Here is a 108,129-nt window from a genome sequence, read left to right on the forward strand (position 1 = left end):
TTGATAGGTGTAAGTTGTAAATTTAGAGTTAGAATAGTTTGAAACTAAAGTCTGCCTGTAAAGACAGATTAATGACTAGATGAGTCTCCGCATTCGCAGGATGACAGTTAATGTCCCCGACAACCTCTGCAGTCTCATTTAGCAACTTGAGCAACCCCTGTTCTTTTAGATGTGCAAACTCTGTTCATGTGTAGATTTTAAATGCAAAAATGTCTGCTGACATTTCTTGTTTTGTTGGACAAAATGTCAAAGTCTCCTATCTTGTGGTAACCACAGACCTTATTTCAGGCATTTAACCAAAAACCCCATAGATGTCAAGGTAAGGGAATCAGAAGTACAAAAAATGCTAACTCATCCCTGGGTTTTAGGATCACTGTTTAGAAGACTGAAGTCTTGAATTGTGGCCGTCGCCATCTTTGTATTTTGGAGACAGTAATTAGCATATTGGGAAAGAAATCAAGTGAGAGGTCGGGACATTTTCTCATTATCTTATATACAATCGAACTGAGTCTGAAACCAGTGGATTCACTTCCTGATGGCCATTAGAAATAATGCAGATCTAAGATACGTCTGCATCAGCTTCCCTATTCAGACAAAAACTCTGTGTATACTGTGTATACAGTCATGTGGGAACTATTGACTTTACCCATACCAATGACTCGGTATGCCAGCCTCTGTTGCCTTAGTTATGACACTGAAGTGCCTCTTTACAAAATATGTGCACATCCTTTTCCCAACTGTGTAAAAAAGTAGGAGGAAGTAAGGAAATACCTCACCTTTTCTCCTCTAATGTAATATATGTAAATATGTTTTCATTCATAGCAAAAGCAAGTACAAACACCTACGTGAGTTCATTCATCTGCAACATTATGCCAACATTATGTTCCCTTGGAGTTAAAAGAGTGTGATTCCCCCCCCCCAAGCTACAAAGTGAACTATTCGTCATGCTGACAAACCCAGCGATGAACGTTCCACTCACTGATTTCCCAGTTCCACAGAATAAAGACACATGTAGCTAATGTTTTCAGCTGTTTAATGGATGGAACTGAATTAAGCAAACTCTCTTAAAAGACATCAGGGTTACATGTACACAGATTCAAATATGACTACATCTTATCCATAACAATATAGGTTATAGTTCAAAGTGATGGACAGGCGATGACGTCAGTGACTTGCAGCAGTTAAAATGACTTTCACTTAATTGCAACAGGTGTGCAGACCATGTGTCCTGATCCGACTGTGTGATACTCCATGTCCTGTTGATCAACAACAGAGGACTGAATAGGGCGCTATAGTTCAGTCCGAGCTTTGATTATGGTTGTTCAGGTGTCTCTAGTAAGAGTCAGACTGCCATTCCTCTTCCATATCTGGAAAATAAAGAGAATAAGAGCACAGTATTAGACTCAGGGTCTCTACAGCATAAACATGATCTGACCTGAATAAATGTGCAAAGATCAGTGCTGGTTTGAAAAGAGGAAAGACTTCATGATTTCTCGTTTTCTAGTTACATAGTTAAGTTTGCTAGAAATTCAAAGGAGACCTATTATACTTTTTCATTTTTCCCCTTTCCTTCAGTATTATATCTCATTTCTTCTGCATGTGAAAGACCTTGAAAGCTGAAAAAGTCCACATTGATAAAAGCTCCTTTTTCCTACAGAAAATACTACTCTTGAAACGCCTTGTCAGTAGTCCCGCCTTTAACTCTGTAACTATGTGACATCACACTGTGTTACTGAGTCACACATTTGTATAAGTCATGTTTAGCAGCTAGTTTAGCACGTAAGCATTGATTTAGCGCAGCTTCTCTGTTGTTGTTAATGTTGATAGCTCAGGCATGTGTGAGCTGACCAATCAGTGTGGACTTGGCTTTCAGGAGAAGGGGGCCTTAAAGTAACAGGAGCTGAAATAGTGCGTTTCAGGCAAAGGGGGAATACAGTGCTGAAGCACTGGACAGTATGGGAAAACTGATGTGTTTTTTTGAGCACCACAGCATGTTAACCTGTTCTAGAAGAAGCCTAAAATAAAATGATACACTTGAAAATGAGCATAATATGTCTCCTTTAAAGTTCCCTTCCCTTCGTTTGCATTACCTCCACCTAAACTCCTTTTGCCCATGAGTCCAACAAACATCTCCCCTTTATTTCCTGGTGGAGAGACACAGCGACACAGAGAAAAAGGATCATTGTGAGGGTTAAAAGACGCCAAGTTATCGTAAAACAGTAAAGCAGAACAACACTCATATATTTCGTATGGTATAATTCCACTTACTTTTCCTGCCCAGTCTCACAGGCTGAGACGCACCTGAAATTCAAGAGACATGAAAAGTTGTGGTGGTAATAAAACAGTACAACAGGGAGACCACGAGTTCCACGTGGAACATTATACAGAAAGTACATTATGGTGACAACAAAACTGCTACACATCAACTATATTTCCTGAGAAGTACAATTCTGGAAGTGTTTATTTGATTTGTCTACCTGAGCTTCTTCCCATCAGCCCATGGAACTGCTGTGCTTTGGACCGCTTGATGAGGTCTGCCAGCCGAATTGTTATTCCTCTCTCTAGTGGGTAGCCCTACACACACACACACACACACACACACACACACACACACACACACACACACACACACACACACACACACGTACAACAAAGTGGGTTTTAGGTCATTGCGTCATTGCGTGTTCTGTGCAGGAAGTTATTCCACCTGTGGATCATCAAGTCAGGTCCCTGCTGTCTGGTGAGTGGGTGAGCTGATGTTGCCCATGGTGTCAGAAACTGAGTCACACTCATTAAGTTAAGGATGTAATTAGCTCATTTAAGTGTATTTACATCAATGAAAAAATGATTATACACAAGGGCATCGTTGTCCCTGGAGGTGGAGGGGACACGCACTTCTCACTTTTCAAAATCCTGTTTCTGTCCCCATTTTTTCACTCTTTCACAGTTTCAGCTTGCACTCCGAATTCCCCATGAACTTTCTCTTCAGCTGCCGAAACCCAGATGGGAGAAGAGGTGATAAAATGTCCGTACACTCATCTGTCTTCCGTTATCACTGTGCACTCACAGCAATAAGCAGCAGCAGCTCGTGGGCTCAACACTCTCTTCCCCCCTGGGTTTTGCCTTACAGGCAGCCGGGCACAGAACCACACCTGATGAATTAGAGGAACACAGGAGCTACTGCTAAAACCTCTTTCAACCCTTTGCATGTTTTCCCAGGTAAAACATCACAGCTGATGTTATTTTCAGCCAAGATCATCCCATAAAAGATGCCCTTGAACTGAAAATCTACCAGCGGATAAAAACATACATCATGTGGTAAAGAACAGATTCAGTATTGATGTATCGATCAAAGCAGGCTATGAGGTCTATAAAGACTAAATTAAATATAATAATATTTGTTTTTCAGGGGTGTCACCATGTGGAATTCCTTACCTCCTCAATTTGTTGTTGAGTTTTATGTGTTTTTAAGTCCCCTCTAGGGAAACTATATGGCAAACTATACATAACACTAACCCTAAATATATAAAGCATGATGATAATCTGACATCAGTGTGTTGTTTTCTAAGTTTATATAAATATGCCCAACTGTCTTTTCTTGTTTTTAATGTAGTGTTGAAAGGAGGCATACTCTGTACTTTAAGAGATTTAAGTTCTTGTCCCTTTATCATGTTTCATGATTGCTGATCTCAGCTCAGATCGCTCGCGTTCTCTGAGGTGACGAGCTGATCGTCCAACAGGTGCGTTTAATGCCTCCGGCGGAGCGTCGCTCTCCGCGGTGCTGAAATGTGAGTGCCGGGCGGTAAGCGCGTAAAAACTGGAGAAGAGGAGAGACGGGAGGTCGCTTTGTCTCTCTCAAGATTTTAGATGAATCTTACGTAATTATCTAGCTGAACGTGGAGCTGTCTGACTACGGTGGGTAATCGTATAATATAGTTTAGAGCACAGAATTCCCTTATTCTCAACATTTCCTCAAACACATCTTCCATACTGATACATTCTGTAAGTCATGTGAGAATCTTTTTGACGGGCATTTTTTCATCACACGGCACCTGTGCACATTTATTTTTCAGAGCAACATAAGTACATCTGTTCCCCCCCGATAGTGCTGAAAAAAAAAAAAATAATAATAATAATAATAATCAAATGCAAATCCATAAATCCATCACAAACCGCCACTCTGACGGTGTGTCCTCACCTGCCAGTCCTCCACCGTCCACACCTCCCCGTCGTCTTCCTCGCCGGAGAGCGGACTCCCCAGCGCGCCGAAAACCTGCACGAACACGACCACCAGCAGCACAACGACGAACTTCAGAGCCTCCATCGTCACCTTAGGGTGCCGAAATATATATATGTATATTTTTGGAAAAAAACAAAAAACAAAAGTGGCTGCAGTTGGTCAGGAAAAACTCCCGCGATCTGGACGCATACAGCAGCCAAATCACTTCAAAGTGAAGAAACGTGTCTTCTTCTGTACTTTTTTTTTTTTTGCGTTAGTCCTGAGTGAAGGTCTCCTCTGCTCTTATAGGGTCCCTCTGCTCGCCCCTCCCCGCCTCCTCCAAGTTGATATTAAAGTGAATATATCCTGCAGGCCAGTTTTTTTTTCTTGTCTGACTCAGAGGTAATGTGCGTAGACAGTGAATAAGCCTCACCTTATCCACCTGCCAACTGACCACTTCCCCAAAAGGATGGATGTGTTTGTTTCTGTTCTGTCTCTGTTCTGTTTCCTTTTTGTCCTCATGATTGATAGAGGAGCTCATGGGGGCAGCTAAAAAGGGGGATAAATGAGCAGAGAGGGGCGAGGAGGCTGACACTACTGTGTGTTTGAGTTATCAGGTCAATGAACAACAGGGAAGAGGAAAAGAAAAAAGAAAGAAAAAAAAAAAAAGAGGGCCACGGGCAAAGACAGGAGGCCGAGGGACCGCAATCTGCCAAAGCACATCACCGACAGAACTGACACGGTTATGTTTTCAATTTCAGGCCTGCCTTGCAAAGCTGGACCGGCCCACGTCATGTTTCTTGCCCGTCTTTATGGCTCGTGTCACCTTCTCCAGGTGCAATTTGATTTTCAGCTGTGATGCATTCATCCTCTGCGTGTGCGACTCTGCAGGTGGGTGGCCCAGCAGCGTGGTGTTGAATTTATGCTTTGAATCATCACGCCGGCGAGCGTCTTTGACAAGAATACGTCCCCTCTCCCTCACTGTGGGACCAGCAACAGCAGCCCGAGGAAAAGAAGATCACATTTGGCATCTAGGGCATCTGCGTGGTTCTTCAGACTCTTGTACAATTATTTAAAAAGGGACACTTTCTGGGTTGTCAGCACTGTGTCCTCCATGACTCATCGGACATACTGTACGCTGAGGTCCAACTAGGAGGTAGGGGACCCTAAATGGGTTCCCATAGTAGCTACATCTGCTCTGTGTCTGTTACACAAATGTCTTTTTGATTATTTCTTCTTCTTCTTCTTTTCTCCCTCTGCACATCCGACTTCACGCACAACACCGTGAACTGTCGCCTTCTAAAGTTCTCAGCTGACACAGCCGTTGCTGGATGTGTGTCTGAGAGGAACACGATCAACGACTTTGTTAACCGGTGTGAATGCAACCACCTGCAAATAAACACCAGTAAAACAAAGGAGATCAGCTTCAGAAGGAAGACGCCACATATCACATCCAGGGTCTGGACATAGAGATGGTGGCAAAATACAAATGCCTGGGTGTTCACCTTTACAACAAACTGGGCTGGACTGACAACAAGTATCTTGTTTTTTTTAAAATTTATTATCTATTTATCTTTACGCATATTTTTCTGGTTCTTTTTCCTGCATTGTTGCATCCCGAGCTGTTGTAACAAGTGAATTACCCCGTTGTGGGATAAATAAAGCCAGTCTTAATTCTTCTCATGTTATACTTACCCAGAGGAAAATCTTACTGCTCAAAGCTTGCTCCTGTACGTCTATGGAGCCATAAAGGAGCTCAATGAGAGTTCTCATTTCAGTCTCGTTGTATTTTCTTTTGGTCTCAAACATTTCTCATTTGTTTCTCCTAAAATTCCACAGGAGCAATAGGTGAGACTTGAGACTTTACCGCTCAAACCTTGCTCCTTTCCAGCACTGGGGAGATATTCTGAAACTTCACCGAGAGTTTGATGAGATCTCCTGTGAAACTTACAGGGAGCCCAAGTTGAGATTTTCTGCACCTGTTTCTCAGGAGAAACAACTGAGAAACAGGAGAAATCAGCCACAGCCTCACTTTGGTCTCACATAGATCTCGTAGTTGTCTAGGAGAAATGGACGAGACACTACTGAGATCTCTTTTCCAGTTTCCGTTTCCTCTGGGTACTGCAGAGCCAAATGGCTGGTTCAGCTCCACCACTCTGCATCTAGAGGTTAGGTTTTGGTTAAGGGTTAGTGTCAGGGGCCGGAGACCATCATGGCACTGCAGTGAGCAGCATCTCAAAATACATCCGCTGACATTTAATGTTCACACCAAAGCCATAACCTTTAATAAGGGGGCCCAAGTGGACTTTGCTTCATTCTAACAGCTAAACAAGTTTGAGAACGACTGGTCTAATACTTATAGTCTAATCCCAAAACAAAAGAAAAGCATTTTGTACTGCAGAACATCCTCCTCTCACAGTGAAGCAGTTTTACTGACGCTGGCAGCATTTGTGTAGAGAGCCCTCAGCTTTTTATCTCCCACCACCATCAGGTCAAAAATTTGACCTTTTGCGTAATGACCAAACATCTGCAATCTCAGGTTTCAGTTCTCTTTAATCTGCATACGACATCACAAAACGTGCACAAATTGCATGCAGCACAAACTCCAAAGTCCAATTTTGCAGTCACATGACACGCCACCCTTTCCCGTTGACTTTGATTCGTCGACAGGTGACCCTGTTGTCAGGTGACTTTCCTTCTCAGCCCAACCAAAATAATCCCATTGGGAAACAGTTGCAGTTTGGTTAGGTTTAGGAAAAAATGACAAAATGACAGTGTTGCTCCAATCACAAGAGAGGAGAGGTGGGACTGTTTCTACTCTTTTTTGTTTTTCTGTTTTTTTGGGTTGTTTTTTTTTTTTTTACATTTTTTCAGGCACAAGTCCATCTTGCTGGTACCTTTCTCACCATAACGAGGGCTTATCTGTCTACCCAAACAACTTTTCAGCCTCACTAGCAGTGCTACTCATCTTATCTAACTGCTCCTTGGGATGTATTGCTTGATGAAGGCCAAAATCTGACATGCAACAGTTTATTTCGAGATGTTTTGTGTGTACAGACCAAGAACCTGTGACGTGTCCCTTATTGTTGTAGTTAAATTATCTCTAAATATATTTTAATGAAAAATTACACCCTGTCAAACGGTCTGATCCATATGTTTTAGTTAGTAGTACCTGTTATATTCCAGTTCAGCGTCATGGAGCTGACCCCCAAATCTTTCTTCTTCAACTGTGTCATCCATTAAAAAACTATGTCTTGACCTCTGATTAGTCATTTGGAGTTTCTGTTTCTACCTACAAAAGAAGAAAAAGAAGAAAAAAAAAACTTCCTGCAATCAGATTCCTTTTGTCAATCAGCAACTATTGTAAGTGTAAAATCCGGTTTTATCAGGTTTTATTGTCACATACAATCATAGAAACAGTACAAATAATTGAAAACCAATCTCAGCATTTATCCCTGAGCAGTGAGGGGCAAGCGGGGGCTCTCTGGCACCAACTCCAGCTTTAAGCCAGGTCCTTGGTCAAGGGCACTGACATGAAAAGTCATCTGATATACATGTCTTTTGACGGTGGGGAAAAACTGGAGGCAAGCACAGGGAGGACATGTAACTCCACACACGAAGGCCCTGAACCCAGCTCCTTCTAGGTGCAAGGCAGCAGTGCTGACTACCGAGAATTAAAGAGGTAACAACATTATCTAGTACTAAATATAACAATAAAGCATTTTTAGACTTCATGCTAGCATCTCTATCAAGTTATACTTAGACATGGCAGTGTTTTGAGCCAAAGGCTTGTGCTTTTTCACAATTAAAATGCTAAAATTGCAGATAATTGGCAGGTGTAATGTTTCTGGTGTCCACTGTCTTAGTTAAGTGTGGCACCATGCTAACATTAACAGCTGAGCCTGACTGGAGTATGATTAGATAGAGCAAACTAGGTGCATGCTGTCTAAATCTGCCAATACAAATGTGAAGGTCCATTGTGTGAGATGTTGTGGCATATAGACTTACAATCCCTTGTTGGATTCTCAACCATGTGATGGGGCCCAAAAAGGCCAAAAAACAAAACAAAAATACAAAAGGCCCTTTCTGGAGCCGGTGTTTGCAGTTTGTCCATTCTGGGTTACGGTATAAACACGATGGCACATCATAGCAGAGGACCAGCGATATGAAAACATATGTATCCATTTCTGCGCCGAAATCCTACAAACAGGATCCCGAGGTTAGCTGTCTGATTTGCTAACATGTGGGAAAAATATCGCGCTGCTAACTTTTCAACTGTCCTCACCAGTCACACATCTGCATCATCCTTCTGCCGCTTCATGCTGAGCAGGTCTGTCAGTGCTCCTGCGCTGGAAGCAGCTGCACGTAGTTTGATATGAACTGCCACTGACATTTTGGAAAATACACTTAATCAATACCTGACAGCAACTTAGCTTAGCAGAAAGACTGTGAATGGGGACACAGTGAAGCCGGCTCTGTCAAAAGGTCTATAAAAAAAAAATTCTGCCTACAAGCACCTCTTAAACACACTAATCAGTATTTCTTTTTATCGTTTTTGTTTAATCCATTTATAGTGTAAGGAGCCAGGCTACTTGTTTACATTCTCTGTGCTAAGCTAAGCTAACCAAATGCTGACGATGTACTGATCTTCCGATCTATTGGCAAGAAAGCAAATAATTGCATTTCCCAAATTTTCAGCCTATTGCCTTTAGGTGACAAATACACACATGTTAGGTGCAGTGGGTCATTATCAAAGTTAAGTTGTGCATGATATATTGAGGTCCGTGTCAAACACCTGCACTGTCCTGAACACTGGAGACCGCCTGCCTTGGCATGACGCTGGACCGCTTTGCGGTTCACTGAACAAAATCACCACATCATTACCTCAGTTATATTTGACCGTTCTACCATGATGACCGAGTGGCTCACATAATTGTTGGAATGCGTGGATATATATTGAACATTAGGCAAACATTAGAGAGCATGATCTGAGGATCTGTGCTTGGCTTATTTAATACTGACAGTAATGTAACCATGTGTATGTGTGTGTCATGGTCCCAGCCCCTTTAGTCCTCATGTGTTCTGTCTGTTTCAAGTCTCCTTCAAGTATAAAAAGGTGTCAGTTTGTGAAAAGTGAGCCCGGACCACTAGAAGTGTCAAGCTTACTGAAAATAGCTTTTAAAAGATTTATTTTGTTATTACATTTTACACATATTACAAGTGCGGGAATAGTCCAGAAATAACAACTGCATGTTTTCTATTCTGACCATTGTATTTACCTCCACAGAGGAGGTTATGTTTTCGCCCTTGTCCGTTTGATGGTTGGTTTGTCAGCAGAGTTCAACAAACATTACCATCGTGTGAAACAGTGAGATAAAACAAAATGGATCTTTAAATATGTATGGGAAAATACATCAATCATAATCAACATCTGAGGTTCAGATAGCACGGGTCTCAGTTCGGATCTTTAAATGAGCATCATTGATGTGTTCAATAGCAAGGAACTCTTAAATAAATGGCAAGCGTGGGACCTAGAGCTCTAACTAGCGCTCTCCATCTCTCTCGGGCCATATTGGTGCCACTTATCAATATCTACGGTTAAAACTGCTTTCTGCTATTCAGAATTTTCGTCACTTTCCACAGCTAATTGCCAATAAAGGTCCCAGAGGAGAAGTTTAAGTAGGGTTTCATATCTATGCTAATTCGAGCACTACTGCATTTACTCTCAACTAAAAGATACAATTTTCCACATTTATTAGCAGTGCCTGTGTGGAAAAGACAATAATTTAGTGAAGATTATGTTGACGTTTTTGAGCATCCTAAAACTCGTCATTTCGTCATCGGAGAGTTGTCACTTTCTCCCCTGAATACTCCAGATTCAGTGTTGGCTGTCTACTTGGAGCTCTGGGAGACAATTAAGTCTGAAGGATGAGCCGGGTAAGATGAGCAACTTGTGGATTTCTAAAAGGCGTGATCTGAGCCCTGGGATTTCCCTGATAGCAAAGAATTAGTGAAATCAACTCGGCAATATCAGCAGTGATCATCAGGGATTACACCAATGCCAAGGTACAAATACCAGGATTCTGCAACAATTTGTCAGGTGTAATTTAACATTACAGACTAACTACAAACAAAACTCAGCACGTCACAACAATGTCATGTCTTGAAAGCATATGTTTTGTATGTATGCTCAGACATTTAACAGCAGAACAGCGTGTAACATGCTAACACAATCAAAGCCAGATTTATTCTTGTCTCATGTCTCTCACTTGCTCACTGTGTCTTTTTCCTTCTTCCATCGACATCCTTCTACCATCTCTTCAACTATGTCATGAAGCAGCTGAGCCTCGTCCCACTGCCTGCTCGCCCGGCACTGGTTCTGGTTCTCCCTCTGACCCAACACTCCCCAGCAGTGCTCAAGCAGAGTCGACTAGCAGAGCTAACTTTTGCTACACTACTCAGTAGTTACTGATTGCTTTCACTTAACCCTGTACATCACAGAGAGTTGAGGCAGAGCACTGGGCGGACATGATAGGGAAAACCGGAAGACATCTGTTTTATCATTAAATATAATCCAGTATCATCAAAACCACTGAAAACTTACTAAAGTTACCCAAAAAAAACCAAGTGATAGGGGTACGGGGTGGCTGAGACAGAGACACCAATCCTATTTCAAAGTCACTGCACTGCAGAGTTAAAATGATTTTGAAGTTGTTGTTTTATGGAAAAATACTTACATACTGTTGCTTTAAAGCTGTCTGTTGTCGGTGGATGTTATATGAAAATTATGGGAGTTAAGTTTTCTTCACAGCTTTTGTAGTTTTCACTTGTGCTCATTTAACTTTATACATAAAAATGGACTTGCATTTCTATAGCTTTTCCAGTCTCCTGACCATTTAAAGGGCTTTTCGACACATATATCAGCTTGCAGAGGGTGTCGTGCAAGGTGCCACCCTGCTGATCAGGAGCAATTTGGGGTTCAGTATTTTGCTCAAGGATACCTTGACACCAAACCAGCGACCTTCTGATTACTTGATGACCCGCTCTACCTCCTAAGCCACAGCCGCCCTTACCCATACACTTTGGAGAAATGTGAGATGATTGGACATATATCTTTTTTTCTTTTAGCTCTTTTAGCTCCCAGTGCTTCCTTTTGTTTCTCACTGCTTTTGCATTTTGCAGTGACTTGACAACAACAACAACAACAACAACAACAACAACAACAACAACAATCTGAGGAAAAAGATGAAGCTAAGCTTAGATCCACCTCACCACCAAGGGAGCCGTTTTAGCCAAACAAAATAGGAGACATCACTCCAGCTGTCTCCACTTTCTCCAGGGATAAGCAAAGATAACACACCTGGCGGGACGCGCCAACACACTGCAAAATTTCTCTAATCAATTCAAGTCTAATTGTTCTTACTTTTCCTCCCATGTCCTTACGACTCTCGGAAGGAGCAGGAGGGGCAATAAAAAACAGAATGTTTGTCGTGTAATAATGATAATCTTAAATTACAATAATGATACCCAGAGGAGGAATGAGAAAATGAATGCAATCAAGTAAACAGCAAAAACTTACTACAAATTCAGCTTTCTGCTTTCACGTGTCAGATAGTGTATGTATGCAGTTCAAGATACGATAACGTGAGATTCAACACTTGTGTTGTTTTAAAATGGGTTTTGATCACACTGACGTAAACAAAAGCTCATTCCCAGCCCAGTTTTGGTGGCTGAAACTGGGCTGACTGTCACAAAAGGACTTCCTAGCTGTAGCTAACGTAGCTTCATGCTAAAACTCCATGAGGTGATAGAAACGTTCCAGGTCTTTTAATGTTGACAGCTGATTTGTTTGAAAATCCAAACCCTGTAGAGAGTTGGATATTTCTCTTCCAAACAGGTGTTTTTCACATTGTATCACATCGTATCACATCGTATCGCCTCACATCATATCGTATCACATTGTATCACCTCGTATCGTATCGTATCATGTCGTATCCTATCATGTCGTATCCTATCATGTCATATCACATCGTATCACACGTATCAAGTCGCATTGATCACGTTGTATCGTATGATATCACATCATATAGCATCATGTCTTATCGCATCACGTCATATCGTATTGTAGTTAATTACATTAGAGCACATAAACAAAGCGTCACTAGTATAAAAAGTGAGAAAAAAAAGGAGATATCTGTGTGGCCACCCTGCCTAAATGAGCTGTCGCTGGTGACAATTGAGAAGAACACGCAGGCCCAGAATTGGGGTGACTAGAGGCAGCTTCTTGTATCGCTGCCAGCCATTTTACAGCAGATCCAATCAGGTTTTATTTGTCGGATCAGGCTCACCTCATCTCTCCCTCCCTCCAACTTATCTGACCTCATTCATCACGTCTCTCACTGTCAGCGTCTCTGTGTCGAAAGGGCAAATATTGCAGATGCGAACCCAAAAAAGGCGAGGTTCACACTGCTTTGCTTGACGTCGGCACAGGCAGTAACAAAGGCAAGTATCTGCACACCTGAATGCAGCATTGCTTCATACCATGAACTTTTTGAACACAGATTGATATCAAAAAAACAAATATATCAATAATGTGGGAGCAGTTAGTTTGTTTCTGCCTAAAGCTCTCTTTTCCAGTGTCTCTTCCTTCGTGGTTCCACCTGTGTGCTTGTCTTCTTTTATTCTTAGACACAGCATGTAAAGCTGGTCATCAGTTATTATATGATTGGTGGTCTGATTCATTCATGAGTCACTGAGGAAGACGCTGAACCCCAAATCACTCTCCTGTGTGTTTATGTATGAAGGCGATGAACAGATTTGTATTTTTACAGTCAAATATGTTTCTGCTGTCAGGCATGGCGGCTGGGAGGAAGTCTTCTCCATGAACAGGGAGTAAAACATTCAATGAGTAACAATTACTACTCACCCCCCCCCCCGAAATGGATGTCATGTCTTGGCATCAATGAGCGTAATAAAATAAAAGCTGTCTGGAAGAGTCAAGCCAATGGTTTGTTGCCTGCTAGTGTACTATTTTACCAGGTTGAGGCACCATGCTGACTTTTCAATATGCAGACAGTGTATAATATCTGTCTATGACCTGAATCATAGTCATCCAACTGCAGGAGTCTGCCAGGAGATCGCACGTCGTCAGGAAACACATGCTTGAATTCATCCATCACTCATTATCTTGTTGACAATGTTTAGTCCTTCTGCTGTGTTTGCGCCACTCACACTTGTGTGTGCCCACTTAGCTAGCTCCTGGTGATTTAACCACTGTATATATTCCTTCAGCTAATACCCAAGCACATGAAGCTCGCAAGTTATGGGTTATTATGGGTTTTTGGTTAAATGCTTTAAATGCCTGTCGCGTCAATGCAAGCATAAGATCTTGTTTTTTATACATGACATAAAATATGTCATGGAATATATGGATAACAGTTTTCAACGCTTAATGTTGTTGTGACGTAATGAGTTTTGTTTGTAGTCAGCGCCTACATTACATTACACCACCGTGTAACATAGAGTGTCTTGCTCTCATCTCTCATCTCCTCCAACATGATTTAGATGATTTTTAAAACATACTGGATTATTTATGTTGTGTGAATAATCCAGCATGTCTCAAATCATTTCCATTTCTTTCTATCAGATGTGTATCATTAACACAGTGTCAGTATTTTATTTTTGAAAATCACAATTATAGTGACACCCTTACTCTGTGTATATGCACCACCACACTTTAGTGCTAAAGTGCCCTAATTTGAACTAAATTATAGAGTTATTAGGGAGGATTTCTAATACTCAGGCTAAAAAGCATTTTTGCACGTCACCTCATCTCAAAGTCGATGGGTTTTTGGAAAAATGCCTTAAATGCTGTAGTTCGTTTATAACGCTTAGTTAACGTCAGATTCACTCCTAGCAATTTCATTTACACTTCAATAAATGACTGTGTTAATTTGAGAACATCATCCTGCTGAACAACAAAATATAAGTATCATGAACTCGTGTTTGTCAAAGAGCTTTCTTCTGAAGTAGTCTAAGATTGATTGGAGCATCCCACAGGCGTTTTGCCGCAGGAACTGGGGCTAAAAAAAATATGATACATTTGTCTTTTCTATACAGATTAAATGACCTAATTTTACATGCCAAGAGGTGCATTATAAAATCTGACCACTGTGAATAATAAAAGGCACGATGATTTCTGTTTTCTCTCTAGACAGAACCGTACACTTATATTTACAGCTACATTAATAATATATATTGAAAAGCCATAGAGGCTGACTCTGAGTCTATGAATTGGCTGTAATAATTTGGCTTTTGTCCCCTTAAGAGACAACGCAAATGTATGTATGTTTGATCATACATGTTACAATGTGCACGTTTATCTATCTCAAAGTTGTCATCCCAGTTTTCTTCAGCCCGAAAGCAATGTATCCATATTGCATTTACTTTGCTCCAGGTCTCCGCTGAAACCCCTCCAGCTGAGCAGCGCCAGCACACGTAATGAATACCAGTAGTAAATACCACTGGATGCTTTTCAGCACTTTATAATTAAATCGTTCAATCATTTACTGAAGAGACCTTGCCTTGCTGGGGGCTTAGAGAGAAAGACATGCATATATGCAGTGTGCTGTGTGAGGGCATTTCAATGTCTGTGTGCATACGAAAGTGGGCATCAAGACGCAGTGTGTTAGGGTGGATTAACGTGCAAGCTGGCGCAGAAGTCATTGCTGCATGTGTTCCTTTCAAGAATTTACACATATGTGTATGTATTGAAACACGTGCCGTCTCAATCGTGTTGAGACACTGGCTTGTAAACATAGGAGAAATAGATTGAGATGTTTATTGAATTTGTGTCAGAACGAGATAAATGGCACTAATTTCCCCATCGTATCATGACTTGGGATCACTTTCATGGAACAAATGTTGCCTTGTTTTTGCTAATTGCGCTCAATACTGCTCAGAGAAGCTGAGAGCAGATGAGCAAGTAATTGCATGAATGTTTCATTTCAACCTCAGTTGTACCTACTGTATGATCGGCCCAGTAATAGACTTCAGCCCTGTTAAACATTAAATCCATAGCCAGACATTTTGACGAATGCTTTTTTATTTTAAATAGGGTAGAAGGATGAAAAGGTTGATACCATTCTCATGTCTGTACGGCACACAGGAAGCAAGTGGAAACAGGAGAAACCAGCAAGCCTGACTTTGTAAAAGGAAAAGAAAATCCGCCTGCAAGCTCTCCCATTAACATGTCAACAAAACAAACAGATTAATGTGTTTCTAATCAGTGCACAGTTACTGGCTGAGAAGTAGTCCGGTGCATGACCCCCCTTAAATCAGCAAATTCATGTTTTTAGACTTTTTTGTAGAATTTTAACCAACAAAGTATCCACCTAATTCATAACCCCCATGATACCTTGCAGGAATTATAGATGCAATTCCCAACACCAATCCTTTGTTAGAGGGACTCGTGTATCATTCAGTTGTTCATGAAGATCTAAGTTAGCAACCTCATGGAGTGAATACTGCTTACATTGTTATTTTTTGCTAAGCATGAGCTGAGAGGGCTAAGTGAAGTTATTCAAATCTTTTTTTTGTTCTGTTCGTTTTTAGCTTAGCTAATCTTTGGACAGAGCCAGGAACAGCTGTTTATGCTAAGCTAACTCTCCAAATTATAAACTAACTTAACTAACTTATTTTCTATCTATCTATCTATCTATCTATCTATCTATCTATCTATCTATCTATCTATCTATCTATCTATCTATCTATATCTATCTATCTATCTATCTATATCTATATCTATATCTATATATATATATATATATAAATATATATATATATATATATATATATATATATATATATATTATGCTGTTCCTGCATCTACACACCACATGTATGGTCAATATCCCTGAGTTCATGCCCTACAGCCTGTTCCATTTCTCACGTGCTAAGTGATATCCTTTACAATATGTACACTTGTTCAACCATCAATACATAAGAACGTCAAGACTGGCAACATTTGATTGATTGTATTTACTGGGTCACATTCACAAAGGTTCTGGAGGTGGAAGGAAGCATCCTTTATTTGGGGAATCTATCTGGACAGTGGATTGATTGGATTTATCAGGTGAAATTAAAAATGCACACAGCTGTATCAACAATGAAAAGACGAAGGTGGGGAACGAGTAGCGAGTGAGTGATGAGGAGGTGATGGTGGACACATAAAGCAAACAGGTTCCTCCAGTAAACATGTTTTATCAACACACACACACACACACACACACACACACACACACACACATACACACACACACACACAGCCTGAGACTGACTAATCATGGCTCTCCATTGGTGAATGGAACAACATTAAGGGGCCCCCAAATGGCTTACAAGTGCAGCAGACCTAATGCACTGTAGAGAACATGACGACATGCTTGGTCGCTAGTTAAAAATCCATTGTACAATAGCAGTGGTGTCTCTGCTGCTGAAGCTCCAGGGTTAATAAGAGCACTGGATAAATTGTCTTCTATGTTGAATGAATCTGTTGTGAATTGAACACATATATTGTCCACTGATAACATCATGAGGGGTATCTGGGGGGAAAAAGGAAAGTACAATTAAATATATGCAATAAAAATGAAAAGGGAGAGAAAAGAAGAGCATAATAATGTTGAATAGTGTGTTGTGAGATGCTCTGGATGTGTATGTGTTTTTTAGTCAGGTCTCACACAAGAAGAGATCTGTTTCTTCTAGTTGTTCAATGCTCAGGAGGAAGCGCAACACTGTCTCAGCACCAACTTTGTTCCCCTCCCTATTTGAAAAGCATGAGCTGGATGAGTTCACCCGAACCCTTTTACACTCTACAACAGCGCCATTTGGCGGTAGAGAGCATCTATTACATCCTTTGACCATATTAAAGAGTCAAAGACCAGAAACTCAACATATAAATACTGCACTGAGCACCTCGGATTTATACAGGATACAACCTAAAACATGTTTCACACCTTTTTATGACTGGAACCTTCACCCATGTCAGCTGGTTAAATAATGTCACTGTCTTAGGATCTGTCACATAAAGTGGTAAGCAGATTTGATTGCCCAGCACTTTTATTATCACCATTATCAAAAAGGTAATTACAATTATTTACAACACAGATATAGAGGGATAGTACTTAAGAAGTACCTTAAGAATAGCATGAAAAGGACATAAACACAAAGAAATAAAATGATGAAGCAAATCAAGCAAAATAGGGACACACAACAAGAAAAAACACAACTAACAATTTAAAAACGAATTGCTGGATTAATCAATAAAAAGGGTTAGGGCAATACCTCTCTCACAACAGCTTTCCTTAACAAGGAGTCAGCTAATTTGAGTCGTAATGTTAAAATAATCCCGCGTTGTCAGCTTCGAGTGCAAGGTGAATTCTCCTCAACTTGATCTCATTTATGCACAAATATTGCTTGCTTTATTCATTATCAGATTATATTCCATTTTCTAGATGCATACTTTGTACAAGAGAAGGGTTTCAAATATACTCTTGGCTGCATACTGTAACATTTTGTTACAACACTGATGTTACATGTCAGGCAGAAAGTACGCCTCTCTGGATGATCGATGGGTGAGACATAAAAACAAACCAGCTGCTTCACTAACAAACTTGCAAAAGCAAGAACAGTTGTAGAGTCAGTGTTCACATTGTAATGTACAAGAATAGAGTTTTTTTGGGATGTGGACAAACCAATGTGTTTATTGAACGTAACACTATCTCACACAACTGCTGGGGTTGCTGGAGTATAAGTTCAATAAATCATGACAGAGTGACTTACATTAGCCTCAATCTCATACAGTAGCATCTGAAACCATGTAATGCTAAATTAGGTTATTATTATAAGTAGTGAGCTAGTTAGCAGGGGGTGCTAACATTTGCAGCAGATAAACACAGTGAGGGTAGCCTACAAAAATAATCAACCTTAAACTCTTTTTTATAAAGAATACCACCTTACAGCCCTGTGCACACTTTTTTCAGCAGAAGGGTTTCGCTTACATCTTTGATTATTTCCGAGGAAAACCGATCGGAAACCAATTACTCATATTTAGCTGGTTATGGATATTTAGCCAGATCATCGATAATGGCCAGTCAGTCTTAACTGTTCTCAAACCAGTTGAAAGTGTCCTTGCTGTGCTATCAGAGCATCGTGGTGCTTGTGGGAGCTCTGGAAGAAGTCTTTTCCCCTCTGCAGGTCCTGCTCTGACAAGAAGCGCTCCACCAGAGTCCGCTGGATGTCCTTACGCTCGCAGACCTTATAGTGAACCCTGTGGCTCACGTTTCTGAGAGGCTCCACGATCAGCAAGGCCGGAAACACTTTAACCTGTTGACAGAGGGAGGATTTATGGGCTGATGCACATGTTTTATTTCCATGGTCGGAAGCATAAGATGAACTGGAAATATTATGCAGATCTTCAAAAAAACCTCAAAGATGCAACACCAAAGAATTTTGGTTTAATAAATTAAAACAACAACTGAAATTGTCAACAGAATGGGGAGAAATAACCGTTTAAATGTTATACTGATGACGTCCATCTATTGTGTCGCAGATATTCAGTTTCTATTGAAGTAAGCATGCTAACCAACTATCCCCTAGCCAGTTTGTACCTCAAATCCAATAGTAAACACCACCAACACTCCCATGGTGGTCAGATTCCCAGACCAAGACAGAGTCAGCTAATACGACGGGTAGCTGCACATTTGTCTGAGCTTGCTAGCTAACACAAGCTACAGGTAGCAGCAAGCATACAGTCAGCAGTTATGTTGCAATGTACTGGAATACATTTTCCATATTTTCCATTTATACATCAATGGATATGATACCCAAGTATGGGCTATTGTAAAAAGCCAGGTTAATGCTAGATCTCTGCACAGTAAACTGCAATGGAATCATTTTCCCGTAGTTGTTGTAAGAGGGAAGCAGTACCATTTTGTGCAGATACTCTCTGTAGCTCATGAGAAGAGGGTCAACATGTTGCAGGTAATATAGACTTAGGACTTCTCCAGATGATGGGTTGGTCAGACGCTTCCAGTGGAGGAAAGTGTGGACATGGAGAGCAGCTCCGTTTATCCATTGCTTCACCTGCACACGAAAAGTACAAGAGTGGCTTCACACACTGACCAAGACTTTGTCCATTTTAATCCTAACCTTATCACATTTTGCTTGAAAATGTAGGCAAAATTGAGCCTCTATATTGGCAGAAATGGAATATGATATTCAAAATATTAGATTTCCTTAGTCTTTAATAATCTGAAGCTAAGAATTGTTTTTTGTTTTTTTTGTTATCTTAGATTGACTCTTTAATATCTACAGTGGGGGCAGGTCCTTATCAACAGAGTCTGCCATGTTGCACCACCATGTTTCTATAGTAGCCCAGAATTTTGTGATTTTAGTGACCGCCGTAGGGGAGGTTAAGATGAGGGGTGTTCAGTTGGTTGCAATTTGCAACAACACCACTAGATATCACTAAATCCTACACACTTGACCTGTCAAGCAAAGATTATCACATCATCACATTTTCACTCTAGATTAACTGATTAATTATCCAGAGCCAAATGTGCTACTTATGACTTAATGGATGGTAACTTTGACATTTATTCTGTTAAAAGTGGCACCAGTACCAGTATCACTAGTAGTTGTGAAAGAAGCAGTAGGCCTATTAACAGCTAGACAAGCACCATTGTTAATACAATTTCTGTAGTTCTTTGTGTAAAAGACAAATCCAAACCCTGGCAGAGCTGAGAGCGCTCCCCTCCTGTAACATCATCCTCCCATAGATATGCGTCAGCTCAGATCTTAGCCTCCTCTCGTAGTCCTCTAGCAGTTTTGCCATCTTTTCCAGGTCATTGGCTGCCCCAGGAATCTGCCACGGTAGATGATGAGCATCATTCAGACATTTAGTTCATGGCAAATTAAATTGTATTGCATTGCATACGGCTCAGTACAATACATGAATTGATCCATCATGTCTAAATAGTTCTTCACCTCAACAATATTGTAGACACTTGATGATGATGGCTTTGATTACTGGGTAACATCTCAAAACCAGCTACCTGTTTGAGAAACATGCTGGCAATGGAGCTGATGTTCGACCCCGTGTCAGCCCCGAACATTCTGCGTATGGGGTCCGGAGGTGGGGGATGGACCTTGGGGCTCCAGGAGCCCAAACTAGTGGTCTGGTGATGGGCTAGCATCTCAAACAAGACTGAGAGGGCAAGTGCAATCACACCCACTCCTCCATAACTCACCTACAGGATCAACGCATACACATAGAGAATTACATTTCATTTTAAATTAGTAATTTAAAGGCAAGTAAGATAAAGCCAATGCTGATATCTCCAAAACTTACACCTTTCATTTGTAGAGACATGTAGACATGTAAATAGACTATGCCAGCAGTAAGTGTTTGGGTCACAGGGCATGCCGAACAGAAGAGGTTTCACCAAATCAAACATAGAGAATGGCTGAGAACCTGTATAGCTTGTGTTTCTTGCCAAGACCACTTTCAAGGTCATAACAATAAGGATAGTGACAACTGATGGATGAAAACCAAATGATCTGACCGTGGTGTTTCCTCCAAAGAGCGTGTGGAGGTCATGGTTGAAGGCAGACCTCTGCTGCCAGGTCATGTTGCTCTTCAAGACGGAGTACTGCTGCTCCAGAACCCAAGAGGAGTTCAAGGACAGCAGAGAGGCCAGTGAGGCATCCAGTGAGGCATCCGGAACCAGGCCTGCATGGCTGGAGAGTTACAGCATTCTGGGTTTGACTGACACAGTTAAATTTGGAAAACTTACATCATGACTCAGGTGGCTCACAATCAGTCTTTCTGTTGGCCACACAACAATTTTAGTCACAATCTTTCAGCCATCACATTATCCCCGCCCCCAAAACAGGGTCCCGTCAGTGGTTCATCTTCGTAGGTTCAGTGCACCCAAATCCACTTTCAGGGATAGGTATTAAGTTTCCAAGCTTTTTGCATACCTGGCAGTGTCGTACAGGCAGTCTGTGGTCTTTGGAGAAGTACTGCAGTTTATTCCCATCTCAGTGTCCAGAGTGACGAGAAACAGCCACACAAACTGGTGTAAAAATGAAAAGCCACCGAAGATTTGCTGTCACTGGAAATCTGCAGTGTACGTTCAAGCTTCAGTTACTGGGTACAAAGTCTATGCACATGCTGAGCAGATACACACAGTCACACACACACACACACACACACACATAAAACCACACACACACACACACACACACACACACACACACACACACACACACACACACACACACACACACACACACACAAAACAAACTGTTCAAACACAGAGATACTCATACTTACAGTACATGATACACCATGCCAATCTAATAATGAGGATCTGCTTTAAGGTTGGATTGAGAAAAAGATGCCTTTTTAAATGATATTATTGTCAGTATAATTTGGCTGTTTTGACAAGAATTTACAAAAAGAAACTTTTAATGTCAAAGTGAAAATAGATTTCTACAAAATAATGTCACTTAACTAAAATATATAATGTAAATCAAGTGATTGCATCAGTTTTTCAGCCCCTTTAAGTCAGTATTTAGTAGATGCACCTTCGGCCACAATCACAGCACTTGTCATCTTGTTGTCTTTTTCTTTGTAGCATTGGCTGTGTGCTTCAGTTCATTGTCTCGCTGGCAAATAAATCTTCACTCAAGTCACAGTTCACTTGCAGACAGGAGGCTTGGTGGTGACTGCATCATGCCGTGGTGTGTTTGTGGTTATGTGCAGTGTTTGGTGTCTTCCAAACAAAGTGTCTTGTCTGATGTTCTTCAACTGAGTACAGTTTGGAGGTAAAAGTAATTTGAGTTTATTGAGATTATAGACACTTGACATCATTTTACCAAACCACTGTCAGAGATGACAATAACCAGATAGAAGCAGTGAGCAGGTGTGGCTCCTCAGTGCAATGATAGAAAACTTGTTGAAAAAAGTTAAAGTTGAAACTGCTTGAAACAGTCGGTTCAGTTCAGTCAGGTAGTGATGTGAGTCTACAGGAGACACGTTAAGAAACATGAAACTCCATAAGATTCTTTCACTGAAACATTATTTAAGGTGTTTAAGGAACAATAACATCTGATTTAATGTGATGAAAGTCAAATAATCATGTTGTCCATATATATGGGATTTGCCACAGTTGTTAAGCACTGGAAAAGCTTGGAAATGCGCTTTGAAAATGCTTCATTTTACTAGTGAAAATGTGTAGAAACCCCAAGTTTAAAGTGGGGGCAGGCTGATTATGCAGTTACCAGTATCTGTGATTTTTCTGTCAGACTGCTGATAAAATAAACACTACTTTGGCTTTGACGCGACACTTCTCATACAACGTCCAGCTCTGTCCAGCAATATGTTAACATTATTTAAACTTTCAGTGGGTTAGATTTTTCAGTCAACATCACTCCTGATAATAATGACGAAATATTCATTCATTTTCTGAATTTTAACCCTTTAAGTATCAGTTTGTTTACATGATGCCACTGTTCTTTTTGATGTAAAGACACAAAAGATGTTATTTTCTATATGGCAGTTTTTGACATGGAAGATACTTTGTTCTAAATCTGGTCTTTATCAGTTCCATGAGGGTTAAAGTTGTTGTCTGTAACTATTTTGTGGTTATATTTGCCAAAATTGTTATTATGATCTGACAGTAGAATAAGAGTCAAGTCAGCTGTGTAAAAATCCACTGTCTGTGGCTCCACCCAGTGGCTGTAATTTGATTTGCAAGAATCCACCACTCTCGGGTCAACACAACCAATCAAAGCCAAAGGGAGTGACTGAGAAGTGTCAGTCATTCTCGTGCATACCAGCCCCCCTCCCTCATGCAGTGCATACTGGGCCAGACTAACACAGAGTTAGCTGCTTTTCTGCTGAACAAGTAAGGACCCCTGCTTGATATATGTTTCATTTTATGTTTTAACCACAAGGCTATGGTTGTGGTGGTTAAAGTAATACTCACAATAGCACATATCACCGATGTTGCAGTCGAGTTACGCAGCTTGTTGGTAAATCTACCTTGTTAGCTTGTATGCTAACTCCAGTGTTAACCTTTGTCGTTATGGCTACTGGTTAATAAAAGTGTCTTTCAAGTGACCAAGCAGTCGAGAAATAATGTTAGTTTGTGTTCAGGATGCTCTGAAGTGGTTGAATTTGAGAAATAACTTTACTCATGCCTCAGAAAGGCAGCATGGCATTGCACCGGGTAATTATTAGCTGGTAACTTCGTCTACCACGAAGTGAGGAATATTGTTTGTTACTCGGGACAATGACTCAGCGTGAGGCCCTCGTCATTGTAATGTAGTTGTATTGATCAGAAATGGTCTCATTTTGTTGTTGTTTTTTGAATACTCCATCTCCGTTATGTGGCCTCCTCTGTTACCATGGTTACACGCCTGGCACTTCTGTGGGAGGGCCTTGAAGGTAGCATAGAGGAAGAAGGAGGGACCTGGGAGCTGTTCCCATTCAAATAATCTGGCACTGGCACAAAAAAGTCCATTTTTTTTCTCAAAAATAAAACAATGACAAAATGTATGTAATATACATTAATACAGCCAAAATGATCAAAAAATTAAAGTTGCATCAACAGTATCAACAGTTGCCTTTTGGTTAAAGTAAAAATAATGACACAATTACTCAACACAGTTTGAACATAAAAAAGAAGTGCACTTTTTTGCTTCAAATAAATCAGTACTATTGTATTGCTTGTAAATATTTCTCGTCAAAACAATTCCTTTATGTGCTCCTTGGGAATGAAGTTAGTGTCAAGCCCTGAAATAATTTCACTGATTTGAAGAAAAATCATACATTATCATATATCGTTGTATCAGTTTATAGCATTTTTAATCACAAAATGATGCAATATGTTGAAACTAAAAGGCTCTTCATGTGGTGAGTCTTTTTTCTACCAAGATCCACAAATTATTAAAGTGATGCCAAAATAATGAACTAACTTGAGTGTTTGCAGGTTAACTGTGCTGATGTCTGGCTCTACAACAAAATGCACACGACTAATACGTCACAGAATAATTGATAACACTCATTAGAGCAGAATGAAGTAGCCATGTTCATATAATAATGATATTCAACAAAATGATGAAGTAGACCTCCCCTTCAGACCATTCATATGTTATATTTTGAGAGGCAACTGAGAGGAAATGATGACAGTGAATCAGATCTGTTGAAGACATTTTCTGTCAAACACTTTCACTTTGTATCATCTCGGGCGACGAACAAGCAACAGGACATCACAACGACTTACAACTAAACTGAAGGTAAATACCAAACCAATAAATACAATATAAAACATATCAGTACTGATAAATATTATTACTGTAGATCCATAAAATGCATTATTTATCAGAATTCAGTTCAAAGTTAAGTTCAGAATCAAAGCTACTTTGCTAAGTGAGCTGGAAACAACTTTGTATTCACTCCCACATGATACTGACTGACAAATACAGAAAAGCTCTGACAACTGCTAGCCGAAGATAAATTACCTCAAATAAGTGAGCAGGATGCTTCGAATCATCAAACCAAAGGAAGTACTCCTCGCCGAGGCCTTTGGTTTAATGATTTGAAGCATTCTGACACAATTATGACACCGTGCATGGCTTGACTCCACTGTGCAACAATGATTTTGATTTCTTGCACACTATCTGCTACTAGGGGATAGAGAGTGATGGCAGGTAATTTTGCCCCCTCCCAAAATCGCCTACTGAATATTAGAATGAATTTATCATACTGTATGATTAATATGTTTTGGATTGTTCTGAAACTCTTGCACTTCTGTTTGGGTTCAGGTGAATCAGGCTGTGACTGTGATCTGAATTTCTAAAGTTTTGTCTGTGTATGCACAAAATGTTGATATCACTTTAGTATCGACTGTTGTGGGTAAAATTTAACTGAACATAACAGGAAGTTACCCAACCACCATTGGCACACAAAGCCTGGTGCACAACACTTTTGCAGTTGGTGATAACAATAGACAGCGCAACTGCAGCAGGCTGATTGTCATACCCACTGTTTCTATTATTGCCACAGAGAAATGTCACTTTTAATATAGTTCAGTAGTTTGATGGCTTAGGTTCTAACTGCAGTTGCTGTTAGGTGGGTGACATGCCTCACACAGAGTGAATGACAGGATGATACTGGACATTACATACAGTATTTATTACATAATGTAACAAGTTGCACATGAAGAGCTGTTAAGCTTTGCCAATGAGAAGATGACCCCCTATATTCAAAACTTGCCAAACAAGTAAGACTCATCACTTTTCCTCACTTAGAGGAAAAAGCGGTGGAGCTGTGCTCCGGCAGCACTACACCTATGTGTAATACATGAGGATGTAGGTATTCTTATCTAGGTATGTAACTGAATTAGCTCAACTGCATTACCTAAGAATTTATTCAGAAAGCCTTCAAATCTACAGATTTCTGTGTTAGACTCAGGAACAAATTACAGCAAAACTTCAACACAAATTACACAGGTTATATGATTCTATTGCTTTAAAAGTCAAATGATCATTTTCAGTATAAGGTAATTGTCAATACAGGCCTTCACATTATCAGCTGTAGGCAGCTCATGGGTTGTTAGGTTGAATCCAGTGAAGTTGTGAAGGTGACCTCTGTAAATCAGGCTGGTGTGTGAGATCCTTTATATTCTGATCATTCCTTTTTCAGGTTCTCACTGCTGCGGCTGGTCGTTTCCTGCAGAGTGACGTCATGGCAGCTGCAGAATCAGGTGAGTCGAGTCAGATTTTATTACTGTTTGACAAAACATCCCATTTGGTGGATTGATTCAATGACTGAATTATCTGCTGCAGGACATTTTGCAGGACACCAAAAGTAAACTACAGATGGCAGTTTCTGAAGGAAGTAGTGTGAAAGCTTGATGTTAAAAATCTGAAACTTCGCTGACGAAAGGGTGCAGAGCCAGCAGTCCCACATAGTGGTGCCGTGTTTGAATTGGCAGTCACTGGCAGTCACTCTCCAACAGTGACTCGTGGGACACCTAATGTAATGACAATGTTGTTTTTGTCAGATGCAGCTTTATTCAATACTGTATTACATGAAACTTAATGTGAATGTATAGGTATCTGACACAGGCTACACCTGTAATAATAACTGTAATAAAATACTTTAATAACCTGAAAAAACCCAAACAGGAGAAGGATACCATTTTAATTTTACCTGATTATTTGGCCTGGTCCAAGTCAAGTCTTAGGTCTTCTGCTGTGTATGCATGAAATGTTAATATCAGTTTAGTATCGACTTATGGCATCGCCATTTTGTAGGTAAAATTTAACTGAACATAACAGGAAGTTACCCAACAACCATTGGCAAACAAAGCCTGGTGCACAACACTTTTGGTGATAACAACAGACAGCATGACTGCAGCAGGCTGATTGTCATACTGATTTTCCCACTGTGTGGTGATACTGAGAATAGAACAATAGATTTTTATTGTCATTGTTTCAGGAAAAAAACAACAAAACACAGTTAGCAGCACAAATAAATATAAAACATGGCCAGTGTGACAAACAGTACAACACTATTTACAACAATAGTAAAATATTTAGGCAAGGCAACTGTTCTTCAGTCTGTTTGTTTTAGATCTGATTGACCTGTATCTCTTCCAAGAGGGCAGGGGGGAGAACAGGTAATGTCCAGGGTGAGTGGGTCCTTAACAATACGGCTGGCCTTCTTTTGAAGTCAGCCAGTGTAAATGTCTCTGAGAGGAGGAAGTGTCGTCCCGACGACACGCTCCACTAGGGGTGGGAATCTCTTGGCACCTCACGATTTGATTCCGATTCTGATTCTGAGGTCAACGATTCAGTTCTAAACCGATTATCGATGCGTGTCGATGCAGCTACTTTGTCACTTTTCTTTTCTTTGTCACAAATAGATATGACTTTCTATGAGCACAGAATCCTCCTGTTACAGGCAATGAGCATATCCCTGACAGAAAAACAGTATACTGTAGCCTATATAAAAAAATTTTTTAAAAAAAGCTTTCAATGCAGTAATCAATGCAGCTTGCATTTCAACACATTATGGACCTATGTTTCAGCTCTCATACTAAAACATGGCTACTTACCTACCCGCTTTCATCAAAGTGTCCAAAACTTCTGTTTTAGTTTCACTGTAGAGATGGTATTTTGAAACTTGGCTCTAAGGTTCTCCACAACCGAAGACAGTCTTAAATCCAATGCAATAAAACTTGCAATAGATTTGGTAATCCACTTCGCTCTCTCAGAGATTTGTTTGAAGCTGTGCCACGCTCCTGTTCGATCACTCTCTGGCTGGCATCTGCAACAGGTCGCTGCATCTCTCCCAACTCTGGGTGGTATTGTGCATGGTGGTTTCTCAAATTATCTGTTGCCAAAGTATTCAAGTTGAGTTCCACTCACCTTACAAACTGTGTAAGTCTTGTCAATTCTCCCCTCGACTTCAGGGAACTCAAAATGCTGCCATACAGCAGCTTTCAAAGAAGTTGGTATCAGTCTTACAGGCTTGGTGCTTGCCATTGCAGTCATTTTGTCGCCGCTCAAACCTAAACAACTCACACGTGTGTTTGGTGCACATGCGTGTACAGCAGAGAATCAGCAGGCACTTTCTGTAGCACTCTGCAGCAGGCGAACGGAATGTTGCAGCGGGCAAACTAATGTCAGTTTTAAAATTTCAGTTATTAACTTATCTGCATCGAGACATAACCATTCTAGAGAGAATAGCGATGCATCGAAGAATCGGAAATGTTTGCCACCCCTACGCTCCGCTGCCCTCACCACCCGCTGCAGGTCCTTCCTGTCCTGTGCTGTGCAGTTTGAGAACCAGTTGGAGAACCACACCATGCAGTCATGAAAGTCATGATGAAATAGAATTTATTATTGGTTTATATTACTGGTTATTGGCTTACCTTACGTCCAGAAATGTCAGTTGTCTGTGTTTGTTTAACAGTAATCATCAGCTGACTTTTATTCCTGATAGAAGTGTTTAGGTTTTGGAATGAAACCCATCAAAACCATGCTTTCTCTAAGACGTTTTGCATGCCATCAGTTCAGGTTTACATGTAAGTAGCAGACTGAACTAAATGTGTGTAGCAGACGCTGAGGTAACTTTCATATTACCAAGTAACTGACCTATCCTTTTGAAAATTATATGTTTTAATGGAACATCTTTGTAACACAAACACACATACCCAGCTAGAACTTCTCTTTGACTTATGATCGCACTTTAGAAACACACAGACCACGGTAATAAAAAACTCCCTCACATACCTTAGAGTTTCTTCCCTCCTCCAAATCTTAACAAAGCTATAACAACTAATAGCCAGAAACTAATACCCTGCAAAGGAACATATAATCAGTCAGGAAGTCACTTTTACAAAATTGATCTTATTCTCAGTTCTCTGTGACAATGCACAGCTGAGATCATTTAAACATGCAGAATTGCCCTGTGTTCTATGGATCCACAGCGCTCTCCAGTGGTGAGCCCTGGTAAGATTTGTACCAAAAAGTGAAGTCTTTCTCTAACTCCATCCATCCATCATCTGTACATATTCTATGTACGCCGCTTAATCCTCTGCAGGGTCGCGGGGGGGCTGGAGCCTATCCCAGCTGACTTAGGGCGAAGACACCCTGGACAGGTCGCCAGTCTATCGCAGGGCTACACATAGAGACAAACACTCTCACACACTCTCATTCACACCTACGGACAATTTAGAATGATCAATTAACCTCAGTATGTTTTTGGACTGTGGGAGGAAGCCGGAGTACCCGGTGAAAACCCACGCTTGCACAGGGAGAACATGCAAACTCCACACAGAAAGATCCCAGGCGTCCCAACGCGGGACGCGAACCGGCGATCTTCTAGCTGTGAGGCAGCAGTGCTAGCCACTGGGCCACTGTGCAGCCCTTTCTCTAACTCATGTATCCATTTTACCGGTCAATGTTTAAAGTATACTTCCTTATATAATAGTTATAATAGCATAATGGAAAAAAAGGACAATGTGTAGTAATTATATCTACTGTATAATCAAGTGCGTTTAAGTGTTGAACCAAGTACTATTATTTTTTAATGTTAATGATTTAATGATTCATGTGATTTGTGTTTAAGACAGTCCACATTAAGCCATGGTGACATTCTCGGAAAGGTGAAAGACAATTAATAACATTAAAATGTTAGTTTAGTTTCTGTGAGTTATCAGACTTGTTACCTCCTCTGGTGCAAGGACTGGCAGCCCTGCCTCATCAGAGTTGACAAACATGAGGGTCATCTCTCTCTGAACTCTACTCTTCATTTCATGCTTTAAATGCCTCTTTTCAATTTTACGCCTTAAGCTCTTTTCTACTTCTACCTCTTCGAGACATCACTCTTAAGAGAGTTGCTCACTTTATATTTTTCACCATATCAATCGATTTCTTTTGAGTCCTTCAACTTTTGTTAAGTGTCTTCCAGAGCGAAGTTCTGTTTTAATCTGTTTTACCAAGTTAAGCATCATGACCTGACTTAAGGGAAGTGAACTTTAATTTGAAATTCTCTCGTACTTAATGTAAGTTAACAAGGGATAACTTGACTGAAGCTTTCCTTCAGTTATTTTAGTGAAGAAGTTCGATAAGTTTATCAGTCAGAGCCAAAGAATCAACACTCATGATCAAGATCATCACCATCATCATTAACAAAGACGTTATGGGGGTTAGCTGTTTAAGAACCCATTGAGCAGTTTCCTGAGTTGGCTCTGAATTATTGTCTTTGAGCATAGGAGAAATTTGGTTAGGGCTCTGTTAGCATTGAATTATTCTCTTAATATTTAATTGCTTTCACCCTTTAGCAATTTCACCATCTGCCATTTTCATTATTCATTACAGACTCAGCATCTTCCTTTCATCTGTTAATCTTGTCATTTGTTTAATTTGCCATCTCATTTATTTACTCTGAACTATTTAGCAAAATAAATATATGGCTTTTGTCTGTGGAGGTTTGTTTTAATATGGAGAACCAATGGTAACTGTGTGTAGAAGTTACTACTTCAGTGGTGAGACTGAATTAATTGATTTGAAACTGATTAGAATTGATTGATTTTGATTGACCTTGTCTAGTCAAATTTGATTCATTTCCTCCAGATTAGTCAAAGAGATAAAAGAACAGAGGTGGTGCCCCTATTCATGTGTGCTTTATTCATCTCAAGGGATTATCAAATAAATGTATAAATAATGTTTCTCCTACAATAATCATTCTGCAATCTTTTTTTTGTTTGTGACTTGTTTGTAGTTTGTATTACTTGCTGCCCCTTTTTTCATCACTTGTTACATCACTTGTTATTTGGTGGACCATAATGCTGCTCCCGGCATTGGTGTTGTGTTGTTGTTTGGGTTTGTCAGGTCCACCATGTTCAGAACTGGGTCTGACTGTCCTAGGGTCCCGTTTATAATTGCGTTGGGTTCTGGCTGGTTTTCCATGTGTGTCATGGGAAGGTCAGCGAAAGATTACATGTGATGAGGTAAATAGGCAAACTACTGTTGTGCCCCTACGTTCACAAAAAAACCTGTATCCTCCGAAATGTGGCAGCAGTAATTATTTCTTGCCACCTAACAGTGAGTCAAACTTAACCATGTCATCCTGCTATTTAAAAACATCTGAATTTACAGTATTTCCAAGTTGAATTCTGTCAATAAATAATTGACCAGCAATGAAACTATAACTGAATATATGCAAATCTGTGTTTTTCCTTTCCTGCCCTTTTGTTCCAGTGTCTGAGCTGAGGGTTGTTCTGCTGGGGAACAGCTGGTCTCGGAGGAGTTCAATGGGGAAACTCCTACTTGGAGGGAAGTTCAACACCGAGGAAGAACCAGACTGCTGTCTGAGAGTCAGTGGACAGTTAGAAGAGAAAGAAATAGTTCTGATCAACACTCCAGATCTGCTGCATCCCAACATCTCTTCAGACAAACTGAACGAACATGTAGAAACCTGTGTGAGACTCTCTGATCCCGGACCTCATGTGTTCCTGCTGGTCCTACAGCCTGAAGACTTCACTGAGGATCATAAACTGAAGCTCTGCAGCATCCTGAAACTCTTCAGTGATCGATCATTTGATCATTCACTGGTTCTGATATCACCACCCAGAGAGGAGAGTCCAGGTCTGATGGACAAATACACTGAAGATCCTCAAATAAAAGATATGATCAGAATGTGTAGATGCAAGTTTCTGTGTAAGGAGAACCTTAAACCTTCACAGATGTTGACACAGTTGGTTCAAATCGCGAAGGAGAACAGTGGAAAACATGTCAGCTGTGATCTGTTTAAGGACACAACATCGACTTTACCAGCTGAATATCAAACCCCCAAACACAAGGAAACAAAGACGTCTGTTAAGGGTTTTATTAAAGCTGTTGGTAAGTGCAGAAACAATTCAGACTATGAAAAATCTGTTCACACAGATACTCTTTGATAAATTGGAACAGTAAGCAGCAAATTAATGTTCTTTTTTCATTTGATCTTTTTACAGGGTGGAGTATGTTAAAAGGATTCACTCATAAAGTCTCGGGAAAAAACCCTTCGACTGACTGTAAGTAAATCCACTACAGTGTACAGTGATATGTATTTTCTCAGACATCAACCCAGACACATTTCACAGGTATTTTACCACTTAAAATCAATAAAATAAGATGAAATAAAAAAAACATCTGAAATCATTCAGCAGGTTAGTATTTAGTTAGTCTTCTCTTAGTATCTGTTACATTCATTTGGCAACTTTGCATTTGTAAAATAAATGTTTGGGTAATTGTGATTCTGCCTTTTCCTAAAGTGAACAACCATCCTCCACATCCTCTGCTCTGTTTGGAAAAAACTGTATTTCCTGTAATGGCACTGATAACTGCCAAACTGTGTATTTAATGCATCTGACCGCTACCACATCTTCTCTTAAATGTCATTTATTATATTAAACAGCTATATATGAACACAATATGGTTTATTATGAATATTATGATAATGACACATCACAGTTTATCGGAAACTTGACGTTATGGATTGAACCAGAACATTTGGAGAATTTCTTAATGACTGAAGATATTTCCTCCTGTCAGCCAAAAACCAGTTTTGTTTTCAGTGTCAGTCAATTTGTCATTTTATCTTCCTCTCTGTTGTATTACAGCATCTGGACTCAGGGTTGTGCTGCTGGGAAAAAATGAGGACAAACAGACAAGACTTGGTAACTTCATCATCGGGGGCCAAGCTTTTCATCACCAAAAGACCAAGATTTGTGTGGCTGCACGTAGAGAGTGGGGAGGAAATCCTCTAACTGTTGTGAAAACTCCAGATGTCTTCAGTCTGTCTGAGGAGACTGTGAGAGAGGAGATGAAGAGGTGTGTGAGTCTGTGTCCTCCTGGACCAAATGTTCTCCTGCTGTTAGTGAAGCCTTCTGACTTCACGGAGAAGAACAGAGAAAGACTGAAGTCCATCCTGAGTTTGTTTGGTCAAGAGGCTTTAAAACATTCGATGGTCATTGAGATAGATGAGGGGGCTGAAACAACTGCCTCTGTGAATCAGCTCCTTAAAGACTGTGGAGGAAGATACTACAGCATGTCTGAAGAAAACCACAGCTCATTAATGCAGAAGATGATGGGCATTGTCGATGAAAACAAAGGAGCCTTCCTCACCTTCAGTGAAGAGACTATCAGAGCAAAGTCTGAAGACATCAGACCAACTTTAAACCTGGTTCTGTGTGGGAGGAGAGGAGCAGTGAAGACTTCCGCAGCTGAGGCCATTTTACGTCAGACAGAGTTTCCTTCAGTCTCAAACTCATCAGTGTGTGTTCGGAGTCAGGGAGAGGTGTGTGGACGTTGTGTTTCCCTGGTGGAGCTGCCTGCCTTGTGTGAAAAACCTCAGGAGGAAGTGATGAAGGAAGCACTCAGATGTGTCTCCCTCTGTGATCCTGAGGGCGTCCATGCCTTCATCCTGGTCCTACCTGTGGGTCCCCTCACTGATGGAGACATGGAAGAGTTAAAGGCCATCCAGAACACATTTAGCTCTCACGTCAATGACTTCACCATGATACTATTCACTGTGGACTCAGGTACCACAGCTAAAGCCCCCATTAAGCTTGTAAAAGACAACAGAGACATCCAGGAGCTCCTTCGGAGCTGTGGAGGAAGATACATTGTTCTCAACATCAAGGAAAAGCAGCAGATCCCAGAGCTGCTGGCCACAGTGGATAAAATGAGACTGAGACCCTACAAATACAAACCATGCAGCTACACTACAGAAACATTTGCATTTGCCCAAACAGAAAAGATCAAACAACTAGAGGAAACCATCACCACACTGCAGACTGAACTGAAAGACCTGAAAACAAAAAGTGCCATCAGCTGTAAGTTCTGTAATGTTTAAATATAAATAGAATGGATGTAATGATACCAAATTTCACAATTTGAAACAAATGCTGCAATGCCGCATAGGACTGTGACGATACCTATCAGTATGAACACATTCTATTATCAGTCCCTCTCACTGTATTGTTCTGTTACACTGCTCATTCTCATAAGACCTGCCTCTGATTGGGTGGCTTCATTGGTTTGATTTTCAATGCTTGACTCAAACTGTCAGCTCTCTTTTTATTTAAGGACGTTTTTTAATATCATGATAAAAATGGTACCAAGAGTTTTTGGTATTGTTACATCCCTCATAAAAAGTAATGAATTATATTCTGCTAAATCATTCACTGGACATTAAAGGGATAGTTTGTGTTTTTTGAAGTGGGGTCATAAAGTACATATCTATAGTCGGTCTGCTTCCTACCGTAATCACCGATCAGCGCAGCCTCAGTTTGGAGAAGTAGAGAGCTGCTCCAGCTCAGACGCTCAGCTTTGGCTGAAAAGGCTCACCTAAACAAATCTATATCTGACTGTGCAACAGGTGATCTATGAGCAGCGAAATACAGTGCGAGGCCCGGTTGCTCAACTGCACAGGGATACAGAGGTTCTACGGTTGAGAAAATGTAGTGCCAAAAGAAAGGGCGGTTTGACGGCAATGTAAAGTGGTGTGAATTTTCCCTATACAACATACACTTGAACTGTTATAGATTTTTTAAGATGAGCCTTGTTTCAGGTGGTTTATTTCGCTTTTTCTCTGGACCCCGTTCACTGCAGTACAAAGCTGAGTGTCCGAGCTGAAGCAGCTCTCTACTTCTCCAAACAGGCTGTGCTGATCGGTGATTACGGCAGGGAACAGACCGACTATAGATATGTACTTTATATGACCTCACTTCAAAAAACACAAACTATCCCTTTAAACAATCTATACTCCAACAGTGATGTTTCAGTAAATACATGTCTTTATATTTCACAGGTGATGATGAAGAACAGAGCCCAGAGTGTCTCAGGATTGTGCTGATAGGGAAGACTGGCAGTGGAAAGAGTTCTTCAGGAAACACTATTCTTGGAAATAAGGAGTTTGAAACTAGTTTAAGCCAAGCTTCAGTCACCAAATGTTGTCAGAAAGCACAGGCTGAAGTGGACGGTCGTCCAGTCGTTGTGGTCGACACTCCTGGTCTGTCTGACACAACTCTGTCTCATGAAGACGTTAATGAGGAGATGGTGAAATGCATCAGTCTTCTGGCTCCAGGACCACATGTCTTCCTGCCAGTGATAAAAATTGGCAGATTTACAAATGAAGACAAGGATACATTAAAACATATCAAGAAAGCCTTCGGGAAGAATGCACAAAATTTCACCATCATTCTGTTTACTGGAGGAGATGAACTGAAACATCATGAGCTGTCCATTGAAAATTATGTCAAAATGCAATGTGAGGATTCCTTTAAGAAACTGATCGCTGACTGTGGAGGAAGATACCATGTGTTTAATAACCGTGATAAAGACAACCACTTGCAGGTCAGCGAGCTGATCACCAAGATCGACACCATGGTGAAGACAAATGGAGGCAGCTGCTACACTAATGAGATGCTGCAAGAGGCCGAGGCAGCAATACAGAAAGAAATGGAGAGGATCCTGAAGGAGAAGGAGGGAGAGATGAGGAGAGAGAGGGAGGAGCTTCAGAGAAAACATGAGGAACACATGGAGAAAATGAAAAGAAGAATGGAAGAACAGAGAGCAGAAATAGAAGAGAAGAGAAAACTGAGAGAAAAACAATTTAAAGAAAAGGAGGAAAACATTAGGAAGAAGTGGGAGAAAGTAAAGAAAATGAGAGAGGAAGAAGACAGGAAGAGAAAAGAAGATGAACAAATTCAGAAACAGAAGTGGAAACAAAATGTTGAAGCGCTGGAGCAAAAAATCAGATCAGAGTCAGAATCAAAGGAGAACATTTACAGAAAGCTGGAGGAGAGCAGAGAAGAGATGAGGAGAGAACGAGACAACTGGGAGCAAAATCAAAAGGAATGGTGGGAAAAACGTCATCAAGAAGATGAACAGAGACGACAGGAGGAACAAACGAGAATCAGAAAGTTACAAGAAGAATACGAGCAAGAAAGAAAAGATGAAGAAAAGAAAAGAGAAGAAGAGGATCAAAACAGAAGAGAAGAAGAGGAAAAAGAGAAAAAGTGCACTGAGGAGAAGCATAAGCAGGGAATGGAGAATCTGAAGAAGATGCATGAAGAAGAAGCCAGAAAGAAAGCTGAAGAGTTCAATGATTTCAGAAAGAAAATGAAGGAGGAGTCTGAAGCTCTGAAGAAAAAACACCTCCGTGAAATTTGTGACTTGGTGAAATGTGTGAACAAAAAGAAAGCAAATCTGAAAAGAATTGATGGCTTACTGAAAAAACATGAAAACGAAATGAAGGAGGTGGCCACTGAAGAGGAAAAGACAAAACTGCAGGGACAACATGAACAGGAATTCAGTGAGTTGATGCTGGAAATTCTGAATGAAGTCACCACGTCAAGATGTCCGATTTTATGATCAGATTTGTTTGAAGTATATGTCACTATAAAAAAGCAACTACAGATTATTTTCTTCTAGTTTCATTTGGCTTTAATAACTCAAACAGATTTAATTGTAATATTTTGGGGGTGACTACAGTGTGATGTATACCCTGGTCTCATCTGCTGTTAGGTGTCTCAATCAGCAGCCTATACTGTAGGAGCCATGAATTTATTAGGAGGTGTTTAGTTACAAGGTAGGTGAAGGGATATTATTATATTTTTGCAGTTTGTTTTGGATATGATATTTTATGTGGTCAAACTGAGTAGGGGGATAGTGTGTCACGTGGATATAGGCAGGGTTATTAGTTAATAATATGGATATTTGTTGGATGGATTTTGTCTCTTTCTGTGGATCTGTTTCAAATGCACAAACAATATAGTGAGAAAGTGAAAATGACAGAAATAAAGCCTGATGCTGAAATGAGCGCTGGAAAAAACAAACCACGCTCACAGCCAAGGCACGGGCAAATAAAATCGAAAAGCTTCAACATGAACACAAAATCACTGTGAATAAAATGACAGCACTTATACCAGAAATGAAAGCTCTCATGAAAACAAAGGAAAATGTCTCACATGTCTGTCTCATTTTGAGAAATTAAATCAGCTTTGTGAAAATGATACCATATCACCAGAGGTTTTGATTCCTTCACTCATGGAGAATGAACAAAATAGACAAAACGAATGGTTTTCCAGCATCTTGAACTACAGCAACACATTTAAAGAAAATGTTAAAAGGTGGCTGAGTGAATCAGAGGAATCATAACAAAATAACAGCCTCAATCTGCCACAAATAAGGAAGTGCCTCAATGTCCAACAGAGGATGAACCTCAAGTTTCAACTCAACCTGTATCAATACTCAGTACAGAGGATATGCAAGATGGCATAACACTAAGTTACAGTGTGTCAAATGTGGGAAGCAAAAACTCTGCTACTGGAAGAGGGTCTGCATCTGAAAATAGAGGCTGACTTGGCAGCATTAGTGGCAAGACAAACTATTAAAGGAAAAACATGAACTGGAGGAACATCTGAAAAGGAAAAGGGAGCAGCTCACACTTGACGAAGACATCACAGCAGATATGGCAAAATTAAATGTGTTAAGGTCTCACAGCATCCTAAGCGGAAAGAGTTCCATAACTAGGCATTCAGATGGAATGAAATCACATTTGGAAAAAGGAAAATCACAAATAAAAGCTCTCAAAGCTAATACAAATTTATTTATTCCACAAATGTCAGTGAAACTAAGGGTAACTAAACATGACTGCTTGGATCCAGGAACAAGGCCTGAAGAGAAAGCTGCACCTGAGTTCATTCACTATGAGCCTGTGCCTTAATGAACCCAACCTATATTCAGTGAATCACAATGCTAAAGAGAATGCACAACCTCAATATGCATACACCTTGAACTACCCTCTTAATTGAACAGCAATGCCTCTCATCATTACCAAGGACAGAAATCCACATTTTTGATGGGGATCCACTAAGATATAATGCATGCATAAGAGCTTTTGAGAATGGTGTGGAGAGAAATACTGAGAACTGCAGCGATAGAGTGTATTTCCTGGAGCAGTACACCAGGGGTCAACATAAGGAACTAGTGAGAGGGCTATGTTAAAGCTAACATTAGTACATGAGTTGCCTCTGCATATATGGAAAGGGGTCTTTCATGGACTCCTATCAAGACAGAAGACATACAGACTCTCCAGGACTATAGCGTTGTCCTCAGAGGCTTTTCTAATGCCATGGAAGGGGTGGAATATGTGCATGACCTAGATCTGCCTGCCAATATGCTTACCATTGGAAGTTGCCTTATGAATTCCGAGACAAATGGAGAACTGTAGCCTATGAACTGCATGAGAAACGCAATCAAAGAGCTACATTCAGTGACATCACCAATTTTATTGAGAGATAAGTGAGAATCTTAACTGACCCAGTGTTTGGAAATATACAAGATTCTCCCTGAGCAACAATCGATAAAGGTATAATCAAAAAGAGACCACAGCCTCATTCTGGCATTAAAGAAACAAGCTTTGCCACCACTAAGGCTCCTGTGGTGAACCAAACTCAACCTGAAACCTAAGGGAAGGAACAAACTGTAACTTACAGGAGGACATGAGGAGGACACATATTGGATTTGTGCCCTCAGAGAAAAGAACCCACAAAGAGAAGATGTGCTTCTTAAGGGTAAAATGTGTCTGTTTTGGCTGTTTGTGTATTGGACACATCAGCAAAGATTGCAGAAAAAGGATCACCTGTGCAAAATGTGGTTTCCGACATCCAGGCATAATTCACATTCCTCCAAAGGAAAAGGAGAAGAACTTTAGAACTTTAGTCAAGCAGAAGGGAAATCAGTGGTGGCAGTGGACAACACCTTGGTGTCAAGTGGGCACAGAGGGGCTGGTGATGAGGATTGTAAGCTTCCCATTGTTCCCGTGCAAGTTAAGTCCAAGTAAGGCAGCAAGATCATTACCACATATGCTTTCCAAGATCAAGGAAGTACAGCAGTCTTTTGCACAGAGGGCACATATTCTCTTGTGGACCATGGGCCAAGAGAAAGTTGTGAGTGGCCACATTCTCTCAGGACTGGAGGTTGCTGGTTTAGAAGGTGACAACTTTTGTGAACTGCCCAAGACTAATACACAGGAGTGTATGTCTATCCACAGGGGAAACAATCAAAGAGAGAGGGATCTTCTTCAGTGGGCACATTTGAAATCTGTACATCTGCCTGAGATAGATGCAGAAATTGAGCTGCTGATTGGGACACATGTTCCTAAGGCTTTGTGACCACTGAAAGTCATTCAGAGTGTAAATGGTGGACCATATGCAATCAGGACAATGCTGGACTGGACTGTGAATGGACCTCTAAAAGGAGAAGGTGAGGAAGCAATGGATTGTAAGCAGCTAGAGGTATCAGTAAACAGAGTTTCAGTTGTGAATTTGGAGGAACTGGCAGCAGCAGCTTAAGAATGCAGTGTGGATGAACAATCTGGAATGTAAAGAGAGGATCAAAAGTTTATGGAATTGGTCACAAATTCAGCAAAGCAGGTGAATGGCCATTACCAGATTAAATTACCATTAAGGAACAAGGAACTCAGCATGCCATATAACAAGAAAATTGTTGAGCAGTGCGCTTCATACCTGAAGAGAAGACTTCAGAAGGACTCATGATTCAGTGCAACAACAACATAGTACCTCGAAATTCCTGGGTCATGGGAAAAGTACTGCATACTTTTCCAGACAGAAGAGGATTTGTGTGTCAGGTGCGGATTAAAGCAAAGAGCAGCTGCCTGGTCCAATAACGAAGATCTGTCTGCTACAGGAAACCAAAGCTGGCTGAAGAGCAGCTACTACACACTGTGACTCTTTGACCTCCATCTTGACTTTGATTTTTACTGGAAGACATACCACAGAATGATGGCTAAAATGACTCTGAGTGCCAGTGACATTTGGCTTTATTGATTTAGGAAGAAAGAAGAAAATATGAATTATGGAATTTGAATGTTAACATTTTAGTGGTTCGTGTCTCATATTGATATGAATGTGGGTAATTATTATGGATCATAACCTAATGATTAGGGGCTGATGTGTAGGAGTCATGAATGAATATGTAGGTGTTTCTCTATTAGTTACAAGGTGATTGAATATTGTTATCTTTGGGTGTTTGTTTTGGTTATGATTTTTTATTATGTGGTCATATTGAGTAGTGGGATAGCGGGTCATGTGGATATGGGCGGGGTTATTAGTTAATATAGGCACCTGTTCATTTTTCATTGTCAGAGAGAGAGAGAGAGAGAGAGAGAGAGGGTGAGCTAGTTTGCCATATTTTTTGATAACCGCTATTTGTCCTTGATCAGTGTGGTTACTTTGATTATGAGTTTGTGCATTTTATCATGAGTTGATCATCGTGTTTTGTTAGTAAAATGATTGAACTTATTTTTGAAGATCGGTGACTTCTTTTAGGAAACGCGTCAGACAATCAGGTCAAAGTCGCTACATATACAAGATTAAGGGTATGCAGGTAACCATATAAATTAAAGCTGAGTGCAGAAAACACATTTTTTTTTTCATCTGAATTATTGTTCTGCTCTGACAGTTTTACTTCTGTGATCATGTAAATGCACAAATCTCTCCGATTGTAATGCTGAATTCCATCATCTCTATTTAGATAATTCACTGATTCTACACAAGAGTTTGTTTAAAACACATGATCTCCATTACTGTTAATAATTGTTTAATATATAACATCAGGCTACATTTTTGTTTTTTTCTGAAAAGTTGATTAAAATTAAAAGTAAAGGTAAAAATGTTGTCTGTTGATTTCATTCCATTACAGTGATTGCTGGATCGGTTTGATGCAAACTAGGTGATGTCATCGTATTTCCCCATCAGATTTAATATTAATCCTAATTACTTGTGCTCAACACACACGTCAAACTTCTCTGAACTAATTTCTGACATACCGGTAATTGAGTAACAACTAGCTAATACAGCAAATCTGGGATAATCCCACCTGAAACAGGTTTTCTGTGGATTACTGCAAAATAACCAGAATTATGTTAAGTGTAATCATAACATATTTTAGCATTAAGCAGTTTGAAAAGTGTGTCGAACACATTGCTTTTTTTGTCAGAAGGGATTTCTGCGGCTAGGACCCCATTTTTTTCCAGTCAATATTACCAACTAAAGAACTCTGTTAAAATGCTGCTGTGGGAGTAGAAGCTACATTGTCCCTAAAGGAGATTAAGTCAGGGCTGGTGGGGATTCGCTGACAATGGCAGAGAGAGACAATTGGTCCTGAAAACAAACATGCAAACACCAGAGGGTATGAGGTCAAAATAGGTTCTTCTACAAGAAATCGCTGAGCAGCAGATGTACATATTGCTTCAGCAACGTATACTGACAGCACAGATGGGATGAGACGTACCTCCCTCCTCAGTGAGCAGAACCCTTCAGAGACTAGTCCCTTTGCAGCCAGTGGTTCAGAACCTTTTGGCTCTTTTCAATAATTGACGTGAAGTGTGGAGTTCCTTTCTTTAGTAATATAGACACCAATTATGTGACAAGGTGTCTCACAGGAATATTACAAACCCAAGCCATGGTATAGTTATTCTCTAGTAATAATTCACACATATTGGTCTGGACTCCAGCCGGGGTTGCTTGTACGTAACAGTCTCCCCCAGTTTCTAGTACAGATAATGTACTTTTTACACAAACACATATCATTGGTAAAATGTGTCAATATTTGTAGCCTACATGTGATTACTGGGTAGCTGACTGAAGTTTCAAGTAGTCAAGTATAGTAAAAGTCTTGCTCTCTAAGTAGTCCTCTCACTCATCTGTTTAATCACAGTAATCTGATGCTCATTTTTAAGGCTTTCAGTAAAAAGTTTTCAAGAAAGAATAAAGAAAGCCACTCCTAAACAAACCTATATCAACTATAGGCTTAAATGTACAAGTTGCAGCCACGCCCACCACTGCTGAATTATTAATTTAGTTGGTTGAACGGTTACAGGTACAAATAATGGTGTACTTGCTCACACCTAATATGAATGCTCTTCCAGGTTTAACCGGTGTGTCCAAGTACAACTTTTAACAGAAAATGTGAGGCAAAGCAAAGCATTTGGTGAAATTGGTCGTGTTTTTACATACATAAGCAGCAAGAAAGGTCTACAATAACAAATGAACGTAGCCAAACATGCACAGAAACATATCTTACAGTTCACAAAACAATACCTGACTGATTATTATACTGATATTAATCATAGTGAACGCCTCATATACACTATATTGCCAAAGGTATTCACTCACCCATCCTAATAATGTGTAATAAGGTTAATGTAATGTATGTAAGGTCAATATGTACGGTTAATAAGGCGTTCCAATGTTCCATGGCCACAGGTGTGTAAAAGCAAGAACCTAGGCATGCAGACTGTTTCTACAAACATTTGTGAAAGAATGTGTCGCTCTCAGGAGCTCAGTGAATTCCAGCGTGGTACTGTGACTGTGGCAATCTGATGGGCGAGTCTGGGTTTGGTGGTTGCCAGGAGAACGGTACTTGTCTGCACAGAGTCCTGACCTCAACCTGACAGAACACCTTTGGGATGAATTAGAGCAGAGACTGAGAGCCAGGCCTTCATGTCCAATCAGTGTGTGACCTCACAAATGTGCTTCTGGAAGAATGGCCAAAAATTCCCACAAATACACTCCTAAACCTCGTGGAAAGCCTTCCCAGAAGAGTAGAAGCTGGACCGACGTCATATTAAACCCTATGGATTAAGAATGGGATGACACTTATATTCATATGCAAGTCAAGGCAGGTGAGCAAATACTTTTGGCAATATAGTGTACATGCAACACATCAAAAAGAGAAGTATGGCAAATCCTTTTTCTTTTTACATTTTACAAAATGTGCTATAATCACAGTCAAACCAGTCGATATTAATATGAACCATATTGTCGACAAACCAAGATGTGAGACGCTACAAAGAAAATTAAGTGAAAAGAGAGTAAATTACCGATCATTTTTTACATTTTGAAACTGTACAGAAAGTTCTAAAAAAAAAAAAAAAGACATCATGTCCAAAATGGCCGTGAGTTACCGGCACAATCAAATAAAGTGTCTCTAAGCCTGAAGCCAATCTGTCCACCAGCCTTCAGGTGATCCACTCTGACGAACATGGGTGGAAACATAACCTCCTGCACAGAGGTTATAAAATCTCAACTGAGAATCAAATAAAGGCTTTTATGTCAGTATCTGACACACCAGGACACACAATCTTATATATATTACATAAAAGACATCAGCCTGTATGAAACTACATGAATCAAAATGATAGCCCTATTTCGTGTGTGTGTGTATGTGTGTGAGCGTGTGCATCTGTGGAACGTGAGGATATATTTTTAGCAGGCCATAATTTAAGTAACACACACTTCAAATTTCATCAGTATCAATATACATATTGAAAAGTGTTTTCAATCAGTTAGCCCTAGTTAACTCGCTGCACTTAATACTTGCTGTACGAGCTGAGCGGCAGGCCACACACTGAATGCCAAATAGACTTCTTGGGAGCTTTGGGACTTGCCAGATTCGTTCATGTTAGATGGTAGACTGAGTGCTTGTTGGCCGGTGAGCCTGTGTAAACTATTTCTGGCCAGTGAAAATCAATCATTATCATTCTGATTCCATCTTCTGATACAACAAACTACATTGTGCAACTTTGAGACTCATTTCTAGAGTTTGGTTGATAGTTAGACAACCTTTAGTGAGTGTTGTGGGTGCAGCGGTCTTGTAAATAAATTGAGCAACAATATCTAATCGTATTTTCTGATGCTGTTGACATCAGTGATGTCTGTGAAACAGCAGCCAAGCAGCTTAGTGATTTAACACACAAAAATAACACAAAAATGAACCAATTCATCAGACTCATAATAGACACTGTACATGGTTTACCATAACCAATTAAGATTTAAACAGTGGCCACATTTGTGTTTGCTTGTCCGTTTGTTTCCTGCCTGCAGCGTGTGCGTCCATTCAGGTGTGCCACGTCTGCCCCGACAGAGTGGTCGTGGACTGGTGTGCCGTAAGCGTGCGCAGGCGATGAGACTGTGTGTGCGACTGTGTGCGTAGGAGGCTGTGCACAGCGTGTCTATATCTGGCCGACATCAGGTTGTACAGCAAGGGATTGATCGCGGCGCTGAGGTAGAAGAGGACAGAGGACACCAGGTTGACGTACTGGGACAGAGAGTATAAAAACGAAGCATCGTGGGTAAAAAAGAAAATCGTCCGGCCCACGTGGAAGGGAAGCCAGCACAGGACGAAGGCCAAGACGATCACTCCTGGCAGGGTGGAGAGAGAAAAGAGAGGGGAGACATCAGAATCATTTCTATCTGAAACATCTGCAGCACCGTCTAATCAAAGGAAATCAATTGTTTAAGCAGGAGGTCACTGTACCACCTTAAGCAACCAAACCTGTACCAACTGTAGCATATGCTAACAAAACTTGAGCTGAATAACAGTTTTAGGGGAGACAAACTCAGTTGTCAATCTTTTGTTATCATAGTTATAACCTTGTTTATGCATACCTGTGTTTAAAGCAATATTATGTGACTTTTTCTTAAAATATCAGCTTCGAAATCATTTTGACGGTACAGTGTCTTGCAACAGGGTGAAATGTGTCTCTGTCTCAGCCACTCTGCTGCCCCATCACTTATTTCTGCTTAAATTTGCTGTAGGAGCCTAAATGCAGTGTATTTGATGCTTAAGAAATGTACATTTAATAATCGAAGTTCATTTTTAAAACAGAAATGTGCATTGATTAAGAAGCAAGTGGAAAGAACATAACACTTTTTGCACATCCATATCTACAGTGACACAACAATTGAAGGTGTTGTGACACTAGTTTTGTTTTCCAGGTGGTTTCCAGACCACTCTCTTCCACTCTTTCCAGCAATACAGATTCCCCTCCAGTAAAATGTCTGTGTTCCTACAGTCAAATGTTTGAGCTTCACTGTGCACAATGATGTATGTGCAGAGTTGCGTTCACAGTCATTGTGAACAACGTAAATTTCCTCTGCGCTAAATGAAAATCAAATTGTAAAAGGCGGGCCTATGAGCACAATTTGTGACATCACAAATGGATTGTAAGCCAATCCTGGTCTAATATTCAGCACACATAAGTAAGGATACACAGTATATATTGGACCAAAAGATTATCGGCCCAATACTGGAAAATTTTCATTTTTCGGCAGATAATTAGATTATAGCCAGCAAGAAAATAAAAACTGAATACAAAGCCAATTTGTTTTAGTTGACTTAACAAGTGCAGCATTTACAAACACTAAGTTGTGTTCATGATATAACTTCCAATATGTATTCCTCGAGTGATCAGAGAGGAGACAGCAAGTCAAGTTTTACCAAAATGTTTTTATCTGAGCTTTGAATAATAACTAGTCCATCTTTGCTCGCTACATCTCAGTCTTTTTACCCTCGGGGGTGCATAAATTACAGGTGATGAACTTATTTTTAAAATACAAAAATATGAAATTATTATTGGTTATCTGTATCAACTGAAAAAAATTTTCTTCCCGTTTAGCCATGTAGCAGAACAGGATACAAATTTAGCATGGCAGGCTACACTGTGAGCTGTCACCACTTCCTGTCTATGTCTTCTACAGTTGTAGAATCAAGGCATCACGCGCCAAAGGTTAGAAAACAACATGATAGTAGATTGTCAGCAGAAGCCCACCCAGGTAAATAACCACCGCCCGTTAGGTTTGTTAATGAGTTCAATTAGCATGGTTAGCTCTAATATTCAGTCAAAACTAATCTTTATATAAGCACTTGTTTCTATATGTTTTCACTTAAAATAAAGGGAAGTGCCTGTGGGGTGTGTGGTGGACAGTGTGTGTCGCTCACCCAACATTTTGACAGTGTGCCGGTGACTCTGGTCTCTGCGGCTGCTTTTTGGACGAAGCCACAGTGTCCGTCCAATCAGGCTGTAGACCAGGCCCAGGATGCAGAAGGGTACCAGGAAGTACAGGTTGGAGACAATCGTCATGGCTGACAGGAGGCCAGAGGAGAAAGCGTAGTCCGTAAAGCGGCACTCTCTAGCTTCAAACTCTCTGCCGTGACCTTCATCAACACCGTCCTCCCTTCCTCCTCCCTCATCTTCTCTCATTTTATTTTGCTGCTCTCCATCAACTTCTATTTCCTCTTCTTCTTCCTCCTCACCTCCTCCCTCGTCTCCGTGTTTTCTCTTGTCTATTCCTTCTATTCCCAGCTTCCTCTCCTCTTTCTCTCCAAAACACTTGTTCTCTTTTTCCTCCCAATTTATTCCCTCTAGTCCTCCATCTGCTGCGGCCGCATGTCCACTTCCTCTCCCATCCATCATGAATCCTCCCTGTTCTCCTTCCCTGCTTGTCCACCCTCCTCCATCCTCCCTCCACCCACCCAGCCCTAGCTCCTCCCCCCCAACTACCTCCACTCGAACCATGACCAACACTGGCGCTGCGCTGACGACCGCCCCCAGCCAGAGGCAGCCAATGAGAGCCCTGGTTCTGCGCCGTGTTAATAAGGTCTTGGCGGCGATTGGCCAGCAGACCGCCAGGTACCTCTCCAGGGAGAGGAAGGTGATGTGGAGGATGGTGCAGAAGGTGACGCACTCGGAGAGGAACATCGTCAGCTTACAGACGAGGTCGCCCAAGGGCCAGGATGTGGGCCTCCAGAGCTGGGAGAGACACAACGGTTATTTCACCATCACGTCAACATCTTTAGCTTTGGCTGTGTTGTCATGGCACCTCATGACAACACACACCCTTCCTCAGGTGTTACATCAGCATACACACATGTCACAAAACAGAGTGGCACCAGGGATTGCAAGTCAAGGTTATCATTCATTTGTGAAATATATTTTTAAAAAAGGCAACAAGCATGGATGCGTTTGACCCAGTTAAACAGGATCATTCACAACTCGCTCGCAATGGATTTTTTTCAGGTAAAAATAAGATACATAAAGAATTGGAATTGTAACAATAACTCTAAAACCATGAAATATGTGGTATTTACTCACACACACAGTATAATTTGATTTTCCATCGTGACTGTGCAGAGGAAATGATAGAAGAATGATCTAAGAACACTCTGGGTATGACATGACCATTGAGTGTAATAGAAGAAAACTTGATTTGGCAGCAGAGTTTCCCCGCAGGCTAATTTAAACCACCTCTGGAAAACAATTCTAAAAAGGAAGCCAAAATCCATTAGGTTCTTTTTTTTTGGTTTGCTGTGTGTGTGTGTGTGTGTGTGTGTGTGTGTGTGTGTGTGTGTGTGTGTGTGTGTGTGTGTGTACCTTATATAGATCCAGAGGCAGCAGTAGCAGTATCAGCAGATCACTAACAGCCATGCTGCTCAGGTAGAGGTAGGTAGAGCTTCTCATGTGAGGGCGGAGCCAAACCACCAGAATGGTTAGTATGTTTCCCAGAAGGCCGAAGAGCATCAATAGAATGTAAATGACAGTCACACACACTAGAATATGAAACATTGACAGGCTTTGATCAGAACCACTTAGTATTTGCTTCACAACTGTACACAAATCCAAATGAAGGAATGAAATATATTGAAATTTACTTGAAATTATGAGAACAGCTAGCCTGAGAAAATTTAAAGGTGTAGTTTGACACTTTGAGAAATCTGCTTATTTGCTGAGAGTTGGATGAGAAGATTCATACCACTCTCATAATTTGTACGGTAAATATGCAGGCACTGACAGCAGCTATTTAGCCTAGCTTAGCACAAAGACTGGAAACAGCAGGGAACAGCTAGCTTGACTCTGTTAAACGGTTAAAAAAAAAATAAACTGGCACCTCCAAATCTCAAGAATCTCTCCCACTGCATATTTGCATATGTGAAGTTGGGATTTGCATCCAATTTGTTTTTTATCACATTCTTTTTGTGATATAACTGCAGCACAATAATTTCTAGAGCCTGACTGACTCTTATTGTTTGGGGCCGATACCAATTTACTGTTTAATGTTAAAGTTAACTTACTGAGAATTAAGTAATTGATTTATAATAATTGGCCCAAGGATCCTTTTCAGGATTAAAAGTCTATAACAAAAAAATATTCACATTGATGCATAGAGGGAAAAACATATTGACCCATACAATGATATATCTATGATTTCCTGATTTCCATTTTCAAAACAACATGCACTAGTACTTATTTGACACTTTTGACTTTGACACTTTTTTTACCCACCTAACTCGATCATCCCAAAATCAGATTCCTCCCACTGGCAGTCTTCGTTCGAGCAGTTTTCTGCGAAGTCTGATGCAAGGCTACAATTTTCATCTTTGCAGCCGCTGCCCATGTCTCCCAACAACTCCAAAAGATCCATGATGATGCAGGATGTGGCTGGACAGGGGAAAAAAAAAAGTGAAAGGGGAAAAACCCAGCGGGGGAGAGGTGTGTGTCCCAGGTTACAGGGAGCAGAGGTGACGCATGCTGATGGATTTCCTATGGCGCTCGATCACGGCTAACACTGAAGAGTACGGTCAGGGTGTAAGAGAGCTGTCTGGTTAGGACAACAGAAGAAAACAAAAAAACACAGTCATCACACTTACAAATGCATTCTACATAAAGCATGCTCTAAATAGATATGAATACACACACACACATGCATAGACGAGGTATTCTTTAAGATAGTTTAACCCAGGGTTTAAATCTATGCTACATGTCATTATTTATGTTATGTTGATGTTACTTATTGGTTCTTGATCTGTAAAATAAAAACCTTTATGAACTCTGAGATGGATATATATATATATATATATATATATATATATATATATATATATATATATATATATATATATATATATATATATATATATATATATATATATATATATACATCTATATTAACACAGCCCTAGAGAAACTGAAATGAAAATAAGTCAATCAAAAGGTCAAATTGTTGCTTTGCATCCACCCAAAAAAGCAATCTGTACATAAAACTGCACATTTCTGTTTACAGCTTCAAAAGTAAACACATACACACGCGCGCACACACACACACACACACACACACACACACACACCTACACGTACAAACATGAACTTTGAATAAGGTAAAATAACGTACTCACAGGTTGAGAGAAGCGTCGGTGCCCAGTGTGTCTCTGCAGCAGTCACACACTTGTGCTCTGGCCGTGACTTACACACTCCACGCAGACACACATCTATTTCTCTCCTTGCTCGCCCTCCACTCGCTTCTCTGTCTCTCTCTCACTTTGTACCACCTGCTGTCTACTGCCACCTTATAGGTATAGATGTTTACCAGCAGATCAGTATTTCCCGCAAAATTACTTTCATGACTTTTCAACCTGCTAAGTGATTTACATATCACAGTAGTTTCAGAAAATCAATATAGTTATAACATACAACATACAAAGTATACAAGAGGCAGATGTGGAGGATTCTGATCCTTTTCTTTAAGTTTAGGATTTATCAGGTTGTATTGGCAGAAATTGAATAACCCAGGATATTGTTAATATTGATAATATAATGCAGCCAAATCTGCCTTCCACCTGTCAAACATCCTCTGCCTCCAACCGCAGGAAACAAGAAAGCAAAAGACAACAGCTCCCCATTTACTCCTGTGCCCATCCAGAAAGCACCTCCCCCGCCCTCACCTCTGATGGCCTTACCTGCTTCAGCCCTCTCTCCTCTGAAGATGTTCTCACACTAGCGATGTCTAACCGTGCCACCACCTGTTCCCTTGACCTGATTCCCTCCTCCCCTCTCCAAATCATTTCTCACGACATCTTGCTGTTCCTCATCACCCTGATCAACTCCTCCCTCACCTCAGGCTATATTCCAGCTCCTTTCAAGATGGCTACAGTAAAGCAACTTTGAAAGAAACCCACTGTACCCTCAGCTGACATCCAAAACTAAAGACCTGTATGTTGTCCTTCATTTCTCTCTAAAACCCTGGAGCGTGCCATCTACAACCAGCTGTCCTCCTGTCTTTCACAAAACGGCCTCCTTGACCTCCTCACATGACTGATCCTCGTCCAGCTCATCCGTCCTCATTCTCCTTTACCAATCATCTGCGTTTGACACATTCAATCGGTACAGCAGATCTAGGTGCTATATACATAAATACTATGACAGTATCAAAACGCACTGTCTATGGAGAAAGGCACACAGCTAGTATTCACATACTGTGCCTTTAAATGAGCCTCAGAAATTTAAGGTTGTGTTGTCACTACTGTACAATCACAGCCCACGGCAAGGGGTGATGTGGAAACATGATGGGTGGTGCCTGCTCAGGCCTATGAGAGCTGACCAATCAGAGCAGACTGAGCTTTTTGTGAGTGGGACCTTAAATTGATACTGAAACGGAGCATTCAGTTAGAAGGTGAGTCGAGGGCGAAACTGCTCAACTGTTAATTTGCAAGCCAGACGAACTGGACTAGAACTAATCAGAAGCTCACAAGCCAAAAGACTGGAAACACATAGAACAGACATCACTATCCTTAATCCTTTACTATCCAGTGGTTTATTCTTACAGCTTGTATTCAACATTTTTTTTATATTCTTAGTACTTTATTCTGAAAAGTAACAACTATGTGAGAAAAATATGATTCTCCGAGGCATTCTGTCTCTATACGACAGGAGGTCATACGTATCCTGTACAAACATTAAAGTCTGGTTAAGGATAGTGATGTCTGTTCTATGTGTGTATATCTCATGGTCTCTGCGACCTAGTTATTCGAAGCCACTGTAGATGTGTCTACAGAACAGACATCTGACAAACTAAGCCAAAGCAAAGCTGACTGTTTGTGAAAAACCCGTAAGGAGGCCTTCGATTTATCTATGTTTGTAGACTAACTGTCTGCGCCCTGTTTTCCTCCTTTCCCTCCACTCTGGCTAGAGGTGAGGAACTCTGCATCATCCTCCCTTGCCTTGTTGTTAAACAGATAACTGTTTACAGGAGGGATGCTTCCTGAGCTGTGGATATCATTTGAGCATTTGTCTGGATTATCATGGCATCACTCGTGCAAACAGACATCCTCCATGACCATATAAACTATCGCAATATAAGTCATCGATGTCTCTCAGTCTTTCTCATCTCTCCTGAATGGTCAAGGGAGCTGAAATTCCACAACATTAACTACAGGCATGTAGTAGTGAACTACCTGTGCCTCATGGCACAAAATTCTCATTTATCAACAGCACCATATTAACACCGCGAGACTCCCTGCACATGCAGGACTGAAGGGGAAGAAAAGGGTGGATTGCTAAAGGAGATCTGCAATGAGAGACAATCTAAACCAACACCTTTTGTAACTCTTATAAGTAACATTTCTGTAACCCACCGTCCCCTTCTCCTCCCCTTCACACACCTCTTCTCTTCAGTAAATCATCCTCTCATGTCTCTCTATAGGCAGCAGCCTTACAGCGGTACAGTTTCTGCCTCCCACTCCGAACCGCAGGGTGGCGCTGGTGCTCCTAAAGCGCTGCTGACCAATCAGAAACAGAGGAAGAAGCTCCCTGGTCCAGTGTTGCAGTCTCCAGCCGTACACTGAGCAGGGAAACAATGGCACTCAGGGCTGCAGTGAGGAACAAGTGCGGCTTAACAGGTATCTGTGCGTGTGTGGATACATTGTTAAAAAGAATTGAAGATGTACGCGCGTATTTGTGCGATTATTCCAACAGAGTTTGTGAAATATAACTCCTGTCAAACTCGTCCCCGGCTGTTAGCTTTGCTAGCTCAGCTGTGCCCCGCAGAAACTGGACCAAAGGTCACAGGACGCTCAACTCTAGCTAATAACATTATAACTGTCATAAAGTTCTATATGCCGGTGTATCTGTTCTTACCTCACATAAACACACCAGGTTATGTCATTGCCAAATTGATATAAAAGTGAAGGCGTGAAAAAACAATTAAGACCGAAGTGCCCGAAAAGGGCTAGTGTTGACAAAATAGTGTCAATGTATGAAAATCATTTAAAGTGTTAAAAACACACTAGATATTCTAACAGTAACGACTGTAATGCTGTGTTAGTTGCACAGATTCACACTAGTTTGTAAGCAGACTTCCTCACAGACAATAACACTGTGTGTGTGTGTGTGTGTGTGTGTGTGTGTGTGTGTGTGTGTGTGTGTGTGTGTGCGTGCGTGCGTGTGCATGTGCATGTGCATGCGTGCGCGCAGCTCTTCTTTCACAGCGGTCCTCCTGCAGCAGTCATGGCAGAGTGTGTATGTCTCCTGTCCTCATCACTCAGCAGAGGAACAACTCTACCTCATCTAAGATCAAAGTGGATTTTGACCAGAGCACCGGTAAAGAGTTTGCCCTCTCACTCTTTCTTTTGTTTTCTGTTATCAGTACGTCTCTGTCTTATTTTAATGCCCCTTTTCACACATGGAGCCCGTAACACTGTGGGGTTCTTTAATCTTAGGCCGCCATGTCCACACGTACCAAAACAATATTTTTTTCCCCCGTCTTCCTTGATATCGTTTCAAGAATATTTGCTTCCTAATGGATCCATTGTAAACGCCGCAACAGGCTGTAGTTCATATTCCAGGTGGGTAAGAGGTCGAAGGCTAGAAGTTGAGGTGTGGGGCGATGGCATCAAGGGCAGTGTTTTCGAATTTTTCCACCCTGAGACCAGGTTTCAGAAAAGTGTGTTTACAGGATCCATGTTAGCGATTGGCCAAAACGATGCAAAACGTGCATGTTTACACATAAAAGCGTTTCCATATGGATGGCCCCTTAGCACTGGAGGGGAATTCAGCATTCATATAAATTTCTTGTATTGAAAAAAGGGTGTTCTAAAGAGTTGAGGCATGTTCTCCTCCTAGCAGATGACTACGGAGTAGCAGGTTAGATAACAGATAAAGCTAAAAGATTATGTCTCTATGTCTCTGCAGGCGTGGCGGTGATGCGGATGCAGAGCCCACCAGTCAACAGCCTCAGTTTAGATTTCCTCACGGAGTTCTGCATCGCAACAGAGAAGTTGGAGCTGGATAAGAGCTGCCGAGGCCTCATCATCACCTCGGTACAGTATAACGTCACTGTTAAGTGCAGGAGATTAAACATTTGCCCTTTGCTGTTTTTGTATCACTAGGTGGTTGAAGTGCATTATAGCGGGTACTAATTTCATTGGAGGAAATGTTCCTTAAAGTTTCAATTCTTCAATCCAGAGCCAGCCCAGGGTGTTCTCAGCCGGGCTGGACATCATGGAGATGTACCAGAAGAGTCCAGAGAGGTGTGCAGAGTTCTGGAGGGCTGTTCAGGAGATGTGGCTGAAGCTCTACGGCTCCAACATGGTCGTTATAGCTGCAATCAACGTACGTATAAAATGCGAACATAAATGTAGGAAAATCACATGTATTGGAGATGAGCTTTTGGCCGACCTCATCGCTGCTTCTACAGGGTTCCAGTCCCGCAGGTGGATGTCTGATGTCCCTCACGTGTGACTACAGGATAATGGCGGACAACCCTCGTTACAGCATCGGCCTTAATGAGACACAGCTCGGCATTGTAGCACCTTTTTGGTAAGGTTCATGAGCATGGCAAAGCAAATTTCTGTTGAGGTCATGTTCTTGACAATGATAGTGTTAGAATTTACAGTAATCTCCATGACTTATTTTAGATATCTGTTAGACCTCTTCACAGTAAATCAAGTAACTAAGAACTTACTGCTGCAGGTTTAAGGACACTATGACAAACACAGTGGGCCACCGGAACACAGAGATGGCTCTGGAGCTGGGGCTGCTCTACAGTCCTTCAGAGGCCTTGAAGATAGGATTGGTGGACCAACTGGTACCTGAGGACCAGGTCCTCACCACAGCCGAACAGACAATGACCAAGTGGTTGGCTATTCCAGGTACATTGCACTCACATTTAAAAATAGAAGGTTCATGATAAGCGTAGCATTAAATGACCTCATTAAGATGCACACTATACATTAAAAATAAATCGTTATATCGCAGAACTGTCCTGCCTGGCAACACTTTTGTGCACTTGTGCTCGTCTTCCAGTGTCCTTCAGTCGCACAGTCACATGTCAGATAAAGGCTGATGCTACCATGGGCTGTGTGATACGACCAAAATCTCATCCTGATATGTGTCATTTAATATCCAGATAGCAATACATATCAGAAATGTAACCCAGTGTTTTCCACACATAGAACTTACTTGGGCAGGCCACTAAGGTGTATTGACAGCTGTCCAAGTATTATTGGGGACACATTTTAGCATTTTTTACTCCTCCACACCAGCGGTAGCCATGGTCCGCCCCACTCTTGTGAAGCAATATATCAAGAACACTTAAGGGAATCTCTTCACATTGGTCACAGTTGTCCACTTGGACTCAAGGGTGACCTGTTAAATTTTGGCAGGTAAGGTCACTGTGACCTCACATAACACATTTTTGACATTACTCAACCATCCAAGGATGATTTGTACACAGTTTCACACAAATGTCTAATAGGATAAGATGATGAAGTTTATCTGTGAAGAGAACGACACCGTCCACGATAGATTAACCAGTGGACAATCTGCCTGCGCTCGACCGCCCTCTGTGACCTCGGTTATATAATGTAGGCCTTCCTATGCTGTTGTTTCGTACAAGCTGTAAGTGCACTTGTTTTTCAAGTCCAAAGGTGTGTTTTTTGTCCAACTTTTACAAACATGCCGCTGACAAAGACAGTCAACAGAGCAAACGTACTGGAGAGAGAAACAAAAAGACGAGGCAAGCCATTGTGTGCATTAAGGTGGATGCTGAAAGCAACACTTTGTAAGCAAACTTTCAAAGCAATGCTGAAAAAGTTGATTTTTGATTCTCATTCTCAAATCAACAACTGACACCACATTACATGGCCATTCTGTGGGAAACTCTGTCATCATTTTTCTCTCTTTTCATACTCAAACCGAATCCATCTGGCAGAAGTAGCCCGTTTTAGGCACTAAGTCCTCGATTTGTCTTGGCTGCTTCAGAGTCCTTGGCTGGTTATTGGAGTTACCTTTATGCACGTTTTTCTTAGAGTTTTGACCGAATAAGTACACAAGTGAAAACATACACTGAAAACGTACTGATTTCTGAGCAAAAATTGAGTTTTTAATGTCCATTTAAAGTTAAAGGTCAGAATATGATGCTTGGTTCTGTCCATCTTTTCACTTCCCAGCCCACGCCAGACAGATCACCAAGTCCATGATGAGGAAGCCAACTATCGACAAGCTGACGTCCAACAGGGAGGCTGACATCAAAAACTTTGTCACGTTTATCACCAAAGACTCCATTCAGAAGTCGATCGGCATGTATCTGGAGATGCTTAAAAAGAGAAAGGGCTAGAGGAGAGCGGGAAACATATGAAATGACCCACACATACACATAAATACATACATGCATACACAGGGATTTTGGGCAAGAAAACACATCAGCCTTCAGTGTCTTGGTTTCATTTGTGTCAGTTGTGTTAAGATCCTTTATTACACCTTTTTGTAGCCTTCATTGCCAATGTTCACCTAGTGCAGAATAAGGTATATGATTACATAAATTGACCGTACAAATCTTCTAATCCCCACACCCATGTCAGGCTTCCTTTCTCACACAGAAAATATGCAGTTGCAGTCAAATAGTCATTAAAGGAACAGTTAACCCAAAAACCATCATTCCAGAAATGTTTTGCGGATTACAAAAAAACTGTAGTCAACAGCAAGCAGGTTAGCTTGCAATTAACTACAGTTTACAGTTTTTTGTATTTATTCTAAAAGCTAAAGAGAGACACCGCCCTTCACCCTTTTTCTTTTTTTGTGAGTCTCAGTCTCACTACAGCCCCTTGTACACTCCTTCTACATGTGGACAGATCCAAAGCTTGACAGACCTGCTGCACACACTTACCGGTTGCTTTTTGGGGGAGGTGTTTATTGAACTGTCAACTAACATCACAGGCAGGAGTCCACTATTTCAAGTGCCTAGCTGGCCTTAGCCTTACTGTAAGCTTGGGAGCATTTGAAGCCTTTGTCATCTCTAACAGATTTATATACAGTCAAAATTTCTAACTACTTTTTAGCCAGAATGTCTGAAACAGTGAGTGTATTACATGTGGTCAGTGGATTTATTTGTTGTCATTTAAGAATAAATTTCAGCAATCAAAATATCACATTGCTCTCATTCATTGTCTTAACATGATCCTCAGGGTTCATTATGAAATAGAGTCTTGCTTTTGGATACCCAGGTAATCCTAAAAGTCATATTACTATCAGTTAAAGGCAACAGAGTTTTGGTTTTATTTGCAATGATTTTTAATTCTGCAGTAGCAGTTTTCTACATTAGACAGTGGTTCCTGAATTAAAATTGATATTTCAATTAATCTTTACAAATGTGTCTCACCTTTTATACACTTGAATAAAAGACTTGACTCACATTTTGATACGAAGCAAGTTTGCAATGGAATAACTGGTCACAGTTGTTTATTTCAGTCTTGTGATTCAGGGCTGCAAGGCTGGTTATTAATTCATATACAGGAGGAGGCCAGTGGTAGAGGTGTTGTGATATAGACAGCAGCAGCCTAGGCAGTCAGCGTCACCTCCACAGGGTAATGGTCACTGACAGCCAATGTCTGAAAGGAAAAAAAACAATTTTTGTTTTCCCTCTACAACATGTTTTTTATTATGCACTTTAAAACTCAACAGGCCATCAGAATACACTTTTACTACCTTTACTGAGGAATACAATATACTGGTGCTTTTGTTTGCTTTAACCCATCAACCAAAATATCTTTGTAATTAGCATCACTGACGAAACAGTACAATACACCATAAAAAGGTGGATAGTTTTTATGACACTTAATTCTAGCTGTTGATTTGTGAGTTTTAGGGGTGCTGGTACTTTCTGACAGTGCCAGGCTGCCTGTTTCCTCCAGTCTTTGTGCTAAGCTAAGTTAACAGGCTGCTCGGTGTAGCTTCATATTAACCGAACAGACTCTATAGTGGTAGAAATGTCCTCATTTGACTTTTTACCAGGAAGCAGAGGTGTATTTCCTAAAATGTCAAACTTAAATGTTTGCTACAGCCGTTCCTAAAATCTTCTGGGCCAAACTTTTATTCATGACTTTGATCGGCACACAAGATTTAGATGAAGTATTTCCCTAAATGTTTTTACAGTTCTGTTTGAATGCGGCCCTAATGCAGTGCAGTGTAGATTATTAATCCATCCACATACACTAACAGTTTGTGAACTTGCATATCTTTCATAATGCAATACAGTACAGACAGACAGGATATATTTGTCGCCGTCCTGTCAGAATCGTGTTTGCTGCCACCCAGTGATGCAAGCAAAGGTCAGGAGTTGCTACACATATATTAATAGGGAACACACATATTCTGTTACTTCCAAACCTAAATACAAAAATGTAAAAACTTAATTCATTGCAAATGACCTCTCATGGCCCACTGGCATACCTTCATTGACCACCAGGAGGTCATGGAGTCACTGTTGATAAGACACATCTTAACACTTTAAAAGTGTCCTTGTCTTGGCGTCACATGTCTGTAACTGAGTTGTTGCTTTCAAATCATGATGGAAGGGGGTGTAGGTGTGTGACTTCATCAGCCCAGCTCTAGTTAACACCATATGAACTAACAACTGAGTCTGTTGTACCTGTCACCACACCCAACAGTGATGTCTCCATGCACAGACCATGTCTACTACACTCCCACATCAAAACCCAGAGCTTCAGGGTTAGGTTGCTCTTTACACTCTCAGCCTTTTTGGACTTGGCAGCTGAAGTGAATCATATTGTACTGATATAGTAGAATTTAAGCTGAAGTTGTTCTTACCAGACTGTGGCTGAGATTCAAGTCCATCATGAAGTCGTAGACCTTAGCGCTGCCCTGCAACACTCCCTTCAACATGTCAGTGGTGACCACGATCCTGCAAAGACGGGAAGAGCGGAGGAGTTAAGAGTGTGTGCGCGAGTACTCTGCCCCGTTGTCTGTCTGTGTGTCTACCTGTCATAAGCGCAGTTGGTATGCGACACAGTAGTGTCGGCCTCATCGCTGATCAGCCAGTGGAAGCTCTTGTCGGTGAAGAGGCGGATCTTCTGCCAGTCAGAGCCCATCACGTAGTTGCAGCCTGCGTTGAAGTCGCCCAGCAGCACGATGTCCTGCAGAGAGATTGCACTGGTTTAAGCACTCCCACCCCCATCTCATATTTCACCACTAAGTTATCGATATTTTGTGTGGCTGTGTTTGTAGAGTTAAAGAAGGCGTTCACGTTGGCGTTCCAGCGGGTGCGGACATCAGCCACCACATCATACAGAGCGTTCACTTCCTCCACAGCCGAGTCAGGAGAGGTGTGCTGGGGGATCAGAACAAAGTTCTTCACGGCTGGAAAACAAAGGGGGTAGAATTAATGAATGAGGGGAGGCATGTTTGAAGGAGGGGAGACAACTTCAGACAGACATCAATCATGCAGCAAATAATGAGTTTCCTGCCCGCCTGTAGAGGTACGAAGTGAGATTCCCATGTTTACGTTGCAACATAAATATCAGTCCATGGAAAAATTGAAACAAGCCGTGCGAAGAAACTCTTCCTTTGAACAAGCTGTCAAGACTTCAATGAGGTTGTGATGTCACAACTACAGTTACGGTCCTCATCCAGGCCCCCAGTACAGCCGTGGTTGCAAACACACCCAAAACTGAAACACAGTGGGCAGGACCTGCTCAGGCCTGTGAGAGTTGACCTATCAGAGCAGACTGGGTTTTAAGGCCAGTTTGAGAAATATAATGTGTTTTCTGAATATTTAACTGCGCAGACATTTTATAGTAGACACCCAAAATATATGCTGTAAGTATGAACCTGAAAATAAGCATAATGGATGTTGAAATTTGTCAGAGTAGGCCTGACACAAATCCTCTATGGTACGAAGAGTTTAACTTGAGGCAAATTAACCAACAGACCTCAGGGTCTAATCCCACACAAGTCTTACTGAGACAGTGGTCAGGAAGTGATGAGAGCCTACCGCTATATTTGGAGGAGAACATGACGACGAAGGGCTCTCTGCTGAAGGTGTCTGTCCCACAGGGCTCACAGCCGTCGTCGTAGGTGTAGCTTTTAACTACAGACACCGTCTGCTCCCTGGAGAGGAAAGGTACTCCATCACAACGTCATACTATTTCCCTCTAAAAGTGTAGAGCTTGCTCCTTATCAGGCAGATGTGTCGTAGTTTATCTTCTCTCCTGGTGAGGGTTTATCCTCAAAACATTTTCTTGCAGTGGGTCAGGTCCATCAACTCTATCTCACAGTCAGCATTACAGGAGCATTTCCAAAAAAATAGTTCATTCATATTTCACTGACTGAGCTGAATCAGTCCTGTGCCTCCTCATGGTCACCAGGGCGCAGACCATCTCATTCTGAATAAGTGAATTAACTACATGTAGTGTGTAGATTTGTAACTTACTGCATTTAACATTAACATGACGCCAAGGAAATAGATGTTTTTAGTATAGTTATACTAGCATTAATATTATTATCTTATTACTTGATAATTTGACCAAAGTGCATTGTGTATTCACCAGTCTTTTATCATGAAATCCCATTTCTGCATAAAAAAACATATCAACATGCATATGCAACACAGCATTGCGCGATGCTTCAGATTTGTATCTTATTGACATTTTAGAAGCTTAAGTATGTATGTGTACTAAAGTGCTACATGTCACAGTCTTTCTCCTGTGACTCCTCTCGGTCCATGTAAATGTTTCTCTGCAATTCTCCCCTCATCCACCAGGTGTCCTCAGACTTTCCTTCCTTTCTTTATCACCTGACTACCTCCAGTCCACACACCTGTTGCTGCTTCTCATCTAATCTGCAGATAACTGGCCCACTCCGCCTTCTGTCAACTGTTTCCACTCTCCCTCATCGGTCATGCAGAAACTTCCCACCAGGACTCTGCCAGCTTGTTCCTTGTCATTTCTGTTATCTGGACCTTTTTCTTGGGAACCTGCCTGCCTGCCTGTCTGTTCACCTGTGTACCTGCATGCATGACCGCTGATCTCCACACATGCTTTCCTGAATAAATTACTAAAGCTTGGCCTGTAGTTACTCTTTACTTTATCTGTTTGAGACATATCAAGATATCAAGTAATTCACACTAGCTCCACCAAGACCGGTGCAACTTTTAAATGGTTCTTACATGTTGGTGCATCAGCTGTAATAATGATATTTATGAGTGAGCACATTTAGCCGGAAGAACGTTTGTTCTTTCACTGAAGTAAGATTTTGATTGCAGGATTTAAACTTCTAGTAGAGTGTTTTAACAGTGTTGACTGTAGGATCCTCTGCATGGCAGTCACTGCTCACAGAAATAACATAGACGCTGCACACCGCAGTGTTAAAGTAATAACACTTTAAAAGAGAAATATTAAATCTGTTACTGTATAGTGTGACTGTTGCAGCGGCTCTGTTCTGTGTACCTGTAAAGGAAGAGGTATCTCTCCTTATAGGTGCTGCGACCCAGAGGCTCACTGACGATGTGGCTGTACCTGAACTCAGGAGAACCTCTGGGAAAACACACACACACACACACACACACAGATAAAGATGAAGAGCATCATTTTGTTTCTCATAGATATTGATGCAAGTTTATGAGAGGTCAACCTTGCAGACTATGAACCACATTTTGGCCCCCACATTGTGTGTAATAACACTGAGTGTATGCTCTGTGTGGGGTGTGTAGTCAGTCTAACTTGTTGACATGCTCCATCAGTCTGTTGGTCGCTGACAGGTCGCTGTCTCTGACCTCCTGGATCAGAATGATGTCATAGCGGTGGACAATCTGAAAAACAGAAACACAAGTGTCTTTTTCGTGGTAATGGCTGATTTAAAGTGAGGTTCTTCAATGTGCAGTTCTCAAAAACAAACAAGAGATGACCCAATAAAGCATAATTACAATGACTGTGTTCATTTGTTGTTCTAGGTAGAAAACTGACAGTTTAACCCTAATTTTACAAACAAAGGTTCACTTTACACAAGACATTTTCCTCCCCTCTGTGCCTCCAGAGGAGAAAACCCCCAAACAATGTCAAGGCAATGTTATCAGGGTTATTTGAGCTTGGGCTCAGACAGTGCAAATGCAAGGCAGACACTCTGCGTTACAAACTGGGGTCATAGAAAGCCATGTTTTGTTTACTGGGGCAGCTGTGGCTCAGGAGGTAGAGCTCGTTCACAAATTCAAAGGGTCAGTGGTTTGATGTCAGATCTCCTGGCTGTGCATTAGTGTATGTAGTAACTTGGTTGGCACCCTCAGTGGCAACTGAAAGTTGTCATATAAAAGTCAATTTACTATATTTCTTTTCCGAATTTCAGCTTCTGTTTATAGAAAAGTCAACAAAGAAACCTCAGTATCACGAAACAGGGCTTTCTTTCTCAGACTAGTTGTACCATCAGAATCCATTGTTGCATCCACACTAGGGACCTAAAGTTCAGAATATTATAACCTGTGCTTCTTCTTCTTTTGTTGTTTTTTTTTATATATCTTTATTATTTGTAATTTACAGATGTTTCAGTCTGAGACAAATGAGATACAGAAATGTGTATAAGAACATCTTTTTAAAAAAGGAATAGGGAATATAAATTGCAGTTTTCAGACCGTGCTGATGATGTTCATCAGAGTCGTGTTGGAGGATTTCTTGTCTCCAAAGGTCTTGATGTTGAAGGCTCCCAGCAGCAGAGAGGTGGAAAGATGCAGCAGGGCCACAAACAGGCCCAGCACACACAGCAAACGCATCCTGGGTCACAGAGGTCAGATGGTTATAAAAAAAACTTTTCCAGGTTTTGGTTGTTGTTGTTTGTTTGTTTTTTTTTTTGAGTATTCAAAATCTTGATCGCATGACACCAGGACAGTTAGTGTGTAACAGACTGTAGGTGGTTCATGCTGTTGAATTCGCAGTCGTACTGTGGGAGTGAGAGATAGATGTAACACCTGCACCCCTGGACACATGACTGCATGCGCTCTGTTTCTGGTAGTTTATCTCACTACAAGTCAGCAGCTCAGCGTTTGAGTTCAGCCATTTGCATAGTCAGGACTCATGTTGCACCACTGGGTAAAACATTACTCCAGTAAGGGAATGTATTCTCCTGTTTCCTTGGTTGCACTGGTGTGGGAGGGACTCTTGTCCAAAGGTTATAAAATACGGAAATTGAAAACTTACGCTCTGGTGTGTTGACTTTTTGTTACAATAAACCGTATTCATGGTTGCTTTTAGTAGTTTATCTTAATTCATCCTGTCTTACTGTGACATAAAATACCATGTCTGCCTTTAAAACGTGTTGCTAGTGTCACATAGCCTTGAAAAGTTATTATTATTATTCTAAAACAAATAGGTTTAGAGCATTATTATACAAAATAATGAATTTATATTACTGTCATTTAACAAGTCTTGGTACGTACTGATCATGCATCACAGTGTGAGCTGTGTTCTGCTCAGCGGTGCGAGTCAGAGCTGCATACCTACCTGCTGCTGTGAGTCTGTTTGGGACGGAGGAGGCCTGGTGTCAGCACTGCACAGAGGCTCGACTGCAACTTCTGAGCAGAACCACCAATTGTGTCTCTCTGAGGTTTTTATTTACCTGCATGTGCATGTGACTGGATCAGGCAGGGGAGGGGTGAACAAAGGAAGTGTGTTGTGGACGGGGTACGGGTTATTCAGGCGGAGCAGCATACCAGACGTGGAGGTCCCAAGCTGCTGGGCAAAGGAAACTAATGACGGTTTGATGTTTACATGAAGGCTACAATGTGGCTGTCTCAGTGGATTCAGAGAATGTCTGCTTTTAGAAGAGGTGTGTCTTTTATGACTATCCTGTTGGCTACATTTACCTTTAGCAGGTGCTTTTTGTCTGAAGGTACTTAATACAGAAATTAATTCATACATACATTCATACAGTGATGGCAGCGGCTGCCATGCAAGTCACCAACCAGCACATCAGGAGCAGTTTGGGGTTTGGTATCTTGCCCAAGGACACATACAGACCAGGGGAATCTGTTCTTCTTGTGTAATCATATATCCTGTACTGGGTACGTAAGAGAAAGAAAAAAGAAAAAAAAACTTGTATAACTTGTGTAATTCATTCTAGCTAAACTGCTTAACCCTGTTTCCCGCCAATAATTATAACCCTAATACCAGAAAAGTTGAGAGACTGTGTAAAACATTGATAAACTTATACTGACAGCATTTTAAATACTCCCGAGGCAATATCCTTATTTCTATATTGTCTTTGGGCTGATCTCAATTGAGACTATGTCAATAAGGAGATGATCACATTCTGTTTTATATATGTTTTACACAGCTTTCTTACGTCTAGGGAATCGGTGTTATATTTCATCGGTACTGTGTGTACAGTAATATCTTCACTGTGATTTGCTGGCTGAAATCTGTAGCAACAGCAGCAATTTATTTCTACACAGCGTCACTCTGACCAGTTTATTCAGTCTATAACTCTGTAACACTGAAACATCCACTTACCTACATTTCCATGTACATATTTACCTTTTTTGCTCAGCCTTGATGTCCTCTTTTAGCTGAAACTCTGCTGGAGCAGTGTGTGTGTGTGTGTGTGTGTGTGTGTGTGTGTGTGTGTGTGTGTGTGTGTGTGTGTGTGTGTGTATACACACAGTTTTCCAATAAAACTGATTGTGATAAAGAGATGAAAGAAAACTCCCGCTGAGAACTGAGAAGCTGCCAAATCTGGAGGTAGAGTGGAGAGACACAGTGGCAACAGTACATCCATTCAAAGCCAGGAGTCATAAACTACTAAATGTAGTATCACAATGCAAATACTCACATGGATGCTTTCACTGACCTCCAGTAGGTGTTCTGACTCATTTATTGTAGGGTATGATGATTACTGTGTAAAATGCCTCCACAGTCAATCTGATGGTTTTGAAAATATCTCTAATGCTAAATTTAAAAAAAATAAAAATAAAATAAGAATTGCATCACATTTCCAAAAATATCATAAAAATTCACTTTGACACAGGCACTAAAAACCTTGTTTACATCTTCTGACATATATTAGTAGAAACACGCATTCAAGATGCTTTACAATTCAATCACACTATCAACTTTGGATGTAATCTTAAATTGTATTCTAAAATGTTATTCCTTTTTGATTATTTTCTATATTATTTCATTTATCAACTGGACAAAGAATACTGAACTTTTTGAACTAGTGGGCAGATGATTAATTGAGGCTATTTTTACCTGCCGTGTTTGCGGCGGCAATGAGAAGGCAACAGATGGCATGTCTATGTGATAAAGAGAGTTTATTTAGGGTGAAATGTTTTCCTGTACTGTGCCACATTTTATATGTCAAAATTTATTATCTGCCAATAAAAAAATAAAAAAATAAAAAAACATTTGCTTCCATGAAATGAAAGCCTGATATTACCAAACATTTTAAGTATAATATTTATACATATTTATATATCTATTCTTTATTTTCAAATATCGTTGGAGACATGAAATTGCAACTGTGCAATGGCTGAAAATAATAGCATGTAGCACGAGAATAAAAATACACTGTATTGATATTAATTTTTTGGTAATAAGTTAAGCTCTCAGGAACTCTGCTCCTTGGGTAAATGTTAGTATCACTTTATTTTGGCTTGGTATCGTAGAACATCAACATCAATTCTGGGAAATGCACTTGTTTTTAGCTTTGGAAACATTGTAAAAGGAGGTCAAAGTGTATGCAATTTGTGGTGCAGGGGAAAATCAGTCGCCAGGACATAAGCAGGTAAGTGTTTGAAGGAAACCAGAGGCCGTGAGCACAGAGAGAGACGCTACAGGTGCAGGAGTGTTTAGGCTGTTCAGATAGTGTTACTGAAATGAGCCCTGAAGTAATGTCACTTATGTTAAGCAAGAACGACCACATAGATTTGATTGTTTGTTCTTTTTTTTCATTTATTTATTTATTTATTTATCTATCTATTTATTTTAGAGTTGTGGTAATCATACAACTGACTTTTCAGCTTGGAGACATCCTGTTTCCAGGTCAACTTTCAAAATGAACAGATATTGTATATTCAAAGATAACGGACTTCAACATTTTCAATGAGGTAACTGAAATTTTAACCTATAGGAAAACCCATGAGACAAAAATTATTATTAAAATGAGAGTATTTTTAGTATTGAGGGTCTCATTTATTGTGAAATGTTAGAATGACTCAAAGCTGGAAGGGAGAGAAGCAGATGTGTTGGGTGTCACACTACAGGAGCTGTGGTGGAAGGGTAGACCAGTGAGTGGCACCACAGACTTCATGCTCGCCAGCTTTTCCAGGGAAAGTCACTCTGCATGTTCTTGTCCACACTTCAGTCCAGTAGGTGGCGACAGAGCTCTGACATGTTCGATACTAACCGACCCATGGCCAGAAGAAAAGCCTGTAGAGTGACGTCAGCCGTGTAACCGACACAAACAGGAAGAAAACATCCAGCTGTTACCTAAGCAGGGAGAAGAGCTCTGGCTAGCTTAGCAGCCTGTGTAGCCTCGGCACAGTAATGAAACGGAGTTGCGAGTCGGGCAAAGACTGGTGCTTTATCATGCTGTGTCCGGAGTAGTGACTGTGTCCACTGATACCCAAAGGAATATAATTCTCCTCGACTTTCCTGCGGTCTGGGTGTTGAAATAAGGTACGTTAGCTTAGCAACGTTAGCTAGCGGTAGCTAAGGCTAGCTTGTATGCTAATTAGCAAGCAGTTGTTATACTTGATATACTTTACCAGGTCGCCACGTTTTTGTTTGCTGTTTTAGACAGTTCGAGAATTCATTCATCTATTTTTCTTTCTTCCCTTTTTTCTTTCTTTCTTTTTTTTTTTTAAGAGAAGGGCCGTGTTGTTTGCTTTAAGAAGTAGTTACTTGTTAGGGTCCAGCAACACCGACCACTGAGGACACCAACTCTTTTTCTCTTAAGGGCTAACGTTACTGTCAGATGGTGTTTTTGTGTAAGGTTAGCTCACTAGTAAGTAAAGTTAGTAAGTAAGTCAGCAACAATGACACGAGGCTTGCTGTTGGATTGTCAGGTCGTTATCAATATAAACTGGATCCAATGCGTTCTCTGTATCTGTAAATCTGTATAAACGTGCAATGTATGCTAATATGTAAACAATAGATATTTATTCATTTCTAAGCCGCCAATATGTTAAAGAGGAGATCGGCCATTACTGTAGTGATGACTGTTCTGCACTGCAGGCAGTAGTCATAAGCTCACTTTCTCTGACACTCGTTTTAAAGTTTTATAGGCAGAGCAATTAAACAGTTCATTGAAAAAAAACAGGGGGAAGATCGATTGAAGTTAACCGCACCTTTAGTGTTATTTTGCGTGCAGTTATCAGGTTGTATAAATAGCCGATGATTCATTTTCCATTGATCATTACACTGTGTGGTTTGTTTATGACCTTACCTTTTAATCATCATGCAAACATGCAGGCATATCTTTCTTTTTTTGATAGCGTCAATATACCTTAACTAATGTTGTTAATGAAGTGGATACACACACATAATCATGCTGACTAGCCTCCTTCATCCCACACAATAATAGATGAATGAGGCTGCTGTCATGTGTCATGTGTTTTCAACCAGTGAACCACATTTTGATGTGTTTAAACCTTTGTTTGAAATGGGTCTGACTCCTGATACTGTAGACACCATTACATATTTGGTTATGCTACAATGCGCATGCTGTTTTCTTTAAACCTTTAAATACTGTCCATAAAGACTTAATAAATGTCTGACGCTCTATCGACATTTCTTTTGGGTGTGGTTGACCACTCTTCATTCACTGGTCTGTCACTGTCTTGAAAGTTGTTTAGCTTGCTCTCTTCATTTTTTGTCTTCAGGACAGAGTTACTGATACCTTTGCGACTCACCAAACCTGTCTATGCTGTCTGTTGGTCCCTGCAGGTGTGAATGAGTGACGTGGTGCCTCCCACAGCCCTCAGTGAAGTCCAGCTCCGCTTTCTCTGCCACGATGACATAGAGAATGTCAAGCTGCTCTGTGGTGATTGGTTCCCAATCGAGTAAGAATCATGTTCAGTGTTCAGGTTTAAATTTGCATTTTAATCTGAATTTGTTAATTGTTTTTGTCCCCTTTTAAATCCAACATTAAAAATATGTACATAATTTGATGGGGAAAAATGTAAAAGAACCGTCAAACAATTGTTCTGATTCACTGGACGAATGTGGATCCACTTTGGAGCATTCCCATTGTCTGTTTTGAAAAGAGTAATGGACATGTAAGTGTGACATCCTGTTAGTTCACAGGGGGATTTGATTAGAAGTAATGATTGAATTATGTTTGTATTACTGTGTAAAGCACACAGCCTGAATGGACTTACAGGACACCACAAATTTAGTCACATTGTCAGTGCTACGTGTATCTATTGTTTTTTAAGCCAAACTGCTAAAAGTGAATAATAAAATCTGCTTGACAAAACACTGAACACTGAAAAACACTGTTTTACAAATGCTGTGTGTCCTAAATATTGGCTTTAACAAGATTATTCATACTTCATTAAAAGCTTATAAATGCATCACGTCAGTCTTTTCAAAGAAGAAGTAGCCCATGAAGATGCCTTTTTATTTGTTAGATCATCTGCTGTGTCATCAGGTGATTACAGAGGCGGATCATTTAACATTGCCGTTATACTGACCTTGGTAACCAGCCCATGTCTTTCCGGTGTAGTAGTAAATCAACAAAACCCCCAGAAAACCTTGAGTTGCTCTATTCTGTCCTTTAAAGACATGAAACTTGATATAACACTAATACAGCAGAATTCAGTACGGTAGATTTTCTATCCCAAACTATACCTTACAACATGTACACTCTTTAAGACACTAAAATAGAGACACTTGTTTATTGATAATCTGGTTTGACTGGTACATTTCTATACTTGAGTCCCATTATGTTGCTAAACTTCAAGGACTGGGTAACCAGTTGTAATACATGGCTGCCTGTGCATGAATGCTAAGCTTTGCCACCTTTGCCTGCAGGTACCCGGACTCATGGTATCAGGACATCACCTCCAACAAGAAGTTCTTCTCCCTCGCTGCCACCTTCAGAGGAGGCATCGTGGGAATGATTGTGGCCGAGATCAAAGGCCGGACCAAAGTACACAAAGAGGTTCGATGTTCAGACCTGTTATACACTCACTCCTACAAAACACAAGGCTTTTACAAAGTTTGTGCTTTAAAGTTCACTGTGTGTTGATTGTGTCACTGTTCAAAGTGACTGAGTCAAATTTGACTACTAGTCCTCTGTTCCTATCTAAGTCTAAAGTGTTTGACTAACAAGCGGTATAAAGTGGTCATAGAACTTAACTGGAAAATGCTTAATTGTGTCCTGAAATAATAGGATACTTGGTAGATGTGCAGTAAACACATACTGAGATTGAATTTATTTACCTGGACTGGTATCAGAAATCTTTTCCTCTCACTTTATGACATTGTTTTTTTGAACTGTTCACTCAGTGGATGGAGCACCAGTGGTCAAAACTCTATTGACAGTGGGGGCTGAGTTTGGAGGAACATTTGCATTTAGAATCTGCCTTCCCTGTAGGTAATTTGCCTAGGCAAAAGATAAAGGCAGTGTGACAGGCAGGTCCCAGAGAGAGCAAACAGGAACAACAAAAATACCCAACTGGAAGTCCATTTAATTTACACTAGATTTAAAATTGATAGTGAGTCAAATGTGATTAGTTATATGTTCATGGGAAATGATGGGATTTCTCTCTGTGTTTTTTCTGTGTGTGTGTGTGTCTGTCTGTCTGCCTCGGTTAGGATGGCGACATCCTGGCCTCCAGTTTCCCTGTGGACACGCAGGTAGCCTACATCCTCAGCCTGGGAGTGGTCAAAGAGTTCAGGAAACATGGCATAGGTACTGCTTCCCTCAACCACTTGCTCTCACACTCTTACGGACACAAGCTTGGCCTTGTCACTATGGAGGATATTGCATTGACTTACATCCATTCCATGGGCACTTCTAACATTTCAAACTGCTGAGAATCATCAGGTTTTTAAAATGTCAATATAAGTATTAAAGTAACCCAGTTATAGTTGTCTGTACATCCACAGTACATATATTCCAACCATGACCCATGGCACCATGTCTCTCTCTCTCACTGACTGCTCTCTCATGTCCTCCCTTCAGGCTCCCTACTGCTGGACAGTTTGAAGGAGCACATCTCAACAACAGCCCAGGACCACTGTAAGGCCATCTATCTACATGTCCTCACCACCAACAACACTGCCATCCACTTCTATGAGAACAGGGACTTCAGGCAGCACCACTACCTGCCGTACTACTACTCCATAAGAGGCGTCCTCAAAGACGGATTCACATATGTGCTCTACATCAATGGGGGGCATCCACCCTGGACAATATTATATCCTTTTGTTGAATCAAGTTTGGTAATGGACAGCATGTTTTATATTTCATTCATTCACCAGAACTTTACAAACTACAGTAAGTAGAATCCACACCATTTTCATTAGTGGAGATGTCATGATTAAATCTCTGTCCTTTCACATAATAAAACAGACACACCAAGTAGATAAACAAACATGAATGTGGTACATTTTCCTTAACTTCCTGCTCCACTGACTATATCCAGCACATTGGTTCAACCCTGGCCAGCCTGAGCCCCTGCTCCATCCCTCAGAGGCTGTACCGACAGGCCCAGTCCCTGCTGCGATCTCTGCTTCCCTGGTCCAACATTGCCTCCAAGACAGGCATACAGTACAGCAGAACAATGTGACGCAACATGGTGGGTGAGAGTTTTACTACTGCTACTACTTATACTACAACTTTTGTAGCTAAAAGCAGTATTATACACCAGGGACACAACAACTTAATCATAATAAAAAATTAAAATACCTGCCTGCGAATATTTTAGCTCAAATCTCTTCACACTGTCTGCAGAACAAATTTGCGATAGTATGCTCCAATATGCACATTTGCGACACAGGCATCACCTTAAAATGCTACTGACCACAGACCAAGCAGCACAGGGACTGGCAGAAAAACTGCACTAGCTTGCAGAGTTTTGAGAGGGACTCAGTAGTCTCTGGGATTGGACTGTAGCACTGACCAGTTTGCTGAAAGGTAGAGAGAGGTAGCACTTCCCTGAACTCATCTCAGCTTACTGTCCCATTGACCCAAAGCAGGTTCAGATGTATGAATATATTAAACTCCAAAGATACAAACAAGCTGACTGATCTCCCATGTTCTGTGAGTTAAATTACTTGTTTTTATCAATATAGTTTGGTGGCTTTGAAGAGAGCACAGATGACTTTAACAACTTCACTTCCCTTCTGTCTCCTTTGCCATATAATGCAGGGTAATGCAGATCTGCATCATGTCCATAACTGTCATTAGTTGTGACTTGCAGTCTGTTTCACACAAAATGCTTGGTTTAATTCTTTTGTAGTGAGAAATCTCAGAAAATAAGAAATGCGGTTAGATATGTTTTACTTTCAAATCAATCAAACGACTAAAAATTCCCCTGATGTGTTAAAGACCTCAAGACTAAAGATGTAATGAATTTTCCTGTCCATCAGTTGATGTCTGGTTTTCTGTCTCTCTCTCTCCTTTTTTCTCAGGAGCACAGTGTCCATATCTCATCAGTCTTCCCCTGTACACACCAATATGTACACACGCACTCACTTTCTCCATCTCATACGGCTTTCCACACCCTGTGTTTGAAGCAGAACTCAGGTTCACCCTGTATTTGACCGTTCACACACTAGAATATGATTCCTGATTCAGTGCACCTTTGTTAGTGTTCACACAAAGATCCAGGTTTGCAGCTGTACTTCTGAGCCCACTGCTAAACAGGGTTGTTGCATTGCAACGTCATTCAAACTGCAGTGTTGGTTTTTTAAACTCACATACGGTGTGATCTGGTCAAACCATAGGATTTCTTTTTAGTTATTCAGCAACTACACTATCCCACATATACATTACTATCTCATAGTTACTATAGTAACCAGAGTTTTTCCAGTCATACCAAAGTCGAGCAGTGTCTGACCTGCTTTCAACGTGGGCAGCAGAGCAAAGCGGAGGACCTGGTTCAGATACCAACCCAGGATCACAGACGGCTGACACGGGTCGTGGATTTGGTGTGAACCGGCTGTAACACACACTCACACACTCTGGGAACCCTACAGAGACTAAAGGTTCAACCTTGCCTGTCTTTCTATCTCCCTTCATCTTGTCCACCACTGTCACAGAGACTATGTATACTGTTTGTATATTATATATACTAAGCTAATATATAAATTTCTCTCAATATGTATGTCTATTCTATGCTGTCGGTAGGCCTAGTTGGAAGATAACCCATCCTGTCCCTTTTTTGAGTATCCTGAGTCAATTCCAGTTTGTAAAATAGAGACTTGAGCTTAAGCTCATTTTAATTGGACTGTGAATCTAGCTATGTTAATAGGATAGCAGGGTAGAATAAAGCTAATTATACACAGGAAACTTTGAGACACACTGTAGATGGCTCATGGATTTGGTACCAACTGGATGTTTTCAAAAATTATTCTTCCCTTTTGAAAATTCATGATATAAGTTTTGCCCAAAACTGTACTGACATAAGTACACAGACATATAACACACTCTGCTATGTTATTCAGAAATGTTCACAAGCACCCCACATATTATGCAGTGCTGTTTTATTAAAAGTCTTTTATAAAAGTATCAGAACTCAAACCAAATTGACCTGTCTACATTGTTTCTAAATGTTACCCATGTATAACAAAGAGTTAGAGGGAGGTGCTCGGGTCCATATTTAAGAGATTTGGCTGCAGCCCCGTCTGTGTGCTCTATGGCTGTAAAACTGCTGCTAATGTAGAGAAATGTTTATTTGTCTGTCCAGATTAAAAGTATGGCCCAGATTAAGTTTTTATGTTGCCCCTAGAAGAAAAAGGAAATAATGGTCCCAAACACACCCATCACACACCTTGTGTGCCTGTGTGCATGCAGGTGTGTATGACTGTGTGTATATATATATTTATGGACACAAGGTCAGAAATTAGCACCCAGCAAGTGCCAAATGTTGGGCTGATCTGTTAGTAGAAGATTAATGAGTAAAGTTCACCCAACATGTGAGTTACATTGTAGTTTCTCAATTTTATTGCATTCTCTTGCACTTCGAAATGAATCACAAACCTGATCCAATGTATCAGTGAGCAAATCTTAGATTTTATACATGACATTGCACTGAAAAGGTAGGGGAAACTGTGTGAAAAAAGTGCATTCATTGTTACAAGGTGTATGTTCCTCGGTTTAAACTCAAACATGAGTTTCAGACATATTGTATGCAATAAACTTTCATTTGGTTGATTGTAGAGACTGAGTCAGTGCGACTACCCCTGCTCTTTGACTATTTTACATTGTTAATAACATTTTCTTTGTGATTGTTGTATTACGTTGTCATAAATCTGAGCCTTGTTTTCAATCATAATATGCCATGGTTTCAGCTGTTTGTCTTAAAGGGGCACTCCAGTGGTTTAATATTTTGCTTCTAGTCATTTGTTTGGACAAATGCCTTGTTTCCACATTGCTCTGTGTACCGGAAGTCCAGTCATTTCTGATATTGCCACTGTTTTCCAGCGGAATTTTGTTTTGGATTTCAGCCTCAGCAAGTTAGCATAAAAACAGCTCTATTTATATATTTTCTCTAAGTGAGAAGTTTAATGGCATACTCACCAAACATCGGAAGCATGCTAGCTGGGTAACACACAGAGTGCATGCATTGTGGTGCCGTATATCCTGTAACAAAGTATTACACAAAGTGAGCCACACATAAGGCGGGCCAACCTCCTCACATATTTGTCGCCATACATCATTGGTCATTTTTCTGTTGTGATAATGTCCCATGCTCAGAAACAGAGATGGACAAATTTGCTATCTTCCAGAAATGGATTTCCCCACGCTGAACACTAGGTGCATACATCCGTATTTATGGGCAGAAAGGAAATTTGGAAACGGGGCATTAGACATTGAGACATACTCACTTTAAGAACCAAGAATAAGTCAAGCTCCAAAATACCCATAATGCAACTTTGTACCATCTTTGTCAGACATTCCAGTGTCAAGGTTGTCTCTTTCAATGCTCTCGGAGCATTGTATCTGACTTCTCACAGCATGTGTATCTCATTTCCTCCTCCAGAGTCACAGAAGTCGTTACGCAACTGTTTTCACAGACTGAGCTGTACCCCATGTGATGAATAAACTGATCTTGACGTGTAAAACTGATGGAGTGCCCCTTTAAATTCTCTGTAAAAAGCTTCCATTGTGTCTTTACCACCGAAAACTTCGGGTGCCACACAGGTGCAATTGCAGCATTAGCATCCTGCCAAAACAGTTCATCTCAAAAACCTCTTAGCACTTGTAGAGAATTAAAGAAAACATATTAATTCTTTTGTTCAGCCTTGTTCATTTTTCATATTTAGTGCATAGAAAGCGGCTTTGCTTGTTCTAGGACCATGAGAGCCTCTCTAAACATGATATGGCTTCAATAACAGGTTGAAAAGCAAGTTTTGTGTTGTGATTCGGTAATGGGTTCTTTTTCCTGTACACTACCCGTCTGTCTTCTTCTCAGCATTGTGTTTTTTGTTTTGTTTTTTGTTATTTACCAGATTCTCTTGTTGGGGGCAAGAACAGGTGTGTGTTTGTGGCTGATGGATTATGCGGGACTTGTTTCTCCAATAGGGCTCAAACCTTTGGAGCCTCTTTGGGAAATTTCACGACCCAACCTATAACTCACAGTGGTGGTTTTTTTTTTTTTATGTGTTTTTTTTGTAACCAATCTGGTTTTATAAGGTGAAGTGAATCATTATTTATGTTACACTACTGCAGCAGCCATTGTGCAGGTGACAGTCCATGGCTCCCAAGACCATCAATAATACACAGGCAAGAAAGAATTGATGAATTAGATCAGAGAACTATAAACTAAATTGTAGGCTTTTTTTCATGAGAACACATTGCTGGCTAGTGTCCAGCTGTTCTGATATCCAATCAGCCTCTGTGTTTCATGAGAAAAAGCCTCCCTCGGGCTCAACAATGGGAACAGGGCAAGAGAGGTAATAGAAGGTGATCGGAAAATTCAGTTGTATTCTATACATTGTATGCTATCAGCCAGTGATGTTGACTACCAAATGTCTGGAAAATGTGTCGGCAGTTTTATTTTTTAGTACGTTCAGGCTGCTTTGCTAGACATGTTAAATTTTGGACCCACTGACACTAAATGAAGGCAGATGTAATCTTCCTGATGGGCACAAATTATTGAATGCAATGTCTTGTTAAAATATGTTCAAATCATGTAAACAATTCTGACAAACTGTTGCAAATACCACTAAAGAGGTATTCATTGACTGTCAATAAAAACTTTTTACCTAATATATTTTCTCTGTCGAACATATCGAAGTGTGCAGTCATGCTAGCATATCTGTGAAGCTGTATCTGTATGCTAATGACAGCATGCTCACATGATGGCAGCAATATGCTCTGGTTAGATATATGCAAAAAAACAAACAAAAGAAAAACACTTGTTTAGGGTTAAGGATAAAGGCCTAAATTTGCCTTAAAGTACCTGTTCTGGTTGCCACAATCATGGATGGAGATGGTCCAAATTCCACTGAAAAATAGCCGGCCTTGGTCACCACAAAAATGTCTGGAAACGTCTACAAGTCATCTTAAAAATCATGTTCATCAGAAATGTTAACTGCTAACATCATATCCTGGCGACTGGCTGGGGAAATGTCAAGGTGCAGAAAAGTAAAGGGGGGTTTATCATCTGATCACCATTCATGTATGTACACAAGATTCATGGGAATCCAGCCAATGGTTGTTGGGTTTTGGTCTGGACCAAAATGGTGGACCAACTGATTTAAAATTGCCATCTCCAGAACCACATCCTATGGTTAAAAACAATAACTGCTCTGTGGTTACGGGCAGCCATGTTTTAATAGAAACAACTGCACAAACAACAAATCACATCTGGTCGGTTTCCTCTTGGTGTGGGCAGCTGTCCTCCACTCTTTGATTTACAAAGTGTTTTGTTATGACAGTGTGGGCACTGATAATTTGGTCTCTGTGGGACCATTTCAGTTCTCACATGTTGCTTTGTAACACATAATAGACAAAAACTGAGTGCCAGGGCAGTTTCACAGTTGATGCTGCATTTTGGAATTCAACCTAACTCTTGTGGCAGTGTGGCTATGAAGAATAAGGCATTTCACGTTAAAGTCATTCTCCATGAGACATGTTGCTTTGTCTGTTTATTTGTTTTATTGCCTAACCTCTGTACACCTGAAGGGCAAACATATCAGCCTCACCTTCTGTTAAATCTAAACAAACTGCACTCCTGCTGTCTGCTCTGCACCCGCCTCCGCTCTCTTTGTGTTTCCCTTATAGGTTGTACAAAAGGGAACAATAGTCCATGGTCGTGATAAAAGACTAGATCAATAATTAAAAAAGGAATTCTACTTGCTACAAATTACACAGCTGCAGTATTGGAGCTTGGCAATCTGTTTAATCAGGATCAGTACACACAGTAATTTGTTATGAAATGAACACAAATTAGTGAGATTCAGCCACACAGTTTCCTTCATCTTAAATAAAATGCAATTATGTCTCCCTCTGCTGAATGAGATGAGCTCCTTCATGTGAACCTTGTCATGTTTTAGGTTCAACCTGTTTATTTTCCAAGGCAGCCTATTCTTCTAACGTTTATGCTTGTACGTTTTGTAGGAAGGGTTCAACCTTTATTCAAGGCTCATAGTAAATCAGGAAATAACCACATTTTAAAGTGTGTGTGCTTGTACGTGTGTGTGAGAGTATTTTTTTTTTCCTGTGTTTATAAAAACTTTGCACATTGCACTTCAATTAGACTGAAGTATGTATTTATTTTTTTTAAAGGAAACTTTTTAATATGCCGTGGATGGAATATTATTCCTCTAGATAATCATAACAGTCTTCCACTTTCTGAATAACACATACAGCGTAGGGTATAGGGTATCTGTGTTTTTTAAAACTCCCTGGTGATCTATGTTTTGCGAAAAAGATATGGGCTTCCATTAACATCACTTCCAAAAACAATCCTGCTGCCAACATTCAAAAAACTGTCAGCTCTGCTAGATGTAGGCACATGCCTAGGCCTTGGCCCACAGGGGGCCCTGACAGAGGGCAAAAGAACCTCAATTTCTTACTTTAAATAATAGGTATGTATTTGTATATCAATTAAATCTTCAAAAAAAAAAAACCAAAAAAAAAACCATCATGTATAAATACTGAAATGAAAAATACTTGAACTAAATTAATGAGCATAATAATGTTCATGGAGCTGTTGAGCCATTTTGTGTATTGCTGTTTTCTTTTATTTAATTCGTTGTAAAATAATAATAATAATAATAATAATAATAATAATAATAATAATAATAATAATAATAATAATAATGTTGAGCCAATAGAAAGCTTTGGCGTGTTTGTTGTTTTGTCTTTTCATTTTATTTACGGTACAGTGCATGTGTTTTGAGGTCGCATTGTGGCGTTCGTTACGGTACCGAGCTCGTGGGTGACGTCACCGCGGATCCACTCACGCCCACTCAGAGAGAGAGAGAGAGAGAGAGAGAGAGAGAGAGAGAGAGAGAGAGAGAGAGAGAGAGAAAGAGAGAGAGAGAGTATTTACGCTGCCTGTCTTGCACACCAAACGTCATCCTTGTCAGGTCTTGTGCAGCGCAGGAACAAACTAAACTAACTCAACTAAACTGCCGTCAAAGTTGCATTTTTGTCTTGTCGGACGCGTTTTCTTCGGCTCGAGGACATCCTTCAGTCGTGAAGTTGCTGGAATCGAGGTGAGTGATGCACTCAAGCACTCACAAACAAACCGATGCCGTGAACGCCCCACAGATAATTCCCGTCGTTAGCAAAGTTAGTTGTTTTGTTTGTTTGTTTGTTTTTATCACAAGCTAGGTGTCAAATTGAAAATGTCCTCATTTAAAGTCGATACTTGCGTGTTTGTGAGGGGAAAAAAGAGTGAAATTGGGTTGCTGTCGAGGCTGTCACCTGTTGGTTTCGCTTTCAAACTTATTAGTTGCCCTGAAGTCTACTTATTTCCATACTCTGTACTTTCCATTACGGATTGTGTTTTCCTGGGGCGTTCATTTTCCTGGGAGGAAGGGGCAAACAACCAAGCGAGGGGACGCCGGCCAACAGCAGAAAGAGGTGTGTGTGTGTGTGTGTGTGTGTGTGTGTGTGTGTGTGTGTGTGTGCGCGCGCGCGCGCGTGCACTCTGTGTCATCCAATTACCTCTCCACACAAGTCTCAGCCAATCTGTGTGTGTGTATGAGGGACGAGCTTTCATTCAGAGACTTGAAAAGGTTTTCTCTCAACACAGACCTCTCATTCTGAGTTAATGAAGTGCTGGAAGATGAGCTTCTGTGGGCGCTTAAAAGCTGCAGGATGTTGCCAGTATCTCTCAGCAGGTCATTATCGGATGAGTGTGTGTGTGTGTGTGTGTGTGTGTGTGTGTGTGTGTGTGTGTGTGTGTGTGTGTCTGGAGGGAAAGCCCATGTTCAGGCCTGTTGTTGGTTGAAACAAAAAAAAAACATCAGCTGATGTGGTGGGTATGGGGTGTGTGCGGGTTGTTGGTGTTTGTCTGGTTGTAAAAGAAATTTCCCAGGTTTCCAGTGAAGTATAGAGACGGGGTTATCATGACACAGTTTCGGTCAGGATGTGGCTGGCTTATAAGGTTACGGTCTCCCTCCCTCCTCAGTTCTGCACACAGATTTTCACAGAAACGCGTCTCTGTGTCTGAACTTCATCAGTCTGCTTCTGCTCCGCACAGACCAGTTTTCACAGAACAGTTCCGAACACCCTCGTGTATATCACTGCATGTTTTAGCTTGTTCTCAGAGGCTGACAAGAATAATGTGTGGCCTGTCATACAAATCTAAGGTTTCACTGATATTTCCCTTTCAGGCGCTCGGTGGACCCGAGTGTGAACGCTCCAAACAAATGAGCTTAAAATGGTTTTTGTAGCAGTATTCCTTGTCGCACAAATAGTGTCTCAAATGTAGACGGTGTGACGTGATAATCAAAAATGCCCGACTCAACTCAAGTGGAGTTTGGTACCAGAAACTGTTTTCAACCAGTTCATGATATACAATATGTATGAATACCACATTAAAAAAGGCCATATTATTTGTTGAGCTGTGTACAACAAAACAAGAGAAAAACCACACCTCCCGTCTGTGAACGGCTCCAGATTGCAGAAGAATCTGATGTGAGTCCGGGTGTTTATTCCTCCAGACCTTCTGGAGACCTGATTTCACTGCCAGTAGCTCAAATGCACTGCAGCCAAAAGATATCCAGTGCTTATACTGATGAGCACAACACTGTAACTGTATACATGATGTACTGTATACAGATGTCAGTCAAACTGCAGCCTTGCCAATTAATCTCTAAAAGGAGGCCGCAGAAAGTTTTGTTTTGTTCTCTGAAATGATCCTAGAGCTGTTTCACCTACGTCCACATTCAGGCTGAACTTTTTCTGGTCATGATCAGCGCCCACTTTTCCTTTTTGAGCCTTGCTTTGTGGAAGAAAAATGTACATCAACAGAAGTCTGCATACTGTGTTCAGTCTTTTTGTAGATTATGAAGTATGTAGTGTGGAATTGGGACAAATTTGCATTTTTGGCAACTGAGGACAGTGTTGCAGACCAAAAGCTGCCCTGCATTAAAACAACGCAGGGGGCCGCGATGGTGGGGGCTTGTTGTTGAAGTTGCCAGCGAGATAATGAAAACCCTGGAAGTCCAATTTGAGTAACACAATCATGTGTGTGAAGGTCTACCAGAGGCCGAAACAGATTTTGATAATCACAGGCGCTATTTGATTACTCGGGAAAGGTGTCGTGGTGGAAAGTTGGCTGCTCAGAGACATTTTCACTCATATCTTTACAGTGTTTTTGTGCCGGCAGTCTGAATGTCATTGTCTTCTCCTCCCCATCTGAACTGAAAGAGTAGTGAATTTGAGAGGTATCTCTAAAAATTCACCGCTGCCTGATTCATTGACGACATTTTGGTGAAGCGCTGGTATTTCATCCTGACCAGTCAAGAATCATGTTACGCATTTTCTCATGTTGCTGTGTAAGAAGTTTTGTGAGAAAATGCGTCTGAATTCAGGATCCTCATACCATAGCATGATAATATCTGGCCTGCATGACACAGCAGCAGCTTTTGGTGAGCCGTTGGCGTCGTTGCAAAGCTGAAGGCACACAATCTGCAAAGCGCCTGTCGCACACAGTAGCACAGAGTCGACAAACTCTCTCTTAAGTGCTTGCTTTCAGAATGTCCACGGTGCTGGTAACTGCGCTCTTATGACACTTTGAAAGCTCACTATGATTTTTATGGCTGCGCCTTTTACAGCTGTGAAGAGATGGTGCTTGTTGTGAAGGCCTTCCATGTTGTTGTGCAATATGATCTGCTGTAATAGTCCCCCGTGAGCGCTGGGGCAATAAAGCAATGATAATGAGAGAGGGATAGAGAGAGGTGGGGGTGGATGAGAGATATTAGATGGAGGGGTACTGAACTGGAAAAGAATTTCAAGCATAAACAAGTGGGCAGGAAGGCAAAGAGGTCTAATAACACAGGAGAAGAGAAAGGGAAGAAAGGTGAGCAGAGGACAATGGGTCACTTGTTTTAATTGAAAATGCACTGCATGGCCAGAAGTTTGTGGACACCCGAGCATCATTACAATAAGTTATTTTATCGCGTTTTATATAAGGTTTTTGTAAAAAGACTAGTGATACTAATAGCATCATGGTCACATTTATTGCTAGATTGTAAGACCTTCAACCTAGAAGAAACTTACTTGTTTACCGCTGGATACATTTTCAGCTTCCACCAGATTTCTGAACCTTGCTGCAGGGATTTCTCATGGAATTCTTCCACAGGACCCAGCTTTGTGCATAATGGGCTGTCAAGTCTTAACAGGAAGAAGTCTACCCTTAACTGCTGCCATAAAGCTGGACACACACTAGAATGTCAAAATGATTGTATGTTGTAGCAATTAGATTTAGTGTCCATAGTGTTTTTATTTGACCTATAAAGGTGTTTTTTTTTTTTTTATATTTAGCTGCAGAATTGGTCATCTGTAGATTAGGTCAGCTTTGGACAGAACTGTTTTCCCCTGTTTCCACTCTCTATGCTGAGCTACACTCGGTGAAGTGAGAGCAGGATCAGTATTACCAGCTAAGTCTCAAAGCACATTTTCCAAGATGTTAAACTGTTCCATTTAGAGTTGTTCCGATTCCGATACCAGTATCAGCAATGGCCAGAAGAAGCCAATTTCGTCCGAGTCAGATGGAGCTGGCGACACGTCAGCTATTTGGAAATCTCTAACTGCTGTTAATGCTGCTACCAAGAAATGTGAAGCCTGTACTTAGTTTTGCGTCAAAAATGATCCAAATGGTTTCCAGTGAATTTTTATGTGAATTAATAGAATTGACCGGGGCACATCACTGTTGATGGCCAAGCTTGCGTGTTTGTACAGAAGGGGAAACAACTCGAGAGTGAAAGAGATTAAATGGCAGTTTGGAGAGAGAGATGACACATGAAAATAAAAACAGATAAAAACAGTTAATAATGGAGGGAATTCTGATGTTTTTGTTGTGTGCATGTGTGCATGTGTGGGTTTGTTGTGTGTGCATGTGTGTTTATTACCTGTCGTTTGCCTCAGGGGCAAATTCCACTCAGTGAAATATGGCTGGAATGGCTTGAGGAGACTTTTCCGTGCTTATCTCCACATCACTCAAGGTCATACTTTCAGATACATGTTCGTGAAGGAATCTTAACAAGCGAGGTCGCACTTTGCTAAACCAGTACTGTGGAGTGATAATCGTCAAACCTTGCACATACACATACAAACTGATTTGGCCATTTTTGTCTACTATAATATACTGTTTTATCTGTTTCTCTTTATCTCTCATGCTAGTTAAGGAAACTGTATTTCTACATTTATGTACAGAAAATCTGTGAAATGCAAGAAGCCGGAAATACTGATGTCCAGAGCGTGCACTCAGGGGAGGAAAGGAGTAAAGGAAAAGAGTGGATCGAACAGAAACTGATCAACAAAAGAAGTAAAACCACACTAAAGTTAGGACTGGCATGCCCCTTGTTTTTGGATGCAAGGGGCATATTACATGCCAATTTCATGTTCTAATCTAATGTGATCGAAGTTCTCTAATTTCAGGGCTTTCCTCTTTTTCTCATGTTTATGCCGTCAGTGACAAGTTGTCTGGATTCATATCTGTAGAAATTGTGACAAATATTATTTGGCCAGAATGATTTAAACCAAATGTTTCCTCTTTTGAAATCTATGTTAATTCTAGGATTGCTTAAAACCCCTGCACAACAGCGTTTCTGTCATTACTAAAGACTTGTATGCAAAAATATATATGTAACAGAATAAGAGTTAAGGCTACTAGCTGAGCCTTTAGTTGGATTCTTGTTTTTGTGTTTACTTTATGTTGAACTTTGAACTCTCTGAAACAGCTGCTATGTGGTTTTTTGCCATTTGAGGTTTCGTATTACACTCTAGGAAACATTTTTTCTCCGCACAGCAGTGTGTAAACATATCTACATGTAGTAAAATAGAGTTGAACCAGGTGAGGGTACTGCACAAGACAGGGCAGGACACACACGAGATCAGGTTTCACTGTTGTTAATGTGGTTTGTGGGGGGGATCGCTGTTTATGGTTGCCATACTGCTTTTCTCTCTGCAGCAGGTACAGTATAGAATCTGCAACCTGCCCATGAGGATACTTTTATTGAGTTGCACTATAATGCACTCATGTAAAGGCACTCTTGTATGGTGACCTCACACTATCTGCCCTGTTGACTGCCCAGTATAAACCATGGCAGTGACCACTTTCTCAAACGCGGCTCAGAAGGGTTTTTCAGTGTGTGTAAGGTTAATGTGCCGCTTGCCGCTGTAAGCTAGAAATGTTTCACAAGCCAGACTCTTTCAGACACTCAAAGGAGCACACGCATCACATTTGTGTCTCCTCTGTCACTTTGCAACAGATTTTAACTAATCGTAGGGTTATGAGGGTAAGAATATTGAAACCACCAGGGTCAAAGTGCTGAAAATCCCAAGTTTATTATTAACAGTGTAAAATGTGTAAAGTCACATTTGTGTCTATGATCACATTTCATCAACATTTCCCATTGTAAGGATTTTCAACAATGCGTTTTGATGCACGTGTTTCTAAATTGTTAGAGGGGCAGTTGCTGGTTGAATTTCTGCTTGTGTCTGGGTCCTGTGCTTACTTACTACCATGACTTCCATCCGCACAGTGAGAATGGAATAGGTCAGCCTGACCATGCTTCACATGAGTCCATGTAGGGAAAAAGGAATCATTTCACAACCCATCAGTGCTGAGGGAAAGGAGGGGTTTTTTGAGGAGATATTTTGAAATTCTGTAAAGCCAGTTTTGAAAGTGACCCATGGACACCTCAGCTTTTTTCAATTATCTGTGTTGTAACTCCTCTGAACTTAAGAAAATAGTACTTATCTGCCCATTCGTGGTCCAGTTAGTAACAATTAGTATCATTTTGGCTAACACAGTACCAACTAGAATAGTGGAGCCATTGTCTTCTTTGACTTGTCAGCTGGATCCATCGCCTGCTGTGAAGCCCTGCTGTTGATGCTGCTGAAACAAGTGCACCATTGATTTTCAGATGAAGGGATCATATCTCTCTTTCTCTCTATCCTTGTTGTTATGTGGCCTTTTTCCAATACAACAGTATGCTTGGAATACAAAGAAGTAGTAAAATCGCTTTTGTCTCGTTTGTGTCTCCGCTGCCTCACGGGCTCAAGCAGATAGCTAACAGCTAGCCTTACCTACTGTATATAAACAGATTTTTCCGGCTATGGCAGGGGTGCCCAAACTTTTTTACCGTGGAGGGCCAAAACTGAAAACCAATAGTGGTGGTGGCCAAAAGCTAACACCCTTTTGAAATGCAATGTATTGTTAATATGCAATAGAGTTCTAGGATCCCGAGTTCACCTTATTGACTGACTCCCAGTGCGGTCTTCCTGCCACACTAGGATTTTGAAAAATAATAATTAGGGATCCTGAATTTTGAATGAGCATTTTTACCTGATTTAACTGATTTAAGTTTCTTTTCCCCGCTAAAAATATCTGGCTACAAAATTGTTTTAAACATAAAATGTGTCAAGGATAGATTTGGTATCATGGTTATCTGGCCAGGGTGGTCGGCTAGTTTGCTCTGTTATTTACTGATCACATAGTTTGTTCTTAGCCCACATTTGAATGCTGTTTTTGCAATTTGTATTTGTAAAAGTCTGAATCTATACAGAACAGGGGGTGTTATGGGCCACTCAAGGTCACAGAGAACAGAGGAGGTGTGGATGCAGTGGCAAAAACAAGAATGTTTTACGTATTGAAGCAAAATGGGTACAAGCGCAAGAAAAACAGACACTTGACAGTCTCTGAATATCATTCATATGATCAACTTTTTTTGCGAGCTCCATCACAGAGGTGGAGCAGCAGGCAATTGTGGAAAGTCACAACTAAACTCCCACAGTGGTGGTGTCCACCTGCCCGGCCCACATGGAATACCTGACAGCCTGGACTGCTCTATGTGCTTACTCTGAGTAGCATGAAGGGAATTCATCACACTATAGTACATTTGAATATCATCCTCAGTTTTTCCCTATTGGTTAGAATCAGTCACCAAAATTTGTTGCGAGTTGCTTTTATAAATGAAGTCATTGGATGACGAATGATTCCCAAATCCTACTCTACTCAAACTCATTTATCCAATATAAGCAACAGCTTAAATTTAGTTCAAGGTTTAGTACAAAATTAAGTTATTTATCAAAACATATTTGGCAACGATTGTGGCTCATCAACTTTGCCAGAAAAGACTATGAAATATCATAAAAATACCAAAATACACTGGAGGTTTACTGGATCCCAACAAACCAAATGTGGGACAAAGGCTGTGTTTGTGTGGGACAGTATGAGACACGTAAGCAATGCTGAGAAGTAGTCTAAAATTTTGATTTAATTGACTTACAAAAATAAACATTTCTGCGTGTGCTGGATGCTCTTAACTGCTGCAATTGCCAGTTTTAGGTTCCATCATATTCTGCCTAAATTCTGTTGGGAGTGGTGTAGGCAGCAAAGAAGTTGACAGGTTAACCTGTAATTCTACCCACATCTGCAGTAAACCAAAACATATCCCCCTGATGACAGCCTTCCCTGTAGTTCGTCACAGCCATTGGATGAAAGAGTGTAAAAGGTGTCAGCTGCTTTTCCTTGAAAGATACATTTCAAGAAAGCAATTCCACATTGTTTGTAAGATTTCTGCCTCAATTCTCTCAGTTCTGGTAAACTGAAATAGCAGGTGCTGGAGATGCGAGTGGTAATGGGAACATGTCTTCACTGAACAATTCATTTCAACACTTCACAGCAAATTCACTGCATCTGAACTTGAGATGGCAGTGCATGTGGGCCAGGAGATGCTGCTCTCTCGTAATTGTCAGGCTCAGTGGTCTAATTGCAGGCATAATACTTTGCCTCAGAGTGTCCTCTTTGTTTGATACAGCATGCTCACTGGTCTAATGGCTCTGTAACAGCTCGCCACAGCCTCCGTTTCACCATCTAATGCTGCATTAATCTGGTAAGATATCATTTCACATCCTAACAGTTTCTTAAATTTCACAAACAGAAGTACATTGAAAAAATAGAGCCTTTGGTTTCTAGAGAGGTTTTAATTTGTGTAATTTTGTTGTTATGTATATTAGGGGAAATTAAACATAAGACCATTTTTTTCTCAATCAGCTTGAATAGCTTTACCTTGTGGTTGTTTTTTTTTTTTTTTTTCGTATGTGGGATTTCTACATGGTTGAATTTTGCAGGTTTCAGTTGGAAAAATATGATGCTCCGGTATGGATTTTGTACTTTAACCGTAATGTGATGACAATCATGAGGCAGTTTGCATTTGTTTTCAGGACACTGATCAAACCACACCCATACAGTCCTGGAAAGGCAGATTAGCTGAGTGTATGAGAGTCAAGTTTCTAGATAATACCAATGGGTGTCTTTTTCATTCATACTTCTCTATAACATTTATTCATATTATCTCCACCAATCATACACATTGAAGTATGTTAACATGCAGCTTCCCCTGGAGCTAGAGAAGGCTTTGTACTGCCTTTTCAAAATGTTTTCTTCTGAAATATTATATTATTATTATTATTAATAATAAATATATAAATATAAATATAAATATAAATATAAATATAAATATATATAATATATATATATATATATATATATATATATATATATATATATATATATATATATATATATATATATATATAAATATAAATATAAATATAAATATAAATATAAATATATATAATATATATATAATTTTTTTTTTTTCCTTTTTCAAATTTGCAGTAGTTTTGCCTAAGATCGGTTATAAATTGGTGGAATTACCCTTTAAGGGTTTGAAGTTCTTTATGATACCAGGGTTTTTTAAGTCTATAAAATCCCCTTTACAGCCGATATTACTTCTGAGGCATGTTATGTTGAAAGTTTTCACAATGCTTTTGGGGACGTAAACAGGAAGTATCATTTTGCCATGGAGTCAGTAAGTTAAGCTGCGGTCTGCAGCTCCTGTTTTTGTTTACATTTTGGCTGCTCAGTGCTCAGTTAGCTATTAGCAATTTACCCATGAATGTGCAGAGAATTGTGACCGGATTTATTTGATAAATTAGTTATCACACTGACATAATGTCTTTTAGATTTGACTGAATTCTGACTCAGAGGAAGTTTTTTTTTTTTTTTTTTTTTTAATTGTTTTATGCAAAGTGGGACGACTGTGTGCTAATGGTAGTAAAGTAGCTTAATTGCCACTATGAGTTGTGTGTCATAGATGCTGCTGTTGCTCCAACTGTTGACTGTGCTGATAAGTGGGCCAAATCAACAGCCCAAACTACAATAACATATTCAAATTGTTTTTAGAACGACAGAATGCAGTGAGAGGATGTCTCATAGTCTTATATAACAGACTGATTCTGAAAGCTCCCATGATTTTAACGTTTCTGACTCACAAGAATCTGAAAGGTGATTCAATCAGATGAAAATTCTAAGAAAAGAAAGGAGGCTCCAAAACATGATAAGTGACAAACCCCACAGCTGAAGCGTTTCCCTTTTCTGGCAATTGCACTGGAGGAAACTCGGCTGCTTCCTTCTTCCTGCTGTTTCAGGAAGAGGTGGCCATCGGATTCGGGTGTAAACACCCTGAGGAGAGGGAGGAACTGTCAGAACGAGGAAAACAGAGAATGTGAGAGAAGTTGACTTCATTGTATCAAATATCAGTTCATCCTTGTACTACAGTTAAGATAGGGAAGGATGCAATGTTTGTAACAATCCAGATTGAAATATCATTGACTGACTGGGAAAATATATGGACTAACATAGGTGGCATTATTTATACGGACGGACATAATCGAATTATATAAAGCAGAATATAGACATTAAGTTCTAAGATACTCCACCACACAAACTGGGTCGAAGAATTGAATTGAGTAGAGACAAAAAGCTGCTTGTTGCACAAAGAGACTCAAAGAGGTGTGCTGAAGTGCTTGTTTTGTGTGCGCCGATATTAATTAGTCTGCATTTTTTTTTCATTCAAGTTGACTGAATGCAGTTTAATTTCCATGAACTTGAAGGTTAGAAACAAAAGATGAGATAAATATGGTTTGATCAAAGACGATGATCTGAGTTTTAGAAGAAGCGCCGCTAATTAATAAATCATCTGTTCATGAGTCATCTCTTTGGATTTTTCTTTTTAATGGCATGACTCATCCTCATCCATGAACTCAGTCCCAGTCCAAATACACCGATTGCCCCTGCCCCTCTGTTTAACACATTCATGTCTCGGAGAAGGGTGTCCCAGTTTTTGTGCATAAAAGAGGTAGGGAGAGGAGTTGGGGTTACATGGCCCTCAAAATGTCTTTTCAATGTATTATGGTCCATTTTTTTTTATAACAATAGTATAAACAATCCCTAATAGTTTAATGATCTCTCAGTAGCTAACTAGGCAGCTCGCTTCTTTTAGATATTTACTGCTGATTTGTGATTGACAGTCCTGCCTTTTGACATATTTCAATGTTGCGTTCCCCCCACACACTTTTGGGCGCCACTAGTGGTCAGTTAATGAAGGTTTTCTATCTCCAAATTGCAAATGGCACAAGAGAAATCACCTCAGTTGAAGACAGCATATGGAATATGGATGTCTGGTTGCGTCTGTTTTAAATGAATGCCACCAATGACTTTTATCAGGGGTAGATGATTATCAGTCCTGGCTGATTGTCGTGGCTGATATTCAGCACCTTCCACTTAATGGTATCAGTGTTTTTTCTGTCAAAGAGATAAGACAATTTTTTGAAATGCTAAACGAAGATGATCAGCGATAAACATTATACCTGGTTCGCCTCTGCTTACAGCCTCATTGCTAGTGTGCTAGTACACTGTTATCTGAACAGGCATGAGGATCACAGCACAGATCAGCGTATGATGTAATCTGGTGACGCATCTCGCAACACATCCCATTCACAGCAGGCAAGACATCCAGTCAATCAATACTGCAATTGATTTAAGTTTTGAAAGCATTTGATCAAAGTTGTCTGGTACGGTACATGCAAATATACATGACACTAGAGTTTCTCGTGTAAGGAGTGTCTGCTGGTGTGAATCACATTTCCCCCCTCATGAATTTGTGCATGATTGAAATTTGAATTGAAGATACTGCATTGACGTATATCGTGGGTGAGTCATCAAATTGTAGGATCAGGGCCATCTCTTGTCACACACGCGCATATCACATTTGGTCCTAGGCACGCATACACAGGACCATAGACGCCACCGCCCACCCACACTGACTTCCAAGCGCACAAAGACTTCAATATAATAGGCCGTCTCTGTGTAAGGTTACAAGGCTTTCTGCCTTCGTAACGGCCATGTCTAAAGCAGCTCCTCTCTTTTTCTGTGTCCTCAATAAGCCGCCTGCAGCTGTTAAACACCCCCGCCCACTTCATGCTTTTCACCTGCTTAACAAAGGAGCCATCACCATGACTGGATGACCTAGCTAGAAAAGATGCTTTCGCCATTTTCTGACATATTGTAGAACAAACGCATGATCGATCAGAGATAGATGAGATCAGTTAAAAACATGTGATGGGTAATTGCTGATGCTGTGTCGTGAGCTGACCAGGTAGGGTTAGGGAATCGAGCTATTTGTGCCCGTATGTGCATTTCTCCAGTTTTGGCACTTATTTACTTCACTCACTTTATCAGTGGCGATATGTTGTGGTTTCTTTCTTGTGACTGATGTACTAATTGTAAGTCGCTCTGGACAGAAGCAAAATGCTTAATGCCCTAAATGTGAATTTGAGAGCTGACAGTAATACTCAATATATAGATATTCTGAGGGGCTTTTTGTGCCTTTAACCCAGATGATAGAGAGTGAACAGGAAATGAGGGAGCGATCCAACAAAGGTCAAAGTTAAGTCCACTAAAAGTGCTTGTCTTTGCCATCGACAGAATGAGGTTGTATGTCTGACAACATACAGAAACTACTACGGAGATGGACCTTTTTGTATATAAGTTCCTTTTGTAACCAGAAACACAAGTCTCAGTAAAGGAGAAGTATTTGAGGGGCTTTTGATGTCGTGATCACAGATGGTAGGGAGTGAACAGAAAATGCAGAGCAGCAGTCTCTCTTAATGCATTTTATTTAAACTGTTGCCAAATGTCTTTATTTTAGTCGACTGTAGAAGGATTTCACGTTCCCTCATGTTCAGTAAGCATGGAAGCATTGTGTGTCATGAAATGCCAACCCCTTCACAGAAAAACCATAGTCATGTGATTTCGCCGCAAATCTTGGCCAGATTTAACAACATTAACATTTCTGGCACTTGGTAGATCCAGAACTCTACAAGAACCTTCACCAAGCTGCGACATTTGGCTCCACAGAAACGTCCGTTTGCGTAACAGCTTTTTCTAACAGTATAAATGTCATGAAGTGGGGAAAGGCTGACCAGTGAAGATTTGTATGATTGTGACTGTATAACATACACATACACCTCTTTTTATAAGTGCAAAACGCATGCAAACTTAATGCGACTTTTAAGGGTGATTAATACTACAATAGTAAATCCAACAGCTAGTTGTCAATGTACAACATTGACAAGTCAAGCAAGCAAGGCAGTGCTTCTTTCAAATGCAAAAGAAGACACTGCAGGGATGAGGTGTAAAACAGAGCAGAAAAAGATTACTGCATAACCAAATAATGACATCAGACAACACGAAACTTGTCAAAAATAGATTGAAATATCAACAGGAAAACAGAGGAGACATGACTGAATGCTGTGCTGGTGCTAAGCCAATGTGCTATATACAACATTCTCATCATTTGCTTCAACCTGCAGGGGGAACAAAAAGATTAAGATTACTATAAGTCAAGATGAACAAAAATGAAATGAAAATTTGGGGGAAAAGTGACACAAAGGCTAAAAGGCAGCGTCTACAAAAAAACCTACTAAACATCATGTGACTCTGTTTCTTGATATTTACCTTCTGGATACGTTTTGGTTTGTTGAAAACCACAGAGCTATACATCACATCACATATCACTCTCAGTGTGTGAAGTCTGTTTGAGGAAGGAGAGACTGTTATGAAGGAGATGATCACTCTCTGTTTTACACTCTGTAGCCCTGGGCTAACAGTTGACCCGGTGCAGATTGTAAACCCTCTTGTGGCAATGTGATTTGTGATTGTGGGCCATGCAAATAACACTGACTTGACTTGACAGCATATATCAAAGTAAAAAAGTTATCAGTTATCACACACACACACATGGAAGGCAAATGTTAACCCAGGGTTAACCTAAGCCCAGAGCTATACAATTCACACTGCATTCTGTTGGAGCACGCTGTAAATGTGAATATTCTTGAATGCCGAGTCACTCGGTTGATTTTTAGCTGATAACCCCGCAAACTCAGGGCTAACCCTGCTCTGAAGCAGTCAGAAAACCAGGTTAACCATTGTTAGTAGCATTAGTGGATAACCACATATAACACAGTATTACGCTCATACAAACACCAAAGCAACATGTCTACAGATAGAACTCAGACAATACTGTGTGTAAGACAGATTTAATGAGATGCACACAAATAAGACAGAAGTCCTCAGTGTATCCTACATCTCTCACCGCTGCAAGGCAGCCATTTTGGATTTTGAGCTTGTGCATTGTGAGGCGTGTCCAAAATCCAACTTCAGAGTTCCAGTATTAATTTTATGTTTCACCCAGCCTCCTAACTTTTCTGGATCAGGGTTGTATGTAGCTGCCGTTGTGAATGGCGTGATAAGATTTTATATTTGAGTGTACCTTTTTGAGTGCTTGCTTTGTTCAGTATGATTTTTTTTGCTTTTTGTAGGTGACATGCTTTGACATATAATGATAACCATGTTGACTTTGACTTCTAATTACTGATTGGTTTATCCAATAGGAAAAAAAAAAACAATGGCCTGTATACTATCGATCCTTACAGCCTTCTTTATTAAAAAACGTGTGAAAAAAGATAACCATATCTTACCGTTGTCAAGGCTGATGCTGCTGCTTTGGTCTGTTCTAAAAGTGAAACAGTGAAGAAAAAAAAACATGTTACTTTAAATGCACAATAGTCTGTATTAAAAAAAACCAAACATTTGGAAATGTCAAAAATATTTGGTACGAGATTGATTTGACGACACTTCCTGCACCTTCTCAACATAAACCAGATGAACAAGGTGACGAGTACAATGAAGATCAACAAGCTCAAACTGATGATGACGCTCATTAGGTAAATTGAATCACTGCAGCATAAATATTTTTAAAAAAGACACCATGCAAAGTAATTAAGATGAACAAGTTTAAACTGCAGACTCTGTTCATAATCCTTATTACTAAATGCAACTACAAAACATCTTATCAAACCCAGGTATTATATAAACAATACACATAGAGATTTCTTTACAACTTTTGTTCAATTTGACCACTAAATGGAGCACAGTTCTCTTCATACTGTACATTTGCTGTTCACCTTGAACTGTGGTAGTTTCTTTGTCTGCAACCCCAGAGTTGGGATTCCCAGGCTCAGGAGTGATGCTTAAGAGTGTTGTTGCTGCAACAGGGGCTTTAATCCAAAACAAAACAACGATAAGTGAAATAAAACATTTTTTTTCTATGTAAAATCACATAATTTACCAAATGGCTGCACCTGAAATATATTCATAAACTGATATTTCACACTTTTTTAATTGCCGTACTTACCATCGATAGGTTTGTCAATAACAGTTACATGCACTGACATCTGGAAATCTCCTTGGCTACACAAATACCAGCCGCTGCTCTCTTTTTTCCAGTCCACTCACAGTCACAGTGAATACACTGGTATCAGTGGTCGCTCTATTGACCTTTTATTGATCGAGAAGACCCCATCACACAGGAGCCGCCCAGCCCACACCACTTAATTTCTCCAGGGTAACGATTGTAACACTTGATGGTTATTTCTCCTCCAACAAATCCTTTAAGCTCCTGATGATCCATATAAAGAGAGGGTGTATCTTGGGGGGGAAAGGATTAAGCAGAAAAATGTGGGTAGCCTAATAATCAGTCTCCAGAGCAAACAATCAACCCTCCTCAGTGAAGTTGAGACAGGATTTGAATAACGATGTCTAAAGGGCTGTAACCTCCGGTGACTAACAGGTGAAAATCCTTTCCATGATCTACCCTGCTATTAATTTCCACAGCACACCAGGAACCAGTGTCCAGATAAGTCAGATCGTTTATAGTCACAGTGAAGATTCTTTTTTTTTTTTCATCAGAGACTGAAAATTTTCCTGAACTTGGTACATTTATTTTAGCTGCACATGAGCAGGAATTCCAAGACGTCCCCTTACATAAGTATTTCACATTGTTTATGTAGTTCCGGCCATAGAGACATGGGATAGAGACTGAACCTCCAGCCTTCACTGACACTTTGCTGACTGTAGTTATGCTGTGAATTCCTGCAACAACAACAAATACATCATTTACTACAGTTATAGCAAACAGTATTCTTCTTTTATATTACCTGCCCACTGAAAATCTTTATTGTTTTGGAGTAGACATAATTCTCTCTGCTGTCACTCATCCCACTCATCTGAATCACATTTAGATATAAAAAAAAATTCAGGTATATTTAATTACCCATGCTTTGTTCATCTGACATGACTATAGGACTAATCATCTGTAAAAATAAAGCGACCCCTGTGACTGACCTGCAAGTCCTGTGACGATGAAAAGAACTCTGAGATGAACAGCCATGGCGCCAAGAGAGCACAGGGTGTGGCAAATGAACATGCAATGCCTGTGCATTGTCTTATTATCTACTTCCTGGTTTACCAAACAAGCAATAGCAACTGTTAAATTTCTTCCTTCCTCCTCCTTTTAAGGCATTTAATTTGGTTTCTATGGCAAAGCACAGTCATAGAGCTCCATTTTGTATTGGCCACCGGACTATTTGTACATAGTAAGCAAGTAAAGCTGTGTGAAACCTGAGTTACAAAGCACTTAATGAACACATTAATGACATATATATTTTTTAAATCTGTAAATCTAAAAATACTTCTGATTATGGGTAAGTATTTCAATTTCATCTTTTATTTGCCTGAAGACAGATGACACTCAAAAACAAGCTGAATTATTTTCATTTATTTGATGCAATAATTGAATGTGCCAGCAATGGATTATGACAAATATTATAAAACAACCCTGGATCAAATATCAGATCCACTGGATGCTATTGATAAACAGTGAGATGATCAGATATACCGTTAGTGGGCAAATTGCAAAGGATCTCGTTAAGTGAATGAAAAATGAACTTCTCCCTTAATCATCATACTGTAGCCTTAGATGGTAAGATGTCAACCATTTTAGCCACAATACCACTTCCCTGCTTCTGGTTCACATTTTAACATTGTTCTTGCACCATCAGACACTTTGAAGGTGTTGCACGTATGTGTCAAAGCCACACTGACAACTTTCCTTCATCACACCTTTTATTTGTCTCAACATGGCACCAAGGTGCATTTCCTGAGTTCTTGACTTTTAAGCATGTGCTAGCGTGGAAAAATAGTGTACAGGCAAATAGTTAAACTGTATGTTTGTAGATTTGTACAAAATAACACCAGTGTCCGAGAGTCACTAATATTGATGCAGACTGCAGGTGAATTGATTTATTCGGAATGACGGAGACACAAAGCCTACATCAGAAAGTTGGTACGTCGGTCATTTTTTTTTAACGATTGTGCTGTAGATCACACTAACGTCTGCTGGTTCAGTCTAATGAGAGAAAACAAGAAAAGACAGAAAGAAGAATGCTGAATCAATATGGACAAACAACAATTTGATAGGCTTGTAAACTGATCATTGAGATGCTGATATGAGTTCAGACATGCAGTACCATTTGTTGCACAGTGTCCCTCCTGACAATGGTACTGTACATCACACTCTCCTCAGGTGTGCAGTCCTGCTGGATGAGGACAAACAAAGTAACATTCGGGCAAATACGTCAGAAACTGTTTAATGTTTTAAACCAAAATGTTCTTTCTCATGTGGTTTACCTTCTTCTGGGCTGCCACGTCCTTGTTATGAACAATGGTGGAGTAGTGCATGTCAGGATCACTCCCAGTTTGTAAGCACTATAATGAGTGGATTTGAAAGTGGACATTAAACTCATTATGTAATAGTTTATGTAACAATGTTTTCTTGTCTAACAGCACAATCATTTACAGTAGTTAATTTTAATACAGCTGGTCTATCACTGGCAGGTCTGCCATTCAACCCTTCCAAACCTCTCAAATGCAAGTAAATATATTTACAGGCCCGATTCCAGGAACGTTGTGAGGCAGTATAGGACAGCTGTTAACACACCTAGTACTTATATTGCACTGGGTCACACCTCTCAAGCAGCATGCAGTTGAGGCTGCCTGGGAATGACCGTGCGTGCGAAGAACTGCTGTTTACTTTATTTGCTGTATGATCAGTCCAAATTTGGACATTGTGAAATGTTTTGTTATTCTCCAAGCAAAGAGGAAATATGCCAGTGATTACAGTCACCTTATATTAATAACCAAACATAATAATGGGGAACTACATGGCTTTATCTTACCGCGGGGATGTCAGACCCCCCAGGTTTGCTCTTACCTAAAACACATATGATTATATGAATTATTTTAGAATAACAGATAATTCACTGTTGAAGACATTTGTTAAAGCAGAGCTTTCAACAGACTTACGACGTCTTATCATCCACCATCCCAGAAAGGCAGCAGGAATGAGCAACAGCAGTACGACGAGGGTGGTGATCAGAGTGGAACTATAAGTCAATTAGTCATTAGTCATTAGTATCATTTACAAGACAAAAACGTATTAAATACAGATACATTTAACATAGAGTTGGACTCTATCCCTGCAGCCCAACAATCTGACTGATGAGCAAGTAAAAAAAAATGGATTTCCGAATATGTGCATTAGTGTTAGAAAATTGCATAAAAGATAAAGCTTAGTTGTGCTGTATTGTGCTGTGCTGTGCTGAGGCACAGAGGGTTGAGACAGAATATGTTGCAGAATACAGTTTGATTCACATATGAACCTAGTACCAAAGTGAAATAGAATAAAGAGTACACACCTCCTGTGTTCATCTTCGCCTGAGTCATTTGTGGTGGAGTCTGTGGCCTGAGCTGTGAGTGGCTCTGCACTGGTAAGCAGGGAGGAGTGCTGAATACTGGTTGGAAGTGCACCTGTAGATAAATTAAACCTTAACCCTCACTGCAAATTTTTGTCAAGGTATTTTTATGCTCTATATTGCTGAATTATTATACTGTAATTCACACATTTCCAAGGTTTGACGATCATATGCTGCACTTAAAGACTTTCTTTTTTTTATAATAGGTTTCTAATCTATGACAAAAGAAAATGTTTTGTATCTTACTTGATACACTGGGGCTCATTGTAGTTGCTGTTGTAGTGGCTGAGGTTGATTCATGAACAATTACATTCACTGGGATCTGCAATTGTCCATCAGTGCAAAAATACCAGCCGCTGCTCTCTGTCCTCAGGTCACTCATGGTCACATTGAAAACTTGTGGGAGACTTGCATTGATGGTCACTGTCGCTCCACTAATTGATCCAGTCTGACGTGTCACGCACCTGGGGTTACCCAGCCTGCACCACCCTGTTACTTTTTGACTTTTATAGTAACAAACGACAGTCACACTTCCTCCTTCGAATGCCTCAACTTCCTGCTTGTCCACGTATAGAATTGGCTCATCTTGGAAAAACAAAGAGCACCATAGAAATCAAGCATGGTCAGACTGTATTACCTGCGACATTTTAAGGGAATATGGATTTTACCTTTGGTGACTGACAGCTGAATTTTTTTTTTTATATCACTAAATCTTCTATCCACAGCACACCACCAGTTACCATCGTTCTCCTGCGTCACATCATTAATAGTCACAGTGAAAACTGTTTGGTTTGTGTCATCGGCGATTGAAAACTTTCCTGAATTTTGTGGCCTGTTTGTTCTGACTTTAATGGAGCAGAACAACCACGGCATTCCGCTACACAAGTATTTTTCATGGTCTGTATAGTTCGGCTCATAGAGACATGGAATAGAGATGGAGCCTCCAACCTTGACTGACACTTTACTTATGTCAGTACTGCCACACTGAATTCCTGACAAAACAACAGCAGACAATTAATTCATAGTGTTGCCTTCAAATTATATATATATATATTGTGTGTGTGTATATATCCCTTATACATCAGCTACAGGTTAATCGATCACATAAGTATACAACACATCTGTTACATAACTGAATTTGTGAGACATTATTAATAATTAATATTGATGGCTCGTTATTACATCAGGACTATCAATATTCTGTTAATTATAAGCCTCATTATCATTTATGCATAGTTTTCTTAATAAGACTTAAGCTGACTTACCCACAAGTCCAGCGAGTATTACATGAGGAATAAATGGAGAAATCATGCCTGCATCAGGGTTGACTTTAAATGAGTACTATTCCGGAACACAGCTGGTACTTTGTAGTGGGTCGCTTCCTCATATCAAACACCCTATTTAGGTGTACTGCCATAAACCTACTGATAATGTCTCGCTTTTGAACAACGGATTGCCTGTTTTGCCACGTTATCAGCCGTACATCACATGTTTTTGCGTTTTATGTACTTCCTTTACTTACATGTACCTTACATTGACCTAACATCATAAAGACCTATCACTGTTGGCTAATGTTCCGCTAATATTTGAGAACATCAAGATAAAGCTGAAAATGGACTGCAAATAAATGAAAAAAGAAACTTTGAGTTTGCTCTTGTGCAACACATCAACATGTATTTCTAATATTGTTTGTAGTTTACAGCATTGTACATTCTCCCTTACATCAAAATGAAAAAAAAAAAAGTGCTAAATCTCTTTTGCACTGAGGTCAAAATCTTCAGTACTTCTTATCATTTTTTTAATAAGAAATATGGCACCACACAAATAAATGAAATAAAAATGCAAAGTGAGACTCAAACCAGCAAGTCACCGAAATTTTAAATAGCCGCGAAGCATATCAGATTTTGGCTGTGGACTCACGAGAGACCGACTTAAAAAGGATTGGTAAAAATCAAAGTAGTAGCAGCTGAGAGATCCCATCTGTAAATCCCACGTATGGGTCAAGCCCAGGAAGTGCTGGATTCTACATTTCTTATGATGCCACATAGACACATCTAAGCTTCATTAAACTTAACTTTGGTAAATGTCTTGTTTTTTCAAACACCACACCCCAAGTTTGTAACAAGGCGGTCGGTTTAAAAAAAAAAAATTGTAGTCTGAAAGCCCAAAACGATGGGGTTACCGGCTGACCATACTTTGAACAATAAATATAACTATCAAAATTCTTAGACGAAGACACTCTGTTATGAGAGTTCTTGTCTCTTAGAGACAATTTTTATTCATACTTTCCTGTAACTCAACATCATTTATCTCGGCAATTGTCAACGAGGACATCAGTAAAGACAAAGCCAACTTTAGAGACCCCGCTTGGTGCCATAGACTGTTTGGCAACATGTCTCAGGTAAAATGATTAAGTTGCAGCCTAATATGACATTAAATAGGAGTTTAATATGTTGTGAATGTGACATCCAGTAAATTCAGATGGATTGTCATTGGCTGCCAGTGTTTCTTCTCAAATCACTCTGAAAGGAACCCCAATGATGTCATCCACCACCTCTGCTATTGTGGATATCTCAGAGTGTTCAGTGTTAGGTGAATAAAACATTCTTCTTCCTCTTCTTCTTTCAAAACAGAAATACTAGTACTTTAAAGTACTACTTGTCATGGCCAAGTGCATTTGTAAGAGGAATCCTTAAGGTAAAATGATTTTGTCTTGTGTTAGCTGGAGACGATTGGTGCCCACAGTGAAGGTTTTCCCCTCCATTATAAACTCTCCCAACATGTAATTACAGGAGTGCTGTCTCACTCTCTGAAATCTGTATTAGTTCCTATTGAGTTATCTCTTTCTATATGTTGCCTTTATTTCGTCTCATCCTTTTTGAAATTACCTCCTGTCTGAACAAGGAACTGAGTTAACGTGTGAGAGATTTAATGAAACAGGAAAAGGATGGAGGATTAATGTTCTTCTGCTCCTTCCATTGAGTCATTGTCTATGTGTTGTATATGCTTTCATTTTTAAATGACTTAAGACTTTGTTGGTGTAACCTCATGTTTGCTTGCCTGCACCCTAAATGTTGCCATAAACGGTTTCTGTGAATTGGTGTGTACTGATATGTCTAAATCAAATGTATCACTCTCAAATCAAACAGATAATAACAAGGGTTAAATATCTGTAAAGAGGAGTGAAAGAACCTTGTTTTTGAGCTGCATCATTGACTACATTTTAGTACAGTTATGCTGTTAAACTGTTGAACTGAGCAACCTCTGCCATTCAAGCCTTGCTGAATTGTTTGATGTACCACAGTCTGCCCAACAGCTCTCTGTGGTTTTGCCAACTTGACAGTGGGAATGAATGTGTTATAAGTTTGCTTCAAGTAGACTGATAGCACTGTGAGGTAAAATGTATGGCTGCAGCTGGCTGCATGTTAGCTGAGCTTAGCATAAAGAATGAAAGTAGGTGGGAATAAGTAGCCTGGTTCAGTCCAGAGGAAGTTACTGCCCCTGACCAAGATATAGTCACATGATTTCCTGTCATACTGCAACCTCTTAGACTTTGTTTTTGACGGATCAAATCACAGAGATATAACATCGGATATAAATGCTGGTAGGGGGACAAATCAGGTTAGCTGATTCCCGTTTCCTGTCTTTAAGTTAAGCTAATAAACTTCATATTTTCTTAACAGACATGAGAGTTGTACCAGTAACCACTTCTGTAACTGCTTCATGCTGCCCAAATCTCTGTGTTAAGGACAAGAAATCTACATGTTATAAATGGGTAGCAGGTTGGTCACTCAAACCATCACATCACTGTTCTATAAAACCATAATACAAAGCACCAACACATACATTACAATTACAGAGATGTCAAGGACTAACTCTGTGCAAATTGTATTCCTCCTATGTGAATGCGGCTTTGGATGAATGTATTAAATCTTGTGGAGAATGCCAGAATGAAACTCTAAACCAGTGAAGTCTGCATTGATTCCTGACCTGTGTGGCCATACAGCATAATGGCCTCATCACATGGGTAGTGTTTGTCTCTGCAAAGCTGTGTGTGTGTTGGCCTGAGAGCTAATGCATGTAAGTCTATATGCAGGTGTGTGTGTGTGTGTGTGTGTGTGTGTGTGTGTGTGTGTGTGTGTGTGTGTGTGTGTGTGTGTGTGTGTGTGTGTGTGTGTGTGTGTGTGTGTGTGTGTGTGTGTGTGTGTGTGTGTGTGTGCACCACTGGGCTGGTATTTGCTGTATCAGCAGGGTCTCTGGGTGGCGTGTTGTTTGGGGAGAACTATCATGGAAATTTCCATAGGACACTGGTTTAGTCCAGTGCTGCACGTGAGAGAGAGAACGATGGAATGCACGTATATTGTCTGTGAGTGTGTTTGTGTGAGTGTTAGTGCCGAGCTATACTTGGTGCAGACTTGTTTGTACATGGCTCTATAAGCCACCCTACATGTTGTTGTAGGTCCAGTTTGATAAGCAACAGCATTTCTCACAAGACGTGTAGTAAGGGGAATAGGTGTAAATCACAGCGGGGGGGGAGAGAGAGATTCATTTTGAATCAAAATAATAGTCGTAGTTTTTTTCCTTGTTTCTGGGTTTTATCATGATGAGATTCTTCTTGAGAACTTCTTTCAGTGGCCAGATCCTTGGATGCAACACCAAGCATCGTTTGCCAGTATTTTCCTGCATCACAACAGCAACTTGAACACAAATGCATTTACCTGTTCACAGCGATGGATAACCAAACTCAGGCAGGTCTCAACTTGGTATCAACTTACCGTTCAGGGATAAACTGAAAACAGCTGCTACCTGAAAGGTGCAAACTCTGAAAAGTTACAAAATGCTGTTGGGGAAAAAGGTCAGCAGGAATGTTAAAAACAATGTTCTGAATAGTTAGGCAGCCAAGGCATGGCGAATCACCGTTGTGTTCCTTTAAGGTAGCATGAAAAGACTACGACTTCACAGGCTATATCTGTACTAACGTTATCATGTTTTCCGAGCCTCCCTCAGGCATTATCTCCTGCTTATCTGCAACTTTTCCGTTTCATCCTCCTCCCCCATCTGTGCTCCTTCCAAAGACCCTCTCTCCTTCACCGTTGTTTCTGTCAACTACAGATTTTCTCTCCACGCCGGCTGATGATTTGTATTTCCTTGTATTTGATCTCTGGTCATTTTAGCTGTGTGCTATTCATAAAAACACTCATTCACACGTGGGTTTTGAGTTGATTTGTGTCCCCATTATTTAAAGGGTGGAACACAGCCCAATGTAAATAAGGGAGTAAGGGAGTCTATATATTTTTGTTGTGTATGTATGTGAGAATGTGTGTGTGTGTATGTATCCCCTGTTATAACCCTGCCTTCCCCCCAGCAGGAAGCAGGAAGCATGCTGTCCAGAGAGGCTGTGATCACATTAACCTTGTGTCTATTGAGTTAAGCCCTGTTCTGCTCTGTGGTTTCGAAACTGTAAAATTTATTAAGGCTCGCATTTTCAATGTGTGTAGCTGCGTGAATGTATGCTGAGCTCGATGAATAAAAACATAACAGGATAGGAGACCTGTTCCAGATAAGAGCACACCAGTGAAACACAGACTCTGTTAACATCTGTCAGCACCGTGCTGCAGTCTTTGTCACCATCCATCATCGGTCCCGGTAAAAGACATCAGTGTTTGTTCTCCGCCGTTCCTTCCCTGTTTTTATTCGTCCTACCAGAGTCCACAGAGATAGAACGCCCATCACAACAAACGCAAAGCCAAAGATCTGTCTCTGTTCTATTTTGTCAAAACTGAATCGAGCCTGGGTGAATGTTTTTCCTCTCAGAGCCGCTTTTCTGTCCCGTCAACTGGCAGCGACAGGAAGTAACAGATGTGTCACGATGATCATTTCCTTATACAGAGAACTCCAAACTTGATCGCAGTTAATTCTAACAAGTTGGCACAAAAAATGCTAGCTAATAATATCCAACTGGATGCAGCCTGCACAGTGAAATGAGTCCACACACGTTAACAACTGTGAGGCTAGGTCAGCGCGCTATCATGCTCGGAATTACATCGCTAACGTGGTAATGTTGAGCAGGTATAACATTTGTTCCCCATCTAGGTTTTGCTCGTTTTTATTCTTTTTCGTTTCACAAAAATTATTATTTGACTTTACGCTGTGTCCTAACTGCATGCGGACATCAGGGGCGATGCAATGTCAGACGCTCTCTGTCCACGCTGGATCTGATACATACGCCTTCTGTTGCATGATGTAAACAAACCACGCACCTACCAGCTGTGCACTGGAGATCAGACAGGAGGCGGTAACACATGGCTGAGCCCGTCTTATTTGTTCTTTTTAAACCGTAAACACATGTGTTACTGTGATATTTAGATGTTTTCTGGAAATCTGTCATTTAGCCAACAGCAAGTAAAGACAGTGTTTTTTCTCACTAGAAACCCTCAGCTCCCTGGTGAATTCCACCAGCCAGCTGGCCACCTTGTTTACATTGTGTTGTTAAAATCAGACAGTATTGTAATTGGTGAATTCAGTTTGAGACATCTGGGGCAGTTAACGGACAGTTTTGGTGGTATTTCCCCCACCAAACCTCACTCTAATAGGAACATGTGTAGCCTTGGAGAACCAAGATGCTCTTCACATACTCCCAGTAACAGTAAAATAAAACATGGGTCCATAGGTGATTAATGCTCCACTCTCTTCACCAGCTATTGTAGCTCTGTTTGCTGTTTGGCGCTGGGCAGGTAGTGTATGCTGAGTTTATCATAATCGTATTCACTGAAAATGCCGCTGTTGCAGCTGGCAATGAGTTTGCTGAGAGCAGAGTTTGCGATAACCAAAACAATGAGCGATACAATAAAATGCTCTGTAGAGATGAGAAGGACTTCGGTGTTCTGTTTTCTGAGTTTGCTTTGGATTTGTGACTGTGAAAGACCCCTTTCATTATGCACAGTCATTGATCCATTGTTAAGATGTATTTGTAAGGGCAGCTTTGCATTTCTAGTGTAAGAACAGTCATCAGCTACGGGGAGTGATCAGGGACATAGAGCTTTTTTCCATGTTTTAATCACCTTAATCATCTTAAAGCAAATGGAAAATAGTGACTCTGTCCCCCCCACTTCTGTCAGCTACTATAGAAATACTGATGAGAGTCCAGGAGCTCAGTGAACTCCTTCTGGTGCCGCTGGCAATGTTTCCTGTCATCTTTTTTTCCTCTGAACAGTGCACCAGTAACGGAAAGTCACAATCAATGGAAGTTTTCTTTTCTGCATTTCCCTGATTGGTTGACCTGTGATGTAATGACCAGTGATGTAAAAGCCTGGGCTGGGGTGAATGAGGGACTGCTCACCGTCCTTGTCGGGTTGCAGCACCGTCAGCCTGTTCTCCACTTGGTGTTGCCATGGTAACATAGGTTTGGAGAATGCCACCAGCAGGTCACTGATTGAGTGTTTCTTTAGGTGGGGTTGTTGTAGTGGGGTTGCAGAAGTGAGGTAAAGATGACGTTTTTTTTTAAGAGACTGAAAGTACGTGTTTGTAAAGCATCAAGCAGGGAATGTTGGTTAGAAGTGTCAATTAAATAGCCCCTTAATCTGTCCTCCTGTCCACCTCTCCCCAGGTGTTTAACATCCTCTGCTTCGCCGCTCGAGTGACCCCACCCCCTCCTTCCTCCCCACCCTTAGACTCCACCTCTTCCATGATGTCATCTCAGGCCACGCCTATCCAGGGGTCACGACCAGTGACCCCTCCGCTGAACTCTGCTGGATCCCCACGTTCTCCATCGTCAACAGGTAAAGACTTGTCGTTGTTGCTTTTTTTTTCAGATTACTCTGACACCAGTTAGAAAATGTACAGCATTATTTTGAGGGGCACGCCACTGAGTTTATTTCACTGATCAGTCTTCAACTAAGCCATTGAAAAGGGTTGTACAATGCTGGATCTAGAGTTTAATGTCTCACAATAAAAGAGAGTTTGGCCTTTACCAGTCAGCGAGGATGAGACGAAATGGCATTTGTAAAATCCAGCACTTGTGGAGCTCGTGACGAGGACTGAAAATCAGGATATCTTTGTGTGACTGATGCCAAGCAGTTGCAGTCAGTCACTAGATCATCTCCTGTATTATTTCAGTCCAGCAGGGGAATGGCAGACCTCGCCACAATAAATGAAAATTGATAAAGAGAGAACTAATTACAGAGTGTCAATACATTGTCACGTGAATACCTCTGACAGCTATTGCTGAAGGAATGCTGACCATAAAGTTAGTTAATAACATGGTTTGGGTTCATGAAAACTTTAAAGGACCAGTGTGTGGAAATTAGGAGCCTCCAGTTGTAAGGTTACAGATTGCAACGAACAAATTACCCATTACGAAATATACAATTGGCCCTCACTACAGCCAGGGTGGCCATTCTGGACTGCTGTAGAAACATGGCGGTGCAACATCACAGACTGTTGAGGGGTACTAGCTTCCTCTGTATATATTAAAGGCTCATATTTGATACGGAAAAAAACAACATTTTAGTTTCAAGTGATGATACACTAATGAAAACATACCGTATTCCATTTCTGACAGAAGATCCCCACAAATGGCCCTAAATTTTACAAACTGTACCTTTTAAGGATTACGACGTCAGAGGGTGAATCAACCCTGATGGAAGTCACATTATCATCTCGGGGGTCTTCAGCTGATGTAGGCCCTTAGCGATACATAAACCAACAAGAATCTAGCCATTTTGTAACGCAGCTGTACTGTAACGCTTAAACTGTCATATACAAGGTGATTTATTCAACGACCACTTCAGGGAGCAGCAAGTAACAAGACAAGTGTCTTCTTGCTGCCCGTTTCACCTTGACTGTTCAACTTACCTCACTTATTCACAATGTTCTCTGCTCTTCCCGCACGAGTTCTTTAGCCAAAGACCAAAAGTACAGGTACAAGTACAGACACCTTGAATTTACTGACATATTTGTCAGAGCATGATTCTGTTGAGATTATATTTGTGGGAAAAGTAATGACGTTAAACAAGGATAAAAGCTCTTAGACACCACACGTACCTCAATTTGATCTTGTCTACGTTGTGGGTACACCGTGTTTATAAGAGAAGGTCTGTACTGTACTGAGGGCAACAGAGGGGAATATAGCAGCAATTAGGAGTAGAACAAAGGAAACATTCAGAAGATGATGTAATAATACGTTGTTTATGGGGATTTATCTTTAATTGATGAAATAACAAAGCCTGTCTGTCTCATATTGTTACCTAGAAGTGCTGAGGTAGAAGTATGGAATGATACAGTGATGTACCATACTGCCATGTGTGTAAGTTCATATTTCAGTACAGCCATAAGATATCTTCTTTGTTTAGGTGCATTTTTTTTCCCATTGTTCATATTTTTTACACCTGTTGATACAAAAAGTTAAATGGACAAGAAAAAAAATGTCAAAACAACAAAAAGAAAGCACAATGACTGTATTTACCGTATTTACATGTGTATCTATATATATATGACCACACCTGTACATGTGTTAATTAAAATGATGATGTCACTAGGAGGTAGCAGCTTTGATATTGTGTATGTACAGAACAGTGGTAGCGCAAGTATGTCGACCTCCTCTTTATTGTGTCATCAACCCATCTGTTCAGTCCTTCTGATTTGTAAATGGTCCTTTCCCATGTGCTGTTCTTTATGATGTAACATGCTGGTTGGTGTCCCATCAGAGTCCCTGCATCCTCCACCCTGCAGACACAGAGACCGCTCGCCCTCCCCCATGAGAGGCTACCTCATCCCCAGCCCTCTGCCCACACGCAGAACCAGGACCTGCTCAGCGTGAGACACACACACACACACACACACACACACACACACACGTACACGCATGGGCACGTGCAAACCATCGCATCACATGGAATGAAATAGTGCGATGGAGCGACTGTAATGTTAGCTGCTGCAGTTCAAGTGTAAGGGAACTCTTGAATGCAGTGAGGGCAGTCTCGCCCCGTTCATTTAAGTTGTCTCATGTGATTTCTGTTCCTGTTGGACACCGCAGCATGATCAGCTCAAGGGGTAGATGGTATCTAAAGTTATCAAATAAGTGTAGAAGTGTATATAGCAGAAGATGGAAATACTCAACTATCATAAGTGCCTAAAAATGGACTAGTACTTCAGGAAATTGAACATCTTTATTTTTACTGCTTATGTACAGTATATCACTTCCTACTATTGGCGACAGTCTCCTTGATGGCTAATCAGCCCTAAAAACAATATATAGGTCAATCCCTGGACCAGATATCCATGTGGCAGAACTTGTCAGAGAGTGTACTCTGGAAAAAAAAAATGTGGAAGCTTTCAAGAAGTGCAGGACACTTTATTTTGGAGCAGTTATCGCTCCTTATAAGCAGACATTAGGATGTGCGCAGCCAGGTACAAAGTAAAGAAGGAAGCAAAATTCAGTCCGCACAGACACCCGAGCTGACAGTACACTCAGTCAGAAAAAACAATATTTCATCCACTATGCTGAAAAAGCCGAGTTTATTTTATTTATTTTTATATATCGAGGCGGATCCTCTGGCTCTCATAGTAACACTGGGAATGATAACACAGCTCCAGATGAGTGCTAAAGCTGCCCTGGATGATGTGTTTAAAGGCATCAGTCAGTGTTGTGTTCCGCTGCCTCAAACGGTGAACAAGTTCTGTCTTGTGAACTGTCGCGTGACTGGAAGTGTTTGACTGATCAATGTGAATGCTGATTCAGCGTTTCATTTGATCTATTTTATGTAACCGGTGAATGACGGTGTTGGGCTGATGCTCCAACATCACTGATCTCTCTTCACCACTCACTTTTGTATCCTCCCAACCTCTTCTTTTTCTGTGTGTGTGTGCGTGTGTGTGTGTGTGTGTGCAGGACGGCCCGTGCATCAGAGGGTCCGCTGTTTCACGGTGTGTGCAAGTGTTTTTCCCGCTCCAAAGGCCACGGCTTCATCACGCCATCAGACGGGGGCAAAGACATCTTTGTCCACATCTCAGAGTAAGTGTGCGTTTCATGAGTAGGATGATGTGTGTGAGCTTCACGAGGAGTCTGTGTCAGGAGAGTGTATAGTTGCGTCTTCCTGCATTGCCGTTCTTGTGAGAGCCAAAGAGCCTTTGACATGCAGGAGGACGATGATCATATTCCGAGAGGCTTCTGTTTGAACTTCCTTGTGTTGATGAAGCTTTGTGGAAATGATGTGAAATGAAAGGAAATTGGTGTTTACTGTATGTTTATGTACACACACACACGCACACAGTGGTTCATTGAGACTGCTCTGTGGTTAAACTTGAGGGTGAGTGTGTGTTTCCTCATTGTCTCTGGTGTGATGAGTGCAAGGGACGCTTTGGTTTTAATCACTGAAAACAAACTATGTCACACACACACACACACACACACACACACACACACACACACACACACACACACACACAGCAATGGTAGCTGCCATTGTGTAGGAGGACAGCGGAATATCTGATGACCTTCACCATGGTGCCTTTGTTATCACCCACAGATTTATGCGTCAGCAGTGTACACACACACAGTTAAACACTTAAAAACACACCAGCAAAAAGAATTAAAAAGTACTGTCAAACAGTTCACGAAGTCTCTCTTTCTGTGTGTGTGTGTGTGTGTGTGTGTGTGTGTGTGTGTGTGTGTGTGTGTGCGTGCACACGCACGCGCTAAATCTGAAAAAGCTGTAGAAATATTGTTTTGTCATATTATATAGAATATTGCATAATATTCTTAGTACCATTCTATTTCTGGGGGAAGTTGTTCTGCACCGCGCAGTTACTGAGTCTCATGGCAGACTGGCCCTGTATTGCACTTGAGTCACAGTGGTCCCTTTCTGGAAGATGATTGCCCATCTACTCTGAAAGATCAAGAGGGAGGTTTAATAACACTTACTGCCATTCTGAAGTTATTTCAAGCATCATTGAAGACTCCTCTAACCATCCAGATGTTTAAAATATTCTGATTATGCTTCATAAATGGAGCCTCTCGGCTGGATTTGGAAACCCTCTGCCATGTCGCTTTACCTTTAAATGACCTCCTTGTCTCCTAGGTCAATATGTCCAACTGAAAAAACATCATCACTTGCTTTCATTTCTGCTGCAAATATCTGTGTGCAGGGCAAAGAAGAGGAGCTCTGTTTCATCGTTTGTAACCTTCCGACCTGTTCCATTTCTTTCTGTCTCCTCCAGCATCGAGGGCGAGTATGTGCCGATTGAGGGCGACGAGGTGTCCTACAAGCTCTGCTCCATCCCTCCCAAACATGAGAAGGTCCAGGCAGTGGAGGTGACCATAACCCACCTCAAGCCAGGAACCAAACACGAGACCTGGGCGGGACGCGTCGTCAGCAGCTGAGCGCTGAGCCCAGCAGGGGGTGGGGCTGAGGCGGGAGGGAAGGGACAAAGGGAAGAAATTGGGAGGGATGGAAGGATCATGAGGGAGGATTTCTAAAGAGGTTTGGTGCCAGTCGCAGTGGACTGAGGAAACCCAGGCGATGTTAGTTTTCCTTGTGTAAGAACTCCAAGGAAGGTCAAAGCAGACATGGCGGATGTGTAGGTGACTATTAAAGGTTGAGTCAGAGGGAAATCTGAATCATCTCACAGTTTACTTGCGTTGAAACACAGGAGAATTCCTCTGCTCTTGCTGGGAACCAAGTTACTATATTTTGGGGAAACACATAGTTGGTTTGACTGTTGAATAGATACATGAATGGACAGATGATTACACGGGAGATGTTTATCATAGAGAGACTTCTAACAATAGGTTTCCTGCTTCGATCTTTAGACCCCCTGTGCTCGAATCTGACGCCGCATTGTTAGAATTGTGTTGCATTTGATGAGGAAATTAATTTCAGCAGCACTTTTTCCTGATGTGGAAAGTGTTGAGGAACACAGCGTCCTGCTGTATGAGCTCTTCATATAACACTGTCCAGCACCAGGGGCTCATTTTCCAGGTGTACTGTGTGCCTACTTCTACCCAGAGAACTGACAGCTCTGTTTGTGCCTACTTATGCCAATTTATCATCTGTGTTTGATCATGTGTGGGTGCTTATGAGTGAATAAAATCATTTTCAACCAGTGCATCTTAGTGTATTCTGTGTTGTTGTTATCATTAGTCATCAGAAATTGTGTAAAATAAGGACTAATGTCATGTTAACCTCTCCCTAAATCACTGAATGAGCCGACTGGGTCACCAAAGGTGTTGCATCCTGGCTTTGTGGGCGGAGTTTTTCCCTTCACTGTAATCAAGAGTCTACAGTCAGAGGCTGTCTCACACTGAACAGATTGTAAAGCCCCCCATCACATCCATCATTATGTGCAGAGTGTCAAGATTTTTTTTAAAAAAGGCTATTATTTATTGTGCCGAGCTGGAAGAAAGCTTCTATAAGGTATTTCATGTACTGTTATGTTGTAAACATTAATA

The 108,129-nt window shown here is 40.6% G+C and overlaps 9 protein-coding genes across 13 annotated transcripts; 4 read left to right on the forward strand and 5 right to left on the reverse strand.

The window, feature by feature from the left end:
• Positions 1 to 18,349: 18,349 nt before the first annotated feature.
• On the reverse strand, positions 18,350 to 21,523 carry LOC119013346. The gene is made up of 6 exons (XM_037087781.1): positions 21,257 to 21,523; positions 20,839 to 21,013; positions 20,329 to 20,523; positions 20,004 to 20,138; positions 19,202 to 19,357; positions 18,350 to 18,598 (listed from the first exon to the last, which is right to left on the reverse strand). The coding sequence occupies exons 1-6, from the start codon at positions 21,313 to 21,315 to the stop codon at positions 18,383 to 18,385; spliced, it is 936 nt and encodes a 311-aa protein (XP_036943676.1). The 5' UTR covers positions 21,316 to 21,523; the 3' UTR covers positions 18,350 to 18,382.
• A 3,015-nt stretch (positions 21,524 to 24,538) lies between these two features.
• Positions 24,539 to 36,525, forward strand: LOC119013291 (GTPase IMAP family member 8-like). The gene is made up of 6 exons (XM_037087675.1): positions 24,539 to 24,580; positions 25,989 to 26,049; positions 31,058 to 31,699; positions 31,813 to 31,872; positions 32,461 to 33,675; positions 34,653 to 36,525. Exons 2-6 carry the CDS (start codon positions 26,031 to 26,033, stop codon positions 36,215 to 36,217), a joined length of 3,501 nt encoding a protein of 1,166 aa, XP_036943570.1. The 5' UTR covers positions 24,539 to 24,580; positions 25,989 to 26,030; the 3' UTR covers positions 36,218 to 36,525.
• Positions 36,526 to 43,492: 6,967 nt separating this feature from the next.
• LOC119014407 (growth hormone secretagogue receptor type 1-like) lies at positions 43,493 to 48,522 on the reverse strand. Its single transcript, XM_037089547.1, has 4 exons — positions 47,994 to 48,522; positions 47,085 to 47,260; positions 45,653 to 46,463; positions 43,493 to 44,073 (listed from the first exon to the last, which is right to left on the reverse strand). Exons 1-4 carry the CDS (start codon positions 48,130 to 48,132, stop codon positions 43,769 to 43,771), a joined length of 1,431 nt encoding a protein of 476 aa, XP_036945442.1. The 5' UTR covers positions 48,133 to 48,522; the 3' UTR covers positions 43,493 to 43,768.
• A 2,704-nt stretch (positions 48,523 to 51,226) lies between these two features.
• On the forward strand, positions 51,227 to 55,909 carry eci1 (enoyl-CoA delta isomerase 1). The gene is made up of 7 exons (XM_037089548.1): positions 51,227 to 51,382; positions 51,957 to 52,082; positions 52,674 to 52,801; positions 52,947 to 53,093; positions 53,179 to 53,300; positions 53,454 to 53,632; positions 54,932 to 55,909. The coding sequence occupies exons 1-7, from the start codon at positions 51,340 to 51,342 to the stop codon at positions 55,096 to 55,098; spliced, it is 912 nt and encodes a 303-aa protein (XP_036945443.1). The 5' UTR covers positions 51,227 to 51,339; the 3' UTR covers positions 55,099 to 55,909.
• A 293-nt stretch (positions 55,910 to 56,202) lies between these two features.
• dnase1 (deoxyribonuclease I) lies at positions 56,203 to 62,366 on the reverse strand. Its single transcript, XM_037089549.1, has 9 exons — positions 62,264 to 62,366; positions 61,399 to 61,537; positions 60,497 to 60,585; positions 60,224 to 60,310; positions 58,771 to 58,886; positions 58,024 to 58,136; positions 57,759 to 57,913; positions 57,588 to 57,681; positions 56,203 to 56,368 (listed from the first exon to the last, which is right to left on the reverse strand). Exons 2-9 carry the CDS (start codon positions 61,534 to 61,536, stop codon positions 56,318 to 56,320), a joined length of 843 nt encoding a protein of 280 aa, XP_036945444.1. The 5' UTR covers position 61,537; positions 62,264 to 62,366; the 3' UTR covers positions 56,203 to 56,317.
• A 2,700-nt stretch (positions 62,367 to 65,066) lies between these two features.
• Positions 65,067 to 70,541, forward strand: nat15 (N-acetyltransferase 15 (GCN5-related, putative)). Of its 2 annotated transcripts, none has more exons than XM_037089339.1 (7): positions 65,067 to 65,437; positions 66,707 to 66,822; positions 67,796 to 67,925; positions 68,582 to 68,678; positions 68,952 to 69,186; positions 69,402 to 69,571; positions 70,403 to 70,541. In XM_037089339.1, exons 2-6 carry the CDS (start codon positions 66,713 to 66,715, stop codon positions 69,556 to 69,558), a joined length of 729 nt encoding a protein of 242 aa, XP_036945234.1. In that variant the 5' UTR covers positions 65,067 to 65,437; positions 66,707 to 66,712; the 3' UTR covers positions 69,559 to 69,571; positions 70,403 to 70,541. The 2 variants fall into 2 exon arrangements, with proteins under 2 accessions (XP_036945234.1, XP_036945233.1); XM_037089338.1 differs by having other exon boundaries at positions 65,074 to 65,437; positions 69,402 to 69,567.
• A 5,924-nt stretch (positions 70,542 to 76,465) lies between these two features.
• carhsp1 (calcium regulated heat stable protein 1) lies at positions 76,466 to 107,788 on the forward strand. The gene is made up of 5 exons (XM_037089118.1): positions 76,466 to 76,660; positions 102,289 to 102,460; positions 104,387 to 104,495; positions 105,571 to 105,693; positions 106,899 to 107,788. The coding sequence occupies exons 2-5, from the start codon at positions 102,367 to 102,369 to the stop codon at positions 107,059 to 107,061; spliced, it is 489 nt and encodes a 162-aa protein (XP_036945013.1). The 5' UTR covers positions 76,466 to 76,660; positions 102,289 to 102,366; the 3' UTR covers positions 107,062 to 107,788.
• Positions 88,629 to 92,023, reverse strand: LOC119013762 (the record flags this gene model as incomplete). Its single annotated transcript, XM_037088616.1, has 6 exons — positions 88,629 to 89,336; positions 89,488 to 89,563; positions 90,510 to 90,544; positions 90,996 to 91,088; positions 91,226 to 91,321; positions 91,597 to 92,023. Coding segments are annotated over 5 exons (678 nt in total), but the record flags the coding sequence as incomplete, so codon positions are not given.
• Positions 91,886 to 96,053, reverse strand: LOC119014163 (CMRF35-like molecule 1). Of its 4 annotated transcripts, none has more exons than XM_037089115.1 (9): positions 95,948 to 96,053; positions 95,351 to 95,674; positions 94,929 to 95,267; positions 94,626 to 94,737; positions 94,234 to 94,313; positions 94,107 to 94,141; positions 93,559 to 93,636; positions 93,399 to 93,464; positions 91,886 to 93,277 (listed from the first exon to the last, which is right to left on the reverse strand). In XM_037089115.1, exons 1-9 carry the CDS (start codon positions 95,991 to 95,993, stop codon positions 93,224 to 93,226), a joined length of 1,134 nt encoding a protein of 377 aa, XP_036945010.1. In that variant the 5' UTR covers positions 95,994 to 96,053; the 3' UTR covers positions 91,886 to 93,223. The 4 variants fall into 4 exon arrangements, with proteins under 4 accessions (XP_036945010.1, XP_036945009.1, XP_036945012.1 ...); XM_037089114.1 differs by having other exon boundaries at positions 93,399 to 93,467; XM_037089117.1 differs by having other exon boundaries at positions 93,399 to 93,467; positions 94,929 to 95,674.
• Positions 107,789 to 108,129: the final 341 nt, after the last annotated feature.

Source organism: Acanthopagrus latus, chromosome 23 (assembly GCF_904848185.1).
Source record: "Acanthopagrus latus isolate v.2019 chromosome 23, fAcaLat1.1, whole genome shotgun sequence".
Classification (NCBI taxonomy): domain Eukaryota; kingdom Metazoa; phylum Chordata; class Actinopteri; order Spariformes; family Sparidae; genus Acanthopagrus; species Acanthopagrus latus.

Coding starts and splice junctions, on each gene's coding strand:
- carhsp1 (XM_037089118.1), top strand. CDS start 102,367: ATGATGTCATCTCAGGCCACGCCTATCCAGGGGTCACGACCAGTGACC. Junction 102,461..104,386: donor ACGTTCTCCATCGTCAACAG/GTAAAGACTTGT, acceptor GTGTCCCATCAG/AGTCCCTGCATCCTCCACCC. Junction 105,694..106,898: donor ATCTTTGTCCACATCTCAGA/GTAAGTGTGCGT, acceptor TGTCTCCTCCAG/CATCGAGGGCGAGTATGTGC.
- LOC119014163 (XM_037089114.1), bottom strand. CDS start 95,993: ATGATTTCTCCATTTATTCCTCATGTAATACTCGCTGGACTTGTGG. Junction 93,637..94,106: donor GGGGGTCTGACATCCCCGCG/GTAAGATAAAGC, acceptor CACTCATTATAG/TGCTTACAAACTGGGAGTGA. Junction 93,468..93,558: donor ACGTGGCAGCCCAGAAGAAG/GTAAACCACATG, acceptor GTCCTCATCCAG/CAGGACTGCACACCTGAGGA.
- eci1 (XM_037089548.1), top strand. CDS start 51,340: ATGGCACTCAGGGCTGCAGTGAGGAACAAGTGCGGCTTAACAG. Junction 52,083..52,673: donor GGATTTTGACCAGAGCACCG/GTAAAGAGTTTG, acceptor ATGTCTCTGCAG/GCGTGGCGGTGATGCGGATG. Junction 53,633..54,931: donor CAAGTGGTTGGCTATTCCAG/GTACATTGCACT, acceptor TTCACTTCCCAG/CCCACGCCAGACAGATCACC.
- nat15 (XM_037089339.1), top strand. CDS start 66,713: ATGAGTGACGTGGTGCCTCCCACAGCCCTCAGTGAAGTCCAGCTCCGC. Junction 68,679..68,951: donor GTTCAGGAAACATGGCATAG/GTACTGCTTCCC, acceptor TCCTCCCTTCAG/GCTCCCTACTGCTGGACAGT. Junction 69,187..69,401: donor CATCCACCCTGGACAATATT/ATATCCTTTTGT, acceptor TTCCTGCTCCAC/TGACTATATCCAGCACATTG.
- dnase1 (XM_037089549.1), bottom strand. CDS start 61,536: ATGCGTTTGCTGTGTGTGCTGGGCCTGTTTGTGGCCCTGCTGCATCTT. Junction 58,137..58,770: donor GTTCTCCTCCAAATATAGCG/GTAGGCTCTCAT, acceptor TTTGTTTTCCAG/CCGTGAAGAACTTTGTTCTG. Junction 57,914..58,023: donor GCACCCGCTGGAACGCCAAC/GTGAACGCCTTC, acceptor ATCTCTCTGCAG/GACATCGTGCTGCTGGGCGA.
- LOC119014407 (XM_037089547.1), bottom strand. CDS start 48,132: ATGGATCTTTTGGAGTTGTTGGGAGACATGGGCAGCGGCTGCAAAGAT. Junction 46,464..47,084: donor TGCCTCTGGATCTATATAAG/GTACACACACAC, acceptor TGTCTCTCCCAG/CTCTGGAGGCCCACATCCTG. Junction 44,074..45,652: donor GCACACTGTCAAAATGTTGG/GTGAGCGACACA, acceptor CCACCCTGCCAG/GAGTGATCGTCTTGGCCTTC.
- LOC119013291 (XM_037087675.1), top strand. Junction 31,700..31,812: donor GGGTTTTATTAAAGCTGTTG/GTAAGTGCAGAA, acceptor ATCTTTTTACAG/GGTGGAGTATGTTAAAAGGA. Junction 31,873..32,460: donor AAAAAACCCTTCGACTGACT/GTAAGTAAATCC, acceptor GTTGTATTACAG/CATCTGGACTCAGGGTTGTG.
- LOC119013346 (XM_037087781.1), bottom strand. CDS start 21,315: ATGGGAATAAACTGCAGTACTTCTCCAAAGACCACAGACTGCCTGTAC. Junction 21,014..21,256: donor TGCCTGTACGACACTGCCAG/GTATGCAAAAAG, acceptor GTAACTCTCCAG/CCATGCAGGCCTGGTTCCGG. Junction 20,139..20,328: donor CCAGCATGTTTCTCAAACAG/GTAGCTGGTTTT, acceptor CTACCGTGGCAG/ATTCCTGGGGCAGCCAATGA.